The 144,179-nt window shown below is 33.6% G+C and overlaps 11 protein-coding genes and 1 long non-coding RNA gene across 16 annotated transcripts; 7 read left to right on the top strand and 5 right to left on the bottom strand.

The window, feature by feature from the left end:
* Positions 1–15,901: 15,901 nt before the first annotated feature.
* LOC133295010 (uncharacterized mitochondrial protein AtMg00810-like) lies at positions 15,902–17,143 on the top strand. Its single transcript, XM_061493788.1, has one exon. The coding sequence runs from the start codon at positions 15,902–15,904 to the stop codon at positions 17,141–17,143; it is 1,242 nt and encodes a 413-aa protein (XP_061349772.1).
* Positions 17,144–28,326: 11,183 nt separating this feature from the next.
* Positions 28,327–30,947, bottom strand: LOC133295059 (transcription factor MYB106-like). Its single transcript, XM_061493842.1, has 3 exons — positions 30,669–30,947; positions 30,402–30,531; positions 28,327–29,749 (listed from the first exon to the last, which is right to left on the bottom strand). The coding sequence occupies exons 1-3, from the start codon at positions 30,799–30,801 to the stop codon at positions 28,708–28,710; spliced, it is 1,305 nt and encodes a 434-aa protein (XP_061349826.1). The 5' UTR covers positions 30,802–30,947; the 3' UTR covers positions 28,327–28,707.
* A 13,578-nt stretch (positions 30,948–44,525) lies between these two features.
* On the bottom strand, positions 44,526–45,724 carry LOC133295043 (NAC domain-containing protein 92-like). Its single transcript, XM_061493822.1, has 3 exons — positions 45,535–45,724; positions 45,164–45,420; positions 44,526–45,041 (listed from the first exon to the last, which is right to left on the bottom strand). The coding sequence occupies exons 1-3, from the start codon at positions 45,722–45,724 to the stop codon at positions 44,526–44,528; spliced, it is 963 nt and encodes a 320-aa protein (XP_061349806.1).
* Positions 45,725–62,210: 16,486 nt separating this feature from the next.
* On the top strand, positions 62,211–62,372 carry LOC133295003 (uncharacterized). Its single transcript, XM_061493780.1, has one exon. It carries the CDS (start codon positions 62,211–62,213, stop codon positions 62,370–62,372), a length of 162 nt encoding a protein of 53 aa, XP_061349764.1.
* Positions 62,373–66,967: 4,595 nt separating this feature from the next.
* Positions 66,968–72,292, bottom strand: LOC133294923 (KH domain-containing protein At4g18375-like). 3 transcript variants are annotated; one of them, XM_061493693.1, is made up of 7 exons: positions 71,085–72,292; positions 70,348–70,776; positions 69,981–70,238; positions 69,603–69,869; positions 69,424–69,488; positions 68,625–68,692; positions 66,968–68,454 (listed from the first exon to the last, which is right to left on the bottom strand). In XM_061493693.1, the coding sequence occupies exons 1-6, from the start codon at positions 71,658–71,660 to the stop codon at positions 68,644–68,646; spliced, it is 1,644 nt and encodes a 547-aa protein (XP_061349677.1). In that variant the 5' UTR covers positions 71,661–72,292; the 3' UTR covers positions 66,968–68,454; positions 68,625–68,643. The 3 variants fall into 3 exon arrangements, with proteins under 3 accessions (XP_061349677.1, XP_061349684.1, XP_061349675.1); XM_061493700.1 differs by having other exon boundaries at positions 66,968–68,692; positions 71,085–71,542; positions 71,636–72,292; XM_061493691.1 differs by having other exon boundaries at positions 66,968–68,692.
* A 2,492-nt stretch (positions 72,293–74,784) lies between these two features.
* Positions 74,785–77,025, top strand: LOC133294994 (uncharacterized). The gene has a single exon (XM_061493777.1). It carries the CDS (start codon positions 74,785–74,787, stop codon positions 77,023–77,025), a length of 2,241 nt encoding a protein of 746 aa, XP_061349761.1.
* A 1,290-nt stretch (positions 77,026–78,315) lies between these two features.
* LOC133294981 (uncharacterized) lies at positions 78,316–78,750 on the top strand. The gene has a single exon (XM_061493760.1). The coding sequence runs from the start codon at positions 78,316–78,318 to the stop codon at positions 78,748–78,750; it is 435 nt and encodes a 144-aa protein (XP_061349744.1).
* Positions 78,751–87,855: 9,105 nt separating this feature from the next.
* LOC133295052 (uncharacterized) lies at positions 87,856–90,587 on the bottom strand. Its single transcript, XR_009749293.1, has 3 exons — positions 90,352–90,587; positions 89,322–89,410; positions 87,856–88,188 (listed from the first exon to the last, which is right to left on the bottom strand). It is a non-coding gene; the product is annotated as an uncharacterized LOC133295052 (long non-coding RNA).
* Positions 90,588–92,812: 2,225 nt separating this feature from the next.
* LOC133295017 (polypyrimidine tract-binding protein homolog 1-like) lies at positions 92,813–98,713 on the top strand. The gene is made up of 10 exons (XM_061493796.1): positions 92,813–93,051; positions 94,405–94,614; positions 94,758–94,820; positions 94,891–94,964; positions 95,075–95,170; positions 96,191–96,248; positions 96,327–96,431; positions 96,509–96,590; positions 97,589–97,701; positions 97,944–98,713. The coding sequence occupies exons 1-10, from the start codon at positions 92,866–92,868 to the stop codon at positions 98,418–98,420; spliced, it is 1,464 nt and encodes a 487-aa protein (XP_061349780.1). The 5' UTR covers positions 92,813–92,865; the 3' UTR covers positions 98,421–98,713.
* Positions 98,714–102,845: 4,132 nt separating this feature from the next.
* Positions 102,846–106,079, bottom strand: LOC133294975 (uncharacterized). Its single transcript, XM_061493754.1, has 5 exons — positions 105,882–106,079; positions 105,693–105,779; positions 104,263–104,412; positions 103,073–103,261; positions 102,846–102,947 (listed from the first exon to the last, which is right to left on the bottom strand). The coding sequence occupies exons 1-5, from the start codon at positions 106,077–106,079 to the stop codon at positions 102,846–102,848; spliced, it is 726 nt and encodes a 241-aa protein (XP_061349738.1).
* A 7,791-nt stretch (positions 106,080–113,870) lies between these two features.
* LOC133294966 (uncharacterized) lies at positions 113,871–116,462 on the top strand. The gene is made up of 5 exons (XM_061493746.1): positions 113,871–114,582; positions 114,739–115,650; positions 115,751–115,955; positions 116,047–116,213; positions 116,302–116,462. The coding sequence occupies exons 1-5, from the start codon at positions 113,871–113,873 to the stop codon at positions 116,460–116,462; spliced, it is 2,157 nt and encodes a 718-aa protein (XP_061349730.1).
* Positions 116,463–137,437: 20,975 nt separating this feature from the next.
* On the top strand, positions 137,438–138,510 carry LOC133294948 (expansin-A1-like). Of its 3 annotated transcripts, XM_061493735.1 has the most exons (4): positions 137,438–137,573; positions 137,651–137,939; positions 138,167–138,339; positions 138,427–138,510. In XM_061493735.1, exons 1-4 carry the CDS (start codon positions 137,438–137,440, stop codon positions 138,474–138,476), a joined length of 648 nt encoding a protein of 215 aa, XP_061349719.1. In that variant the 3' UTR covers positions 138,477–138,510. The 3 variants fall into 3 exon arrangements, with proteins under 3 accessions (XP_061349719.1, XP_061349706.1, XP_061349711.1); XM_061493722.1 differs by having other exon boundaries at positions 138,167–138,510; XM_061493727.1 differs by having other exon boundaries at positions 137,440–137,549; positions 138,167–138,510.
* Positions 138,511–144,179: the final 5,669 nt, after the last annotated feature.

Raw genomic sequence — 144,179 nt, 5'->3', positions numbered from 1 at the left:
AGCTTAAGAATCTTGGAAAAATTCATTGATTGATTATCTGAGTTTACATTGAGTCCTCTTCACTATATATATCAAGGTGAAAAATGAAAAACTAATATACTAAAATGATACAATGTGGGAAAGTAATAACGGATATAATAACAAACTTTCCTAACAGCAAAACTAACTTCCCTAACAACAAATCTAACAAATTAGTTAAGCTCCTTTGTCCATGTGACATGTGTACATTCCTTTTATCCATATGTGTATTCACTTTAATCTCACTAGCCACGTTAGCTGCATTATCAGTAGGGTATGTTAACAATTGTCTAAAAAAAACACGTAATAAAAAAAAAAGACTGGTGTTTATATTTCAAAATTTGAACACTATTTTCTTAGTGAATATTTCTAACTAAAAAAATATATATTTTATCAATTTATATTCATAAAATAAATAAGTTACTTTATGGGTTTTATGTTTATCATTTAACATAATATAACTTCACTTTCCTACACACACATTAAAGAGGTGGGGTCCACATGTTTTTCTTTCTCTTTCATCATTCCACTTTCTCTCTCCCTTTTGATGTGAGAGTTGGAAACAACACTTACATTATGTTATATAACACTAATAAAACCCTTACTTTATCTCATATTGTCAATGGGGAGCTTATTTTATGTGCTTCAGGAGTATATGCTTCTTGTCCAAAAAAAATGTGGGATACACATGAGAATAAATATAAAGACAAGAGTACTGTAAAAATATTATTTTTTATTATATTTGATAAAAGAAATATCAAACACTCTATGCTCTTGGAACTAGGAGTGTTCATCAACCGATCCAAACCGATTCAAACCGCGGTGACCGAACCGAAAAATCGATAAGCGAACAAATTAAAAATCGAAAAATCGAAAACAAAAAAAAAACCGCAAATTTTAATTGGATTGGATCGATTTTCGGATGGGTTGATGAAAACTGATCCAATCCAAACCGATCCAATCCAAACCGATCCAATATATTAATTTTCCTCTACCTATTTGGACTTTTCCCCAATCATAGTCCAAAAATTTCTAAACCCAAGACATGTTAACCCATCAACTACACCCAAGAAAAAACATAATCACATCTTATCAATAAAATTTTATCTGTGTAGAGCTTCATATCTTATTGTCAAAAAAAAATTATATTATCGTTTACTAATACTTTTGTATTTCAAAAAATAATAATTTACAAAGTGAATATATACAAAAGATGTTATTTGCACAATAATCATGAAACAAATTTTAAGATTTTCAAAAAATCAAAAACTGATCCAATCCAAACCGAAAAATGATGGAATTAGAGATAACAATGATGGAATATAGGGCTCCACCTTAAAAATGTAAATATTATATATATATTGTGAAAAATGTTTAAAGAATTCATATAATAATACGATAATCTTTAAAGAATCGAACATAAGATCTACCTTTTATTCTTTTTTAACCTAATCTTGGTTTTGTACTTGACCGGAATGTAACGACATTAATTGATTTGCTCATTTGTCATTATTAATCATTATTGAATTGGTGAGAGTGTGAGACGTTGGACCCGACATCGTCAGTCCCAGTACTTTACGGATAGAATAAAGAAATAAGCAGTGTACATTTTACCAAATCTATTTGCCTACATTTTGTATTCCGGTATATTGTACATTTTATTTTCAGAAGAAAGAGAAAATGTTTTTGAAATAAAAAAATATGACAAAACTTGCTAGTATTGCTATATAAAAAGTTTTGTATTAAAAAAATTGAACCATTAAAAATCTAAAATTGATTTTTAAAAAATTTAACCATTCAAAGCCTGAACAGTAAATTGGAAATTTTTTGGTTTAAATTCGACTGACTCAATTGATTAAACCAACCAATCGAATCAAATGATTATTATATGGGTTCGCTTTTTCTGCAGTTACTGCAGATAATTTATCTGCAGTAAGTCAATACGACATCGTTTTGGGACGGAAATCATGGTATTTTTATAATTTTAATTTATTTTGAGAATAAATGCACTGCATTAACTGTAGAAATATTTTATTTTATTTTATTTTGGTACATTGCCAAAAGGTATCCCCATTCAACCTTCTCCGGGCACCATGCCCTCGGGGTACGGTCCGTTTGGGCTAGCCCCTCATTGTAACAGTGGGTGCACTAAGCTTCGCAACTGGAGAAAGGACGTGACTAATTCCCGGCAACGGCGCCAAACAACCTAAGGTTTGGGTAAAAATCGCATACGATGACAGAAAATAAAAGGGGGTTTGTTTTGATTTCAGTTTGATAATTTAAAAAGGCAGAATGTAAAATTGTATTTAAAATTCGTAATTAAAAATAACCAACCTAAGGTTTGGGTTCCATGGACGTCTTTCCTCGGATAACAGGATATCAGAATTGTGATTGATTTGTCAATCGAATCAGAATCCTTATTTCGAATTGACAACTCTCTCTAAGCGATCGCTTAACATTTGATCAAAGACGATGCTTCTACTCATACAATCGCAGAGTATCAGCCCGCTTGATTTAAGGTCATAGGGTCAGTTTTTACAACAGAGAAGTTCTCTCTGAGTTTTTATTCAATTGCGTTCTTCTTCTTCTTCTTCTTCTTCTTATTTTTTGAATTATGTTTATTTTAGCCATGCGAGGCTAAGAACCTTTTAATCAACTTAATCCATGGATTCCATGGATTAGTCTTGAGGATCTGCGTTTATTTCAAATCAGTTTTGTTTCCCCTCCCAACTCAGATTGATATCGTGCGATCGTGGATATTCAATCTGAGGTTCGCGATTGCGATTATGGAAAGGGATTAATAAGCTTCGCAACCGGAGAAAGGACGAGACTAATTTCTCAATCAAAATTTTTTGACTTATCATCTGGCCCCCAAAGATTTTCCAAGAAATTGCTTGAGGCAGGGTTTGATCCCTGCACCAAGCAATCCCTTGGGAGCTCAGCTGCCAACTGAGCTACCCTTGGGGGTTCTGTAGAAATATTTTCTCCTTATTATATAGATAGATATAAATAAAGAAAGAAATTCAAACTTCCCATCACATCTTGCAATAAAGGGAAATAGCGGGCCATTCCATCGCAGGACCTTTTTTTTCTTTGCGTTTCATAATTATCTGCTCCTGAATTTTAATTTTTTTTGGGGTGAAATGTACCTGCTTTTTTTTTGGTGTTGTGAAATGTACCTCCTACAACTTCTCTATCCCATAACATAACAACAAAAACAAACAATAATAGAGAAATGAGCTGTGTATTTATTGTATTCTGTTTTTTTTTTAAATTGTTTTGTATGATATTTAATAAATAAGTATTTTCTATATTTTTTCAAAGTTAAAAATCAAAACATAAAATAAAAATAGCTCAAATATATTCTCTAAATTTTATTTTTAAAAAAATAGTTACAATTTTTAATTTTTAATTTTATAAAATAGACCTTATTAAACGTGTTTTTTAGTTATTTGTTTTGAAAATCAAAAAATTATTTTTCAAATAGGCTCGAAATTTCATTTATGCCCATGTACTAACCGATGAAATGATGGAAAGAGAAAGAAAAATGAGAATATCAAAATATATAAGTAAAAGCTTAAATATTTACTTTCAATTAGTGTTATTAAAATATGTCTGCCCGGCTGGTCGGACCGATTGAACTAGAACCAACCTATGATACACGGACACTAACACGGGACACGACATGTCGACACGTCAATTCTAAAAAATAACATATTTTGACACGTTGAGACACGTTTTGATATTAAATAACATTTTTAATATATATAATATAATTTATATTTAGTAGATATAACAGTAAAAAATAAGTCATATAACCAATCAAATATTCAAATTTCATAACATAAATATAAACAAAAATAATTTTTCGTACCTTGTTAATTTTTCATGCAAATTTCATAACAGAAAAAAATTTATTTATAAATAATTTTTTTTATTTTTAGTTAATAAAATAAAATTAAGATTAAAAAAAGTGTCCGACCGTTGACCACGTGTCCCAAGATATTGACCGCGTGTCGGACGCGTGTCCTAGCGTGTCAGAGCGTGTCCGTATCAGACATGTGTCCGACACGCACAATTCAAAGAAAATAGCGAGTCCGTGTTTCACACGAACCAACCGTATTATTAATTGGTCTGGTTCAGTTAATTAGTCAGCCATATATATAACTCAGTTAAAAATCTGTGAACCAGTCAAAAATCAGGTTTAACTAGTGCTAACCTGATGCAAATTTTCGAATTAAATCGATTTTTGAAAATTATGGCAAAATATTCCTCCATGGATTCGAACTTCGCATCAAGGGAAGGAAAGAGAAGTGAAATACTAAACACTAAGCCAAATCTTTATTATTATTATTATTTTTGAGTTAACACAACCTTAATTATATCTTTTAAGCGAGTTGGTTTCTCCCGGTATTCCTATAAGTTTCGACTCATTGAGCTGGCTATAAGACTAGTCCAGAGTGCGGGGCGGATCAGGGATGAAGATATTTAAACTGCTCCCAAAGGTGACATGTGGGATCAAACCGAGACTCTTTTCGTTTCATTTATCTAGTTCTCTTACTACCAACTAAGTTGTCACTATTTGGTATAAGAAAAATTATTTTAGTCGTCATATTATTTCTATTTATATATTTATTACATATTTTTATTTAGGAGATGTATTGGATTAGGATTTTAAAAGACTTTTTTAAGATGAAAAAACTTATAGATTTTAAAAGACTATTTAGAATTGAAGGACTTTAGAGACTTTTTTAAAAGACTTTTTTTACAATCAAGATTTTCATAAGATTAGATTTTAAAGGATTTTAATAGAATTTATAAGATTTAAAAGGACAATATGGATTTATAAGATTTAAAAAAACCATATGAATTTTTAACAAACATTCAAAATTACAAAAGTCAATAAAAAAGGGGAAGGTTATACTTACAACCTATTTTTGTTTATAATATTTTACAATCATATCTTAACTGTTGATTTTAGTCAATCAACGGTTATTATTCATTGCAAATTAAATATTAATTAATGAGTTTGATTTACAAAATAATAACCGTTGATTGACGAAAATCAACGGTTAAGGTATAGTTGTAAAAGGTTGTAAACAAAAATAGGTTGTGAGTATAATCTTCTCAATAAAAAAATAACAAAGAAATGCAATGAAATTAATAAAAAAAGAAAAGAAAAACCTAATATAATTTATAACAAACATTGAAAATTACTAAGCAACAACTTTTCACATATCTAAAGTTATACTAGTTCTCCATGCATTAGCATTTTCTCGTTCTTGCTCTTGGATTTGACCAATTGGTTGAAAATTATCTTCTTCATTTGGTATCAAAGTTATGCATATATGATTATAAGACCCAATTTTTTAATTATTAAAATAATTCTGAATATGCATATAGAACCTAAAGTTCATGATAAAATTTTGTTTGAATTTTTTTGCAATTGATCTTGAACACCTTGGGATTTTTGTTCTATGTGATGTGAGTTTTCTAACCATATATCACATGCATATTCTAAGAAAATTTCGAATATGAACTTTTGGATTTTATTACATGAAAGTTTAGAAAATTTCTCAAATTTTTTTCAATCGATATATTAAAACCTTAAATTGCTTTGGGGCTTTTGAACAACAACTTTTTAGTTATCTATTGACACAAAAATTGTTTGAAATCGTTTCTTATAGTAAAGTAATTTCGTTCATGAATGTATTATTATGAAATACAGGCTTCATATTAGGAAAGTTTCAATCTTTCTTTAAATTAATATTGTTTCATTGATATAAAACAAAAATTGGTTTGAGGGTTTTAGTTCCCCTATTATTTTTTCACTGTTTTATGTTATTTTTAATATAAAAATCACATATTTTTGTGCTAAGAAAAACCGCAACTGATAGCTTGAAAACTCACTTTTTAAACTTCCAAAATTTCTCAAAAATGGCTCAAAAATATGTTGTTTTGAGATATATTATATTAAAATCTCGTTGTTTGTTGTTTCTGGATTGTTTTGTGATGAAAATTGCTAAAAAATATGCTATTTTTGAGTTTTGACGAAGCTCCTATAACGGAACCTGATTTCGAGTGGCTCAACCCGCCAAAGGAATAAGAAAACACGGCAATAGAGAAATCTCAAGAAATCCTAGGGTTAGGGTGAGATTGTGAGAGAGACATCATATTTATATTTTTTACTAAAAAGTCTCACGAAATCCACACCCAATAGAAGATCCATTAAAATCGTTAGATTTTTGAATACTACAAGATTGCTTTTCTATTGTTTAAAATACCAACGGAATTGAATGGACTCTAAAATAATCTTTTAAAATCCTAATCGAATATCACATGATTTTTTTTTTCAATCCATTGAAATCTTAATTAAATACCAATGAATTTTTTGTCCAAAAATAATCCATTGAAATTTATTGAAATCTCAATCCAATACACCTCTTTTAAATTCAATTTAAATGATTCGATCAATAATTCACTTGGTTCATATTCCATTAATTTGATACTTCAATCGAGTTAATTATTGATTCGGGTTTAATCTGATTGCTTTCTATCATAATCGATCCTTTGTTCTTATTAATTAAAAAAATAAGAAAGTGATGTGTCTTGTCACACCAATCAACCACGACAGCAAATTATTAATAAGATTTGTTCCCTAATCCAGAAGATATTACTGGGCGTCCTTTTCTTGGGTGAGAGGATCAAATAGTTTTTTACAAAAATGTTCAGACACGACGCGTTACAGTAAACTGGTGTTTGGTTGGAGATTAATCTAGTACGGTTGAGATATATAGTCCTACATTGGTTATATGTGCAACTAATGTAGAGTTTATAAGGCCTTGGACACTCCTACTCTTTGAGCTAGCTTTTGGAACGGTGTATCTCAAGGTTCTTACAATGGCGGACCCAGAAAAATTTATTTATGTCCGCACATTTAGGTTCGGGGGTTCGGGGGCAGCGCCCCCAAAATTTGTTTTTTAAAAGAAAGTTTAAATCATCGCTTGAATCCGCTCATAATCTAGTTGCTTCCATAACAAGCTGCAGGCAATAGTTTATTGACAAATTATTTTCTCCCTAAATCTTATCAATCCTTCAAAACAAATATGAGAATATACTCCAGTACATCCATACATCATCATTCTATTTTATAGTGATAAATAAAAAAGTCAACACTACCTGTACAGAAGGCAAACAAAATCACAGTTAAAGCCTCGTTTCTAGATATTAACTTATTTGAGAATGTCAGACCTACAATCAATCCTCTCTTTTTATAAAAATGAAAAAGGAAACAAAGGATGAAGAGAGCATGGAAATGAGTACGTGACATGGAGGAAGATTAAGTTTTCTCTCTAATCAATTTGCGATGCTACGTTATTTTAATCATCTCTGTACGTTGCTACGTTGCTAACTAATATAAGAATAAATATCTTTTTTGGTTCCTAACAAAAAACTCGGTCCCACATTAGTCCATTATAAAAAAATTAGTCACCTGATCCCTATGAAATTTAAAGTGGACCCATTTTGATCTTTTTGAGTGACTAATGTAGGTCTTTTTTGAATTTGTGAGGGACCACGATTTTAACTAAATTGATCAACTTTAAATTTTTTAGGGACCTCAAAACTAATTTTTTTTATAAGGGACTAAAATGGGATCATATTTTTGGCTTGGGACTTAAAAGATATTTACTCCTAATTTATATATTGAATCAAGAGACAAATAAGGACCTACAAAAAAAAAACTAAAATGGAAAATTTTTATGACCGCAGGGTCCGCCACTGGCTGGGCCTGTTGCATTGTCCACTCTTCAAGCTCAATGGACTCTTGTATGAGGGGGTGTGTTGAGATATATAGTCTCACATTGGTTGTATCTGTAACTAATGTGGAGTTTATAAGACCTTGGGCACTCCCAACCTTTGAGCTAACTTTTGAAGTGATGTATCACAAAGTTCTTTACGGCCTAGGAAAAGTGAAGATAAAAGTTTTAATCGTCGACCCATTTCAAATTAAAATAGTTGTAAAATGATGAATGGACAGAATACTTAAAAAAAAAAAAAGTGTTTGATTCTCATGATTAAAAGTTCAAATCTTGAAAAAGTACGAAGACCTTTAACGTTCACTACATCGGTGCCAAATTAGGAAAGCAAAAAATATATATATACTTCCAAAAGATGCATGTAACGCTCCATTTTAGTGGATTTCGTCACAAAGGTGTACTAATCGTTATTTTTTCCACGTGTGGAAAAAAATCTATAATCTTTCAATTATTGGAGTGATCTATTTCTCCGATTTTATTGAGGACAATAATTGTGTTTTATGTAAAAAAAAAATTAGTTAAAATTGATTGAACAAGTTTTTTTCAAACTAATGCAATCTAATATGTCACTTATATTGACGGGACTAGTCCCGTCAATAATACTGACAAGACTCGTGTCACGTCAATGTCACGTAGGCAGTTCCGTTATCGCAAAATTTCGGAAAATCATAACTTTTGACTTAGGTATCCGAATCAGATGATTTTTTTATTTCACATAACTTTTCAAGATCTACACAATGACATCTCATTTGACATATTTTATCTCTCACAAACATAGTTTGAATTTGCAACAATAGTTCCACTATTATAAGATCATTTAAATCCGAAAGATCCTGAGTTCTTTTCGAACCAACTTCATGAACCGGATGTTCCATCTTCTGGATTTAAACGCTCTTCTGATTGTGGTACAATTGTTACAAATTGAAACTATGTTTGCGGGAGATAAAATATGTCAAATGATGTGTCATTGCGTAGATCTCGAAAAGTTATGTGAAATAAAAAAAATCATCTGATTTGAATACCCGAGCCAAAAGTTATGACCTTCCGAAGTTTTACGGTAATGGATGCTTATGTGGCACTGACGTGGAACGAGTCCCATCAGTATTATTGTCGGGACTAGTTCCGTCAGTATAAGTGACATGTTTGACTGCATTAGTTTAGAAAAATTTATCCAATCAACTTTAATTGGACAATTCTTTTGCCTAAAAATTTTAAAATAGTGTTTTTTCCGAAAAAAATCTATATAAAAATTATCTGCGTTAATTTTGTTTTAAACTCATATACAAGCAAACTATGCAAGTTGTGATTCTAAAAGTGCACTTGTCTGTTTGTCATGACTAATGTATATGTTCTCTGCCGTAAATGTAAATCAAGCTTCCTGGGGGAAGAGTTATTTAGCAACAGAATTGAGAAATTCACATGGCGTTTTGACCTCTCCTATCGGGAATATTGAAAGATGATGACGACGATGATAGTGAGGGTCACTGAATTTGGCCATGATGGCATATCCATTCATGTAACACTCATGGGGACCATCGGGGAAAGAATATCTATATATATATCCGTTAACAATAATTCATGTCAGTGTAGCTAAATTAATTTTCTTATTACATACTTTTGTTGAATTATTTTTTATGACTAGAAATTATATAATGTATATTTCACTCATTAAAGTAACTACTTTTTGTGACCGGAAGGAACATCATTTTCAATCATTCATAGCATTTTCAATAAAGCACATATTTAAGCAAAGGGAAATACTACTCTCATTTTACATGAGGTAGTTATCTCATTTTCTCTCACATCGAAAATCGCACCCCTTCTTTTTTCTTTTTCTTTTTTACTTTTTAATAGTGGACCCCACTTAAACTCTCTCTATAGCATGAGATAATACTCTCATGTAACATAAGATTAATATTCCCCTTAAGCAAATGACCGTATCATTTGTTCAAAGCACAAACATCGTAAAGAAGAAGAATCCGGAGGCATTTGTTCGAAATTTTAGTATAAGTAATGGATTAAGTCGGGGTGGTCGCGGTCTCAATTGGATCAATTTTGAAATTAAAAATCATCTGATACAATTCTTCGGTTTAATCATGTAATTATTTATTTGGTTTGAATTTTTTTCAAATCCGATCTAATTCAATTTTATTCGGTTTAGATTGGATCAGTTTTCGTATATTTGAAAAGCCTAAGATTTGTATGATGATGATAATTTGGCAAATAACATATCTTATATATGTATCGGCTTTGTAAAGTTTGTATGATGATTATTGTGCAATCTAGAAATATTGTACAACAAAAAGTTAAATTATCATATTTTACTTTCAACAAAAAATTTATAATATGGTTGCCTGAGATATGGAGTAATCCAAATTTTCATCATATAGAGGAGCTGTTGTACAACAATAACCAATGTAATAAAAATATATTACGTATCTTACCAAAAAAACATAACATAGATCAAGCATAGCCCACTTTCTCTAACATGATGGGTTAATGAGTCTTGGATTTAGAATTTTGCTATATGATTTTTGGGCTATGATTGGGGAAAACCCAGGAGATAGATGGTAAGGTTGGAGAATAATTGGATCTGTTTGGATTGGTTCGGTTTTCACCAACCCATCCAAAAACTGATCCAGTCCAATTAAATTTTGTGAATTTTTTTTAGTTTTTGATTTTTTGGTTTTCGGTTAATTCGATTTTTCGGTTCAGTCACCGCGGTTTGAATCGGTTTGGATTGGTTGATGAACACCCCTAGGATTAAGTGAGCACAAATAAGTGGAAAAACTTATGAATTTAATATTTAAGGTTTTGCATTGAAATCCTGTGACGATTTCACTTAATTGTGATGGATTGAAGCGTATTAATAGATGTTTTCTTATCATGGGTTCTCCCGGACATCCAACAAAGGCATCAAAGCTTGGTTTTGCTGGCTAGTTAGGTAGTTAGTTGGGTCGAGTATTTGGAGATGATATTTGGTATTCGGGTTTGATGTGCTGTCAAACCTATTTCGTGGAGGCAAGGACTTGATGAGTGTAGTCAAGACTTTGTTAATAACCCTATGAATACTCAAAAAACCTTTTGATTGAAGGGAGAAACTTGCAACTCCATGAATACTCGATAAAGAAACTCCAGCTTGAACATGAGTAGATGTTAGAACTCATATTTGAGTGAGAGATCAATGAAAATTCAAATATGAGTGATGAAATCTCATATTGGTTAAGAATTAACCATGTGAGTATTGGTGAAGCCAAATCGTGCAATGGCAAGCCCTAGTGTGGGTAATAGTCAAATCGAACCATGACGTTTGGGCTAGAAAGGGCTATGCCCTGATTAATAACTATAGTTTTTAATCTAGTGGTAAGCGCTCGATCCTATATTTGGTATCGGAGTTGAGATTATGACTAACAACTTTAGCTTTTGCTCTTGTGAGTGTTCGATCTAACAATAAGACCATATAAGTGAAATGATTCATGAACTTAATGCTTTAATTTTTTTGATTAAGATCTGGTGTTGAACCTAATTATTATGGTGAATTATCACATCACCACTGATAAATATCTCCTTATCATAGGCTCCCATACAAAAGGCGATCTAATACATTACGTCTGTCAATAGGTATAAAAGAGAGCTAAGAGAAAACTAGAATTTTCTTCTCCAAGAATGTTAGTCATGTTAAAGCTGCCGAGCTTACTGAAAGAATAGGCTTCCATATGACTGATGATTTAGGGAAGTACTTGGGCATCTCTCTCCAGCATAACAGAACAAATAGGAACTCTTTCCATTTTATTATTGATAAATTCTTAACCGCTTAAAATCCTGGAACCATATTTCCCTCTCCATGGTAGGAACCCTGGCCAAGGTTGTTATAGAAACTCTCCCAACCTATGCAATTCAGTCCCTCAACCTCCCTGGATGATTGAGTTATCTCACACCTTTAGAGAAGGGAACAAGGTAGCGGACTGGCTTGCTACCAACCAACTAACCCAAGAATTTTATATTCACACTTTTACTCACCACCCCCCCAGGGCTATGAGGAGTTCGTGGTCAATGATATTGTAGGGGTGGGATACCCACGTATGACCTTTAGCTATGTCCCCTTTTGTTTCTTTTCTTTCCCCTCTTATCCAAAAAAAAGATGTCTTTGTGGAAATAATCTTTTATATTCCTAAATAATGGTGTATCAACCTACACAATATATACATATGTAATCGCCTCTCCCAGGATTCCTAAATAAGGAGATCTCTTCCTCGATGTGAAGAAGAAGAAAAAAATTCATTTATATGGTTATGATTCTCCGACTTGACAAATCTTTAGATTAAGTGACTTGACATCCGATTAACCTATATATATATATATATATATATATATATATATATATATATATATATATATATATATATATATAGAGGTAAGATATTTTGACACTAGTGTCAAAATTAAAGTTTGACACTACATCTGAGAGTCGTTAGATCAAAAAAATTAACGACTCTGATTTGTAAGCATGTGACACCATTAATCTTTTTTAATCTAACAACTCTCAAATGAGGTGTCAAACTTTAAATTTGACACCGGTGTCAAAGGATTTTGTACCCTATATATATATATAGGGTAATTATTATTTTACACTGGTGTAAGTTACACTTTTAATCTTGATCGTTGATTTTATTTATATCTAACGGTTCTGATTTGTTAAATATTTGAGCCGTTAGATGCAAGAAATCAATTATCAAGATTTAGTGTAAAACTTTTTATTCTTATACCGATGTAAGCATATCTTACTCCATATATATATATATATATGGTCCATCTGGTATCCGGTCACTGGATATAAAATTTTGTCCAACTATCGTATTATAACTATGTACTTCGGGAAATACATATTTATAATATTAAAATTATACTTTTTTTCACTTTTCACGTCAGGATACAAATTTATGAAGAGATAAAAGAGTATAACTTTAATATTATAACTATATATTTTTTGAAATAAAATCTTATATCCATTGATTGGACAAAACCTTATATCCAATGTGCATATATAATGGGTAAGTAGCGTTTGTTAATTCAAAAACTTTACCCGAATTCGTTAAACTGTTCCTTATTAATTAAAAAACAATTATTTTACAGTATATTGTGAAAGACTCGTTTATGTGTACGTATGTTTTTAAAATCTCATGTAAGTTATTTGCTTAGAGCAAATATAGTACTACATGCAATACTTTTACCGTATACAATAGGGTTGGCAAAAATGAATTAACCCGTCGGGTTGGCTCGTAACCCGTAAAAAATGAGCCAGGTTGGATTGGCAAAAATGAGTTGCTAACTCAACCCCAGCCAGCTCGGAAAAAAGCGAGCCAACCAACGGGTCAAACGGGCTAGCTTGCGGGTTGAGTTTTTTTTTTATAAAAAAAAATACAAAATATAATATACAAAAATGGACAAAACCTATACATATTGACATTGTCTTTCTTCCTTCTCTAAACCTAAGTCCATAATTTTCTCATCATTTTTATATTGTTAGACTGTACTGTTTCTGTTTGGTTCAAATATCTTACCCATTTGGTAGCAAATGGTTCTGATTGTTTCTTGATGTTGGTGAATTATCACATCACCACTGATAAATATCTCCTTATCATAGGCTCCCATACAAAAGGCGATCTAATACATTACGTCTGTCAATAGGTATAATAAACTGGCTAAGTAGTGTATATTTTTTCTTGCTCTATGTTCTTAGTATATTAATTGTGATTGACCAAATGCTCCCTAGCATGGTAGTTTTAGATCTCCAATTGGGATTAATGCTTTTCATATTGTAGGAGATAATTTATCTCATACACACACATAAAAGTGTGTGAGACCCATGTGAAGAGAAGAGAGAAAAAGAAAACATGTGCCTCACCCACTTTTATGAGTGTGTAAAAAAAAAATTATCTCCTACAACATGAGAAACATTGGCTCTGTTTGATTTCTATTTTGGAAAACAATTTTTTAATTTTCAGAACAAAAAAACTAAAAAACTCGTTTGGCAACACCTGTTTTGTAAAAAATGTTTTGAAAACTATAACTGTTTTTTTGTTTTTAAAATCAAATTTAGAGAACATGTCTGAGTTGTTTTTGTTTTCTGTTTTTGTTTTTAACTTTCAAAAAGAAAAAAATATAGAAAACAACTGTTTCCATAACTGTTTTACAAAACAGTTTTAAGAACAAAAAAACCATAACACAATCAAACAGACCCATTATTACCCTCCAGTTTTGTTGAATTCAGAGAAATGTTTCATTATCCACTCCTGAAGCATGCTAAAGGCACTTCCACCTGCACGCTATAACCTTCAGTGTTACATAACATGTATTAATGTCAATATTGCGCTCCTACATTGTTATCATACATTCTCTACTGCTTCTATTCATGGTCATAAATATTTTCTCACTATTGTAGATTATTTCTCACGCTACACATGGATTAAACTTATGTCCAATAAAAGTGAGACTAGAAAGCATCTGCAAGATTTTATTCTTCTCATAGAAAACCAATTCAACACTTCCTTGAAATCCATCTGAACTGACAATGGAAAGGAATTTGTAATGACTGAATTTTATGCACTCAAAGGTATACACCATCAGACCAGTTGTGTAGAAACCCCTCAACAAAATGGGTTAGTATAGAGGAAACATCAGCATATATTGAATGTCACTAGAGCCTTAGCTTTTAACAAACTCTAAACTGATCTAACTAACTAGAGTAAGTTAATTAACAGTAAAAGGTTGCATCTACATGGCTACATCAGGATTCTCCTTAATCTTCATTAAGTGTGGAGCTGATACATTTGGAATGTATGATAACAAGCTGAAACAATGCCATGCAAAATGTGCAAGCTGTGGTCTACTGTAGACTCTAGAGTCTTTTAAAATCATAAATTGATTGGATAGAGAAAGTGGGTAAACTGATTAAAAATCATAGAGGCTACTATAGTATTACCAAAGTCCTTCTGGTCTTATACTGCCTTACATTCGGTTTATTTGATCAATAGACTGCCTACTTCGCTGCTACAACACAAATGTCCCTATGACATTCTATATCAGAAAGCTCCCATCATAACTGATATACGTACATTTTGATGTTTATCCTATGCATCCACATTACTCTCCCATAGACATAAACTTTCTCCAAGGGCTCGCAAGTGTGTCTACCTTGGTAACCCAGCTGGTAAAAAAAGGTACATTTTGTATGACCTTATCTCTAACCAAATCTTTGTTTCTCGACATACAGTTTTCTATGAATTTAATTTTCCTTTTTCACAAACTGCCTCACAGCTTGATAAACATACCTCAGAGAGTTCAATTCCCACTTTTCCACAAACACATCAACCTTCCTATTCTGATGATACCTCAGAGAATCCTGATGATGCAATCCAACCTACAACCCAACCTATAACTCACCCTACAACCCAAAATACAACCCAACCTATAACTCAACCTACAACCAACCTATAACCCAACCTGATAATAACTCACCCTTGCTTCGCAGATCAACAAGACCAAGAAATCCTCCTTTACACTTAAGTGATTATCATTGTCACCTTACCCAAACCAATTCTTCCACCCGATACCCTTTAAACCAATTCTTAACCTATGATTTATGCACTCCCAAATTCAAGAACTTCTGTTTCAATGTTTCCACAGAAGTTGAACCCAAAACCTACAAACAGGCTGTTAAACATACATGCTGGTAACAAGCAATGGAGAAAGAACTTGAGGCACTTGCTATTAATCATACTTGGCAGATCGTTGATTTACCACCAGGGAAAACACCCATCGGTTGTAAATGGGTTTATAAAACAAAATTCAATGCATATGGCACAATCGAACGTCACAAAGCCAGGTTAGTGGCTAAGGGCTACAATCAAATTGAAGGTATTGACTACTTTGAAATCTTCTCACCGGTTGCAAAACTAACATCAGTGTGTGTCCTGCTATCAATTGCTGCTGCCAAAGACTAGTTTTTAGAGCAACTAGACGTAAATAACGCCTTCTTACATGGTGACTTAACAGAAGAAGTTTATATGCAGCTGCCTCAAGGCCTTGTCCATGAGAAATCCAACCAAGTCTGTCGTTTAACAAAATCACTCTATGGACTCAAACAAGCGAGTCGACAATGGAATTCTAAGCTCACTTCTGCACTATGCTTTCTGGGTTATACTCAATCTTCAGTAGATCATTCTTTATTCACACTTCATCAAGGTAATTCTTTCACTGCACTACTTGTTTACGTGGATGATATAGTGCTTGCTGGTAACACTATGGAGGAAATCAAACGTGTGAAATCGTTCCTTGATCAAAAATTTCGCATTAAAGACCTTGGAGCTCTCAGATTTTTTTTGGGACTTGAAATCTCACGATCCAAGAAGGGCATCATTCTTAATCAACGCAAGTATGCACTCGAACTCCTTTCAGACAGTGGCATGCTTGCTGCAAAGCCTGCTTCCACTCCATTGGATCCTGCTATTAAACTTAGTTGTTCCTCTGGTTCACCTCTACCAGATGCTTCTTCATTTCGTCGGCTAATTGGTCGTCTCTTGTATTTGACTACTACTAGACCCGATTTATGCTTTTCTGTTCAACAACTAAGTCAGTATGTATCAGCTCCTACTGACATTCACCAAGCTGCTACACATCGTGTCCTCCGCTATATAAAGAGTGCTCCAGGTTTAGGTTTATTTTTCCCAGCTGAAAACAATTTAAAACTTTTCGGATACTCTGATTCAGATTGGGCATGTTGCATCGATACCCGCATATCTATCACAGGCCATTGTGTCTTTCTTGGCAATGCTTTGGTTTCATGGAAATCAAAAAAACAAACTACTGTATTGAGGTCATCTTGTGAGGCTGAGTATAGAGCCTTAGCTAGTCTAACATGTGAGCTCCAATGGTTAGTCTATTTGCTCAATGATCTGCATCTTCCTCAAACACAAGCTGCTTCGGTTTTCTGTGACAATTCTTCTGCCATTTACTTGGCACATAACCTTACCTTTCATGAATGCACAAAACACGTGGAGATAGACTGCCACGTTGTTCGTGAGAAAATTCATAGTAACCTTATTCACCTTCTCCCAGTATCTTCATCAGATCAACTGGTTGATCTATTCACAAAGGCACTATTTGCTCATCCTTTCTGCACCATTGTATCCAAGTTGGGCCTTCAGAACCTCTGCAGTCCCACTTGCAGGGGGATGTTATCATACATTCCAAATGTATCAGCTCCACACTTAATAAAGATTAAGGAGAATCCTGATGTAGCCACGTAGATGCAACCTTTTACTGTTAATTAACTTACTTTAGTTAGTTAGATCAGTTTAGAGTTTGTTAACTTACTCTAGTTAGTTAGATCAGTTTAGAGTTTGTTAGCTGAATCCACATCAGCTATCTTTTCTCTTTTCTTCTTTCTTGCATCAAGTATATAAGCTTGGTAGCTACCGTTCTGTAATTGCTTTTTCCAGAAATGAGAATATACAGTTCATAAGATACATTCCTCTTATACTATTTTCATCATTGGATTTCTAATCTTAAATTAATTTGGAGAAATAAATCTTAGGAATTTGATATCATGTTTTGGTAGTTTGAACATCACAGGTTTATGTGCCACAGCTTCACTTACATGACTGCCATAGTGCCATGTAATTTATCTTTAGCATACATGGCTTAGGGGGAAAATCTCAATGATTTATCTGACACAAGTGTTTTCACTTTAAAAATTTTCATCTGTCAGTAAAGTATGCATTTGTATGAGGCTCCATGACCATTGTTTTATTGGATGCCGATTCTAAATGGGATTCTATTTTCTCATGTTGTTGAGGATAGTTATCTTCTACTATAGACACATGATGTGGTGAGACCCACCACCTATTAAAAAAAAGAAGAAAAAAATGGTAGCTCAATTTTTGATGTGAGAACAACATGAGATAATTATCTCATATAAAATGAGATAATAATTTCTCATTCTAAATATTCAAAACTCAATCCTTAGTCTGATTTTTGCATGGCAACATTGACTTTAATTTCCATGTCTTTGCTTCTTTTAGTCCCCCCATGCATGTCTACGAAGTTTACTATTTTTGTCAAATTTGGCTTAAGGAGACGAATGTTTCCTTGTAATTTTATCCACCTTAAAGTATTAGTTCAGCATGAAGCTATTGGATACATATCTTCATGCTCACAAACTCAGTTTTGAACTCTTTTGAGGCTATGTGGCCACTATATGCCATTGGATGCCTAAATTTGCAGAAATAAATTTTGGAATTTGAACATAATAGCTCAAACCTTACTGCTGCTGCTGGATTGCAGCAATCCCTTACCTATCTGCTAAATTTTGTCTGTTACTCTGGTTGCATATTTTTATACATTTGAAGTATAAAAATATTGATTTCATATAATTTATTTAATTGATTTGTATTAAAAGATATAAAATTAATTATTACTTAAAATAGATTTTGTTTTAAAATAATATTTACATAAAATTAATAATCATAAAATTCATTATGATAATTTTAGACTGGTGAGTCAGCATCACTCATTGCGGACTGAGCCAAATCAGGCTACACCAACTTGGACTATTTGTTTTATATTTTCTGGGCTTCAATTTTGTTAACTAACATGTTGGGCTTGCCCATTTTAATATCTGTAAGACTATAACTCTTACGTTTTACCAAATGAGCAACCTCTCATTGACTCAAAACAAATTGGATTTTGACAAGGAAAATCTATATGGGCTACTCAGTCAAGGACTCATCTCCTATAAAAATTGATAGATATTGTATTATTAAGATGCATTAAAAATAAGGCTTTAATAGCTTTCTTGTTGCTGCAGATTAGAAAATTTGTAGCAACACTTATTTTCACCAGGATCTGGATCCGTATTTTAGAATTTTTTTTTTATTCTAGGATCTGGATCCGTATCCTAGTGTAAATATGTTTGCTGTAACTTTTTCCATCTATAGCAACAGCAAAAACCAATAACCCTAAAAGTAATGAACATGTACTAAAAGAAAAAAGTAATGAACATGCCTTGCTTGGTCCTTTTTCCTCCTTTCAATCTTTTAGGTGAAGAAATGGGCTGATTGGCGCACAAGAGAACGAAATTGGGCAGATACTCCCAATACATCACCAAGTAAATTGCATCAGGAAAGTGGGTAATACTTTCCCAGGGCCTTTTCATCTTGGGCTTTGATTTCGTATAAAAAAAGTAATGAGTTTCTATTTACACATCTTTTTCTTTCTTAAAATTAAATTTATTTTCACAATTAAGTTATTCTCTAATCCAAATAAAATATTTGTTTTGGACCCACATGCTATAGAAGATAAAAGCTATTACATATAATTAGCATTATCCATTAGAGTGTTTTATGAGACAATGAGAGGTTGCTCATTTGGTAAAACATAAGAGTTAAAGATATTAAAATGGGCAAGCCCAACAAGTTAGTTAACAAAATTGTAGCCCAAAAAAAAAAAACAAAAAAAAAACAAATGATCCAAGTTGGTGTAGCAGCAGTGAGTGATGCTGTCCCCTGATAAATACAGGTAGTGACCACATTCTACATTAACTTAGATCCCTCTTGGATCGAATAATATTTTTTTAGAATTTCTTTTTTTATATTACAAAGAGAATCGAACACTACACACACCTCACACCACTGGACTAACTCTAGTAGTTAAAACCTAGTAAATTTAATAGCGCAAAAATTGGCTGCAGATTTAAACTTCTTCAAGAGATAAAAATTGGTTACACAAAGTTTTGAATTTCAAGGGTGAAAGAACTGTGATTTTTTTTTTTAATTATTCTTAGAAATTTGGAAAAAAAATTCATTGAGAAATTTATTGATTTCTCTCACCTACAGACCTACTAATGTATTTTCCTCTCAATTTGAATAAACTAAGTGCTGATGAAAAAAATTAAAGGGGTTGTTTCTCACATATTTATAAAGTATTTTATAAAAATGTAAACCGTAATTAATTTCACACTTTCTGTTTTCAAATTACACACTATATACACCTTAGAGGGTATATAACTCTTTCACACTTGTGTATCAAAAAAAAAAAAAAAACTATTTCACACTTTAGTTTTGTTAGATATACTTGAAGACACTGTTCAATGCCTTATGTTATGCCTATACTTTTGGGATTTTAAGGAATTCGAGCTGACAACCCTACAATCCAAAATTTGAAGCTCACAAATTCCACGATCACATAATGTCCGTTAAAACTCATTAAATGATTTTCTGAATGTTACTTATCTTATTGAGTCTGTCAGAATGCAAGTGCTGCCCCTTTTTCTTCTTGGCAAACATTTAATTGGATTGGACACAAGAAAATTTTCATAGAATTTCAAACTGAATATTTTTTTTCCTCACAAAGAAGAAGAAAAATGCCTTTATAAGACATAAATATCCGTAGGTCATAATTATGATACGGATTTCAATATGCATAACTGAGTTCAATGTTCACCAAATAAGGAAAATGTTTAATTAAGTTTATGGGTCACCCTTGCCCTTGAAAACTTACTTCCATCTGCAACAATGCTCTTCCTGTTAGTTCATTAATTCAAATAATTTAATTAGTCTAACAATAAAATCAATGCTATGCCTTTAAAACCGAATTGTGACCTTCACACCATAAATTTCACTGAGCATTATTTACTCTGTTGTGACTCTCCATTATGGACACATTGCTCTAGACCACAAAAAATGTGATGAAACACTAACAAGCTTAAACAAATTAGTAAAGTCAGAGTTGGTACAGTCCTTAGCATTAGATTCAATTTAACAACACTAACTCTACCTGTAAGAAAAACCCATATTAACTGTACTATTTATATCTCTTGTGCCTAAACAAGCACATGCCCTGCACCACCATCTTGATTATGACTTGTATTCACGTTTTAATTTAAGTGTTATTTATCAATGCTTGCTTAGTTATATGTTTCTTCATTTATATACCTTTTTCTTATAATTGGTAACATAGATTTGGCTGTTTAGTTCCTATATGAAATTAGTCCCAACATTTCATTTCATGTCATATTGCTTTCAAGGAAAAAATAAAGGAAAAGCATTGCAACTTGTAAGAGCAACTGGGGAACAAAATTGATGCTTGGTACAGATAGGTTGTCTCTATAATATGATAGCTTATAAATGAAAAATCTTCAATATGCTTGTCAATTGTGATAAACCTTTTCTTAGATGTTGATACTTGATATTTGTGCCCCTCCTCTTTTATATTTTTTAAAGACATTCATCTCTTTTTTATTAGTTCGTCAAGAACATTATTTCACATGTGTGTGTGTTGTTTTTTTCACATGTATATGTAATTTTATTATATGTAAAAGGTGTGTTAAAAAGTATTAATACGTAAATTTAAAATTTATTTTGATAACACATAAAAAAATTAATATTATGTGGAATAATCTGTAAATAAAAAATAAATGCGAAGATAGCAATATATTTTATTAGTTAAATACGCTCCCCATTTTCTTCATTTCAAGGCCAACACACTAATTAACTAATTTAAGTGAGAATTCCACAAGACAAACAAAATATGTATGTTTTCTTCTTGCTACATGCATAAGATTAAATATTAAATACTATCCAGATTTTTATAAAAAAATAAAAGATAATATATAAACCATATTAACTATGTTATAAAATTATAAACTCTGTTTAGAGATGGTTGCAAATATAAATCACAGTGCAAGTACAGAATAAACTACTGCTAAATTTTGCATTTGAGAACTTAAACTAACTTCAGACTCCTCCTCCTGTTTCATAATACATATTGTTCTTCAATAATGCTAGAGAAAGAAAGCAAAAATCATTAGGTTTTCTAAAAATATCAGGAAATTAGTAAATCATAAGTTACCATTTATTTTATTTTTACTAGTAAATAACATTTTGTGTTATATATAAGTGTTTTTTCCTTAAATGATAACATAAATAGGCGATTTTGAAGTACATAATGTGTGGTAAAAATAGAGACATTGACATCTACCGGTTAAATTTTTAAGTAAATTAATGATTTAAAATTTTATGTGCATATAATTCAAAAAAAAAAATTATACCCTACATACAATTCACTATTTATAAAAAATTTAAAATAAAATTCCCACAACAAAATGCCCCCTATACCTTAGATAGAAGAAGAGAACCCGTAAAGCTTGTCTTGAGAAGGGGATACGATTCAGATTTTTTTTTTTTTTTTTTTTGGAGGTTACAAGGAATTGAACACAACACCCTAAACTATACACACTCTAACACACACACCCCACACCACTAGGCTAACCCTAGTGGTGCGATACGATTCAGATTTTAGATTAGTGACCAACCACCAATTCAACACACAAAACTTCAAAGTCAAATGGAGTGGTTGAATAGTTTGCCTTTTGTTGTGAAAACTACATTCAATATATTTCATCAAATGGTGCCTTTCAATAAATAAGCACGCACGGTTTGTCGTAGTCATAGTGATTCCACACCCATGTGCGTTCATATTACTCTAAAATAAATGAGCATTGACAACCCTCAAAGATAGAAAGAAATCTAAATGAGCTGTTTCTCACGTATTATGATTTATGACCAAAATTTCTCCACATATGCAGTTTTTGACCCATCCTAGTTTAAATGTTAATGAAAAGTTATTTATTCTTTTAAGCTCAATTAATTGAAATAAAAATAGGAGATTGAAATATTTATTTTAAATGATACGCATGATTGAAATATTTAAGCTCAAATTGATTTTCTTTTTCTTTTTCTTTTTAACTCCAATGACAAGTATAAGTCGGTGAGTTAGTGTAGTGCTGTTATTGTATAGCCTTTTTTTTTTTTTTTGATAACAATAGCCTTTTTTTTTAATCACAGTTAATATAGTTTTGTTTTGTTTCTTAATAGTTTGTTGCTTTGTATTAACATTTTTCTCTTTATTTGATAATAAATTTACTAATACATTTCAAAACTACCCCAACAAAAAACAATTACAAGTTTTGAAACAACCCAAAAGAAAGATAAGTAAAACTATATATATACCATATAGTGCGAGAGAAAAACAGAAGGAAATGGGTTCTATACTCCTATCTAATGAGGTGAGAACTTTAAAGTTAAATTTTATCTCTAAAGTAAATTAATAAAAAAAAAATTATATTTAATTTAATTTAAAATATATCACAATTTTAATTTGTTCAAACTTAAGTGCATATGCATATTTATTTACTTGCCTGTTTGAATATACAGCATGCCGACGTGAGAGATATGTCATATAAATTGTTAGCAAGAAAATTTAATATCAATTAATGCGAAAATCTAGCATGTTACTCTTATTGAATGTTGAAGAAAAAAAAATTATGATAAGATTTTTCTTATTCGACATTTTATTTTTATTTTTATTTTATATTTAAAAAAAAAAGCTATATTGTGGTGGCCTAACATTTGATGTCAATTAAATTGTAATAGACAGAATGACTTGTTCTCTCTTGCTAAAAGATTAAAAGGCAACCTGCTTAATTTGTAATTGTGTAACTAATTGAATAACCTGTGTAATATAACAAGTAAATATTATAACCAAGCATGGAGATTAATTAATAAATAATTATTTCAGTTTAATCAGTAATCTCGAGTTTAAATCTTAAAAATACAATTATGTTAAAATTTATTAGAAAAAACTTTATCATTGATACATGTGATTCTACCCGACTGGAATGTAAAAATTATTCTCAAGCTTGGACCACAACCATTAAGCAATTAAATGAATTTGCCACATCATCTTGATTTGTGGCTGAAAAAGTCAACCACCTCATCGTATTGATTGAATGAAGCAATGAAATCCTGGGTTGGTTGGAAAATTTGAGATGCAACGTAACGTAAGGCATTTTGTAAGTGTGGATTTGTCAGTGATGTTTCTCAATTTTGTATTTCTCTACCAGAACTGCTGCAAAATTTGTATTACTAAAAAATATTTTCCTGCAAAAGCATGCATTGTTGTCCAAACATTTGTATTGAAGCATTTATTGGTCCATTATAAATATGAAAGAAATACCTTTTTTTTTTTTTTTACAAGAAAAATATATATACGTTTTGGAAAAGCAGGACATGACTTTTTAATATGATTATTATTATTTTTTTAGTACAATAATATGATTATTTTGTTCATACGTAATCATGTTTGTCATCATTTCTAACAACAAAAAGTAAAATAAAGTTTTAGAAAAAAAATGTACAAAATTAATTTTCAGAACCCTTAATTCATTATTGGATTGAGTAAATTTTACCATTGTTAAAAAGTATGAAAATATTTCGTCAAAAAAAAAGTATGAAAATAATCAATCCCGAGGTGTTGACATTTAATGTTTAATTTTTCTATTTTTCGAAGGAAAACAAACAAAAATAGTTTTTCAACATGATTCAAAAAATATAAATTTGAAATATATAAAATGAAAACTAATGCACTTATTAAACTAATCCATAATTAGTAGCAGAGAAAAATGCTAACAGCTAGATAAGTAATTATTATTTTTTCTCTAGACATAATTAAATATTTGAAACTTTTAAGAAAGTATTGTGTTCTCAAATTTCAGATGACTAAAAATACACTAAGTATTTTAAATCTATGCAAACAACAATTTTACTGTTGCTTCAAGTTTTGCCTTTTAAAATCGTGGATTCACTTATTGCTGGAAATAAATGTAATTCTCTGCCATATATCCATCAAAGTCTCTCGTCCATGTCTTTCATTTGCATATGTTTTATATGCAATTTTCCAAAAGTATAGGTCAGCTCTCAGCAGAGCAAGGGATCAAACTAAAGATGGGGGACCATATTGGCAATTAATATATATTTTTTTTTTTGGTAAACATATTGGCAATTACTTTATTGGACAACCAAGATCGAACAATATTTCTTTTTCAGGCAAATTAATAGCATATCTTCCCTTCAGCCAATTTTTTTTTATCCTACTATAAAAACGTGCCTCCATCATCCATACCATATTTTCAGTGCAAATAATGTGCAATCTTTTCTTTTTTTGGAGTTACTCAATCCTAATTATCTCTTTGAGACGAGTTGGCTCCCTCCGTATCCCCACGAGCTTCGACTCTTTGAGCCGGCTATGAGACTAATTCGGAGTGCGGGGGAACAATGATGGCTAAAGGTTCAGCCCACTCCCCAAGAATGCATTCAGCGGGAATCAAACACATATCCAACCCCACTAACTCAGCGCCAAATTACCAACTGAGCTGCACCCATTGGGTTGTGCAATCTTTTCTTGCACTACACTTGCACAATAATACTAGTTACAATTACATGATATATTTACCCAAAAAAAAAAACAATTACATGATATGATTTTAATTAATTAAAACAAATTAGTTAATAAGATCATATAAATAAATTGATGTAGGTATATATGTCAATGACATAGCTCTTCTACAAATGACACCCCATGCATATTATACTAATTATGTCAATGTTAATGTGCTCATGACTCATGAGTGACATGCCCATATCTGAATTTTTTGTTATTTTGGGAAATTAACCTTCAACTCCTTTCAATTTATCATTTATATATAAGGATTGCCAAAGTTCGAATATAAAATTTGAATTTCCCTTTGAGTTATAAATTTGTGTGGTCTTTTTGTCAACTAACATGCATTAAACTCAAGGCAAGAGGACAAGAATGCCAACCTTGAACAGAGCAAGTCTATTCTGTACAACTTCATGGCCTGTTTATATATGATAGTATTTAGTGAGATGCAACCTCAAACTGTTCTCTTTGTAAGAACAGAACTTGGAACATTTTTTATGATAAGAAGCGTCTTGTATTCCTTTAGAGAATGAGAAAGTTAGGTTTTGGAGTGCAGCAAGATATAGTTTGTCTCGCACCAACATGATATATATATATATATATATATAAGTTGAAGATTTTATTTAGAGGCATGTCTAGGGGTTATTGTGTTTTCCTTTCTCACAGTGGCCTTTTGTGACATGAATTGAATCCATGACTTAGCACAAACTCATGATCTGTCCCAGTAACATAAACTCAAGCTCATTGATAGATTAATTTCTCCAGTAAACTTAACCATGAGATTTGTGTAATACTTATATATTTGTGGAAAAACAAAAGAAAAAGGGGCAGGTTCATCTTACACCAGTAAGACTAATAAGTCTTACACCAAATCTTAACCATTGATTTTTTGTATCTAACGGTTAAGATTTATTAAGTCTCACTCATTAATTGATTTTTAATTCCCAATAAATATCAACCGTTAGATGCACGGAAATCAACGATTAAGATTTGGTGTAAGATTTATTATTCTTACACCGGTGTAAGTTGATCCTATCCCAAAGAAAAATATTCCAAAATTTGTTGAAATTAACAGATTATAACACAAGTGAACATGGTCCTTAATTAGTAGAAGATTTTCTCTTGTGATTTAAAATTACAAAATTTATCTATTGAAAAAAAAAAAAACACCATTTTCTGACATTAACTGCAATTGCCACCACTTTCATTAATTGCTCATCCATAGCAAGACATCCTTTTGTCAATATTTTGATCAATTGAGTTCAGACTTGACAATATATAAGGGTCATTAAAGTAAGGGGAACAGGGCACATGGGAGCTTGGTAGATAATACTTCATGCACAGTTTTTTTATATTTATAACTGGTATAACTATGCTGGTAGTACGATATGTGCCTAATAAGAAAAGGCTCAAGCTTAGCACAAAATTAATACAAAACTTTGAATCATTCGATTTAGGCTTAGATGGAGTCACTTATCTAATTATGCTGGATTATGGATATAATTTATGTAAGTTGAATTATATAAAATGAAAAGGTTTATTTATTTTTATTTTTTTAAAAAGGTGAAAATTTACTGTGCTTCTTATTCGTGAATTCAATTTAATTTCTGGTAGCAAAATTATATGTCTAATCTATTAAGTATATATCTTTAGTTACGAACACAATAGCTTATTAATTATATTTGATTTTGATTGAATAATTAGAAAATTGTAAATATTTTAACCAGAGAGAATCCATAGAAAATTATAAAACCTAATATACTGCAAAGCTTTCTATAACTTCACGTAGAATGCTTATTTTACCACTTTCATTTGGTACATTTTGTGTAATTTTTTTTTTTTTGGTAAACTATTTTGTGTAATTTTATGATGTATATATTTCAGACTGAGGGCTTGATTGGAAAACCATTTTTCATGCTCTAAGATATTACCGACTCACCAAATAGTAGCTAATCTAATATTATTGGCTGAAAGAGATCTACATGTTTTTTTATATATGCACATTCCGCATAAAAAAATTGTTGTCTTTTTTTAGAAGTAAAAGCCAAAGTCAAATATTTTATGTGTTTGGTTTCCATCTTGATATAGTACATGAGAACCGAGCAAATGAATAGAAAGGAGAAAGAAAACTCAACCATATACAAAAAAAAAAAAAAAAACTAGAATTTGTGATAATAGAAAAGTATGATAAATCTAGAATTTGTATAAATTTACTCTTAGAATGATTTCATCAAACGATTCAAACCGTGATGACCGGATAAAAAAATTGATAGCCGAATTAATCAAAAACTGAAAATCAAAAATTGAAAAAAAAAATTATATATTTTAATTGGATTGGATCGGTTTTCGGTTTGGATGGTGAAAATCGATCAATCCAAACCGATCTAATATATTATGTATTTGTTATTTTGAGAAAAGTTCACCAATGCCCCTGTGGTTTGCTTCAGAATCGCCTATGTTCCTGTGATTTTTTTTTTATCACATAGCTCCTGTGGTTTGCAAAAGGGTATGTTTTTTTATCACATATGCCCCTCTGATTTTTTATTTTTTACAAAGCACAGGGGCATATGTGATCAAAAAAACCACAAGGGCATAGGTGATTCTGAAGCAAACCACAGGAACATTGGTGAACTTTTTCCTATTATTTTTGAAAGATGGTGGCTTGGAATCTTGTTTGTTGTTTTGTAGACTTGGATGTTGAATGTTATTGATAGCAAACTATCTTGTTTTAGTTTTTTTATTGTCTATTAATCTATTTTAACTTTTTATGAGTTTTAAGATTTGTTTTAGTTTGAAGACTTACATTTTTCAGTAATTTATAACTTTGTATGACTTTATTTTGATATATCTAATAATTTGTAGAGCTGAAATTTTAGACTTTTCAAAAAATTAAAAATCGATCCAATTCAAACTGAATAAAATTTGATTGGATTGGATCAGATTTTAAAATAAGATCTAACTCGAATAGATGATTAAATGATTAAAGAGAAGGAATTTGATTGGATGATTTTTTCTTCAAAACCAATCTAATCCAGGCTCAAAACACCCTACCGAATAATGGGTGCTGAAAATTAATTTTTATCGATATAAACATTGAATACAAATCTTGAAAAGCCAGAATGCGACATAAAACCAACAGCAATAAAGTCTGTAATAAATCTTTCCTTTCTTGATCCTTTGTTGCACAGTTTGAACATTGAAAATTACTTACGGGTAATTAAAAATCACTCAATTTCACATACTCACTCTAATATCTATCATCAGTTTGTCTAGAGAAACATATCCTTTACTTAACAAAACCATAATAATTCAGAAATTGAAATCAAAGTCAAATCCAAACAAATTGATATGAACATTTGATGGTGGAAGAGTACCCAATTGCTTTTCAGACGATTACAATTACATATACTTCCAAGGAAAAGTCTCTCTGCTAAACCATGAACAAAAATCACTATATGGAAAACCAATGGCTTTTTAACTTTGAGGAATATGCTATATGTGATTCACACGTACACCTCCAACACAAACTTATCAATCAGAACATAGGGGAATCAGAAGGTGAAGAATTCACTAAATTAAGAATGCTGTTCCAGTAGTTATTGTTATCTTCATAGAAATCACTTCCACTACCATCACCACTACCACTGCCACTACCATCACCACCGTTATTAGACTCTCCTCCACCCTCCGACAAACTCCTCTGGTCACCGGAGTTTGTTTTAAGCAGAAGATTAGTAAACCCTTCTTCAGCAATGGGATCTCCATGTGAACCACTAGTCCTAAGAGACTCAGAACCCCATGTTCCTTCCATGGACATTGTCAACTCATGCAAACCAGAACTAAAATTCATTGAATTTTCCATACCATGATCTTTGTATTCTAATTGCAAATGAGTTGAACTTTCATAACCTTTCCACTCTTGTTGATCACCTTCTTCTTTCACAACACCTGCATCAGAATTGGAACCTGAAGTTCCCACAAACTCAATCATAGGCACAGCATTTTCTCCTCCTCCTCCTCCTACTCCAATTGATCCACTAGTCATAATTGGTGGTGCATTATTCTCGGAGAAAGAAAGGGTAGAAGTAGGTGACTCAAGGTCATTACTTGCAATGCCACCATTTCCTTCATTAGATTTCAACCACCCTCCATTCCAAGCCTTAAGAACATCAAGGGAACGCAAGGCTACATGTGATGATGATGATGCCTCTTGTTTATTATTATTATTGTTCAGAATTGGAGCTGAAGTTGAAGCAGAAGATGAAGATGCAAAAGCAGAAGAATTTCCAAGTTGATGATGATGATGATGATGATGTTGTAGTGAATGTGAGCGTAGTTTTGATTCCCTAACAAGTCTTGCTTCAGCTTCAAGACGAGCACTTTCCCATTGAGCCATGTGGCTAAGGTTTGCAGCAGTTTTTGATTGACCTTCACTAGAGAGAAGTGCGTCATTCTTAGGCTTGTGAGTCACTGGATCAATCCCCATTTTGGTTAACCTTTTCTTAAGATGTGTGTTCCAATAGTTCTTTATCTCGTTATCCGTTCTCTTAGGCAAGTGTGTAGCTATTGCCGACCACCTGAGTACAAGACAACATTAACATGATACATGACACACCACAAAAGCCAATGCAAACCCTAGAAAATTCCATCAACTACTCAGATTTTTTCTTTTTTTTGTTTTTGTTTTTAGTTAATAGTTTTAATATTTGTTGAAAATGAAACTTTATTTATGAGAGGATTAGATATGATCACATGCATGGACAGTGCTTTTTGTGGCAGAGGATCATATCCTTCTGCAATTAAATGATTCAACTTGAATAAACTTGGATGTCAGAATGGCAGAAATCACAGTTGAAATTATTTGTTGGAGATGGGGTTAAAACAGTTTGGTGAAGAAATTGAGAGGCCATTGCATTTAATACATACTGCACAACAAGGAAATTGGAAAAGAAAAAGAAGTTATATCTTTACATTTGTTTTTTGTAATAAACTTCCAAAAAAAAAATGGAAAAAATATTTTATAGGGGAAAAGATGCTACTGTTCACATTTCAACAAATAAAAATAATAATCCTTGATGGGTTTTGAATTTTGAATACATTTGATACCTGTGTACTGAGAAGACAAATGATGTGAAAAACTATGAAATAATTGAACCCCTTTAAACATCTCCAAGCACAAAAACCTGAAGACTAAAACTAAAAAAGACTTAATAATAAGGCTAGCAAAACCTGTTCCCTAAGAGGGCATGGAGTTGAATGATGGTTTGTTCTTCTTGCAAACTGAACTTTCCTCTCTTAATATCAGGCCTAAGATAATTGGTCCATCTAAGTCTGCAGCTTTTGCCACACCTCTGAAGTCCTAAATATACACAATAACACAAGTAATTTTCAGTTTACAACAAAGTAAAACAAACTTCAAATATATCATATTTTTAAGTACTATATATCATTATTCTCACAACATATATAATATATAGAAAAAAACAAAAAAATTACCAGCTTTTGCAGGCAAAGCACGCCAGCTTCCATGGCCATGTTCTTCAATATAAGCTAAGAGCTTTTGATCTTCTTCAGGGGTCCATGGTCCTTTTTTCAAACCAACCTTGTCACAGCATGGTGATCGTCCCATTTGTAAGTGTAATTATACACTAAAGACTGTAGTAGCTTTTGCTCTTATTTATATATGCACACACACAAGAAAAGAAGAAAACTATAAGGAGAGAGAAAAGAGAGAAGGGACATGGACTTGTAAATAAAGAGATGGGAGGAAGAGAAGAAGGGTCAGCGGCATAAAAGGGACAATAAACTAATTTAACAGTGTTATATGTGTGGACTAACATTACAAGGGTACCCTTCATTTCTAAGCTGAAATCTCTATGGTATATTCCTCCTTTTTGGCTTTGTGGATATGCAATATATTGATGGAAAGCATAGGATGGCAGATATGAAAATCGAGTGATTCCTTTGTCTTTTCATATTGTTGCTAGTGTAGAATTTTAAACCTATTGATTCCACAACAATGAACTACCAAGTTATAGCCATAATTTCAATTGATACGTCACCATGTATTTATGGCATAGCTAGGACCGGTTTTTAATTATATTCATCATGTGGGTCCATCTCCATTTTCCTTTAATCTATCAGTAGGAATATATTTATTTTCTTTTTTAATCATATTATTTACATGTTATTTTATTTACTTTATTGATACATTATTTTGAATGGAAAAAAACAAAAGCATTCCAAACACCATTTTTTATCTATATTTTTCTCAATATGGTGTAAACATATTAATGTACAAATAACATCAATTTTCTTCTTTTTTAGAGTATGAAGAAGAACATAACTAAATAATTTGATGAAATGTTTTCAAGTTAGGCTTAGTTTTCAGTGTTCGGAACTAGGATTCACTGAGCCAATGTTTGTTTTTCATTTACGTTCAGGAAAAGGAGAAAAAATCTCTTACCTTCAAAAGCTCCTAGGATTTATGCTGAAAGGCGTAAATAGTGACTAAAAAATGGAGCAAACAGGTTGTTAAATGATCCTCGATGTGATGTAAACTGTAAATAGCAAGTAAAACAAAAAAAGTCTTTGCTGGATCCACGTTGGAATGTAAGCTGAACTAAGAGTTCGTTAGAATGAAAATTTTTTTCTAGCTTTTTTTCAAAAAATAGTTTTTTTTTCTCTAAAAACTACATTTGTTAAGCTAAAAATTTTAACTTTAAAAAAAAATAAAAGTCAAAAATCAAATAATTTTTTAGAATCTAAATTTGCCCCAACCCACCCTGCCCCAACTCAACCAATCTCACTTCACTCGTCATTATTGTCACCGTCGCCACCACTATAACCCCAACCAATCTCACCTCTGTCGTCATCGCCACCTCCTGTATTGTCATCATCACCACCTCCATATCTTTGTCGTTGCCACCAGCTCCACCACTTTCAATCACCCTACTACCACTTATACCACCATCATTGTCGCCACCACCCTACCATCGTCGCCGCTGCCTCCGCCACGACAAATTTGTTAGGTATGGTTCATACTTCGCATGTTGATGAGGGCCCTAGTTGTCGGTGTAACACCTTGTGTATACCCGGTTTATTAACATGTCTTCGTATTAAGCCACGCTTAATTAAAAATGCGAAATATCTTTTTCCTTTCAATTATGACGTCATTATCCTTACCAAGTTGAATTACTTAACTCATTTCAAAACATTGTCTATATGTAAATTGCAAAAGACAGCTAACTGAAAAATCTCATAAATTAAATAACTAAAAGTGGGTCTCTAGTCACGGAACTACAACACGTAGACCGAACAGATCCTGATAGTTTGTACAACTCAAATAAACTTAAACATCGTCAAATCAATGTGGCATGAACAATCCCCATGCTCACCAAATAAACAGCATATTCGTCAAGTCTCAATACAAACAACATGGTAATGATAAAAGCATAAAACCAAGCAGGTGCATCAGCATAAACAGCAAACATGGAAATCAACTAAGCTCCGGCCTCCTGCCGCTAGAGGTCTCGGCCCCTGGGTTACCTGAACCTGAAATAAGCGCCCCAACGTGGGGTGAGATCTCTAGACAGAAATCTCAGTAAGGCAAGGGGTCCTCAAGGATCTTCCACCCCAAGCTCACTTACATGTGCAATATAAGTTCAAAAACAGTTTAACAGTATAAGTTCCAAAATAGTGCAATGCAGCAGATAATCATGTCATGTATGTCAATACTAATCTACTGGCCAGAGAAATGCAGGAATACGTCTATTACCCACACTAGTGCAAGACGTCACTTGCACCCACCCACGGTGTCACCGTCTTGTATGACGCCACATACTCAGGCTAACCGTTAAAGTGGAACAACACATACATATTAAAAGCCCTTGCACGTAAATCTCCACAACATTTTCAATTATCAAAGCATGTAAACACATCATGCATATAAACCATTCCCCTATGGGACATGGTGGAACAAACAATGGCTAAGCTGAGGACACGAAAGCTTACCTTGCAAGCTAGCTATCCAAGCCAAGAGTCCACACAAGCTCAAGGTCCACACACAGCACAATCACAATCTGTTAGGACCAATAACAACATCAATATTTATACGCTACAAGCATACGATATAAGGACAACGCATTTCCTTTGCGTTCTAAGTCTTAAGGCTTCTCACAAAGCCACAAGCCCTTAATCCCTTGATTCTGACTTAACTTAATCATTACAGAAGTTCAACTTCCACAATCTAGGGTCCACAAACTCATAACTCAGTTCTGTATGAACAGTACCGTTACTGTTCCTCGAAAACCCAGAATATCTGGATATTTGTCGGGGCCATATCCGGATACAATATCCAGATATCATATCCGGATATCAATATCTGGATATCATATCCGGATATTTCACGACAGAATGCAGTTCTGCATTTCGTGAGATATCCTTCCCAAAGGTGGTTCTTTTCAAGATTACAGAGACTTAAACATGCATTTCTAGGTGTTTTTAAGCTTACCAAACCTCAAGTTATTAATTTTAGTTCATTATATGCATCAAGTTTCCATTTTTAACTAAAGAAACTCAAGAAAAAAGGTGGTGATCATACCCCAAGCTCAAAATAGAGGTGGATGATGCTCTTGGAGCTCACCAATCAGCCACACAACACTGACTTCACAAGGTTACAAAAATGGCACACCAAAGGTTGATTCTTTGCACAAAAGATGACTCATTGGCACCACAAATGCCAAGCCAAAGGTGTACACACTCACCAAACTTAGAGGCAGCAACAACAACCCCTCTCACAGCAACCTCAACCCAGCAAGAAGTACCCTTAACCCTCTCAATCACACACCCAAGTGTTTACTCATCAAAGGAGAAGGGAATCCACAAGAAAGGAGGAGTTTTGTTGGTTTTTCTCTCAAGGAAATAAGGTGACCAGCATGAAAGTGGAAAACTCAAAATGGAGGCACGTAGGAGGCTGAAAAATGCCTTAAAAATCTGTGCCATTTAATATATATAGGCAGTTTAAGGATAATCCCACTGTATTAGCGCAAAAAGCTACGCTTAGCATTTTAAGCCCAAAATTTGAAATCTGAACCTACTCATTTTTCTAAGATTTATCATATTTTTATTTTATTTTTTGCAGCACCTTTCCGGTACGCACTTTTCCATAGCCAGTATCAGTTCTGGCACCAGTTCTCATTATTTTAACTTGAAACTTGAAATCACAGTCCTAGATATTATTCTAGAAATATTCCTATACTTATTAAAATTTTCCGGGATACTTTATCGGTACACATTTATATCGAGTAGCAGAACCGGTATCTGCACTTTTCGTCAGGAAAGCGACTTTCAGCATTATTAATCACTTACTATATTTATTTAAGTCTCATAATAATTATTAGGGTCAATTATGGAATCTTTTCCTAATTTCATATAATTAATTAATTAATTTCCTTAATTAACGATGCAGATTCTTACAGTCGGGGTCAGCATAAAGGCTTGGTACTGTTGTGAGCCTCTGATTTATTGTACTTTTCTTAGTAGTTTGGGGTTTGCCATGAATAGCTACAGTTAGGGTTTTCTAATCCTATTTATATTTTCCTTGTAAACCGAGTGACTTGTAACGAGTGACGGTGATGTGAATATAGTACAGACAAGCTGGATGTAGCCTAAATTGGGTAAACCAGGGTAAATCTCTGTGTCTATTCTCTCTCTTTCTCTTTTCGTTTGTGATTTGTGTGATTGTCGATTTCCAATAATTTGCTCCTATGATTTGATTTTTAGCATGGTTATATATATTTACAAATTTTTTATTTACAAACTATACTATGTACTCCAGGGATACAAACACTTAAGTGTGTATTTCTCGGAATATATAGTATAATTTATGAGAATTTATAAACAAAAAATTTGTAAATATAACCTAACCATTTATTTTTAAGTGTCCTTTTTAGTAATTTTATAGGTGACAAGTACTTTGTAACTTTAATATCCAAACAATATATTTAGTTAAAAATATTTTTCATGTACTATGTACAAATGCAAAATAGCTTTATCCTTTGAAAAAAGTTCTTCTAAAATAAACAAGACATAAAAAATCATTTTTTAAAAAGCTCATCCAAACAGGTCATAAGTAGAGTGAGATTTAATTCAATCTTAATTTCATAAGAATGAAATCAACCTAGTTAAAGAAGTAAGTTCATTTTTTTACTCAAGCTTCACTCACTCTAACTATTATTCAAGCCCTATGAGTTAAGCTCAAATTAAACTCATTAATTTTTTATTTTCATAGCAAAAAGTTATAATAATATAAAAAAAGGATAAGATTATTTTATATCAGTATAAGAATAAAAAATTTAACACTTGATTTTAACCTTTGATTTTATATATTTAACGATTGTAATTTGTTTTAGATTAATAATTAATTAATATGTAACTCAATAAATTAGCATCATCGGATGCACGTAGATCAATGATTAAAATTGAGTATAAGACTTTTATTCTTATAATGGTGTAAGAACAAGTTGCCAGATAAAAAATAAATCAAATACATATATGAAAATAAGTTACTAAATTATATACATATATATATATGTATGTATGTATGGGTTTATATTTCTGCAGCTGTTGTACGTGCAGCAGTCAAATACTTGCCATATATATACGTGAAAGCATTAAATATGAGGAATCATAACCATACAAAAGATGAAAGCATTAAATGTGAAAAATCCTAACCATACACCTGTTATTGTTGTACGTAAAGCAACTGTAAAAATAATTTCACCATATATATAAAGTCAACTCCATGTTACAAAAAGTCAACTCACAAATTAATAATTCGAGCATATGAATCTCAAGCTTAATTAATTAATAAATAAGAATATTTTTAATTATATAAAGAACCAACTTAACCTAAAAGTTTAAGTTGATGGGAAGAGAGCCCATTGAGTTTGAAAGGTGAATGATGCACCAAATCCAGTCTAACTGTGCTAAGAAATTTCACACAAAAAATGAGGAGCGACGACGATCGAACTCGAGACAACGAGAATCAGATATCATATAAAGAACCAATTCAACTCAAAAACTTAAGCTGTCGAGTGAGGCTATATTAATGATTTTATATATGTCTAATAAAATTTTAACTTTTTAATTTATAAATTTTAGGTGTTGAACTATTAACTACTGTTCCCTTCTAGTCCTTTGCACCTTAGTTTTTCATCACAAATGTTAATTTTTGTACTTTTATGCAGGATTGACCAAAAAGTTGACTAAAACATAGTCTTGTCAGTGGTAACTTGGATGGTTGAACAGTAGAGTCTTCATAGCAATGAAGAATTTCTGCTAGCCTAATGGTGTGGGTGTGTGTAATAGGGTGTGTGTGAGTGTGTGGTTGTGTGTTTTATTCCCTGTAACCTAAAAAAAAAAAAAAAAAAGTTTCTGCTAGAAATTAGAGATACACCTATTTAAGGTCGGCTATATAGGCAGCCTAGAGAACAGGGAGTACTTTCTTCCGTTACTGATTTGTGTGAAGTGAAGCCCTCATGATGCTAAAAGGTCATTTCATACCCGTTTATATAATCTCTTGCATTAATTTATGTTTATTTTCCAATGGCACATATAAAAGGTCCCAATCCAAAAGTATACATCTAATTAAATGAGCAAAATTTCATGTAGAATTAGGATGAAAAGATTCAAGACTATAGATAGGTGTAGGAGTTATGAAAAGTCTTACTTATGCATTATGAAGCTACAATTGACACTAATGAAATAAATAATTTAGAATCATCAATCCCAATTCATGTACTATATTTAAAAAAAAAATCATTGAAGCAATCAGCCATATTATTAAGGGAAAAAGCAGATAAACTCCACTAGAGTTAATTATGGCTTTTAACTCTTTTTTAAGTCATAAGTTACCAAGATTAGAAACTTGAGCTGCCAAAAAAGGTCGGCACTTTATAGTGGTGGCTGTGACCGAGGTGATTCCATGAAGAACTTGTGTAATAATTGAATTGTGAGGCGCAATTTTGGTAATTTGGGGGAAGGAGGAACAATTTATGAGTGTGGGGCTATAGGGTTGCGGAAGGGATCTTGAATGATTTGGTGCATAAAAAGACAAAAGAAGGGTCCCATGATGGAAAAAAAAGGGGGGCTAAAATAGAAAACTTAAATGTGAGTGCTTCTACGTGTTGTGCAGTGTAAAGGTCTTATGGATCCAAGACTCATATTGGCTGCAACAAGGACAATGGGGACACCCTCCTTAAATTTTCTTTGATCGTTGCCAGCTCTAGCATCGTAATGGTCCAACATAGTCTTAATGAACCTATTAAATGAGTGACCATTACACTTGTCAAAGTGATACAAGTCTAACGTGGTTGATATCTGACGAGATGAAATAAAAATCAACAAATATAACATGCAATTAATCTTGTTTACTTTTACCCACAATATGAGCGGTTTAAGTGGTAAATAGGCTTTACCAGTTATAGAATAACATAAAATAAAATAAATTTATTGGTTATTATAACTGGGAATTGTTCCTATTTTACATTTAGATTATGACTCTAGCTGAAGGGATGCAGAGGAAGCCAATGAGAGTTTAGTATGTTGGCCTTAGGTTTATTTTTGTTTTTTTTTTTTTTCCCTCTTTTTAGTAATTTGAGCTTGGGTTTATAAATAATTATTGAGGCTTAGTATTCTATGTCTATTTATATTTTCCTTATAAATAGAGTGCTTTATAACGAGTGCATTGAGAAAAATATAATTAAATATTATTGAACGCAGCTCACATTAGTCGAAGAAAATATAGTTAAAACGTAGCTCACTTTGGTTGAACCATGCTAAATCTCTTGTCTTCATTCTTTCTTCCCTTATCTCTTTTTTGTTTGCAAATTCTGTGTGTGAGTATTCAGTGCCAACAATTACCATACGCTTTTTTATTTTTATTTTATTTGTACTACCAATGGGTTTGGTCTCAGGGTGTATTGGTGCAGTGTATGCCAGAAATGCCATGTTTTGGTTCTGTTCCAACAAGAAGAATGGTCAGATGAAAATCACAATTTTTATTAATCATAAAATGAATATCTGAAAGGAAACGGGAAGAAATGATATCAATATTACAAGAAATTAAATATGGGTAATCATGTGAAAAAAAAAATCTCTTCAATAAATTATTGTGGGTACATCAATTAAAGTTTTATATTTTTTGTTGTAACCAAACTTTGCTAAGACCAAAGAACCTATTTCATGAATATAAGACCTAAGTGGAAGTAGCTTTAAATCTTAAAGTCAGTACTTTAGCAAGATAGATGAACAAACTACTGATCAACAAAACTCATCGTACAGAGTGGAAAGAACAAGCTATCAATTCAATCATTTATGAATGTGATGGCAATGCAAAAGGAAAAACTAAGCTTCATTACATTGTAGGGGCCAATTAGGCAGAAAAAAATAGCTTAGGTGGGTCATGAATTCTTGAATTGCGAATTAATATCTCTTATTTCTTTTCAATGTTTGTTAGCTTGTATGCATGCGTGTTAGTATTTGTCATATGTCATATCTCATATCGTGGAACCATGTCATTAACAAAGATGTCTTCTTCACAAGCGAAATTTCTTCCAACAAACAATATCATAATGAAGGCACCATCTGGTGACGTCGACTTTTTTAAGGGTTTTTAAGCTCAACCATGAGTAGGTTTGAGCTTCTACTAATTTCACGATCATGAGCATGGTTATCAACTTGATGTGTTTCTAAATTCAGAACATATATGTCGAACAGCTAATGCATGATTCAACATATGGAAAATGATCTAAGATTCTTGAAAATTTTATTATTAGGTTCAACTATAAAGCTTGTAGGTTTCCCTTAAATATGTCCATCCTAATGAGGGAGCCACTTTTTCAATGTCATCCACAAAATTGTTTCTTGGTGATACCTACATATATTTTCTTTAAATTGCTTAGCTTAGTCTCAATAAGGAAAGGAATCAATCAAAATCATTTAAGTACAAATATATTTTGTTAATTTTTTTTTTGTTATTAGAAGGTGTCCCTATGTATAAAAACCATATAGCTTAATTGTTTTCCTGCCAAAGTGAGACAAGATTTTAATCACATGAAAGTTTTAGTAAATTTCCAAGCACTCCGGAGAAGCTTCTTGCTTAGGTCAAATCCAGCATTGGAAGTCATCTTTGAAAAATACAAGATATAGACATCAAATTCATTCCATAGGAAATAGTCTAGGATAACAGTACACCACGTAGTAATTAATAAGCATAACTAACAGAGTTCGTAAGCTAGTTTTACTTGATCACATAGGTCGAAAGCAACGTAGACCATTCAACTTCAACACAAGTTAAATTTTGAAAACAAAAGTGTCTAGAAAAGAAAGGTATCAGAATAAGCATGGCCTTCTTTCACCAAATGATTACTCATTTATGGTTAAATCAACAAAATCAGACTCTATAGAATTTAATTCCAATTATTTGTATATGTAATTATATCCATGTACAATTTTACAAATATACTTTTGTGTTCGTGTCATCCAATTTCATCTTACATTACAGTCCAAATTCAACCATCAATTAATTCCCCATATATAACACTTGTTATCTCTCCACACACCAAAGATTAATCTTGTATCACAATTGCCTTGTATATAATTTTATTGCCAGATTTCACCAATAAAGAAATAACTTCACTATCACCCTCATTTGAAAATAATAATAATAAATAAATAAATAAGAAATTATGAACCCAAACACAGACACAAAAATTTTGCATAATAAAATTGTGTAAAATTTTAACCGAAGAAGATCCATCCAATAGGATAAATCTTGATCATTTTATATTTATTCATTATGCTTTCCTTGTAAGTTCAGAATTAAACACTCAAATGCATAAATTATATATATATATATATATATATATATATATAGAGGTAGGATCCTTTGACACCGGTGTCAAATTTGAAGTTTGACACCTCATCTGAGAGCCGTTAGATCAAAAAAGATCAATGGTGTCACATGCTTATAAATCAGAGTCGTTGATCTTTTTTGATCTAACAGCTCTTACATGAGGTGTCAAACTTCAAATTTGACACCGGTGTCAAAGGATCCTGCCTCATATATATATATATATATATATATATATATATATATATATAGGGGCAGGATCATCTTACACCGGTGTAAGAATAATAAGTCTTACACCAAATCTTAACCATTGATTTTTTACATCTAACGGTTAAGATTTATTAGGTCTCACTCATTAATTAATTTTTAATTTCCAATAAATCTCAACCATTGGATGCACGGAAATCAATGGTTAAGATTTGGTGTAAGATTTATTATTCTTACACCGGTGTAAGTTGATCTTATCCCATATATATATATATATATATATATATATATATATATATATATATTGCCGAAGTTAGTAAAAATTCATTCAACTTTCATTTATTTATTTTTTATATCTAGGGTGCAACGGGGTTTTTTATTTAATTATTTTTAATTATTTATTGATAACAGAGGCCTTGGGCTCGTAATTTTGAGATTTTAGATTTTCTTTAAAAGGGATTACTTTTCTCATGTAGTATGAGAAAAGTTCTTTTATGTTAAGAGACAAATAAGATGGACCCCACCAATTTTTAAAAAAAAAACGAAAAAAATGCACATTTTTTGAAGTGAGAGTGATATGAGAGATCAATCTCATGCTACGTAAGAGTATAATTTCCTTTCTTTAAAATGGGTTTTTGTGTGAAAAGGCCCAATCCTATTTTGGACTTTCTGCTTTGGTTTTTTGTTCATCTAATAAAGTTGTTTGGAATATGTAAGAACAACCTATATGGTCCATACAGAGTCTTACAAGCCAGCTCTATTAAAACTTCAGACTGGCCCAAGAAAGAAAACTGCAGAGATCCAAACACCGAAAAGAATTCAATGGAAAATGTTCTTGGTTTAACACATAATTATCAGAATATTTAAGACACAAGTATCCGAATCTTCCTATTTTTGTAAGAATCAGTTGAACTAAGAATCATTTAAATCCAAAACCTTAAGGTGATAGGTGATAATTTTTTTAATATTTTATATTTTATTCTCTAACACACCCTTTCACGCACGCAAGAGCCCTTTGAGCTTGAAGCATGGATAAGACACAAGTCCATTTTTGGTCTGTCTTATGCTGCACAAATCTATTTTTTTTGTCTGCGTTGTGTTTTTCTTAATTCTACCTAAAGTAGGGGTGGTGAGAATCGAACTCGCAACCTCGTGGTCACTAAAGCTCTGATATCATATAAAGAACCATTTTAACCCCTGTCAAGCAGGTCCAGGGGGAAGCCTGTGGCGAAGGACCACCACCAATGGGCTAAGCTGCATCAACCGTAACAAGTGGATCCGACATCATATCTCAACCCAAAACCTTAAGGTGATAGGTGATGGCATTTTTAATATTTTTTTTATTCTCCAGCACTATCGCAATATCACAATTACTAGCTTTGTATTGTGTTATTTTGTGATGTTGTTACCGAATGAATTAGAAATATTAAGCTATTAAGCTTTGAGAGTTATATGCATATTCCAATTGAGTTCAAACCAGATTAATTGGATAATTGATAATTGGATAAGGAAATAATATATATACAAATAAAAATGATAATATATTATAAAAAAAACCAATTATAATACACAGGAATCTATTAAAAATGAATAATAAATAAAGAATTTTTAGCGTCAAATTAATTTAATAATAATTACAATAAAATATAAACCGTTAAATTTCTCCAATTCTGAAACTTGGAAGACAAACCACAAAAGTTTATCTTTTTTACAATAGTGATATTGAGGTTCGAACCTATAACCTCATATAGATTACCTAAATTCCTCAAGATCAATCCTAGTTGGTTAAAACTTATCTAAGTCAGGAGATGTTAAAAGTTTGTATTTCTTTCTTTCATTATATATTTATAAATTTTGATAGGACCTCTTTTATTTAATGTTTGTAAAATAAGATATGAACACAAAAAATTATTCTTATAAATTTATCTGATTTAGTGAGTTTATTTTCAACTTATTTAAGCTTAATTATTTAGTGCGATAGAGAGTATCTATGAATTATTCTATCAAGGAAAACTTTAGAGAAGAGGACCAAACTCAACACCCCATTAATGACCAAAGATACCGTCTCATATTTCCCAGCATCTTCTGTTCTGTTGTGCACTTCTTCATAACAAAGAAAATGGACAAGGCAAAGCATTTTTTCATCATATCTATTATGTTGGGATTTTGAGAATTTCCATTGTGCAGTTGTCTTGAAACAAAAAAAAAAAAAAAAAAATGTCACATCAGCATTCTAATGGAACTAACCGGTAAAGAATATCCCTCCATTATGTGATTCATGTCTTTGACCCCAACAAAAAAAAGGGGGGGTCAAAGACATATATAGATGCCGTTTTCTTTGTCTTCCCTGGCTCCATCATATTCTTTATGTCATAGATCAATTATATACACTCATGTCACCATGCGTGGTTGAGTTCATTCCAAAGACTTGGCTCCAAAAATTCAAAACAAAACAGAACAATGAGTACCTAGTAAGTGTGTGGGTAAGAGAGTAAGAAAAAGACCATTATTAATTAGTATGGGAAAAAATAACAAACGTGTCACACATTGATTTAAGACATTTTCCAAAAGAAAGTGAAGGGAAATAACACAGTCCAATTGGGTGTATCTACAAAAACACAAGAAATAAAAATGTAAAAAAAGAAAAAGAAAGAGAGAGAAGCCAATTTCATACTATATTAGGAAAGATAAGCTTGAAGGCACCTTATCCTTAAGAATAATTTGTCCTAGCTAGTTAGTGCTTGTGCATGTATCTGAATCCTTTTACACACACAAACAATCTAATCAAAAATTGACAAAGTTAGAATCTCCTCCAAAAAAAACATGACAGATTTAGTTTCTACTTGGGTGAAGGGCCCAGAACTGAGAATGCAAACACCACTTAGACAAATATGGAGGTTTAGGAGAAGGATATGCTTATATTCTCTGACATATCAGTGTCCCCAACTTACTCAACGGTTTCACACTTCACTTCATTTCAAGCTACTTCTAAGTTCTAAACAAAATCGAAATCGAACACTCAAGCCATATCTACAGTCACATTATTTAATACCTAAAAATTGAAGGGAGAAATCTAAGAGTTCTTGATTTAGTGGCGACTCAGCTAAATCACAGGATTTGACCTGCGCATAGAATAGTGGATTCGAATTCTCAGAGTCTCAACTACTAGGAAAGGAGGAGAGGCTCAAACCCGAAACTGGATTAGTTGAATCTATTAAGATTTCGAACACCGCTTGATATCTACAAAAAAAATTGAAGTGAGAAGCATTATTGGCATTAGGTAATAAGTTCAATTTGAGAGCCCATATAGAATTCTCCTATAGCAAAATTTCCCAAATCACCAAGCACCATTCGTTATAATCACGAGAAGCAGCTGAACAAGTTTATAATTGAATGAATCAAATAAAATAATTTACTCTGTTCAATGTACAGAAACATATTGAATTAATTAAGCATAACGTGTAGGCGTTTTTGCTGCTTATTTGCAGCTCTTACTTCTGAGTTTTGGTTTGGCAAAAAAATTCAGTGCTTCCTGTGGCTTTTTTTTTTTTTTGGTTTCCCAAGGTATTTTTCGGTTGACATTCAAAAGACTAATCTTTTCGAGACAGGAGATCGCATTAAGCGGGTAAACCTCTCCCTACAAATTCTTTTCCATACACACGGCCAGAGATCGAACCTCGGTTAATATGCTTAAGGAACCCAGCTATCTACGAACTGTGTTGGGCTTTGTTAGTTGCTTCCTAATACTTATGCAAATCAGCATTAACTAATATAACAAATAAATTTATATTTTAATTCAGTAGGTGAAACATGTCCTATTACTAATTGAGTTTCACTGATTAAGTTCAAAGCTCAATTAATTGAACTTGAAATGTAACATAATGTTGGTCCTAACCTCAAAGAAAATAATTATCCTTAAAAAATGAAGGTTGAGAGAACATAAAATTTAACTTATACTATAAAGTACTAAGTTTATAAAACTGTCAAGAAATACAACTTTGGAAAACTATAACAAAAAGGACAATTTAATTTCTAGTTAATACATACATTTCCTATACTTCCTAGGATAACAGTGAGTGGAATAAAATTTATTTACATGTATAATATTAATGCCTAAATTTTCTTTATCTTAAACTGCATAATAATCCTTCAACCTTTTTTAGAAACCCCATATGAAACCAGTGTCCACATTTTCTACAGAAGCTGATGGATTTTCCTGATTCACAAAAGAATCACTGAAACATTTGATCGATGTACATCAAAGAGGAGGTGTCAGCATCAAAGTCTCTTTCCTGAGCTTTCTGCTTTGAACTTGGTTCATGGTTTTCAATCAACATCCTCAACATGGACTGTTCTTGATTCATAAAATAATCTTGGCACAGTGAATTCCCAACTTGGTGTGCAATTTGTGTGGATTGGTGGGACAAAGTAGGGGCAGCTTGGGTAAAAGTCCATGAGGCAGGGGAAATATCAGAGGGGTTTGAAGAATATGAAGATGCCAACATAGAAGTTTCAAAGCTATCAACTATGTCATCTTGTGTCATTGGATCCTCAGTTTGATTTGGATCTGAGAAGCAGGTCATGTGTGATGATTCCCCAGCAGCAGTTTTTGCTTCACTATAGAATGGAGAAGAATCCATCAATGGAGGAAGTTCTTTTTCAAAGGAGCTGAGCCTCACCAACTCAGGAATATGCATTTCCTTTCCACAAGAACTCTTCTGAAAAACTCTGCAGATAGCCCATTCATTCTGAAAGGAAACCAAGATAAACAAACCATGTTAAAAAGTATTCAAATTCAACTAGTGTCATGGTAAAAAACAGAAGGAAAAAAAAAAAAAAAAAACTTTACCATAGCCGTTTTGTGTAGAACATGCATGGAATGTTTCTCCTCTAATCTGTATTCATGCATGATCCAGTTTGTTTTTTCACCTCTTGGAGCTCTTCCTTTGTAGAAAACCAAAGTTTTCTTCATTCCAATAAGTACTTTTGCCCTGTATATCTCTTTGTCTTTGCCTGTGGCCTTCCAATAGCCAGCACCAGTGGCCCTATTTGTCCTTAAACCAGTTGGGTATTTTCTGTCCCTAACACAGAAAAAGTACCACTCCTTTTCACCCATTTTGGCCCTCCCTTCATTGAAAAACCAGAAGAAAAAAAAAAAAAAAAAAAACATTATTTTAAGGTACCATAAACAAGAATGATGTATAACTAAAAAGACTCAAAAGTCCATGTTAAGAGACTCACAAGGCAAGTCCCATGGTTCACACTTGTTCAAATCAACCTCCCCAATGGCTCTAGCACAGAAGCAATTATCAAGAACCTTTTGGGAGAGGTAGTGAGTTATGAGTTCTTCATCTGTTGGATGAAACCTGAATCCTGGTGGCAATTCAAATTCCTGGTATTCATCTCTTGAATTGTTCTCCATTGTTTCCATCACACACTAATATCCTGTCTTTTCATTTATACAAACAAGTTAACACCATGAATTTCAATTTGTAATTCTAACAATAAAGTACAATCATTTTTCAAATATGTGACATGGGAATCAATCAACATAATGAAAAATTAGCATTGTTTGATGATTTATCTGAAATCAAGACAAAAACAAAAGAGCAAACCTGTCAAAAGATTGGATAAGGATGAGCAATGAAAGAAACGAAAGCTTTTTTTGTTTACAAAATTACTGAAAATGTATGTAACCGAAGAGAATATAAGGGAAGAAAAGGAATGAACTGAAGGGATAAGATTTTGAGGTATTTGAAGATGTTGTTAAGGAAAGACTGTGTTGTTAGAAACATAACTCCTTAAATACTGTTTTTTATTTTATTTTATTTTTGGATTCATAGAACCGTGGCTTGCAGAACAACCTTGCTTTTAGCATTGTCTTTTTACACTTATGTGAGATAAGTTTCCTCTTCAACTTGACCAGGAACACCTCACCAAGTGACCCTGCACGTAACTGTTGATGTCACCGTGTGTTCTTATTATGTCGTAGCTGTAATAAATATGCTTTAGACTAGGTAAATTAATAATTGATGTTGCTCATTTTTAGTTTAGCTCAATCATATCATTAAAACTTGTTTCGCATTACTCAGTTTCCAATTTCTATTATAAGATTAATCTGAAATGGGTTTGAGTCACTTAAAGGACTAAATTGTACACATAATTTAAATTTCATTTCTAAGTTCCAAATTGTTATTTTACTCAATAATAGATAAAAATAGTAATAACAATAACAATTCTTTGAAAAGTTGGGGTTCTTTGTTTAAACTATAATTTTTTTTTAAGGGGCTTCTTGATCACACAGGTGAAAACATGTCCACATTCTTTTGTTTTCAAAACCGATAATTAAAGAGAGCTATGCTTTTACTCTATTATATAATTGTGTGATGTGGATGTTTATCCCAAAAAAACACATTCTTTTTGTGAAAAAAGTAATAAGAACAAAATTCGAGTAATATATGTGATCAAATCCATCTTATCCCGAAGATGTGATCCACTCAAAAGAACATAAATTACGTGAAACCAAAAACAAAACAAAAGCTGTAGTTACTTTTGAGAAGAAGCTGGCCAACAGATAAATATGAGAAATCAAAAAGTCTGGTGCAGTTTACCTAAAGGGAAATTACAACTAAGACCATCTTTGGCAACAGAATTTGTATATCTTAGGTCTTAAGATATGGTCTATTATTCATGTCCTATGTCCACCGTATCATAGGAAGGAGATATATGCGATATATGCCCATCACTAACACCAACTTTTTCTTTTTAAGTAAATTTTTTTCATTACAAACTTTTTATTTACAAACTACACTAGATATGACCGGTCATACTTCAATCAAGAGTGTATGACCGATCATACTTAGTGTAATTTGTAAAAAAAGTTTGTAAACGAATTCTTCCCTTTATTATATTTCATATGTAATTGTTAATACAGTTGCTTTATTAAGAATGGGAAATGGATATCATAGTTTAAAAAAATTGAATTTCTTCTATACACAATCACATTTGGTGGTTTTTTTTTTTAATATACGTTCAAAGTCTTAATGAACCCAATTAAACCAGTTTCTGATTTGTGGCTCTTCACCCTCTTCAAGAATTGCAACCAACGGGAATCAAATTTATTATTCTTTGAACAAATCAAATCAAGGGGTTGTTGCGTGTAACACCTCGTAGTACTCCGGTTGTTAACATCATGATATGATAGCGTACACAGCGGAAGAATTTATTAAATAATTGAAGAGACGTCTTGTAAAAATACGTATAAACTTTTTCCAAAACATTTTTTGAAAACATTTCTAAAAACGTTCACATGAGATATCACGAAAGCGTAAATCTAACACATATAATTACTAATTAATCTCATTAGCCAGTATTAGTGGCCATTGACTAACCGGATATGACAACAACTGTAATTCCTGCCAGAGTCTCACGGACAGCATAGCGGTTGTTTAACGGATAACTGTGAGATAAGAATCTCACACACAATCACACCTGATAAACACAGTTAAATAACAGACAGCTTGCAAGTCCCACACGGACTGCAATCCCCTCAATGGGTCAGTACATACATAATGGCTCTGTGCCCAAATTAACAAATCCATACATCATATCTTTGAGTACTCATACATGCATCTACCATAACTCATAATACATACATCCATAATCCAAAGGCTCAGATAATAATAACTTGGGCATTATTACATACGTCAACAGAGTCTCAACATAGTTTATCTAGGCATGTCAAAACACTACACATGCCATATAATCAAATAACAACATAAAGTAAACAGCAGCCTCAATCCACTAATCTGTAACTGGGCCCTTGCCCGTAGACTGCACACTACTACCATGGGTACCTGAAATGATGTCTCCAAAAAGGGGTGAAATAACAACATCTCAGTAAGCTCAAGGTTCTTAGAGGATCCTCTAATCCCCTGAGCCCACTTCATGCATGACAAGTCAAATATAAAGCATATATAACAAACATACAGTATAAACATAGCATCATATGTCATCCTCTGGTTAACTATTCAAGGGTTCTCCCCAAGAATAGCTAACTGACATGTCTCACATGCCTAGTGTGACTTCCAGGGTCAAGCCATAGACAGTCAACACAAACTGTAGTATGAAATAACTCCCAGGTCAAGTCATAGGCAGCCTACATACATATTCACTGGCCATGAACCTCATACCATACATCATCGTGCATCATCATAACATCAAGAATCATATAATATCTATATGAATGTGAATGAATGCACATATACCATATATCACATACTTTTATATAATTCAGCCATAATGCCCACCATCATGGCGGGGCCACAAGAGGGAGGAGCAACCAAAACCAGGAGCTTACCTAAAAGAGCTTAGCACAAGCCTACACTCCAATATAATACGTATGCTCCAATAAAATCCTCGAGTGCAAGGTTCTCTAGGCACACCTAGAGTAGGAACCATTCACATCATTAATTACATATTAATTAATCAAGTCATATCCAAGACTTAATCATTTAATGATTTCACTTTTCATAATCATATGCCAATAATATGCCCATTACAAGTCTAAACCATTTATTACTTAATTACGTGTTTTTAGTTCATTAGGAAGTGTTCACTTGTTACACAAAATCAACCATATAGTTTAAGCACTTACATAGTCTTAGAATCACACTCAAGGATCACTAAGGTAACTTAGATTATTTTCGACACTTCCATGTCATCACATTCCTTCATGGCCGAATTATATCCTAGGTAAACCCTAGGTTAGATTTTAACTTTACAAGTTGATTTAAGCTTTGGACATCCAATGAACCCTAAATCATGCTTCCACATAATTTTGCACCTAAAACCCTAATGATTCCCTACATGGCCGAACCTATAGAATGTGAATCCTCATGATTTTCTTTCCTTATATTACATGGTCATGTGTCCATAAACTAGTCTTAAACTTAAGTTGTCAACTAACTCCATAATTAGGTTTAATTGGAAAATCCTAATTATCCTTGATTAGAAACCCTAGGTTACTTTAATTTTAGGGTTTTATATTATTATGTCACTTATGCATTCGCACATATCCACATTAGGTCTTAGTTCATTAAGTTCACTAATTACCTAATTAGTGCTTCTAAACCCTAATTAGGTCTATTTTTAGGGTTTTATAATTAATTAATACATTATGCATGGTCCACTTCACTAAAACCCTATATTAGTGTCCTAATTAGGTCTTGAACTAATTTTAAAATACTAACCCTAAGTTGTTGTCACTTGGCCGAATTGCAAGGGTGTAAGAATTAGGGTTTTTAACTTGTTTACTTTACCATTTCTTCACTTAATTAAGTCCTACACTTAATTAGTCCACTAATTCACCATTTAATTAAATTTTAAACATACACTCCTAATTATACTATTTAGGAAAGATTTGATATAATAGAGTCATTGGAGTTTAAATCCATTCCTTAATCAAAATTAGTGTTTTTAAGCTTAAAGGTTGCATTTTTAACATTTCCCTTGGTGCTACTAATGATTATCCACACTTAACAACCTTAAGAACCAATTTTTATCAATTTAAAACATCAACCCCCTTAAGAACTCATGATGGCCGAATTGTTTAGGTGGTGGTGGTGGGATTTTTGTCACCATTTTTCCAAGGTTTCATGCTTACATCTTCAAGTGAGCACCAATGCTTCAAACTCTCATCTTTCTCAAGCAAGCACGCTTTCTTTCCACAAAGAACATACCTTTAAGAAAACTCAAAGTTAGAACTCAAGAAACACAACACAAAGGTGGAATTTTTCAAGAAGAAAACTCAAGAAACTTACACTAGAACGTAGTGAAATAATCATCAAAATGGTGTTCTTCAAGTATAACTCAAAGCACCATCACCATGGCTTGAAGAAGCCATGAACACGCTGTTGTATGGAAAAGAAGACCCACGAAAATTTGGCTTTTCAAAATAAAAATACGATATTCTTGAAGAGGATGATGAGGGAAACAACTTTGGTGAATAGTGTTTGGTGATTTGAGGGAGTTTTGGGTGGAAAGCTAGAGAGAAGGAGGAGAAAATTTGAATCTCCAAAGGGTAGAGAGAGAGAGTGGGCGGCTGATGGGAGTGTTTGGGAATTGGGAGGGTTGCCCTAGTCTTCTAGGATTTTGACCAAGTCACTTAAGTGACTTTCTGTACTTTAGTAACACCCGGTGTAATTTTTATCTGAACCGTTATCAGTTTTTCCACCTGGAACCTCCAAGACTCAAACTTTAAGTAAGTAATATTTATTTTGCCTAATTATCCTATTTCTAACTTAAAAATTTGATTAGTAGATCACAGATCCACTTACAGCTCTTTAATTGCACTATATACTTCACCGGTGTTCTTAACTGTACCCGAATTTTATAATCTTCTTAGCTTTAACATTATTGGTCTACTTATGACTTGTTAAGCATATATTGGTCTTTTTTTCTAATTTCTCATCTTTTTCCTATTCTGAGACTCTACCGGCTGCTTCTACAGCAGTACAAAATACCCGGCAGAAATGATTTTATAAAATTCCCTAATATGGGTATCAAACATCATCAAATCATATACTAAACTCATCTATGATACTTATATCATCAAAATAACTCTCTAACTCAAATTTGCTCAATTTGAGCTATTCTACTGACTGTCACTGCGTCAGCAGTCAAAATAACAGATGAAAATCCATCTATGTCAAATACCATCAATATGGATATCAAACTTCTTAGAATTTCATCTTCATTCCATTTATGACCCTAAGGTCTTCATAATAATTCTCAATTTATGAATTTATACATTAGGGTTATTATATTGCGATCTCGGCAAGTATACCGATCGTACAAATAATAAAGTAATGAGTAGAGTTATCGCTCCCACGAGAATTAAATGCACCGATCACTATTCTCACTATTCCCTTTAATTTGGACAAATCAAAAGGTGTAGAGAAGTAATTTTTTCAATTATGAAAATTTAAATAAAACTAAAGGACAATTGCATTCAAGACTAAACTGCAGATTAAATGCAAGAGAATAGAAAACTGAATTTTAGAAATCAAAGACAAAGTTATAGCTAGAGTTTTACTTCATCTTCGATTCTCCTTAAACGAATTAATTCAATTTATTAATAGCTTGCCTCAATTAATTCGAAAATCCATCATCTAAAATTTAATTGATTAAATCCTAATTTTTAGAACTTTAACCGTTTACTCCAATTAGAATCCTAATGTCTTAGAAATCCCGTTCAGATTAAACCATAAGCACGAAGAATTATAAAATTCAATTTTCCTACAAGCCTATGTCTAGATCATGCAAGAATTGGTGTTTATCTCTATCAAGACTAAGATCTCAATGTGTCTATTGTGAACTCTAACCTTCTCTATTTCTATATGAGTGATCAGTTCATAAAAGAATTTTAACAATAAATTCGAGATAAAACACAAATAACTAGAGACAATTTATTAATAAAACAAATTAACCCAACATAAGAATTCACGTCGGATCCATATCCCTAACTACAAAAGAAAACTAGCCTAGCATAATATAAGAAAAATAAACAAAAAATGAAAGAGAAACAATAATTCATAAGAAAAACTTAGTGATTAATCTCCACGACGAAGCTATGACTCTTCCTTCGCATTCTCAGCACGAAATCCTTTTTTCTTTTTCCCCAAATTGTGCAAAAGTTGAACTCATCCCTGTTCTTTTTGTTCTATCTCTTAAATATAGGTCCATGGGCTTTTAAATCGTTCTTTTTCGACCCTGCTTGCTAGTTTTCTCGCTACGTCGAGCAAACTAGCAAGATAAATTACCCAACTCGCTAATTTACTCACTGCATCAAGCAAATCACCGAGATAATTTTTCTAGCTCGATGATTTGCTCGCTGCGTCGAGCAAATCATCGAGCAAACTTATAAACTCAACTATATTTGTTTTATGTCTTCTCACTGAATGATTTGAAATAGTGAATGAATGAGGGAGATGCAGCGTGAAATCATTCCTTGAGTTTTTGCTTGGCTTGATTCTTGACTCCTCCTGGCTTCTTTTATCCATCAATGCTTTGATATAGCAATTTTAACCTGAAACCGATATGATTTGAAGTCAGAATTATGTCCAAACAATAAAACCCTCAATTCTTTTGCATTTGATATATATATATATATATATATATATATATATATATATATATATATATATATATATATATACTATATCTTTGACTGTATTTATTATTATTTAGCATATTTTTTGTCCTAATAACATAGTGTGCTTGACACCTAACATGGGTCTAATTGAATAGTTACTAGACCAACAGTTCTTGGGTAGTGACTTTATTTCTAGTATATATATCCATAATTCATTTATTAAGAATTTTTTTTTAAATTATGAAGATTTAAGTTACGCAAACTTTTTGGTGGATTATCATATATAAGGATTGTTAGAGAATAATATAAACCATTAAAAGGTCTTCACTCAACACCTTAAAGGTTTTGGGTTGAAGTGGTTCTTTACAAGTATAATGCTAATTTTTATTTTTATTTTTTTGGTTGCCCACGTTCTTCTACTTACAAAATATTTAGATTCGTAAATATAATTAGCCCTCGAAATACATATGTTCACAACTAGGGGTCTAATTAGGCCAGGGCTGGCCAGGCTTTGGCCTTCATGGCCTAGGCCTACACAAAAAAAAAGGTTTAGCCTATCTGGCCTACGAGCCTATCAAAGGCTTAGTTTAAAGGTCAAACCTGCCCTGTTATTTAAAAATAAAAAGCCTACATGGCCTATGAGGCCTTTTAGGCCTACCATATTGCAAATTAAATAAAATATATATATCTCATTCATTAAACAATATTTCCAGCATGGGTCCAAATTATAAAAATTCTACAATAGATTTTTTAACAAAAATACAGATTATAAAATTGTTATACAATTGTGTTGATCTAGGGACGGGGACATCAAACACCAAGTGCTTGTGAAGCTCCAATTAGCTGTTCTACCACATTTCATTATTATATTTCATTATTATGCTTTGGTTACATTTCAAGTTCAATTAGCTAGTTAGGTACGACTTAGGCATATATATATGGGATAGGATCCATTTACAAACTTTTTTTGCAAATCACACTAAGTACAACCGGTCGTACACTACATGATTAAAGTATGACCGGTCGTACTTAGTGTAGTTTGTAAGAGTTTGTAAACAAAAAAATTTATAAATATAACCTGCCCCTATATATATATATGTTGACAACGTGTTACGAGACTATATATATATATATATATATTCTCCAACGTGACTATATTAGATTAACCAATCAACATATACGACATATTTCATGTCATTTTTTTATTTTTTAGAATATAAATAACATTATATGATAAATATTTTTTTATTTTAAAACTTAAACAGGCCAGGTTTTTTATTTTTAGTCTACGGCCTTGTTTTTAAAAAGGCTTACCTACAAGCCTTAACCTGTTCTAATTACCTTAAAGGCTGAGCCGAGCCAGGCTGTAGGCCCCTGTAGGCCAGCCTGACCCATTTACACCTCTATTCACAATCGACCAAGCTACGCAACTTAATAACATAACACACACCATCATACTTTAGTGCTCACACTAATTGAATATTCTCCAAAATTCATTCCAATCATAAGCTAGGCCTCAATCCTCAATTGCACGCCCCATCTGCAATCCAAGATAAATATTACAAGTCAACTATTAGATATAAATATATTTTACTCTCATATGCTATCACAATATTTGATATTGTTATTAACTTGAGCGTCACCTATAATAGTCACTTGACATATAACCAAAGTTAATGTCCAATCAATTATATGTGGTTAAGTAGTTAAATTAATTTGTTAATTATTTAAATATGGATTTATTTCTACCCGTTGATGTAAGGTTTGCGACATTCATATAATAGTCATTTCTCGTACGACAAAGTTAATTAAGTAATCGTCAATCACAATAATATCTCGATGATACAAAAGTTAAGTAATTGTCACTTGACATAATGAGTATTGCTCGATATTATAAAAGATTAGTATAAAAAAGGTTTAAAATATCTTAATCAGCCCAATAATATCATATGAACACTTAACTAAGCGCTTTTCCGTTTCCGGGTAGTGCTTATTGATTCCACAAAAATACGCATGCCAACATTGGCTATTATTAGAAATTTCAGTAGGACTTAGAAACCTCGTAGAACGAACGAACGAACGGCAGAGATTGAATCACAGATGATCCAAGTCATCACCGACGTTAAGAACTTCGAATAGAAAAAGACAATGCCGACATTGGAGCGAAACCTAACATTGCCACGTGGTATGTTCTGACTGGCTAAATCAAAAGTAATGTTTATACTAACCTCATCTTTTTTTGATTCAGAGTAACCCTGCTTCCTCTGTTTCGACATAAGCCCACGGTTGGGGACCGGACACGTGTCACTTTGTGGTTTGCAAATATAAATATATTATGTATTGTATGGATATTTTTAAATTTAAATAAACTTTAAAATAAATAATAATTATAAGAAAAATGTGAAAAATTAAGTAAAATCCAAAAAATATTATTCTTGATTATGAGTGTAAATAGGCTAGGCTAGGCTTTGGGTTAAATAGGCTATGCCTGTGTAAAAAATATTGGGTATGGCATCACCTATTAGCCTGTGTAGGCTCCAAATTATAAGTCTTACATGATTTATATTTAAAAAATAAAAGTCTTGACCTAGGTCTGTTAGACTGTTTAAACCTATTAAACATTCAACAATTAAAAGAATAACTAAAATAATATTATTTTATTATTCAAAATTATTAAAATAATAATTTTATTTATTATATTTTAAATAAAAATATGATATAAGCCGGCCTGTAGACTTATAGCCCGACATATACAAAAAAAAGCCTATGACCTGTCTTCTAAATAGGTTTTTTTAAAAGCCTAGGTCTGTTCTATTTTATTATTTATAATAGGTCAAAACTAATCTAATATAAGCTAGGTCGTAGACCCCAGTAAACTGGCCTAACCCCTTTCCACTCATGTTCTTGACAACTTGCTAAACTAGCAAATAACTCGTCTTGTAGCAGTATCCGAACCTGCACAAAAATAGAGCTTCGCCAACACATTACTTGCAAGCCATGAAAATATTGTCAGTATTCCAGCCGCACCGAGTAAATAATAAGGTAAAGAATTAATTCAATTTAAAAATTTAAATTATTAGATGAAAGTTTTTTTAATGATTTATATTATTTTCTAACATGCTTCCTCACATGAGAGCTCACTAAATGAGAAGGGTAAATAATGTACAGATTCATCTAACTATGCTAAGAAATTTCACTAAAGAAAATGAAGATACTTAGAATAGAACTCGAGATGCAAGGTTCTGATATAATGTAAAGAATTAATTTAATCAAAAAACTTAAACTATTATGTGAGGACCTTGTTAATGATTTATACTATCTTCTAAAAAAATATTTTTATACTATTCTTACGTTTATAATTATTTTCACGCCTATCTTTTATTTTATTTTTCATTTTAGCCTAGGAGTATGTAATCCAGTAGTACCGAAAATGAGCTCTAGAGCCACGCCCCAAAGTTGTGGCTCACATCTTCCAAATAACGTCATCTACTTATCTACACACATGATTTTCACATTCAAGTATGCATATTTATCTATGCAAATTCTACCTCACTCAAACATCGACTTCAACAACAAAGTCCTTGAAAATCGCACCAACCATTGTCTACAAGGACCACGATGACCTCTACTTCTCAAATATAACCATTGGCAAAGGAGAGGAACGATCCCAAACAACCTGTTGCCCAAGCAAACCTCCATTTGTTACACCACAGGAAGGTCATAAGGACCCTAATAGTAATTCTAGCTAACCATCTATGGTTGCGACTTTACAAAAATTTGGCGGATTCAGAAAATTGTATTTATATCTGCACATTTAGTAGCGAGGGTTCGAGGGCAGCACTCTCGAATTTTTTTTAAAAAAGTTCTCGCCGTACACAGGATTCATAAAAGAATCTATGATAAATTGTATTTGCAAAAGGTTAGATATAATAATTAAAAATGTGACTTTTGAATACATGACCACAACACCAACCATTAAAACAAGAGAAAGTAACAACTTAGTAAATCTAAACTAATATAAGCACAGTGGCACAAATATAAGCACAATGATATTAATTTCAAGAATGTAGTATAACATATCTATTATTCAAACATACAGGTTATAAGTAATTGAGAGACCGAACACATTTGGTTGCTTATAAGTTGGCAACTCCAAAAGTAAAATAGATCAATTTTTTAAAAGAAAAAAATAGTTATTTTTGCAAGTTAGTATCTGCACTTGCACACATGGGCAATAGTGCAGGTCCGCCATTGACTACATGGTACTCTCTTTTCCATATAAGGATAGGATCATGTGGCCATCTTTGGGCCACACCAATCTGACTGACCTATTACTCTGGGTGGGTCGGAGCATATATATTTAAAGAGAAAAATATTTAAAGATATAAAAAAATAATTTCAATTTAAAATTTTAAAAATATATTATTTTTTTCATAAACTCATGGGGTCTGCCGTATGCCCACTCAACCACTCCCAGGTACTTGCCTTCAAATTACAACCCTAGAGTTATCTCCTTGTTAGAACAAAGGATATATTAAACTCGGATAGACTGAGACTAATCTCCAGTTGATCGAGGTTTAGAGTGTAAAGATTTCGCATCTAGCTCCAAAAAGTCTTATCAAGGATAGAACATGAGAACTGTTGGAAATCTGTTTTCAAAAAAAAAAAAATTAATTTTCAGAACTAAAAAATATGTTCGGTAAGACCTATTTGTAAAAGTAATTTTTAAAATTATAACTGGTTTTTAGTTTTTAAATCATATTTAGAGAACATATTTAAGATATTTTTGTTTTGTGTTTTGATTTTTAACTTTTAAAACAAAACAAAAAATACATGTTTCATTAACTATTATATAAAACAAATTTATTTATTTTTTTGAAAAGAACACAATTAAACAAGCCCCTAATCCTTGGGACATACTCTGTTAATCAAATTTTCACCCCTTGGAATTAAAGATAAGCTTTTGTTAATTAAGAGATAATTGACTAAAATATTTAATCACTCTCAGACAACGTGCATTCTAATTTAATATATAAAGTTGAATTTTAAATTAGTCATTTAATAATTAAATGCCATCAATTCCGTTCCCTTAAAATTATAATTTAATATATATATATATATATATATATACAAATAAATGACCAATCTAATAACCCATGTATTAATAGAAGACCAGAACAAATATTTTATTTGATCTTTTATCTGTGTCCCTTACTTTTTAATAAAATATTTTGTTAAACAAACTAGAAAATAATGAGAAATAACTAAAGAAAAAGATGTATTTTTTATTACTTAGTTAACAACATCATATTAAGAACAGAAATAGAGATAGACAAATGATAAAAGATTCGAGTCCAAAACTTGGGTTTTGGGAACTGTTTAGGGTTCTATTGCATGGTGCCCACCAAAGTTAGGCTACCTAATCGATCATATTAGGAATTTGTTCAAAGTTGTGCATTCCTGCACCTTCTGCTCATAGGAGACTAAAAAATTGCTCACTTTCGGCTAAATATACTTCACAAAGACAAGTATGTAGACAAAACCTCCTATACAACAAATAGGGTATTAATTGCAAGCTAAAGAGAGTCAGAGATATGAAATGAATATAAAAAATTTGGTCAAGGGATTGTATAAACTGCGACTGTTTGGTACGAAGATTTTTATAAAAATTCTGAAAATGTGGGGTGGGTCAAAAAAAATTTCAAGTTTGGTACGAGGAAACTGAAAATATTTTTGGGAAACTTTTTTTCCCATCATTTCAGTTTTAAATACAAAATCTCAAACCAAAATATCATATGATAGATGGGATTTTTATTTTCCCAAAGCATCGGTAAATTAGCCCAACATTTTTGAAAAAAATTTATACCTGCCAAACACTGTTTCGCAACTTTTTCGGGAAAAAAAAATTTCTATCATATTCTCGGAAATCTTTTTTACCCGGTAAAACAAATATCTCTTCTACCAAATGTCTCCTAAGAGAAAAATATTTGTGCAGTTGCTGCAAAAAAAATTATCTGCCACACATTATGTACTTCGGGGAGTAGGTAGTGTAACTTTTGAAATGAATTCTATTTTTGTTTAGATTTCAAAAGATATACGAAGTATTTCCCGAAGTACATAGTGTGTGGCAGAAAAATTTTCTGTAGTAATTGCAAAAAAATTAAATCCAAACTATAATATCATATTTAAAATCTAAAATAATAGGATATTTGTAATTCAAATGTGTACTAGACAAATATTTGGAATAGCGATAAATTTATGCTAACAAGTTTTTTAGTTTAAAAGAAAATATAAAATAGATGTGGATAAAAAAAATTAGAGAGAACAATTTACATATCTAGATCTTATTATACTCATTATTAATTATTAAACCTTAGATCTATTATTTGTTGATAAAAGAGAAAGGGAAATTCGACATTGTTTTGTCCTTACTTTCCTTTTCGAAAACATACAAAATTACTCATAACATAAGAAGCCCTTTATTGTTATAAAAAAAAGAAAAAAAGAAGCCCTTTATCGATATTAAAACTTTAAAGGGAAAAGTTCACCAATGTCCCTGTGGTTTGCTTCAGAATCATTTATGCCCCTGTGGCTTTTTTCCTATCACATATGCTCCTGTGCTTTGTAAAAAATAAGAAACCATAGGGGTATATGTGATAAAAAAACATACTCTTTTACAAAGCACAGGGGCATATGTGATAAAAAAAATCACAGGGACATAAATGATTCTGAAGTAAATCACAGGGGCATTGGTGAACTTTTACCAACTTTAAAATGGTAAAGAACTAATTACCAAAAAAAAATGGTAAAGAACTGTGTAACCGATATGGAGGGGGGTTCATGAAATGATGCGTGGCCCAAGGCAAGGCCTTGATGAACCTACAAGGTAGTGAAGGTGTACACATGTTAAGATGGGAACCACCTTGGTCCTTTGAACTATTTTTCGGCTATCGTATTTTGAATTTCTAACTAAAAAATAGACAAGGAGCTAACAAAAAGTTCTTTAAGCAGAGAGCCATTTTTTAAGACCACATTAATTATTGATACTAGAGTTGCTGCAGCTGATTAATTTAGTGTTAGGTTATAATTGCATGTTAGTGCGACCCAGCAAGAGTACTTAATAATATTGAATCAATGATACATGAACGAAAGTTGTTCTTAATTGAAGTAGAGACGTCATTTCATGGAGTAAGTGCTGGCTGAAAGATTCAAAGGATATGTTCAAGCAAAGTCATTATACTCCAAAACAAAGTTTGAGATAACTTTTTGATCCCATCTCGTATGTTTGCTCAAAAATAGTAGGGAAAAGTCAAAGCGTGTCTTTGTTCGTATCTCTCTCTCTCTCTCTCTCTCTCTCTCTCTCTCTCTCTCTCTCCGGCCCCCCTACCCCTATATAAGAAAAGCAAAAATAAAGTAAGAGAAATAATATCCTACTAATAATTTAAAGGAGTTGGAAGTATCATTTTGAAAGACTAAGTTATATTTACAAATTCTTATAAATTACATTATGTATTATGAATAGTATATGCTCAAGTGGTATGTACCATTCATAATATATAGTATAATTTATAAAAGTTTATAAATAAAAAATTTATAAATATAATCTTTCTCCAAGTTCAATATATCATATGCAGTACTAATGGTATAATTCACATAAATCCATTCCAGCATCATGTACATTTAGAGTATGTAAATATAAAATGAGAATAATATTTTTATCTTCTCTTTATTATGGGACCTCTCACTTTTGAATATTTTTCCCAAACAAAAGTAAGCTGTGGTTTGTGCAAACTAGAAGGAGTATTACTTCAGGATTTTAATTTTAATTTTAATTAACCTATACTCCTTTAAACAATTTCACAATATTTTAATTTTATAATCTCCGATTTCCTAATTAATTTTTATTTCCTAAAAAATTTAAATTTATCCAATAAATTTTAAGATAATTGAAGAGAAGTCTAATCTGTGCGTGCCCATCTAGTCTTCCTTTCAACACGTACCATTTGCACCAATTATAAATGAATGTTCAATTCACATCTCTAACTTGAGAAATGTGTAGATACTGAAGCCTAAAATTTTGTATACACATGCATGTATACTTTCTCTGACCACTTTTTGAAAATTATTCATAGAATTGTGATATATTCAAATTGAAGGCAATTTGAGAAAATGCTTTGTTGTATTGTCAGGTGTCAAATATGATGATTTTATTATGTTGTCAAGTGGGTAACTTAGTAGTTCTCCTCTATCAAGCAGGTACTGTCAGCACAAAGACAATATTTTCATCACTTTTTGTTTTGTGTTAACATAAAAGTTAACGTACTAACTCTTTTATTGTAGATTGGTAGATTGTTATTTTTTTTATATCAATCGATGCCAAGTTCTAACATCTTTCAACTAATTCGATTTTAAGTTTGAGTAACTTTATCTTCCCTGGAAGTTGTGACTCTTATGAATCGAACTTATTAATTATCATTTGATTAGATTGTCATTTTAAGGGTATGAAATACCATTTTTTCTTGCTGTCATGCATTTGTATGTTGTTCTTAAAAGTTCATCTTCACCGGGGCTTACATGATTATCCAAAAATAAATAAATAAATAAACAAAAACACTGATATTTACCCTATTATTCATGTGGATGCACGGAGTATAAAGCATACACATCTAAGTTGGGATAAGTCTCACCAACAAAGCCCAGTTGGTAGATAGCTGGGTTCCTTAAGCATGCTAACAGGGGTTCGATCCCTGGCCGTGCGTATGAAAAAGGCTTTGTTGGGAGAGGTTTATCCACTTAATGTGATCTCTCGCCTCGAAAGGATTAGTCTTCAGCTGTCGGCTGGAGGATACCTTGGGAAACTAAAAAAAAAAAGTTGGGATAAGTCTCACAAGACACCTCGTGATCCATTGTTCATACTAAGAGACAAAAAAAATGTTTTTTTTTTTTAGGATAAATCATATGTATCTTTTATGGGAAGTAATCCTGTTTGGAGAAGTTCCATAATTAAAATTTTAAACTTCTCTCAAAGATGTTACCGAGGAGAACCGAATATATGCTCTCACCTCACCTGTTCAGTTCACATGCATCAACTAAGCTATCATCATTTATTAAAAAAAAAAAAAGTGTTGTTTTCTATTTATTTTTTTTTGGTAGGCAAAAATGTTGTTTTCAAATCTATATTGAGAGGGCATATTCAGAAGAAAAAAGTTCACTGTAAATTCATTATATTTAATGTGACAAAAAAGTTAATTTGCCTTTTTTATTTTTAAAGATATTTTTATTTGGCCTCGACAAATTGCACAAAACTATAAACTTTTTGTTTTTACATGTGTTTCTACTTTCCGTTGCACTTGCTTCTTCTTCTTTTTTTTGTGAGAAATTATTACTTTCAGAAGCATTTAATTTTGGACCCATCCCAAATAGAATTGTTCTTCTTAAACGATACACGTGGTTTGTTAAAAAACAAAATTGTTACATGTTTTCCCTCACACTGCAGCATCTTTATTCAATCTACTCTATAATATTGTCACCTATTTTATATACCCAATTATGATTTGTTGAATATTTTATTTGCCAATGGATCAATGATGAATCTGTTATCTATGCTTTTATTAACTACCATCATATCACAAAAGCGTTGACTTGACAGAAAGGCTAATTAACATATAAGATTCCAAGATTGGAGCTAATCTAAACGCCCAGCAACCATCAAAACTTGAAAAGGAGGAAGAGAAGAAGAGATTATCAGTGACTAAAAAAGAAAATGAAGCAGAACATGATGGCTCTTCTGATTGGATCAATTGGTGCAGCACTCACTTTATTTTCTTACTCACAGACCTTCATATCACCAAGTCAATGCATCGCACTTGGCCTCCTTGTCCTCATGTTGGCCTTGCTTGTAGGAGAAGGTCTTTTATCTTTTTAAGCCCTATTTGTTTTCCTTTTCTCTTTCAGTCTCTCTTCCTCTATATCCCTGAACTCAACATTATATATGTATGTGGAATAAGGTTTTTTCTGGGAATTTTTAAAACTTTTTTTTTCTCTCCATATTTTGATTATAAATTAAATCTTAGCCTATGAAGGGTTGAAGGAAAATATATGTAATTTCTGAGCTTCCATACATTTCTCTGTCTATTGGTCACAAATATGTATACTGAGAAGCGGCAGGTTATATTTACAAACTTTTTTGTTTACAAACTCTAACAAATTACACTAAGTACGATCGGTCATACTCTAATCATGCAGTGTGCGACCGGTCGTACTTAGTGTGATTTGCAAAAAAAATTTGTAAACGGATCATATCCCTATTGAGAATTATAAAGCTTTATACTCCAAATTATGAGCGCTGCAGCTGCTCAAACAATTCAAAAAACTATTAGAATTTAGAAAAGATAATATCTTTTCTAATTCTACTTTAAAGTAAGGCTATGACAAGTTTATAGTCCTTTGCAGGTTACACAGCTATTTTTTTTTTTTTTTCTCTTTTTTTAGATTTCTTTATCAGTTTATCGATTAATTAATTAATCTAGTCGAGTCATGTAGAACTACAAACGCGATAAAGATCTCTCTACTATGTTACCAAAAAAAAAAATCTCTCTATCAAATTTTTAACACAGTTACAGGGTTCCAACTTTAGCTACACACTCTAATCCCATGATTAAATTAGGAAGTATTTGCAAGAGAAAATTGAAAACAAAAATTGTTAGTTTTACGGTTTTTTTTTTACACCCCTATCTTACCATAAAAATCAAGAGAAGGAAAACTTAGTTTATAACAATGGGGTCCAAATAAAAATTATGTTTCAGTTATACATTTCAAATTTTGCTCAACCAGATATATATATATATATATATATATATATATATATATATATATATATATATATTTATTGAGAGAGTTGCTCATAGTAAAAATTCAACTGTACTTCTTACCAAAAAAAAAAAATTCAACTGTACTCAACTTAAACTGGATTAAATCCGTTTTTATAAAAAAAAAAAAAAAAAATAATAATAATAACTTTGAGCCTTTCTCTAGGACATAGCATTGATTGTTGATAGTGTAGAGCCATGTCCAAACAGTTAACATTGAATTTATGTCTCACCATAACTGCATGAAGTTGCTGGACGCAAAGCATACTTTATTTCTAAAAATGTAACCCCGTTTTCCACAACAACTTTGAGGGAATTCTATCTCTACTCAATATATAACAACCATTAAAATTCTGTATGGTATAAGTGTATAACCGATGCTAAACATTATTAAGTGAGTAATTGCTAACTGGCTTAATTTTCTTGCCTAATGTTGTTTGTTCTCAAATCAGAAGTGAATACCAAACCACCTTGTGGTTGTGGCACAAAACCTATTGTGGTTACAATTTGCAATTGCAGTGCATCCTGTACGTTTTCAATTCAGAACTTGATCATGTCATTCAAGATGAAGGGCCTAATGATATTGCAGCTTAGCAAAAGAAACAAATAATTATGATGGATTATAACCTTTAGAAAACGTCAAGAGAATGATTCTATTTCCATGAGTTTACACATAGGTTCAATTTCTTATTTGAAGGGAAAAGAGAAGTTTTACTATTGAATGAAAGCTCATACATTTAATTAGCCATATTAACTAGAACAAAGCATTGAGATGGGGACTAAAAAAGAAGTTTCTTTTCCTCGCTGTATATATGTATATACATATGCAATAGTCATAACATGAAGCCAAAAGAAATTATACAAGTAGTCTAACTTTTCTCAGCATAGAAAAGGGTTGTCACCTAGGCTGTGTAAAGAAAACACTGCAAAGAAAAAAATTGGCAAGACAATGATATATAATGGAAATACTAGTAAAAAATATTGCACTAAGCTGATTTTTTAATTTTATTTTTTAATTTTAAGCAACAGAAAGTTAGTAACCACTTCATGAACCGATGATAGAATGCACAAGCTGAATGTTGATACCTGCAAAATCTAGCAAGTCAAATCAAAGAAATCAACCTTAAATATGTATTCCTAGCTGCACTAGTTTATATATGTTTCACTAAGTTATGTTATATTGTTATCAGCTAGCATTTATGCATCAACTAGTCTCACCATTGATCATGTCCAACATTGTGTATGGCTATATCATCAAAAAATCTAGCATGAAAGAAAGAGGCCTTTATGTAGCCAGAGACGACTTGCCGGAAAAGTAGTTAACAGTTGAGTGCTGAGGCTGCATATATACATATATATATATATATGTATAAGCATTGGAACGTGACAACATGATGAGTATGTCTTCGTAGTGCCAAAAGAAGCTTGCCGGCAAGTCATCCTTGGCTGCAATACATGACCTCATTCCCACATGCAAGACATTAGATGAAATTTGAATTACCATAAGCAGAAATAGGCTCAATAATCTGCATACAATGTAATTAGTGTGTAACCAATCAAATAGAATCCATCACTGCCATATAATTAGAGAACTAGAAGATGGCAGGAACTTTTTTTCCCAAATGAGGAAGACAACATTCCCTATTAGAATGAGGAGAAAAGACCCCTCTATTTGACAAAAAAACAAGCATGGATTCTAATAGGGGTGTCTGTGATAACTGGTAGAGAAGAAGAAGCCGATTGGACTTGAAGGGCCTTTCTTGGCAGGAAATAGACGAATGGGGTTTGAAGCACAGAAAGCCTTTGGTTAGCTTATATAAAAAAAAATTGCTTATGTTACTTGACTTGGCAATGGCAAACACAAAAGCATTTAATAGTCCTAGCATTCCTGCAGAGAGGTCAGTTCAATAACTGTCCCAATTGTTGTCCTTTATCTAAAGGAAAATGAGAAAAAGATGAGTAATGTGGAGGATTCTTAAGGTAGGATGTGACTTTGCATGGTGAAGAAACCAAGAAATATGAGAACTTCATTAGATGCATTCCTACCCCATCACACTAGCTCTTATTAGCTTCTCGGACCACCTCTCTGAGGGTCATTTAAGAGAAGAACTAGACTTAGTTCAATGAACAGCATCTCACTTGGACTTACATTATTTGTTGAATTGAAAAAAGTGCTTTGTTAATTGAGTTAGGTGGATCTTATTTACTACATTTGGTCATAAAGGTATACGGCTTAAATGTTCTGGCAAATGTATGAAACTTACCTCCAAAAAAGCTAAGAACCCCTCTTCTCCTTCCAAACTCAAAGATATTTTTGTTTGTATATGAATGTATTTGGATACCAAGCACTTCCACCCATTTATATTAGTTAGATATCGCTTTAGGGACAATTATGCTAAGTACGTTCCCATCTTGTCTTATTCCTCATCCTTATCAATTTATATGTGATGCTAATAGCTGGTTTCTCCTTTCTGTGCCTTCTTAAAAAAATGAAAGCAAATATATAAACTTGGTTTATTTTTTTATTTTATTTTTAAATGTACTGAAGAATGAAACCTTAACATAAAGTATAATGACCAAACTTTTTTTTTAATTTCTCTACCTATTCATTAATGGGTTTTATAAGAGTTATGTTGTAGGAAAAGTGATTGTGTTATGTTATAGAGATTCGTTTTGCGTGCCGAATTTTTTTTTTTTTTTTGCTGCGGGCCCCACAAAATGTTGTGTGCGTAGAAAACTTTTTGTGATCATGTTAAATGATAAGTGATAAACCCTTCATTAATTATCCAACTTAATCCGATTCGAGTATAAAGAGACCCATATAGAAGATGGCTTTAGCAAGACCGTCTCTATTTTCATAGCTCAATCTCAATACCTCTTTTTAAAGAGAACAAACCCCTTGAACCCCTCAAATTTCAAATAAAAAAAAAATTAGTTTCCATCAACTTACATTCTATTGAATTAATATTCACACCTTCCAACTTATCATGAAGTCCACGTTTTGTAGAATATTTATGAGTTTCATCTAAACTTCATTTACGATTAAAAAAAAATATGCAGCAACATCTTATTACCAGAATACATCTTCAAACAAGTATTAATAAATATATCCAATTTATCAGATAATCTCACTGTCTTAATCATAGTTGGCCAAATTATGATACCTTAGGAATTTATTATTTATCTAATGTATCTGACCAGTTGGTAACCCAGTCTTCAAATCTACTTTCTTTTTATTTTAGGGAAGATTCAGTTGAATATCCATCTTCAACAAATGATATCATCTAGTAGCATAGAAGCATGTAACGAGGATCATCTACATTTACACATACATTCAACTTACGCCAACCTAAAACCGTTTATGTATATTCCTTTCCATTTTTAACATTGTTTTAATAAAACTTTCGGTCCATAGTTTAGGATGCCAAACAACATTTTTGCCGTTGAAGGGAAGCAATCTCATTGTTAGCCTTGCCATTCAAAGATATTAATAGTTTGAATTATCAATTACCTATGTCAGTATTTGGCAAAAGAACGAGTTCTTTCTACATTCGAGTTGAGTGGATACCCTAAATCAGAATTTTATTCATCCCGAGAAAAACAAGTTAATTCCAAATGGGGCCTTTAGATGAACTCAAATATCATTTCAGAAATGCTGAATGTAGCAAAATATCTACAAAATGATTTCTTTAGTACAATATTTTGCTGATCGATGAAATATAACAAGCTACCAAAAATTAATAATAAAACAATATTGAGGAAAAAAAAAATCATAAAGCAGATTTAGTTATGATGTTTTCGCACCAGTAAGAACGGAATCATCACCAGTTCCCAACAAAAATTATTATACCTAATAGGGCCTGCCAAATGAGTTCCACAGAAGAAATCAAGTTGCATGCGGTTAAGATTATAAATCAGCAAAAAACAATCTTAAAATAATACCACATTAGCCACTGAATTCCAATTTATCCACAGTATCTCCAGGAATCATCAAAGTGGCATGTTTACATTGGCACCTAACCCCCAAAAGAAATTTAGCCAATACAGTCCTTGGACCAAGGTTTTCAGACAAGTAGTTGAGAACAGTATAATAGGAGTAACATTAGGCAAACCTTTGGAACAGGGCCATTGGATCACTGATAGTATATCAAAAGACTCAAAATCAATGACCTGTCCAGGTGATCCAATGGCCTAACAACATATGTGTTCTCTTTTGTAAGCCAACTTTTAGTAAGTAGAACTACTAGAATATAGTTGCTACCCAAGCAATCAAAATAAATATATATAAAAAAAATTAAGTTAAAATTAAAACTAAAAATGATTCAATGCAGCTGAATGCTAGTTAAGCTCAAACGAAAGCCATGCAATGCATCAATAATTGAAATATCAAAGCATGCATCATATTGGCAAAATGAGAAGAGAGACTAGCAACAAGAGATATACTATTTCTGAATCACCATAGATCATGCATGTCTTCCAATGGATTGCCTTCATCAAACTAGTTTTTGACTATGAGGTTCAGTATTACAATTAACAGCATAACCAAAAACATTTTCATACCTTTAACTGAAAGGTGTAGTCGTGGTAAGTTACTCAAAACAATATCCATAAGTATGAATTTTCAGAGTGAAATAATGCAACACGTTTTTACCTGCTTATGATGGATGATATATTATGTGTAAATAGTGGCACCTGCAATACAGATGACACCAAAACTCCACCAAATTTTGATATATAAGGTCAACTTAGCAGGAATCAAGAACATGAAATTCAAATAACCACAAAATCTCATACTGCGTTTGACAATGAACTATGAGAAAATAAAACCCAAAAACAGTAATACATGTATACAACTGCTGGATGATGGTAGCTACATGGTGTTTTTTAGTTCTAAGGACAAATGAACCAGAATAAATAAAAGCAGAAACAAAGGCAAGCCAGCTTTATAGGTTCTTGGGAGCACAAGTGATCAAGCTTGGGAATTAAGGAAAAGTGGACATGGCCAATTTCAATAGTCTCCACATAAGTTTGGTCCCCTAAGTAGAAGCGTCAAGGTGGGCCATAAGTTTGTCAAACCCTGGTTCATCTTGTCTTCTGGTTTAGGCAGTAGGCAGGCTGCGAGGGCTTCACAGATCTCAGCTGTTTGGATGGTAAGGGAAAGGGAACAAAGGGAAAATAAGAGTATCAGAATTCTAAACGGGACACTGGTCAGGTTAAGACATCAATCTCTTGTATACTAATGTGACTAGCCTACAGTATAGGAAGTTCGTTGATGGAAGATAAAAGAGTTAATGAAAATTGTAATCTACCTGTAGAGATCCATCAAGTTTAGTAAGCATGGTTTCTCCTCCTAGAAATACTGTTCTGACTAGACAACCTGGAAACAGGTATTAAATATCAGAATTGATGAATTTAGGAACACTCAGAATAAAATATCAGTAAGAGTGGCCTATTCACAATAGCAACAGGGAAGAAGGAAATTAGGAATGTAAAGTCACTTGATTCTGAAAAATAGCTTTTCAGAAAACATTTTCAGGTAAGAATATTTTTCAAGAGAACATTTTAAGTTGAAAATATTTTTTTATAGAATATTGAGATACACCCTCTCAATCTTCTAGAGTTGAATTTCTTTTGTTAAAAAGGGAGGCATTTTACCGTCATTGGGTTGCAAATGGAAATAATAGACTAGATATTAGTTTCTGTAGACTGTCACACTAAACATTTGAAAGAATTTTACAGAAAATGTTTCTCTGTACCAAACAAAAGAAAACGATGTGAGAAAACAAAAACCAGAAAATACGGAAAAAAATTCCAGAAACAGTGAAATTCTATAACAGAAATGTAACCATAAACAGCACAACTCAAACCTACAGTAGCGAAAAGTTATAATAAGCTTTCATAACACAGGTTTCAACAGGGTTGGTAGTAGCACCCAACCAACCCACTCAGTCCTTAAAAATTATCACAGCAGAAATCTAAGATTCATCTACAGAGAAGTTATCTTATGTTAGGTTCATCTACAAAACAGATATCTTATATTCATCTAAGATGAGAAATCACACAGGAAAAAAAAAATCAAGGAAAAAGTCGGACATAAGGAAAGATTACCCAGCAGTACTAGTTCGTCCCAAAGAATAACTTCCATAAGCCCCATAAGCGCTGCTACCACCAAGCTACAATATATGGATCAATATTACACACAGAGAACAAGAAATAATGGTTTAACTTGAAGAACTCAACCACATGCAAATATTCTCCCAAACTCAAGTATAATTATAGAGATGTACCTGTGAACCTCCATAGCTTTCGTAAGCATCACCGGCTGAAAAATCACTTGAGCCTCCATGCGCACTTGAATATGAATGCCCGCGTCCATGTCTTTTACCATCTCTACTCTCATAGTTTAGACCATCTGATCCATCAGCTGAAACAGGAAGATAAGGCAGAACTGGAAGGAATGCAGAGACAGCACCCTCCCTATCAAAAAGATTTGCTCTCAACCGTGTAAGCACATGCACAAGAGCATCCTTGGCAACATCAAGTTCTCCTGAAATCTAATCAAGAGGGGTGTAGGGGGAAGCCAACATTATAGGACAGAATGTTAGGATTTTTTATCACACAAAGAAGACAACGTTAGCCTAACCAAAGTATTGAAGTACCCATACCTGCACCATTTCATCATCTTCAGATGCAATTTTGGGAAGATTTTCCTTTGACAGAATGCGAATGTTAGCTTTGGTAAGCCTCCTCATCTCAGTTATGATAGATCCTCCTTTACCAATAAGGCAACCAATTCGGGAGGTTGACACCATCAGACAGGTAGTGAATGAGATGATTCCTGAATCTCTTTCAACTTTCTCACTGCATCGGGGTTGCAAACGCACAGCTGCTTCTATTGTTGGAGAGAAAGTGTCTTCAAAGACCTGTATTAGAACAGTTTGGAAAATATCACAAACCCAGCAAAAATCATACCACAAAAGTACACTTAAAGAACATAAAGAAAAATGGTCCACTGGGTGATTAATATTTCACCTCTTTTGTTGAAATGGTTATTAAGCATTCATCTCCTTCTGTTGCTGAACTATCAACTTTGATTGTTGCACCAGAATCCTGCCTAATTTGATTTATTATAGCACCACCTTTTCCTATTACGCCTCCAATGTTTCCTGTTGGACAAACCAATCGAACTGAAAACTCCTTTGAAGATGCTTCATCCCTTGGATGTGAGTAGAAGGACCGTGGCCAGTCACCACCGTCACCTTTATATCCCCCATAAGCACCGACAAGAGGAGCTATCCCCATAATTGGAGCTCCTGGAGTTGGACCCATGAGTGAACCACCGGCAGGGTATACACTGGGAACAGCAGAAGTAAGCAGATGCTGAGACCGTGAAGGGTTATCATGAAGTCTAGATGCAATTTGATACAGAGCCTTCTTCACCACTGCAGCATCTCCAGAAATCTGGAGTTTCAAAATCAATAGAAAACACATTATTATTTATAAGCAAAGATATATGGTAATGGCTTCCACTCTCCACTCAAATCCAACAGTATCCGAAAAAAACATCTAATTGAGGTACAAAATTTGTCAAGCACAGCGACTGCATCTACAATATTTGGACAAAATCAAGTCATCCAGATAGCAATTAAACTACTAGCAATGATAAACAGATACATTAATAAAGGGAAAAAAACACAACTGAAAAGGATTATAAATTTAATTTAAAATTAAAAAAAAATGCAATTCTAAGAAAATCTCATCCAGTTTACCTGCACAAGTTCATCAGAGCTCAAGGCACATGAGAGTAAATGTTCATCCTTAAGTATACGAATCTGCGCCCCGGTGTCACTACGTATGCTCTGAACTATCTGGCCACCTTTTCCAATAACACAACCAATCTGATCAGATGGTACTAGCAGCCTAGCATTCACTTGGTGAACCCCATCATCATCCTCATCAACATGTAAGTCTTCAGCAACCACTCTGTCATGCACCTTAAACAAAGCATCCTCAGCAGGTGATACATAATTGCCACCATCCTCAACAGCATTAGTCTTATCACTTGAGCTGTAGATAGTAATAACACGCTCTTCACTTCCAGGCACAGTCTCACCAATCCTAATCTTGGCCTTAGTTTCTATCCTCAGTTGCTTAACAATCTCACCTCCCCTACCAATAACACTGCCAATCTTTCTAGCAGGGCACAAAAAACGATACACAGTATCTTCTGAATCAATCACAAACTGCTCTCTATCATCACCTGAATTCCTCCTTTTATTACTTCCATTATCATAGTCAGATTTAAAGTGGGGGCGCTTACCATAAGTACTCCTTTGGCCAGCCATCACAGCAAATTCTTGATAGCAGCTTCTAAATCAGAATTAAAAGCTTTTGCAAGAAGCTAAATACTCTGCAAAGGTTCACAAGTTACAACACAGAGGTCATAAAAATATGAATAAGTGATTAAAAAAGAAAAAACTTCAAAACTTAGATAGCATTCAACAATATAAAAACAACTAACAAACCAAACAACCATGTTCAAAGAATTAATGTGGGGGTAAATTTTAAATAAAAAGGACTAGCTACTTCTGCAGGACATGCTAACACAATCTCACAAATGAACCAGACTAGATATTTTCACATCCCCCAAAAAAAATTCAAAATGGCATTTAAAAAAAAAAAACTTGGATTTATCCCATGAGAAATACTTGGTACAATCAAATTAAGCAAAAAGGTCTACGTTTTGGGTTCAGTCTTTACAATTAATTTGAATTAAAACTAGCCTCCCACTAACCCTATGATTAGGAATCAATTCCCAAATTAAGGGTTAATTAAAAATTCAAAATTTTGAGCATGGAAACTTGAATTATAAAAAAATACGAAAAATTTATAGAATCAGATGAAATCTATTTAACGAAAAAGAAAAAATAAATAAAAAGTTCAGATCTGTGCATGGCGACGGTGGTGAGAGGGAAGAGGAGATGCTCACAAGGGTTGAACGCTTGAACGCAGAAACAAAGCTGTCGTTTGTGGAGAAAAAGGAATCTCTCCAAAGAAGCAAGTTTCGGGTTGGGCTTGGTCTGATTTAAAACCGACCCGACCCGACCCACTCTTATTATTTTACTTTTTTTTCATATCCTTCGCTGCTAATGTTTCCTATTATTCGTTTACAAAAAGTATTTTCAATTTTGTGATATTATTTCTTCATTCCTTCTTTTTAATAATAGAATAACAAAAATATATATTTTGATACATTTTTTCTTTATTTATTTTTTCCAAATTATAAAAGTGTAAAGGTAGCCGAGAATTAATGATTATGATATTAGTGAAAATAAAATGATTTATACCTATATTTAGTTGTACATGATTAAATTATTTAATGCAAAAAATGGTTTATACTTATATTTAGTTGTTCATTATTAAATTATTTAATGACACTAACATTTCATATAATTTTTATACAAAAAAATCAGGCAACATCAGTTAAAAAAAAATCAATATTGTAAAAATTATACAAATGTACAGACGTACAGTGGTGTGTTTCAGTATGTGTAAATAACATTATTCTTTATTTTTTTATATGTTTTACTAATAATGATTAGGAAAAAAATTTATCTGATACATATATAAAAGTGTGTGGGACTTATATTTTTTGAAAATGGATCTTCTCATGTGAAAAAAAAATGATATGATCATGTGAGAAGATCATAACCATACAAAGATAAATCAACGGTTATGATTTCGTAACTACATATCTTATCATTTTTTTCTCTCTCTTTCTTTATTACTATTGATCCATCTTTATATGGTTATGATTCCCCAGATGACATGGACATGTGAATTTTCACATTAGAGGATCCAGATCCATATTTTTTTATCTTCTTTTTACATGGACTCACATGACTCCCATATACTTTTATGTATATATAATAAATAAAATTATCTCTTATAATATGAAAAATATTAATAACTAATAATAGGAGAATATGACAATTTCCTTGTGATGATCCAAATGTGATTTCAGTAGAACATCATCATTGGGAGTATGGTTGATCTCAAGTATTTTCCCTCAACATGACCCTAAGAACAGGGTCCCTTTTGAAGGATGGGCAAAAGTTATCATATCACCTTATCTTCTGTTGAAGTTGAACAAATGCCATGATTGACAAATCAGTTACTGAGTTACATTTGAGTTATGATCCAATAAGTGTGTATATAGAATAGTCTCAACTCTCAATGCCCCTTCATAAGTTATTAATAGATCAGCGTATATTAATGCAAATCAAGACTAGACATCAATGGATCCAATCCAAATCCCTTTGGTCTAGTTACGAGGGATCAAGAAAAAAAAATTCAAAGCCAAATTTAAGAAATACAGTCTCAATCAAATTTATGACTTATTGAGTATGGCTTATATTTTCAAAGAAGTATCGATTTAAACTCCAAAATTTGCGACCAAAACCCAACTTAAAGGCAACACCAAATTTGCATGTGATTTGTGGGCTAAACTGGGACAACACCAAATTGTGTGATGTCTCCGCGAGCATTTCGACAGCCCGGGCCTTGGCCACCATCGCAATCTGCGTCGATCAATGCCCCGAGTCGATTGGCAGACCGGCTCTCACCGTTCCACATCCGACCGGGACACATCGACGACCCCCATCCGCTTCCCTCCCAACAATTGATTGAAGGGGTCCTACCCTTGTACTATGCAGAAATGTGCGCTTCATCGCACTACTTTTTGAGCTTCCTTTCGATCACAGGGTAGGACCCCTTCAGCCAAGTAGTCGATACAAGACGCAACTTACAACTGAACATGGTTGTCACCACCAGAAGAGCAGAACAAGCTAAGGCCACGACGCCAGAAGGGCACGTACAAACAGTACACCCAAACTCCCCGCCATCCATGTATTCAGCCCCAGCCGAGCGAGCTGCAGGCGAGGCCCCTCCCCAAGTGCTACAATATGTTGGTCCATAGTTGCCAGCAGCTGGCGTTAGATTAGCACAGCTGAATCATCGCGTAGCCATACGTGAGATGTAGGGAGAAAATTTGGTCATAAACCAACCCCTACCGCCGAGAGTTCATTTTGGTATGCCATTTCCCACTGTTGTTCCACAAGTAGTCCAACTCGCCCATCATCCACTACCGGCCCGACGTCAGCCGGTAGCAATGTACAATGACCATCGAGTCCCCTTGGTCGACCCTTATCCTCCTGAACCATACACACATATTGTGGCTGCTCCTTTCCAACAACCTTACCACGCCGGTTTCCCATTCCATGGTTACGCCATGCAACCCCATAACTTAGCCATTCCACAACCCCAGACATCTTGTCTGAATCCTGACCAGCAACCATATGGCGCCCACCAAGCCTTTCACCAAGCCCCTGCCCTCTCTTACTCTGTCGAAGCCCCAAACTACCTCACCCGCAACCGGACCAGCATGCTCATAACCCCAATATGAGAATAATGCTCGCTTACACCTCAGGGCGTAACAAACCTTTGACTGATAGCTTGAGGTTGACCCCCATACCACTCGGATTCAAAGGCCCCTCTAACATCGCCACGTATGTAGGCGACACCGATCCCTTCGAGTGGATCCAAAAGTTTAAAGCGGCAATGACCCTTCATGGCGAGACGGACCTTCTCATGTGCAGGACCTTCCCAACACTTCTGGGAGGGAGAGCGCTGACATGGTACACAACCCTACCAACCGGTAGCATTGCGTCCTGGGATGATTTGGCAAGCAAGTTTCAGTCCCATTTCGCAACCAGTCGCCCTGTGCCTAAGTCCGTCCATTCCCTTGAAAAAATTCGACAACAATCTGGCGAGTCCCTCAGATCCTTCCTAGACCGTTTCGATAAAGAGGCTCTAGAAGTGCAAGGCTTGGACCCAAAAGTACAAGTGCATATACTCCTGTCAAGCTTGCGACAGGGAGCGTTCGCATACGAGCTCGCCCGCCATGAAATTATAGACTTAGAAGAGGTGAGGAAAAAATCCCAAGAGTTCATGAGAATTGAAGAGTACAAAGGGAGTCGAGTCGATGACTCCCACAACCAAGATAAGACGGTCAGTAAAGGTAAGAACCATGCTGATGAAAGTAGGAAGGGCCACAAATCATCTAAGTATGTCAGTCGCCCTACAGGGCGCGACATATCAGGACGCCAATCACATAGTGTCCTGCAGACTGAATACAAAAAGGAACCTAAGAGTAACCAACGACCCCAGCAGCCGACTAGAGAAGCCACAACGTACTGCAAGTTTCATTGCAGCAACGGCCACAGCATGGAGGAATGCGAGCACCTTAAAGACGAGATTGACGAACTCATCAAAGGCGGTGCTCAAAAACGGGGAGGAGATGGTGCTCGCCCTGCTGGAACTGGAAGGCGACACCGTGAGCGTAGCAAGTCGCCAGAAAGGAGAAGAACCAACCAATCCAGTGCACGACCCCGCCTTGAGCGTGACAGTAGAGAGGACTCGCCAAGAAGGCTCAGAGGACAAACAAGTCCAAGTCATAGAGGGAGGCGAGAGGAAGAGGAAGAAGACTCAGCTGTCATCAAGCACGGAGTGATAAATATGATCTCTGGCGGATTAAGCGGAGGGGGAGAAATGGCGAACGCCAGGAAGAAACACTTGAAACAGTGCTTGACGATCGCAGGCAAAGTCATTAGCAAAGCAAAGGACGACTGTGTTCCAACCAGGCGTAAAATCATTTGGGACATCAGCGATTTAGGCGACGTCCTCCCAGGGCATGACGACCCGCTCGTCATTCAAGAAATAATCGCCAACTTTGGCGTTAATCGCGTGTTTGTCGATCACGGCAGTTCTGCTGATATTTTGTTTTTGCTATGTTTTAGGGTGTTAGGGTTTACAGTTAATGATTTAACTCCTGCCGCAGGTGAACTTCCAGTTTTCAATGCTACCACCACTAAGCCGCTGGGTGTGATCAACTTGCGTCTCTCCCTTGGAACGCCACCCACTTCACGGTCTGCGGACATCCGGTTCCTAGTGCTTGACACTCCATCAGCCTATAACACCATCCTCGGCAGGAGGATGTTCGTCACCTTTGAGGCGCGCGTCTCACACCCCCACGTGGTGATGAAGTTCATAGCCAGAGATAATAAGGTCGCAACGGTGCGAGGAGATCAGATAGTAGCCCGGAGCTGCTACAACATATCCTTGAGATCAATGGCCAAAGTCACCTTCAAAGACGAGCTGGCACCCCAACAGAGGACAACCCCGCCAGCTGAAGGAGGTCCTGGCGAGATGGGGAAGGAGCATAACCAATGTTTCTTAGTGGAGTTTAACGCTCGGGACGATCCTAGGGTGGACCACGGCAGACCCACGCCCGATGGAGCATTGGAACACGTTTTGTTAGGCGACGCGGATCATCAGACAACAACAATCGGGGCGACCATTGACCCCGAAATGAAAGGCAAGTTGATCAAGCTGCTGAGAGACAACAAAGATCTGTTTGCTTGGAAAGCGTCAGACATGCCGGGTATTGACCTAGAAGTATGCTGCCACCGTTTGTCTGTGGATCCCAAAGCAAAGCCAGTTTCCCAGAAGAAAAAGAAGTTTGGTTCAGATCGCCAGAAGGTCATTGATGAGGAAGTTAAAAGGCTCCATGATGCCGGGTTCATCAGGGAAATCAAGTACACTACTTGGTTATCCAATCCAGTATTGGTGAAAAAACCAAATGGCGCATAGAGAATGTGTGTCAACTACACAAACCTAAACAAGGTCTGTCCCAAGGACGCCTATCCTTTTCCCAGCATCGACCAGCTGGTCGATAACGCATCAGGTTTCAAAATGTTATCTTTCATGGATGCGTATTCGGGTTACAATCAAATCCCGTTGGTGGAGGAGGACCATGACAAAACGACGTTCATCACCCGGAACGCCAACTACTGTTATACAATGATGTCTTTCGGTTTGAAGAATGCAAGAGTCACATACCAAAGGATGATGAATGAAGTGTTCAGAGACCTGATTGACGACTGCATCGAAGTCTATATTGATGACATGATCGCCAAATCTAAAACGCCAGAGCAGCACTTGTCAGACCTTCAAGGCGTGTTCGAAAGATTGAGAAAGTTTAACATACACCTTAATCCCAGCAAGTGTGCTTTCGGCGTCCCCGTAGGCAAATTCCTAGGCTTCATGCTTACTGAGCGAGGTATCCAGGTCAATCCTGAAAAATGCAAGACGGTCATTGAAATGCGAATCCCGCAAACAATCAAAGAGGTTCAACAGCTGACTGGAAGGTTAATAGCTCTCACCCGTTTTTTGGCTAACTCGACACATAAGTCTCTTCCCCTTTTTAGCCTACTCAGAAAGGGAATCGCCTTTTGGTGGTCAGAAGAATGTGAGAAAGCCTTCCAGGAGTTTAAAAGGGCTCTCTCTTGCCCACCGGTACTCGCCAAACCAGACGATGGAGAAATGCTATATTTATACCTCGTCGTGGGCGCCAAGGCAATCAGTGCAGCACTAATAAAGGAATTAAAAGAAGGGCAAAAGCCAGTATACTTTATTAGCAAAGTTCTACAAAGAGCGGAGCTTCGATACCAACAAGTGGAAAAGGTAGCCTTGACGCTTATCTTTGCCGCGCGGCGATTAAGACCCTACTTCCAGTGCCATCCAATCACCGTCAGGACCAATCAACCGATTCGTCAAGTTTTGCATAAGCCAGATCTGGCTGGAAGAATGATGTCCTGGGCTATTGAGCTGTCGGAGTACCAAATCACCTACGAGCCAAGAACCGCCATTAAGGCTCAAGCCCTTACTGACTTCATTGCCGAAATGACGCAAAGTCCCCCACCCAACTTCCAGGCAGCAGGAATGCCTTTATCTGGGGTATGGAAACTATATGTTGACGGCTCATCAAACACCAAAGGTTGAGGTGCAGGAATGATAGTCGAAAATCCAAAAGGCGTGGCTGTCGAACATTCCTTGTCTTTCGAATTCAACACCACAAATAACCAGGCGGAATACGAGGCCATGATTGCTGGCTTAATCCAAGCGAAAGAAATGGGAGCCAGACGCCTCAAAGTCTTCAGTGATTCCCAGTTGGTAACATTTCAGATCTCCAGCGAGTACCAAACCAAAGGACCCTTGATGTGCAGATACTTGGAGAAGGTCAAAGAGTTGATGGAAAGCTTTGAAGGCGTTGAGGTGGAGCATATCAGGCGTGCCGAAAATGCCCGAGCTGACATCCTCGCCAAGATGGCGAGCACCAAAAGCCCAGGTAATAACCGTTCAGTAATCCAGCATAACATGCCAAACCCATGCATAGTCATGAGAATTTCTGAATCAGCCCCTGAAGTCGCCAAAGAAACCTGGACAACACCCATTGTCGACTACTTGGCTGAAGGGGTCCTACCCTGTGATCGAAAGGAAGCTCAAAAAGTAGTACGACGAAGTGCACATTTCTGAATGTACAAGGGCGGTTGTACAAGCGAGAACATTCAACCCCACTCATGAAATGTTTGAATCCAGATGACGTTCAATACGTGTTAGAAGAAATCCATAAAGGAATCAACGGCCACCACATGGGCGGCCATTCGCTGGTAAAGAAAGCACTAAGAGCTGGGTTTTATTGGCCTACTATGGAGCGTGACGCCCACGAGCACGTCAAGAAGTGTGAAAAGTGTCAGAGGTTCGCTGATATACACAAAGCACCGCCTGAAGAGTTGAAGTCAATCACCTAGCCATGGCCTTTCCACAAATGGGAAATCGACATCTTGGGCCCTTTCCCCATGGCGGCTGGCAGGGTCCAATGGTTACTTGTCGCCATAGATTACTTTACCAAATGGGTAGAGGCAGAACCCTTAAACACAATAACGTCTTAGAAAACAAGGAGGTTCTTTTGGAGAAGCATTGTCTACCGCTTCGGCATCCCCGGAGAAGTCATTACTGATAATAGCACTCAATTCACCGACGCTAAATTCTGTGAGTTAATGAGCAGTTTGCAGATCCGACATCACTTTGCCGCAATTGAACACCCCCAATCCAACAGCTTAGTGGAGTCGGCCAACAAAATGCTGGGAAAAGGAATTAATCAACTCTTGAAAATACTTGATCATGACATCATTAGGGCACTTCATTGATCATCAAAGTCTCTTTTTTTTCTAAGTTCAAGGACCCCATATGTATACCATGATCACTTTCTTGAAAATACTTGATTATAGCTTGTTTAAGTCAATAAAAGAGGGAACTTCGATTAATCAAGTTGAAAATGGTTAATCCATGCATGTTTAATACTTTGGAATATCTGTTTTGAGGAAATACCGGACTTGGGAGCTTGGGGAAGCTTTGGGGTCTCGAATTATGCAGAAAAATCTGCATTTTTGCGTTTCCGTACAGGTGGTAATCGATTACCATGAAGGGTAATGGATTACCCCATGTATGGTAATCGATTACCTAGTGCAAATGTGATAGAAACGACCTAGTTTAGTAAAATTGCGATATCTCGAGCTACAGAGCTCCAAATTGAGTGAGGTTTGGACCTATGTGAAGATAACACATAGGGATACAACTCTGTAAAATTTAGTAGCCATTGGATAAGTAGTTTGATCGCAGTGTCAATTTTAAGTCGCGTTTTGGTTGCTGGAAATTCCGTTTGTAGCAGTCACCTTGCGTAAAACATAACCGGAGTTATACAACTCCGATTGAGACATAAAGTATATCGTTGGAAACCTCAAGATGTATAGTTTAACATTGTAAATATTAGAATATGAATATTGATATAATTGTTGGTCTAAAATAGATTGTGATTTTGCTGTGTTTGGACTTTGAGTTTGTGCGGACTCTTGGCTTGGATAGCTAGCTTGCAAGATAAGCTTTCGTGTCCTCGGTTTAGCCATTGTTGGTTCCACCATGTCCCTTGGGGGTATGTTTATATGCATGATGTTGTTTTCATGATATATTGATTTGTGAAATGCTGTTGAGTTGTTATATGCAAGTGCCTTTATGATATGCATGTGATGTTCCACCTATACGGTAAGCCTGAGTATGTGATACATACAATAGGGTGAGGCTGTGGATGAGGTGCAAGCGATGTTCCTTGTACTAACTGTAGGTAATAGACGTATTCCTGCATTTCTCTGGCCAGTAGAATAGTGATAAACACACATGGCATGAATATCTGTTGCACTGCATAGTTTTGGAACTTATATTGGAATAACTGCTTTTGAACTTATATTGCACATGTAAGTGAGCTTGGGGTGGAAGATCCTTGAGGACCCCTTGTCTTACTGAGATTTCTTATTTAAAGATCTCACCCCACTTTTGGGGCGCTTATTTCAGGATCAGGTAACTTGGGGGCTGATGCCTCTAGCGGCAGGAGGCCAGAGCTTAGTTGATGATTATTGCTGTTTATATGCTGACATGTTTGGATGCTGGATATATCTGCTGATGTTATGCTTTTAGCTTTATTTTATTATGATGTTGTTGCTGAGACTATGTTGGGCTTGTTGTCTTATTTGTGTGAGCATGGGGTTTGTCCATGTCACTTGATGTTAGTGCATTTAGTTGGAGTTGTATAAACTGTTAGTTTGTCCGGTCTACGTGTTATAGTTCCGTGACTAGAGACATATTTATGTTGTTTAATTAATGAGGTATTTCAGTTAGCTGTCTTTTGCAATTTACATACAGGCAATGTTTTATTAATTGATTAAGTAAGCAAGTTGGTAATGATTAATGACATCATAATTGAAAAGAAAAAGATATTCCGTATTTTTAATTAAGCCCAGCTTAATACGATGATATGATAACATACCGGATATATACAGGGTGTTACAGCGGGCATATCTGGATATAACAGAACCCCATATCCGGATATCAATAGGATATTTCTCGACAGAATGCAGTTTTTGCATTTCGCGAGATATCACTCCAAAGGTTGGGTTTTTAACCCATTCCAACGTTAAAGTATGCATTTTTAACCTCTTTTAAGTTCATATAACAGTTGGTTACTTGTTTAACTCGTTAAACATGCCAAGACACATCTTTTAACCATTAAAACTCATGATCAAAGGTTGAACAACTTACCCAAGGCTCAAAACAGAGAAGGGAGTGCTCTTGGAGCTCACCAAACAGCTCCAAATACTCAGACTAAGATGGTGCATGAAAATGCACTACAAGGTGGGTCCTTTCTTCACAAAGATGACCACTTGGAGCTCCCACAACCAAGGAAAAGCTCCAACCACTCAAGCAAGGAACTCAGCCCCAAAACTCTTCCCCAAACAGTACCCTCAACTCAGTAAAACTGAACCTCACCCTCACAAGACACCCACTCAAGTGTTTACAAGGTGAAAGAAGAGGAAAAACAAGTAAAAGGTGACAACTTGGTCATAAAATGGTGAAGAGGAGCAAATGAGCACAAACTGACCAGCCACCAAAACTCACGTAGGATAGTGTTATGGCCTAGGCTTTAGTGCCTTAAATAAGTATACATAGTGGTTTAAGTCATAAACACACAGTATTATCATAATTAGCTACGCTTAGCATTATAATCTCAAACTCAGGATTCTAAACCTGCTCAATTTATAAGATTTATTATATTTTTATATTATTTTTCGCAGCACATTTTCGGTACGCACTTTTCCATAGCCAGTATCAGTTCTGGCACAAGTTCTCATTATTTTGACTTGAAACTTGTTTTACATGCCCTATATATTATCCTAGTGACATATACACACTTTTTATAATTTTCTGGGATACTTCATCGGTACGCATTTATACCGAGTAGCAGAACCGGTATCTGCACTTTTCGTCCGAAATGCGACTTTCAGCATTATTATTCACTTATTATAATTATCTAAGTCTCATAATAATTATTAGGGTCAATTATGGAATTATTTCCTAATTTCTCATAATTAATTAATTAACTTCCTTAATTAACGGTGCAGGTTCTTACATCTTCGGTTGCGGTCAACAATGTGCGAATTGTTGGACAAAACGTGTTGCCAACTCAATTCAACTGTTAATTGAATTCTCTGGCCATGCAGTAAACCACTCTAAGGCATGCTTCCTCAAAAAGATTGGAAAGGTTCTACACAATAAGGAATTTGTTTCACCACAAAGAGACATTGCTGCTCGAAAAATAGTTATGAATTCTCGGGGATCTGAGCTACCGTCATATGCCTTCATATCACTTGGTTGTTTGAACCAACCCGAAATTTGCTCCTCCCTTAATCTCCAAGACAAAGGTGTTCCAGATGCTCCTTGTATAGTCGGTACTGCCTGATTTTGCGACTGAACTGGTAGATATCATGCCAACATTGCATGTTGATTCATCTGACATAGCACTCCCGGATCTCGGTATATAGCTTGTAATCAATTCCGACAAGGTGGAAACAGGTGATCTCCCTGAAATCTCTGTGGAAAAGGCGGGCACAGGTGATTTTTCACCTATTGTGCATTACAGTGCTCCTCTCTCTCATACTGATTACCCTCCTGGTAACAGCCTCTGCCTTCCCTGTGAATCTCCCTGTTCCAGGCATGATGATAACCAGGCGCTTGGTATTAATACTCCTCATGGCGGGCATTACGAAACCCGCCATCTCCGGCCCATCATAACGACACCCTCTAACATTACGGTTATCTTCTTCGCCAACATAATGATAGCGACTAAACTCTTGCAGGTTTTCCTGGCAAGCATCTGGATGCCCGTAAAGGTCATATCTATCTCTTTCTTGTTGAGCTTGATGATGCTCATATTCTCTTCTTTCTTGATAACACCCATTCCTATCTGACTCCCGAGTGTATTCTGTAGGTACTCTATCTTGATTTCTCTAGATAACTTCTTGGTCCTTACTTCTGTTATCTGGCCTTCTTGGTGAACTCCTCGACTGTCCTGAGTGATGATGATGTTTTTCCTGATATAAACCCTCTGCCCTCCTAGGATGAGACATAGGAATGTAACTAGGAGCAGGAGATTGTGAACCTCTTATTGGATTTTCCTACAAGTGTCTGTTCTCATTCTGTGGTCTTTCTTCTGAACGAAGTCTCCTCCTTCTCTTTTCGTTGTGATGCCTATTTTTGATGTCTTCTGCTAGCTGGATTAATGCCTCTCCTATAGTGTTTAACGAATGGCTCCTAGCATTAGATCGAAAAAAGTTTTCCTTATCCTCTGCTGGGAGTAAACTATTTTCTCTCCTTCGCTCCTAGTCATTATTACTAGCCATTAACAAAGGTTGGGAATAAACTTTACAGTTCCCACAGACGGCGCCAAATGTTCTGTATGATCATTAAATGTTAGGTTGGTTTTATGGTGATTCTCTGTGATTTTGACTTAATCCCTTTCTCTTCAAAGGCCCCCTTTATATATATGCTATATTAACGGTTATTATTAGTGAATATGGAGTTACTAACTCGGCAGTTACCAGGATCGTGGTGTATCATTGTATATATGGGCTCAAAACCTACCGAGTTACCTTATCCAGGTATGGGCTTCTCAGTTATGCATAACTAGGCCTATCCGAGTTATAAACCTGGAACGGTTATGATACTGACAAATGCTTAATGCCAACAATGTTGACACCATTATAAAAGGATTTTGATTTTTGACAATGTTGGCTTTCAGATTATACGTAGTTTTACAAATCAGTGAATGTATTTATGAGTCTATTGATTACATAATCTTTCTTAGAGATTCGTTAAGTATTAAAAATCTAAATTTTTCTCCATTACGATAAAAATTCAAAAAAATTCTTGAATGCGATAACAATCTAAATTTTTAATCCTATTTCAATAAATCAAATTAGTGACTGTATTTATGACACAATTAATTACGTAATCTTTCTTACATACTCGTTAAGTATAAAAAAAATCTAAAATTTATGTACCCAATTAAAAAATCTAAATTTTTTCTTAAAAGAAATAAAAATTTAAATTTTTTCCCGTTTCAATAAATCAAATTTGTGGCTGCATTTCTGAATCTATTAATTACATAATCTTTTTTTGATGGATTTGTGAGTATAAAATATTTGAAAATTTACTCATTAAGCTTTTTTCCCATTTCAATAAATCAAACATAAATCAAGATTTTTTTTTAATCTCTTCACACATTACTCCCGTATAATAATAATAATAATAATAATAATAATAATAATGTTTTTAGAAAATTACTAACCAACCATAATCAATAAAAAATTTTCAAGCAAAATAAATTTTACCTTTACTTGTTCAACAACGATACAGTAATAATATTATCTATGTCTGAAGAATATATATATATTTTGTGTCTGTGTCCTAAAATAAAATAAAGATGTGAATTTTTTTTAAAAAAATTAATTTTTAAAGAAAAATTAAAAAAATCAAATTCATCGAATATAATTTTGAATTATTTTTATTTCTCATTTAAAAAAAAAGATTATGTTGTAGGGTTCATTTAATATCATTTAATACATTGAAGAATTAGACACCCAATCTATTATATAATTATCCACACTCCTCGTCACTAGGATAATCCTAATGACTTTCGATGTATATTTTTGACACCAGTTATGATGCATACATTTGCTTCTGAATTTATTCTTTTACTCAGTTATGATACTGACAATTGCATAATGCCAACAATGCTGACAACCTGGCACCATTATAAAAGTTGGCTTTTAGATTATACATAGTTTTACAAACTAGTGGATGTATTTACCAGTCTATTGATTATATAATCTTTCTTACAGATTCGTTGGGTATAAAAAATCAAAATAAAATTCTCAATTAAGATAAAAATTCAAATTTTTTCGCGAAAGCGATAAAAATTTAAATTTTTATCCTATTTCAATAAATCAAATTAGTGACTGTATTTATGAATAAATTAATCACGTAATCTTTCTTACAGACTGTTGTTGAGTATAGAAAATCTAAAATTTATGTTCCGATTAAAAAAATCTAAATTTTTTCTCAAAAGAGATAAAAATTTAAATTTTGTCCCATTTCAATAAATCAAATTAATGGCTGCATTTATGAATCTATTAATTAGATAATCTTTTTTTTTTTTATGGATTTGTTGAGTATAAAATATCTGAAAATTATCTACTCATTAAGCTTTTTCCCTTTTCAATAAATCAAACCGAAATCAAGAAAAAAATATCTTCACACATTACTCCCGTAAAATAATAACAATAATAAAAATAAAAATAATTACAATGTTTTTAGAAAATTAATAACCAACCATAATCAATAAAAAACTTTTTATGCAAAATAAATTTTACCTTTACTTGTTCAACAACTTTACACTAATAATATTATCCATGTCTGATGAAGAATATATATATATATATATATATATATATATATATATATTTTGTGCGTGTGTGTCTGTGTCCTAAAATGAAATACAGAAGTGAAAAAAAATTAATTTTTTTTTATTAAAAATTAAAAAAACAATTTCATCGAATATAATTTGAATTATTTTTATTTCTCACTTAAAGAATAAAAATTATATTGTAGGGTTCATCTAATCTCATGTAATAGGAAATAAAATCTCTTATATTGTAGATTAAGGTAGTTAAAATCAAATTTTTACCTAAAAACAAAAAAGATATAAAAAATCGTAAAATGTAAATTATAATAACATAAAGTCATAAAAAGGTAAAAGCATTTGTAATGTTAAAAAAACATTTTGATGAAAAATCGTAAAAACGCAATTTTAAAATGAGATTTGAACCACCATGCTACAGACACACATATAGTGGGGCTCGTCATTAAAAAAAAGAAAGAAAGAATGTCACAATTTTCAATGTACATTTTTTTTAATACGTTGAGGAATTAAACACACAATCTGTTATATAATATCTACACTTCTCACCACTAGGATAATCTTAATGGCTTTCGATGTACATTTTTGACACCAGTTATGATGCATACATTTGCTTATGAATTTATTCTTTTTCTTAGTTATGATAATGACATTTGCTTAATGCCAACAATGCGGAAACCATTATAAAAGTTGGCTTTTAGATTATACGTAGATTTACAAACTAGTGGATGTATTTATCACTCTATGATTATATAATCTTTCTTACAGATTCGTTGGATATAAAAAATAAAAAAATCTCAATTAAGATAAAAATTCAAATTTTTTTTCGAATGCGACAAAAATTTAAATTTCTATCCTATTTCAATAAATAAAATTAGTGACTGCATTTATGACTAAATTAATTATGCAATCTTTCTTACAGACTCTTGCGTATAGAAAAATAAAAAATTTATGTACCCATTAAAACAATCTAATTTTTTTCTCAAAAGAGATAAAAATTTAAATTTTTTCCCATTTCAATAAATCAAATTAGTGGCTGCGTTTATGAATCTATTAATTACATAATATTTTTTTTATGGATTCGTTGAGTATAAAATATTTGAAAATTTACTCATTAAGCTTTTTTCCCATTTCAATAAATCAAACAGAAATCAAGAAAAAAAAAATCTCTTCACATATTACTCCCGTAAAATAATAATAATAATAATAATAACAATAATTATAATGTTTTTAGGAAATTAATAACCAACCATAATCAGTAAAAAAAATTTAAGCAAAATAAATTCAATAACTTTACGCTAATAATATTATCTATGTCTGAAGAATATATATATATATATATATATATATATATATATATATATATATATATATATATTGTGTGTATGTGTCCTAAAATGAAATATAGAAGTGAAAAAAAATTAATTTTTTTATTAAAAAAAAACAATCTCGTCGAATATAATTTGAATTATTTTTATTTCTCACTTAAAAAATAATAATTATATTGTAGGGTTCATCTCATGTAATAGAAGATAAAATCTCTTATATTGTAGACCAAGGTAATTAAAATTGAATTTTTACCTAAAAACGAAAAGGTATAAAAAATCGTAAAACATAAAATTATAATAACAAAAAATCGTAAAAAGGTTAAAACATTTGTAATGTTAATAAAAATATTTTGATGAAAAATCATAAAAACACAATTTTAAAATGAGATTTGAACCACCATGCTGCACACACACATGTAGTGGGGCTGTTTATTAAAACAAGAAAGAAAGAGTGTCATGATTTTTAATGTATATATATTTTTTTGAATACATTGAGAAATTAAACACACAATTTATTATGTAATTATCCACAGACACCAGGGGAATAATCTCATAATCCTAGTGACTTTCTATATACATTTTTGAAACCAATTTTGATGCATACAATTTCTTATGAGTTTATTATTTTTTTTTTTTGGTACATTGCCAGCACCATGCTCTCGGGGTACGGTCCGTTTGGGCTAGTCCCTCATTGTAACATCCCCGTCTCGAGCCGGTTCAATTAACATACATATGATACAAACAGAAACAGCGGAAGACTTAACTTACGAAAATACGAACTAACTTTTTCTTTTTCTTTAATCCTTTTTCACATGACATATCACATTGCATACTTCTTCTAATTTAATTCTTATTTTACGGAGACGAAAATCGGACAGAGTAACCTCTGTAAATCGGACAACTGGGGATTTTCCAATCCTACACTCAAGAGTTCCTGATAGACAGTTTAAACAATATATATTTCCAGAAGTACCAGTCATGCAAATATACTCAGATACCCATCTATGGGCGCATGCTGAACTTGGCTCCGTGCCACAAATCTAATAGCATGCAATCCAATACATAACATAACTGAATACTACATAGTCATATCATCATGCCTGAATACATAAATATACAAGTATCGAATATGAACACTATGCAACAATACATCTTCTCCAAAAATACGTCTAAAACAAATAGTAGCATCCGACCACCCAGAACTCCACATCCTCATACTAGTACCTCTAGCCACGGTTAGTGTCCTTGTCCCATGAGGCTCTTCAATTAACTGTGTTCCTGAAATCATATCCCCAAACGGGGTTAGAGACGAATCTCTAGTAAACTCCAGGTTTATGGAAAACCCTCCATACCCTGGGCTCACTTCCTGCATGACAGTCAGATACATAATATACAAAACACCATATAAACAATTATCATAACTGAACAAAGCATATATACATATCTTATCAAAGACAAACGCAGTCATTCCCAAGGGATGACCCCAAGCGAAAATCAACACGCGTAACAAATATCTTTTACAAAAATCATCACAATACTCACATCAGAACAAAACGTGTTATATCAGAGACGTACGCAATCGTTCCCAAGGGATGACCCCAAGCGGAAATCAACGTACGTAACAAATATCATTTACAAAATCATCATACATATCCCATAAAACATGTCATATAATCAAATATCATAACCAAACAAAACATATACACATATCTTATCAGAAACGTACGCAGTTATTCCCAAGGGAGGACCCCAAGCGGAAATCAACGCACGTGTTCCCAAGGGAGGACCCCAAGCGGAACCAGAACATATCAGAGGCGTACGCAATCATTCCCAAGGGATGACCCCAAGCGGAAATCAACGCACGTGTTCCCGAGGGAGGACCCCAAAGCGGAACCAGAACATATCAGAGGCATACGCAGTCATTCCCAAGGGAGGACCCAAGCGGAAATCAACGCACGTGTTCCCGAGGGAGGACCCCAAAGCGGAACCAGAACATATCAGAGGCGTACGCAGTCATTCCCAAGGGAGGACCCCAAGCGGAATTCAACGCACGTGTTCCCGAGGGAGGACCCCAAAGCGGAACCAGAACATATTAGAGGCGTACGCAGTCATTCCCAAGGGAGGACCCCAAGCGGAAATCAACGCACGTGTTCCTGAGGGAGGACCCCAAAGCGGAACCAGAACATATCAAAGGCGTACACCATCAGTCCCGAGGGAGGACCCCAAAGCGAACATATCATATTAACACATATCAAAGTAAATACATCAAAAAAAAACATATCATATTATCATATAGCTCTATATGAATGCATCTATATCATATATCTCATACATATCATACAACCTGACCACAGTCCGTACACTATGGCGGAACACAAAGTAGGAGCGAACCCCATAAACATAGAGCTTACCTCTTTGAGCTTTACAATCTGCTTACTTGAAGAACAAGCTACTTATCATACTCCACGAGAATCCAAACGTTCACAGTCCCTAGGTACACCTAGAGAAGGAATTCAACATAAAACTCAATAAAATGATATAATGCCATGTAAATATACAAGACACGCACTTTATTGTTTATTTTCTTTTTACTTAATCATATTAAGTCATGAGTGGGTGGTTCTTTGTTCAACAAATCCCCACAAAATTCCATATATTCACTTAGTCTTAGGATAGTCCCAAAAGGCCTTTAGAACACTCATTACTCCTCTTAGCACCTAAAAGCCTATTTTTCCCAATTTAAGGCCGAATGCCCATTACAAAGGAGCTATAAGATTTCTCTTTGTCTAGTGCCTAAACCCAAGCTTAGCCACCTATATAAATTATTTTACGCATATAAGTATCCTCACTTTGCGAAACAATATCTCCGAACATATACCTCCTTTGAAAATGGCTAAAACTCATTTTAAGGTCATACAAAGGAGTTACCTTATTTTCTTTTTTATTTCACCAAAGCGAAGGTCCATACACCTTAGAATATCATTCCACGCATAAAAGTATGCTCGCTTTGTAAAACAGTAACTCATAGCACATACTTCCTTTGAAAATGGCTAAGAGGCACATAAAGGAAATCATGCCAACTTCATGATTTCAATGCTTTACTCCATCAAATTCAAGCTTATCACACACCTCTAATCCAAGATTCGTTAATTGATATATACGACACTGTTCATCTCTACAATACTATTCATGTATGCGTCACTATTCACGTATACGACACTATTCAAAAATACGATATTTTTAATTTTCCAAAATACATTTTCACCGTTAAAATTCTCATCTAAACACTTTTCTCAACATGAGCTAAACCTGAATCAAGCTCTAACATGCTCAATCAAACCAAATTTTCAAAATGAAAACCTAGATTCAATCTTCCTCAAAACTAAAAGAAAACCAAGATTTCTCAACATAAACTTAACTAGAACGAAGGGCAAGGCTTACTTCAAGCTCCCATGGCTTCAAGCTCCATCAAAATCCCCATTATCCATGAAATCCGAAATCTTGGAGGAGGAGGATCTCTCTCTACAATGAAACCCACTCAGAAATACTGGTACCAATGGATTCTTCTCGAAATTTCTTATAAGTTTGGCTTTGGAACGGAGTGATTTGGAGTTTTCTAGCTCAAGTTATGAGCCTTGGAAGATTGGATTTCAAAATCTCATTCTCTTCCTCCCTCACTGTCGTCCGCGAGAAGAAAATAAGAAGGAATAGTAACTTTTTTTGAAATTTCACTTATATAGGTCAACTTAAATCCAACTGGGTAAAGGTTTATCTATCTACGCACCTCCATTCATAACCAAACTTTACCCAATGGACTAGAATATTTTTCTAGTCATATTTCTATTTTTACTTTCACTTTTTGGATAACTTTATTTACCCGTATTTTTACCTCTTAACTGTCATTTTAACTCATTTTTCACCAAATGTGACTTTATTTCTTTTACTTCTAATTATTCTTCAATACTAAATCCACAATTACTAATGAGGGTTATTATACTCATTGTAACAGTGGGTGCACTAAGTTTCGCAACCGGAGAAAGGATGAGACTAATCCCCCAACCAAAGATTTTTGGCTTATTCTCTGACCCCCAAATTTTTTTCCAAAAAACTACTTGAGGCAGAATTTAATCCCTGCACCAAGCAATCCTTGGGAGCTGAGCTGCCCTTCGGAGTTTATCAGTTTATTCTTTTGCTGAGTTATGATACTGACAATTGCTCAATGCCAACAATGTTAACACCATTATAAAAGAATTTTGATTTTTGACAATGATGGCTTGTACGTAATTTTACAAACTAGTGAATGTATTTATCAGTCTATTGATTACATAATCTTAGTCTATTGATTACATAATCTTTTTTACAGATTCGTTGAGTATAAAAAATCTAAATTTTTTCTCAATTAAGATAAAAATTTAATTTTTTTCATATTTGAATAAATCAAATTAATAACTGTATTTATGACTCAATTAATTACGTAATCTTTCTTACATACTCGTTCAGTATAAAAAAATTTAAAATTTATGTACCCAATAAAAAAAATCTAATATTTTTTTCCATTTCAACAAATCAAATTAGTGGCTGCATTTATGAATCTATTAATTACATAATCTTTTTTATGGATTTGTTGAGTATAAAATATCTGAAAATTTACTCCTTAAGCTTTTTTCCCATTTCAATAAATCATTCACAAATCAATAATTTATTTTTTAATCTCTTCACACATTACTCTCGTAAAATAATAATAATGATAATGTTTTTAGAAAATTACTAACCAACCATAATCAATAAATCAACAAAAGACTTTTCAAGCAAAATAAATTTTACCTGTACTTGTTCAACGACGTTAGCACTTGTGTCTGTGTCCGAAGAATATATATATATATATATATATATATATATATATATATATATATATATGAGGTAGGATCTCGGGTGTCAAATTTTAAATTTGACACCTCATCCGAGAGCCGTTAGATCAAAAAAGATCAACGATGTCACATGCTTACAAATCAGAGCCGTTGATCTTTTTTGATCTAATGGCTCTCAGATGAGGTGTCAAACTTCAAATTTGACACCGGTGTCAAAGGATCCTGCCTATATATATATATATATATATATATATATATATATATATATATATATATATATAGGTAGGATCCTTTGACACTGATGTCAAATTTGAAATTTGACGCCTCATCTGAAAGCCGTTAAATCAAAAAAATCAATAGTGTCACATGCTTACAAATTAGAGTCGTTGACCTTTTTTGATCTAACGGCTTTCAGATGAGGTGTCAAATTTTAAATTTGACATCGGTGTCAAATGATATTGACACTGATGTCAAATTTAAAGTTTGACACCTTATCTGAAGGCCGTTAGATAAAAAAAATCAATGGTATCACATACTTATTCTTTGATACTAGTGTCAAAGGATCGTACCTTTTATATATATATATATATATATATATATATATATATATATTAATTTTGTGTCTGTGTCCTAAAATGAAATTAAGAAGTGAAAAAATATTTGTTATTAAAAATTAAAAAGAAATAGATTTCGTCGAATATAATTTGAATTATTTTTATTTCTCACTTAAAAAATAAAGATTAAAATATTTTTAAGAATATTATCACATAGATCTTTAATTCCATATATACAATAATCATATATGAAAACTTTCATTATCTATTAAAGCCATATATAAATTCAGATGAATTCCATATATACAATAATTCCACATAATGTCAACGTCAGCTACCTCAAATCTATCTATCCCGTGTTGCTGATTGTATAAATATTTCGGAATCTCTCTCAAACGTTTATTTGCTCTGAAAATCGCAGCACTTTTTCTTCGCACCCAAACACTCGTCTCTTAGCATTGGATTTTCGAAAAAGCTCATTTAGCTGCATCGGAACTCAATCGAATCCGTGCAAACAAATAAACGTAAAAAAAATGTCTTCTAGCTCAAGTAACCAGCAGTTCCGTTACACTCAAACGCCGTCGAAGGTGCTCCACCTCCGCAACCTTCCATGGGAATGCACTGATGACGAGCTTATTGAACTGTGTAGCCCATTCGGTAAGATCCTCAACACCAAATGCAATGTTGGCGCCAATCGGAACCAGGCCTTTGTTGAATTCGTATGCTTCTACTCTCTCTTTTCTCTCTCCCTCTCGTATTATTATTATTATTATTGAATTGTGAATTTTCTCTTCTTTTTATTTATTTATTAGAAATATGTTAGGGTTTTATGTTTTAACTTTATCTATATGCGTGTACTGATACTGTCATACTGTACGGCATAACATTATAACATGCACACAATGATATAAAAGCATAAAAAAGTTATTTATTTATTTTTTATTTTTAACGTTAGTCATTGTAGGTGGACACAATAGAAGATAGTGTTTATGAAACTCTTTTGATATTTCACTTGAATTGACACATAAAAATTCAAAAAAAGAAAAAAAAGAAAATTAAGGATGCAAGGTAGGAAGTATCCAATGGCGTGCAATGGTATGGATCAAAACTCTAGGAGAGTCACTCTGAGTGCTCTCTCCGAGGGAGCTGAGATAGGGGGGATGTGTATGGGCTACATGGCTCTAAAATCTGAGAGAGTAACGGCTCATGAAAATGTGTGATATCAGATGCCTCATTTTGACAGGAAAATAGGGGTTTATATAGGTGGGAAATATTCCCAAATGATGAGAGAGAGAGAGGTGAGCCTAAAATCATTAGCCAATTTCTCACATTTGCAGTGAGGAGCTGCCTCACCATCGTGCGTATATGATGGTGAGTTGTGTAGGGGTAAAAGGGATCCCCTATGGTAAGGTCCATGTCCTCACTATAGGGTGTCAATGGAATGATCCCCTGATGGGCCTTTGTAGGCCGGTCCATCCCTTCTACCCCTGCACAACTCACTATCGTACACGCACGATGGTGAGGTCCATGTACTCACTATAGGGTGTCAAGGGAATGACCCCCTGATGGGCCTTTGTAGGCCGGTCCATTATATTGGACTGTCAGGACTGCCCAGAACAGGTATGATATCTGTATCTGACATTTTGAAATATTCTTGCTTCCTAGGTGTTTATGATGAATAGTTATGGAGAAATTTTTTAGATAGAATGCAAAGCAATTTTTAGATTTTGTGAATATAAATGAAGTTAAATGGATGGATGGAAATTTTAGATATCTGTTTGCTCCTAATGTGGAAAAATATGTAGACCATACACTATTTGTTTCTGTGACTGGTCATCTAACTGGCTTTCCTTTATGTTCCTTTAGTTTTTTTCCTTGATTGGAACTTTATGTGGATGACAATTGACAAGAGGACATGCTGATAAATAATAATAATAATTAATGACCCAAAATGTAAACTATATTCTGGGGCTGCATCATATGCTTTCTTATATTTGATTATACCTGGACCTGGTCCTATTGTGATTTCCCAATTCAAGGATCTTAGGTTTTAAGTATAAATGCTGTACCAGGTGGATCTTAACCATGCAATTTCAATGGTTTCATATTATGCTTCATCTTCAGAGCCTGCTCAGATTCGTGGCAAAACTGTTTACATTCAATATTCTAATAGACATGAAATTGTCAACAACAAAATCCCTGGAGATGTCCCGGGAAATGTCTTGCTGGTAACCATCGAAGGCGTGGAAGCTGGAGATGTGAGCATAGATGTTATCCACTTGGTAAGTTCAACTGTGTTGACTAGTTGATTTGGTTGTGTGTGAGGTTGCATGCTCCTTGTCTGGGTAAAATATGTGTATTGTACTATTTTTTTAATGCATATTTGTTAATATGGGTTACATACATGTCTTTATTCTTTATTCAGGTGTTTTCTGCATTTGGATTTGTACACAAAATTGCTACATTTGAAAAAACTGCAGGTTTCCAGGTTAGTAATTAGTGAATTGCACTTCTTTCAATGTATCATTGTCGTAATTAGCTGTGTTATTTCTTGGCAGGCTCTGATTCAGTTCACTGATGCTGAGACTGCTTCTTCGGCTAGGAGTTCACTGGACGGAAGAAGCATACCCAGGCAAGCAGTGCTTTAACGTTTCCTCCTTTCTTCTTCACCCTCATCATTTACTGCGGTGATTGTTTGATAAATCATAAAATTGTTGATTTCCTTATGCTTTTTATGTCCAGATACTTGCTGCCAGAGCATGTTGGTTCTTGTTACTTGCGTATTTCATACTCAGCACATAGAGATCTAAATATCAAATACCAATCTAATCGCAGCAGGTAGTGATGGGGATGCAAGAAAAATTGTGAAAGCCGTTGCATGTAATTTATCGTGGTGTTCTCTGAACTGCTAATTGTTGTTTGTGCTTTTTTGTCATCTAGGGTTAGTGAAGCTTGCTAGTCAGAATGCAGTTGTGTTGTGATGACCACTTATTTATCTTTTTCCAGATATTAGATGGCTTTGTTGTCATTAATTATGAAATTATTATTCTCTTGTTATGGAAACCGATTGCACAAAGCTAATTTTTCTGCATGTGGATAATATATTTTAGATCTTGTTGGAGAGTTTATGCTAACTATATTTTTTTTTTCTCAATGTAATTTGATCTCCTTGATCCTTATTTTTAGAGACAATTTGGATTTCAAAAATGCACAACTGCCATGTAAAACTTTATTCTTTATATATTATATTATAGTTGTAACCTTGTAGGCGCAGCTTCTAGTTTTATCAATTGAATTCATCAGTTTAAAAACAGAACGGTTTTTTGTTTTTTGTTGTTTTTTCTTTTCATCTGTGGTTGATTACACGAAGATCCCACTGGCCATTATCAGGTGATACATTCTTTCGAATAGTATCTTCTTTTGTATTAAAATATCAGGCAATACTGATTTTCCCCTTTTATAGAGATTCCAAGTTTAAATCCTTGGCTATATTCTAGTTGGCAGGAAAAAGAAATAAGAAATCAAACATCTATAATTACCTGATCTTTGAATCCATATGTTTTGGTTTCTAGAATATCCTTACTGCTTGGAGGACATTTATGATGAAATAATTTGATGTGTTAATGTTGAAATTGTAAGTAATTGTTGGTGAACCATAATTGTATGAACAAGCATGTTTTTTAAAGTAAGCATCTTCTGTTTCTTCTATCCTTGCATTTTCAGAATTGGAATTAACAGGTTGTCTAATCTCTCTTAGGACATTGTTTGGAAATGCACAGTAAAACTTCCATGTGTAAATGTTATCTTTGATTTAATCCTATGACAATGCTTGGTTATATTTATTTTTTGACTTCTCAGGGACTACACAAATCCCATGCTTCCTGTTAGTCATACTGCTATTGATGGGGCATTTCAGGTATTTTGTTAATTTTTTTCTTCATATAATGTATGTTTTGCATATTTTTAGTATGTGCTGACAATTTATGACATTCAGCCTGCAATAGGTCCTGATGGGATAAAGAAAGAACCTGAGAATAATGTGCTCTTGGCTTCAATTGAAAATATGCAATATGCTGTCACTGTAGATGTTCTTTATACGGTGAGAATTTGTATTTCTATTGAGATTGCAAATTTATAGGTGATTTATACTCAAAGGTGCTGGCGTACCTGTTACAGGTGTTCTCTGCTTTTGGTACAGTGCAGAAAATTGCTATATTTGAAAAGAACGGTCAAACTCAGGCACTAATTCAATACCCTGGTATTAATCCTATTCGACTGTGGTTGAGTTTGTAGTCTTTATTTTTACTTTGTATTTTAAAAGTATATATACATATTTTCTTCCTTATATAGGTAATTTTGATTATCACTGGTGGTTCCTTAAGTTCTTCATGTTCATGTAATGTGATGATGATTTTCCATCATGTTCATCGTTCTTTCTAATGGATTGAAATTAGTTATGATACATTTCTATGATTACAGAGTTTTCACCTGTGAGGGAAAATCTGCTCTTGGTTGTTTTAGAGGAACATCTTTGGGAGAGACTCTTGGACAGCTTTGCTGTATTTTTTTTGTTTTTTTCCTGGCTTCTTTGGATTGCTATATTCTTATATATAATAAATCCTAGATAATAAATCATTCTCTCAAATAATATTTTCTTCTCTTACCAGCTTTTCTTTTACTCCAGACCGTCGTGTATAGTCTTGTAGATTATCGTCCTTTCACTTGGCATATTCAACACAAACCAAACATGAAACCCAAACTATCCAATCTTGATAGGCTCTACACAAATATGATTAAATATATCAAATATTTGTTATTTATAAAAATATAATTATCGTAGATTTAATTGAAAGTGATATAATTTATGAATTGAAAGTTATAAATTTAAAAATATTTTAAATTATAATTCGAATCAAGCTTGAGCTTGAATTGGTAAAAAGTTGTTCAAGCTGAGTTCAGACTCAGCTTGGCTTGATTTCACCCCTAGATTAACAATAGTTCTAGTAGCTCACTAAATCCTACAAATTACCATTTTAGGCTTTTTGTTTTACGTAGTTAATTATCTTATGGTTTAACTCACTCTTGCATCTCCAGAACTATTTAACTGTAATGCATCATGACTTAGATCTTGTTTATATCTATAATATAGTAAAATTCTCAATTTGTTTATCTATGGCAATCGAGCATCCTTTGCTTGACAAATCATTTCCTTTTGTGGCTGTCTATTCAGCACGTGTAACTTTTTTTGTTTTTCAGATGTCACAACAGCAGCAGTTGCGAAAGAAGCTTTAGAGGGCCATTGCATATATGATGGTGGCTATTGTAAGCTTCATCTAACATACTCTCGTCATACCGATCTCAGTGTAAAGGTATAAATTTTTTTTTGAGTTAATATTCATGAGGGGAGAATATGAGAAGAGAGAAGGGGGGGGGGGGGGGGGGGGGATTAAAGATATTCTTACAATAAGTACATTTTCTTGATCAGGAATGATTCTGAAGTGTATGCTTCTCGACACTTGATTGACATTTTATAGTATTTTTTTTAACCTTTTGAGTGATTATCTCTGAATCTGATTTGAGTATTTTATAAATATGATTGTGTTGGTTTTAGGCTTTCAGCGACAGAAGTAGAGACTATACAGTGCCGCATCATAGTGTGCTTGCAGCACAAGTTCCTGCAACAGCTTGGCTGAATCCTCAGGGTGCTCCTATGTATCCAAGTGCCTCTGCATTACAAGCTCAAGTACCCGGAGGACAAGTGCCATCATGGGATCCAACCCAGCACGCAGTTAGACCAAGTTATAATTCTGCACCTAATACTTTTCCTGCTCAAACTCATGCAGTTCCTCCAATTCCTTCATATGCTCCAGCAGCAATACCCGCCGCTGCCACAGCCTCACCTCTTGCTCAAAACAATTCTATAGTTCATAATGCAAGTTCCATGGGTATCACTCAGCCTGGTGTTCCAATGAATGTAAATTTACAACTCAGTGGGGCTTCACCTCCTGTTCCTGGTTCCTCTCCTCTTATGCAAGCCAGCCCAATTGCTGGTGCTTCACCTCCTGGTCTTCAACCTTACTATGGTTAGTAAGTTATCTTTGAGCTGAATAAAAATCCCTTGTACTCTGATAGATTTGTATTCCCCCATTTGAAGTTTTGTAGTGGGATCTTAAAGAATTGTGTCACTTTCAATTTCAATTTCAATTTCAATTTTAATGGCTTTCCTTCTATTACCTACTCTTTCCGAGTATTATCCTTACTATGGTTAGTAAGTGATCTTTGAGCTGAATAAAAATCCCTTGTACTCTGATAGATTTGTATTCCCCCATTTTAAGTTTTGTAGTGGGATCTTAAAGAATTGTGTCAATTTCAATTTCAAATTCAATTTTAATGCCTTTCCTTCTATTACCCACTCTTTCCGAGTATTATCCTTACTCCTTTCATGGCTTTTTTGTGTATTTTTATTTCCTTATTTATACCAACCTTCGTGTGGTACAAATGGCATGCAGCAGTAAATTATTTCCATTTTATTTTGTTTGATTTGGGTGCTTGCTTTCTTCTTTTTTCTTTTTGGTGGCCTTTAATTTGTGTGTAGTTGGTGCTCAGCTAATGTGGATTTGTAGTTTTGAAATTCGAAACCCCATATTTCTGTGATTTTATAATAATTCTTCTAATTTTGATCCGCCTCAAAACATATTTCTGTCAACTACCGTACTAGTTTAAAAAAATGATTAAAATATTTCTCAAGTATTGAAGTCTGGAAAACAGTTTTTATTAGTGTCAGCATCTTGCAATCTCATGGATAATATTCAAACTAAATGATATTAATTTGGAACAAAGAGAAGTGCTGGTGCAATGACAAAAGACGAGTCAGCCAGAGAATTTAACTTTGATTTCCTGTAAAGAGACGAGTGCAGATTTGTTAGGTATAATATTTATAGGAAATAGTTTTCTCATTTTTTTTTTCATACACTCATAATATATGAGTAGGTCTCTTCTTGACTTTTTTGTGTTCTCATCTTTTTGTGGACCCCACTCATGTATTGTGAGTATAATATGAGAATTTTTTTTTATGTAAAATGAGAAAATTAATTTTCAATATTTATACTATCAAAATTTTTACTATCATTTCACTATATTCTAATCACCATTGGATTTAAAAATGGTTTTTCTTTTATCTCTCTTCGTTTAACTTATTTTCTAATCTAATGATGATTAAAGTAATAGTGAAATAATAGTAAAAAAATTGATAGTATGAATATCCTACCTCTTTGTTTAATACATTTAGTACGGGACTAGATTTTACCTTGTGCATTGTTTGAAAATTATAATGATTTTTTTTTTTTATACACAATTTTAAATTATTAGGACTAAATTGATTTTGTGGGGAAATTTTGTAGGCAAGTAGGTCTAAGACTCGGTGTAGGTAGGAAAATTATACATTAAAATGCAGAGATTAAATTGCAACTGCGATCGTAATTTGCCAAGAGTATTGCTTGTTCGAACTAATCCCTGTCTAAACTAAGTAAAATTAATCATTCAAGATAGCTAGTTACGCCTAATGCACTTTTTGTAAGGGTCGATACAAAGGGACAAGTTCATTTTAAAAGGTATTTTCGTATGAAGTATCAGCAATATCTCAATGTCATAGGGGCATATCTTACATGCTAGTTTGAAAATGATGGCAATGGGGAACAATTTGTACTTGCTCATTTTTAATCCATCCACGTTTATTGAAATCCTCGTCTCAAGTAATAAAATGGTAAAGTAGGATTATTGTTCCCAAGAGAATTGATGTATCAAGCACTAACTTATCTTACATGATCAAAGTTGGATCGATTGTATGGGTTTTTGAAAATATGATTTGAATTATAAAACTGAAATTAAAACAACCTACCAACTATCAAAATCAAGAATCAAGAATGCAAACGGATTGAAATCAAATATGCAAAACGAAGCTAGAGTGTCAATTTCCCCAACATCTTCCTAATAAACCTACCCTTTTTTATAACTAATATTCAACTCATGTTATTGACAATTTTTTCAAGATTGATTAAACCCCAATTCATTGGTGATTCAATCATTTTCCCTATTCAAAACCCTAATCCCTTAGTGATCTCCCTTAGGGCAAGCATTAAGAATAAGAATTTAAAGGTCATAAGTTTCACAAGTCTATCCCTAGATCAAGCAAAACTCAACAATTAATCAATCGGAATCAAACACCAACATCTCTATTATCATGCAAGAGTCTAGTTCCAGTGTTCATTCAAGATTGGCCAAATCATAAACAAACTAGTAATTAAAAATAGATTAATTGCATAACATGAAACTAAATATCAAATACAAGAAAGGAATAAAAAACATTAGGAACCCATTAGTTCCATCTAACCCTAACCACAATAAAGAAACTAGCCTAACATGTTCATAGAAACCAAAATAGAATATGAAAAGAAACTAAAAGTTATAGAGAAAACTTAGTGATCAAAGTCCAAGGTGAAATCTTGAATATTTCTTCCTCCTTCTCCTCTCAAAAATTGCTCATCTACCACTCCAAGCCATCCCAAGCTGTGCAAAAATGATTAACAAACCCTAACTTGTGCCTTGTGACACCCCGTTCTAGAACCGGTTTGTTAACATCGCATTATGATATTAAGCGCAGTTACAATCACGTTGGTTCAATTAGAATTTTGGATAAATTTTTCTTTTTGAACAAAGCCGAATTTAAAATGCCCAACTGTGTGATCATAACCATATTACGTTGCGGAACAAAATAAATTAAGCTTAACATCATATTATCATTTGGTTCGAGTTTACTACAAAACTCTCTTCACCTTTTATTAAATTGGAATTCCTTTAGTTACTATATAGTTCTCATCTCACACTAGGTTATAGATCTCTTTGTTAGCTACGCGTGGGTTCAAACCACGCTCAATTTGAAGCTCTGTAGCTCAAGTTATGCTGATTTTACTAAATCATGTGTATGCTGAAAACGGGCTGCGCACTTAAGCGTGTTGAGAGCGCTTAAGCGCCCTCCACGACCCAGTTTTTCGTACGGCATGGCGCTTCAGCGCCCAAAGGCAGAGGAAAATGGGATTTTTAGGCCACCAATGGCGCTTAAGCGCGCTCAAGGCCTCTCTTCTAATACGATGTGGTTCGAGGACGAACCAGGCGGAAGCTGGTGGGCATGTAACATCCCGGGCGCTGACGAGGGCGGGGAGTGATCGCCGGTGCGAAAGGGTATGGTGCGAAAGGGCACAAACAAGGAGCGGCTCCTAGCAGGCTTCTAGGGACGGGGGTACATGAATGAATCGAATCAACACCCAAAAAAGAGGGATTCCAGAGACTGTGCTGGTATGGGGCGGTACAGTTTGTGATAACTTATAAGAATTAATTGGTACTATCTGTACTAACAAGATGCATCTATTTTTCGGTAGCCCGGATCGGAAGAACTTCACAGTTAAGCGTGCTTGACTTGGAGCAATTCTGGGATGGGTGACCTCCTGGGAAGTTTTCCTGAGAAGTGTGCGAAAGTGTGCGAGTGAGGAAAAAGCACACTGAAAAGTCTCGTGTTAGTATGTGGGGATAGTCGTTGATTCTTGAAGCGGTCGGACGTTACATGCCTTTTAAACAAGAAATTCCATGGCCTTTCTTTACAACATGCTCGCTTAAGCGAGCATAAAATAACAAAACAGTGCTTCCGCTAGGTTGCTTGCTGAAGCGAGCATCCTAGCGAGAAAATACAATTGCTCATTGAAGCAAGCAAGCTAGCAAGGAGAAGACTACAATTAATATGTATTTAGGGTTTGCTAGTGAGCTGTAACATGAGAAATATTCATTTTTCTTGAGTCTTGGCTTGAGTTTTTGTCTTCGTTTGGCTTCTTCAATCTATCGTTGATCTGATTTAGCATTTTAAACCCGAAACTAATATATTTTTAACTCAGAATCATGTCCAATCATGAAAACTTCCAAGTCTGTTTCATTTGATAATATACACTAAGTATTTAACTATTTTCAACATTATTTATCATACTTTTGGCATGTGCGTTTGACACTTAACATACAACTACAGCATGAGGCTCATATAATTTAGATGATTCGTTAATGAGTGCAAAACTCGATTAAAATTAACTTTTCCCTTTTAGTAGAGATGGAATATACCTGAACCTGGATCGTTTGATATATGTTCAGATGGAGTATGTATACTTTGACCCTTACCGGTTGATGATGTTAGAACAGTTATACTAGACCATGAGTAAAAATTAAAATTACGTCTTTCCCTTTGATAACAAGTTTGATAACACCAAATTAAAATCATTTCCCGCTGCCTAGTGATACCACTTACCAGCATGACTAAAAATAAAAATTGAATCTTAAAAAAAGAAGTTTGTGTAACAGCAGGTTCTGAAATCTTTTTATCTAACAGTACAGAACCTTCAAATAGACTTTTAATCATTTGTACCATTATAACTCTTGCTCTTAATAAGAAAATGATGAACAATGCAGCTGCACCAAATTACACCCAATTATTGGACTTTTTCCTCTTGAACGAGTTATAATCTGCCAATAATCTGACAGCAAATCCATTATTGATATCCTCCACATAATTTCTGAGAACCTGTTAATCAATTAATCAAAATCTCTTCACAGATTAGTCTAATCAAAATTGAAGTGCAGGCACATGCACTAAACAAAGTACCACATAAGGTGTAGTGTGACTGAAGAAATTCTAACCGAGTATACCAAGTTTTGCATGACAAGTTCAGGAACACATTCGAGTAATGGAGGAAAAACAAGGCTTAAACTAACATCTATCTGATTCTTCATCCAGCTATGCCTTCCCTGCCTTTCCAGGTATAAAGCTCCGCTAGCATTAATGTTGAAATCTAACGGTATGTAATCAGAATGCAGACCTTGAAGCTCCCACCTTGTCTACAAAAGATAAGTGCTTTTAGCTGTGTTTGACCCGAGAGAATCATGATTAATGTAGGATAAGCGAACTAACAGTATTTATGGAGGAGAAAACTGCAAGTGGTCACAGATTGCTATGTACCAATGGCGGAAGCACCTTAGTGCAAGTGTCTGCAAGTGCAGACACAAAGTTGGAAAAATTTATTTTTTCACATTAGATGATTGTTTCAAGTCAAGTAAAAAAGAAAAAAGAAAAGAAAAAAGAAGATTAAAGGAAAAAGATAAAAATATGTCGAACCCAACAAACTCCTATAATTAAAAGCTTACAGCTTAAATCCTAGTCCATTGCGTTGTCTCTCTCTCTCTCTCCTTCTTTTTTTATAAACCTTATTAGCTCTAAATCTTAATAAACATCAACATTCCTGAAATTCAATCTTCATCAAGTGGAGGAGAATCTTACGAGATTTTTGACGTTCTTTTGTGAAACAAAAGTGGCCAATTTGGATCAAATATACATCGACAAAAATTGGTTTTTGATCAATTAACTCTTATAATTATACTATATTTGACAAATGTCTTTTTGTGGTGTTTATTTTTTTAAAAATTATCATTGTCTATTATTTTCTTAAAACTTTGGTTCATTCACCAAAACTTTACTTTTAAAGTGGAAGCAAAAATTGAATCATAATTATGATTTTTAAAATAAAGAATAAAAATATTGTGCAGACACAAAAAAAATATCTTGGGTCCGCCACTGCAGTATGTACAAACAATATAATGTAGGAGGAAGGAAAAAGAAGTGGTGTGTGTGCACAATGAAATCAACATCAAGAGAGGCTAGGGTTTAATAGTGTGTATCTCTATGGGATTTAACTCTTTAGTTACAGGAAGGGTTTACTTTTAGTGGGTAAAGCCTAATGTCTCCCAAAGCCTATGAAATTCATTATGTGGGTCGAGAATAAGCTGTTTGAGCATGACCAAATTAAAAATATATGTTCCTTAAAATTTAATAAAGTACTTACAATGTGAACCTCTATAAGTTTGATGATATGCCCAGGAATCTCAGATGGGTAATCTTTCCCTTCAGATATGCGTCTAGCTGTAATGTATATAATTGGTTGGCATGTTAAGAACAAGGCTTTTATGGGAGTCATCTTAACTCTCCACTCTTCCTGTACACATAATTAACAGAAACATTTTTAGATAAATGATAATCTAATTAAAATTTGAGTTTACGTCTCTCACATGGCTCCTATCACAAGTTAACTTAAATCTAATGTTTAAGTCATAATTTAATTAATTGAAATAATGAAGGAGTGTAATGATTGAACTCTCCTAACAATTTGATCTTCAAGAAGGTTTAGGTGTCACGTTACATAACAACTCTCTTTTGAAGAGGTAGCTAGGTGGAGGTTAGAAAAAATATGTATTTAATATATGGTTTAGACATATACTATTTTTTTTTTGATAAACCATATGTATCCTCCCCGGGAGGCAATCCTGTTCGGGGCGGTTCCAGGATTAAGGGTGTGAATGACAATCTTTCCATAATCAATTTTTTTTTTCAATTTTTATTCACGGGAACAAAAATGAATAGAAACAGTGTTTCACAGAACCAGTTTATTTTATTTTTTTGTTCCCAAGAATGAACCAGTTCAATTTCTGTGATGGGGAATAGAAAAAACAATAAAAAAATTCTGCTTTTTTGTTCGCAGACACAAAATGAGAAACACTTATCTCTTTCAATCACTCTTTATCACTGCCATCACTACCACTACTACCATTATTTTGTCACGACCACCGCCATGGTCATCACCACCACCACCTCCATGCCACCACCACTACTACCATCACCGTCACCAATCACCGCCACCACCACCATCGACGCAATCACTGTCGTCACCACCACCACCACCACCACCATCGACGCAATCACTGTCGTCACCACCACCACCACCACCACCACCACCACTGCCACCATTACCACCACCATCACCGCAGCCACTGCCGTCACCACCACCGCCGCCACAATACCACAACCACCACCACCACACTATATGAAAATAAAAGTGATGATCTGAAAAATTGTTATACTTAATAAGAATGCTTTTTTATTCTATTATTTGTTATATTATCAAACACAATTCTCATTTTCGAAATAAAAATAGAACATGTTATCAAACACATTTTTTTTCTCAGAAACTGTTCCAAAGCACAGAAATAGGAAATAATTATTTCCTTACGAAAATAGTACTAGAGAACAGAATGATTGTCATGCACACTCTGAGACTTTAAAACCCTCACAACATTCCTGTTTTGGAGCTATACTATGTAACTAGATATGGGATATTCCTTTAATCTACCTATATGAATTAATAAATTATCATTTGAACAAAAAATATGAAATGAAATTCAAAGATATTAAGCACCATCAATCTGCAAAAGGAAGTACCTTGTTGAGCTGCTGGGTTGCTGATTTTTCTGGAAATATAGCTCGGACTACTCTTCCAATGTCCTCCATATATTGATCAAATGGAGCCTGCAAAACTAATTAAAATTAACTTTAAGCACATAACACAAGCACATAGGATATGGCAAGAAAAAAGTGAGATATTTTTAAGATATATATTCATATATATACCCAAGGCAACTCATGAAGGGGAACATCAGCACTGCTTCTATAACTGAAGGAGGAAGTTTCATTCTTGCGCCCGAAATTCCATGAGCTAGATGGTGCCTTTGCACAACAATGATGATGCAACTTGTGCTTCTTTAGTATGCTTCCTCGTGTAGCACTTGTGCCAAACCAAAGCTGGCATGGAATTAGTATGCTTGCCATAATCCCTACTTCATGTAGCTGATACAATTGGCTTTCGTTTCACAGAAAAAACAAAAGTAAAGAAAAAGCGAGATAAACTAGATACCGATACCTTACTGATTGTTGGTTATATACTTTAAAAGAGGGATATATATATTACAAATTTACAAATTATACTTGTTTTAACTGTAAGATTCAAAGTGTCTTATCGGTAGGACATAGTGTAGTTTATAAATAAAAAATTTGTAAATATAATCTTTTCATGTTTTAATGGTAAAAAAAATTTGGTTTGTTATACAATTTATTGATTTTAAGCATTTAATGTGAGAAACTACCATCAATTACTTATTTCAGAAATCATTTAGAATGTCAATAACCCCCCAAAAAAAGGTATTATAGAAACTCCATTAAAAAAATGTTTGACATAATAATCAACCTGCATGTGAATGGTGATCGTATCTATATAGTTTATTCAATCCTCATTATGTACGAATAACCACTCAAATTTAATCGTATTTGAAATAATGCTTCAATCTTTATAACGTCCTTTTTATATATATATATATATGGTGAAGTATGGTGAAGCTTAATATAAAATGTCAAATATATATACATATACCAAACAAGCTATAACTTTAAGTTTTTTTTTTTTTTTTGACATTTATTCCAAATTTGATTGTGCATGTCAATATGTCCTTTTACTTGTGGACAAATAAGAGGGTGAATGGTCATACTCATACATATACGAGCCACAGTGTAACATGATTGATTGAAATCGTTTAAGATAAAGAATGAACCTAGCAAACTTATAACGAGGAAATAACAAATCAAACGACACATTCCAGTTGGTTGGCCTTAATTAGCATCCACATTAGTCTCCTGAATTAAATTAAGGATACTTCTCATCACTGCCCACAAGGTTTCTCCACTGCTTTCAATTTGCATGTTATGTGTTAACCTAAGGAAGGCCAAAATGACCATCCACGAGTTTCTGGTTGTGGCAGGGTAACAACCTTAGTTTCAGCTGTTAATTAATGGGGTTCATTTAATTTTATGTTACATGAGAGATATTCTCTCATGTTGTAGAGATACATATGGTGGGGTCCGCCATTTAAAGAAAAAAGAAAAAAAAAAAGTGTCACGATTTTCGATGGGTGTGTAAGAGATAAAATTACTCTTATGCTATATAATAGTAGTTTTTCCCTAATTAATGCCCGGTTTCCCGTGGTTTGTGACACTTGTGGTTAGAGGTGGCAAAGTGGGCGGCCCGCCCCGCCCCCACCTCGCCATCAACCCGCCAAAAAATGAGCTAGCCCGCCCCGCCCCACCCCACCCCACTTTTCAGATGGGTTGAAAAACTCAGTCCGCCCCGCCCAGTTTGACGGGTTGAGCGGGTTGGCCCGCCGAGCCGAGCTCGTTTTGGCAGCTCTACTTGTGGCGGAGCTCATAGCGCTATAATTGTGATGCAACTATTACTGTAGATTGTAGACCAAGTTCAAGTGAATTCCAATGGGAACAATCAATGGAGCGAAAACAATCCTTACAGCAACACTTGCAATCCTGACTAGAAAACCATCTTCCATTCTCGTACAAGCCCACACAGTGTATTTGCCTGTAGTGTAGGTCAGTAGTGCTTTCGGTTAGTTATGATTGTGGTAATATCTAAATAAAAACAAAAGAAAGTAACGGAACACCAAAAATAATGTATTCCTGTAGTGTACGTATCGAATTGCCACGGAACACGAACGCAAGTGCGCAACCGCATGCTTTTATGAGGTTGACGTCCACAACCCCATATTTTAAGGGTCACGTTGGAATATGATGATTCATTATTATTCTCTTACAAGAATCGTTTTCAATGCTAGAAGCAATATAATCGATCTCAGATCCCTTTTTTTTAAAGTTTTGAGAAGGAGAAGTTGCCACGCTCCAAGTCCAAGTAGGGTATACCACAAAAGTAAGACCTTTCACCGTCTCCACTCATTTATTGTCAGAGAAATATAATAAAAAATTATTGATCGACTTCCACTTAGTAGCTTAAATTGTTAGGTTTAAATAATTTCTTTACATGATATGAAAGTTTCCAGGATCACGGGATCACGAATATGATCGTCATCTCTCCATGTCTATTAATAAATAAAATATTATAGACTTTTTTAATATAAGTACGAGCATGATGCATTGATCACTCTTCAAGCCAATAGACTCTTGTGTGAGGGGACAATTATAAAAATATAATATAAAATCATTGATGAACTTTTATTTAATTAATAGCATAAGTTTTTAGATTAATTTTTTTTAAATCTCATATACAATTACACCCAAATTAATTTGGGATAAATGTGTTGTTGATGTTGACGTTGATATACAATTACAGTTATCATAGTGTGTTTGTTGTTATAATTTCAATTTTTATCTTAATTAATTATCTCATTTATCTTCCCTAGCGATCGAATAGATTAAAACATACATATTGATTAATAGGAAAATTTGAAAAGTCTTCACTAATTGCTATCATGAGAAGGAAAGAAGTGACTGAAGTTGATTTTTGAGTTGAAATTTTGATGGAAGAGGGTTTTAATGATGGAGGAAAATGCTGTGACGAACAAAGAAAAAAGCGAAATTGAATACCGTTTTATAGTGAGAATAGTATAGTTTATCATGTCATATATAAGAGTTTTTCACCTTAAAGGTTCGATTATTTGATTTATTGAGACCTGAAAAAAATATAAACTAATTAATATACACCACAATCCAATTAGCCCAATAAATTCTCCAAGCCCACATGAGTCACAACCTAGCCCACGTGAATCACAGCCCTTAGTAATAGTTGCTGGAGATAGATATACTTGGCCAACTAACCATAACAGAGTGGTAAGAAGAGTTAAACAGAACGGTTAGGAAAGTTTGTTATGATTTCTTGTAGCTCTCTTGTAGAGTTACATGTATATATAGTCAACTCTTGTAATTTTACAATCAGATTAATGAGAATAAGATTTTTCTCTGAGTTTCAATATGGTATCAGAGCTACAATGGCTCTGATATCTGCTTCAAAAAATTTGTACACTACATCGTTCTTTTCTCTATGGCGAATCAAGATCAACTTCTTGCATTTCTCACTAATCCATCTCATTCACTTTTTCTCCACTCAAACAAGAATCCATCACAAGTCATTGTGGTGCGAACACAGCAAGTATACTGGTCGTACAAGTAATAAAGTGATTAAGTAAAAGTATCGTTCCCACGAAGATTAAATTCAAGCAATATTTTCACCCTTTTTATTTAAGTTAGACAATTCCAAAAGGTGTTTTCAAAGGTAACCAATATTTAATTAAAAATTCAATTAAAGATGCAGTAAAAGAAATTAATTAAAAAGATAAACTTAAAATTATGAATAAAAAAGCAGTTAGGTTTACTTCACCTCCGATCCCCCCTTAATTGGTTTAATTACAATTCAATAATATTCTATCTCAATTATTTCAAACAATTCATCATTTAGAAATTAATTGGATAAATCCTAATGTCTTAGTTCTTTAACCCTTTAACCCAATCAGAATCCTAATGTCTTAGAAATCCCTTTTCGATTAAGCCTTAAGCGCGATGAATTACAAAAGTTTGCAATTCTTACAAGCCTATGTCTAGATCATGCAAGAATTGGTGTTCTACTGATATGCCTCCAGAATATATATGATTTTAGCCAAAAAGAGAAAGAATCTTGATCAATCCTGGATAAAAAGGGCTATAATTACTATTAATTTGATAAATCTCAATCAGAGATCATGCAACTGATTTTCGTATGGTTTTGTACGAAAACAGGACAAAAAGAAGCCCAATTGGAAGCTACAGGCTGAAGCCCCACGCTATTAGCGCGGAATCCGCACTAGTAGCGCCACAATGAACTTTCCATCCAGAGACACCCACGCTACTAGCGTGGAATTCACGCTAGTAGCGCTAGCCAATCTTGCCACCCACGCTAGTAGTGCAGGATTCACGCTAGTAGCGCCAAGCTACTGATTCAAGAACAAAACTCCCACGTTATTAGCGCGGAACTGGTGCTAGTAGCGCAGGAGGTGCGTGGTGATTTTTAAACCTTGATTAAGACTGAATCAGAGAAGATTGGACTGAGATATATGATGAAGATTCGATCAAGATTTCTAAGCAAGGCATAAACTCTATAAATAGAGACTCGGACCTCAAACACAAACAATCTTTGGCTAGAGAGAATTGTGAGGTCAGAGAATTGAGAGGATTCTTGGAGACTCGTGCTGGAGATCAGTATTCCACCGGAGTTGAAGACCGAAGATCATTGAGCTTCCTTCTTCTTCTTTTCTTTTTAGTTTATAATCAATTTTTATTCTTTTAATTTGTTAAAGCCAGCTATGTCTGGCTAGTTTGTTTTTGTAGTTGGGATCACGGACCGAATGAGAATCCTTTATATTTTCTATATTGTTTTTATAATTTAATTAGTTTAGTTTGTTTTATTCTGCCTATGTTAATTTTTTCATATCCTGATTAGAACTGATCACTCTAATTATAGGGCTTTGAGGGTTAGGGCTCACAATATACATATTGGGTTTTAATCTGGGCAAGGGTAGAATAACAATTTATGCATGACCTAGACATAGGATTATATAGATTGCAGACTTTTAAATTCATTTGCTTAATGCTTAATTCAAGAGGGATTACTAGGACACTAGAATTCTAATTGGGTTAAAGGGTTGAAATCACTAAGACATTAGTGTTCAACTATTTTATAGGGAAATAATGAATTGTCTGAGCAAACAAATTAGTTAATTATAAAATACAATGTAGGAATATAAGGGAGGATCAGAGGTGAAATGCATCCTGGCTACAGTCTTTTTACAATTCTTCATAACTCATATTTTTCGTGACGTTCTTCATCTTTTCTTGCATGCGTTTTAATATTATTGTTTTTAAAAATTCTGTTTTTAAATTCCAATAATCAATCACTTTCACAAACTAAACAAATTTTCTTTTCCAACTTAAGGAGAATAGTTAAATTTATACTTGGTGCATTAATCCTCGAGGGAATGATCTTTACTTATCACTTTTATTACTTGAAACGAACGATATACTTGCCGATTTCGCAACATCTACCCATGTCTAGATCAAGATCCCAATATGTCTATTGTGAACCCTAACCCTCTTTATCCCTATATAATTGTCCAGATGATACAATAATTAAAACATGCAAATCAAGGTAAACACAAATAATTTGAGACAGTTTATTAATGAAAAGAATTAAACCAAAACAAGGATTCACGTTGGATCCATATCCCTAACTATTAAGAAAACTAGCCAGACATAGCTGGCTTAAACAAAATAAAGAAAGAAAAAGAAATCATAAAGAAGAAGAAGAAGAAGAATCAATGTTGCTCAGTCTCCTTCAAGCTCTTCTCTCTCTGAAATCTCCAACTCTGGACTCTGGTGTTCTCCTCCTTCCTCTGAAAGTGTTTCCTCTGTCGAATTGCGTCTTTTTGATTCCAAGAGATGCCTTTTTATAGGGATGAAACCATATCTTTTAATTTTCTATCATATCTTCAATGGAATCTTCACTAGAAACCAGTGTTATCAAAATCGGACCGACCCAGCCGGGTCGGCCCGGAAACCGGTGACCCGGTCCCTAAACCGGTCCGGGTTGGACGTTGGATCGGACTTGTCATGGAACCGGTACGAACCGGTGTGAACCGGCCGGGTTTTAGGAGAACCGGTGACCCGGACGGGTTTTATAAAAACCGGACGGGTCATGCGTATTCATTAAAAAAAAAAAAAACTAATACGACGTCGTCACATGACCCACCTGACTCGCTTTATTTCTAATCAGCTAGTCTCAAACCCTCAAACCCTCAAGTCTCAAGTCTCATCTCATCTCAGCTAGTTTCAAGCACTGTTCGTCAGCGAGGCATTGAGCAAACTACATTGAGCAAGTTCGTCAACTCAAGTTTCAAGCATTGTTCTTCATTCTGAGTTTTTTCTTTTTGTTTAGATCTTCTGGTAAGGTTCCCCTAACTTTGCGTTTTTTCTTTTCTTTTATGCATGTTTTTTTTGTGTGTGTCTGTGCTGTAACCATGGTTGTAATTGTGTCGGTGTTGTAAGGAAGTTCGTTAACCTGTTTGTTTTTTTGTTTAGATCTTCACTTTCACTTTAGATCTTCAACCTGTGTCGGCCATTTGGGTAATAAAAATTGGACAAAAAATAATGAAAAGGATAGGATATGTAAACAGAAAAATATTTATTTGGACCGTTAGGAAAATCTGAGTCTAATCTCTAATGTACTTCAATGATTTTAAGACCATTCTGTTCTGCCAACAGAGTTTCATTGTCAAATTAGCTAGATTCATAAAAGGGAAGAGTTTTTATAGATTAGTTTTAAGACCAATAGGATATTTTTATAGATTAATTTTTTTCCCTCACATCTATAAAAGGGAAGAGTTTCATTGTCAAATTAGCTAGATTTATAGAGCAAATAATATTTACTTCTAACACAAGTAGGATAGTAGTAGAACTCAAACAATGATAGAATGTGAGACAGATTCTCTTGTCACTTAACAATGACTGAAGAGTAACAACAATGGTACCTTCCATATTGCATCGCTGCAACTTCTCCAATTCAGTATAGTTTCTTATGTTTCTATTCTATAATATAAGAAACTTTAACTAAACTGACATGAAAAGGCACAAGATAACCTTTAAGGAAAATATTGCAAGAGTTTAAGATAATTTATTTTAAAATCAGATATGTTTTAAATATAAAACTCAGAGAGAGTCATGGCCATAATTTGAGAAAATGAACTCTTCCATGGTTGCATAAAAGTAAGTTATCTCAAGATATTAACCACATGATTTCTACATCAATTCATTAGACATTCTTTCTCATCAAACAAGTTTAATAAGAAAATTGAACAACCTCAAAGGAAAGAAGATAAATACCCCCCACTGAGTTTATGGTTCAAACTAGGAAAAAGAACTTAAAGGGAAGTAGAATTAAGAGCAACTAAAATTACTAAAGAAAAGAGATGCTATTAACATAAAATTAAACAATGACTAGGATACAAATTCTCTTTTCCGTTAGCTTAGTATCTGTTGAGTAGAAACATCACTGCAACTTCTCTAATTCAGTATAGTTTTTTTTTTATAACAATTAACATGATGTTTTTTCTTTTGATAATTAGAAGAAGCCTACCCATCCACTTCATATTTATAAAGCAACTCTGTTTGACATTTTGCATGTTATTGTGTTTACATATCCTATCCTTTTCGTTATTTTTTCAATCAAAGACAGGTCCTCAAGTTTTGATGCTTAAATAAATGAATGTTGATTCCTTGCTACCTGCCAATTAACTATTGTTTTTGCTGCCAATTAACTGAAGCTGTAAATTACATTATCTTGACATTAATCTAATTAATCTAATTTGAGTGTTGTAGCCTATAAGACCCATTATAGGGGCCACTATCTCTTAAACCAATGATTATTAATTAAGAGGTTAAGGCGTTGATATGGCCATGCTCAAACATATTTTGCATTGGTTTTGTGCTTCATGGTTCTTATTGGTTTATATATGATCTTATTGGTTCTGTGCTTGATCATTTAAATTGGGATTAATAAAATTGTAGTGTATGATAGATGATACCTAACGGTTATTTGACAACTACATGCAGCACCATTAGATCGTGAACATATATATATATATATATATATATATATATATATATATATATATATATATTAGGATTAGATGATAAAATATGTGTATATAATTTGTGGCAGGTAAGCTGGATATATAGCTAGATATGTCATCTACTGAACCTGAAGCACCAGTCTCACAAGAAATTTCATCTCAACAATCCTTTCAAAGAAATCAACACAAGGGAAAAACTGATCCAAGTTGGGCACACTGTAAACAACATGTTGAAGAGAATGGAAAAACTGCTCTAATATGTCTTTATTGTGATAAGATAATCAGGGGAGGCGGCATCAATCGACTTAAGATTCACTTGGCAGGAGAAAAAGGGCAAGTTGAACAATGCAAGAAGGTTCCAGCAGATATTCGTTTTCAAATGAAGCAAAATATTGATGAGGGCAGGAACAAAAAAAGAAAAGTTCAAAAGGAATATGAAGATAGTAATCCATTAGATGAAGATCAAGTGAGAGTAGTTGATGAAGTGCCACAAAATCCATCAAGAAAAGCACCTTCTACATCTCAAAAGGGGAAGGGTATTAATCCTTTAGGTTCTTATTTTATGCCCAGAACAACTCCTGGAGCTCAACCTGGCATAAAAAGTGTGTTGCAAAGTAAAGAAGTAATGGAGAAGTGTGACCTTGCAATTTCCAAATGGATGATTGATGCTGGTGTGCCATTTAATACTGTTAATTCATCATATTACCAGCCAATGATTGATGCTATTTGTAGCATGGGTCCAGGGTATAACGGTCCAAATTTTTATAGAGTTCGTGGTCATTTGTTAAATAAGTGGGTTGGAGAAGTCAATAAACTTGTTGAGAGTTATCGCACTGTTTGGAAGCAAACATGATGCACTATTATAGCAGATGGGTGGACTGATCATTGTAGGAGAACTCTAATCAATTTTCTAGTTTACTGCCCAAAAGGAACTATTTTTCTCAAGTCGGTTAATGCTTCTAATGCTTCTAAAATTGCAGACTTATTGTATAAGCTTTTTAGAGATGTAGTGTTGCATGTTGGCCCTGAAAATGTTGTTCAGATTGTGACTGATAATGCTGCAAATTATGTTGCTGCTGGAAGGTTATTGGAGGCTGAGTTTCCTAAGATTTTTTGGTCTCCTTGTGCTGCTCATTGTATAAATTTGATGTTACATGACATTGGAAAGCTAGAGGAAGTAAGTGTTGTTGTGTCTCATGCTGCCAAAATTACCAAATACATATATAACCATTGTCATCCATTGCATTTGATGAGAAAATATACAGGTGGAAGGGAAATTCTTCGTCCAGCTCCTACTCGTTTTGCCACTAATTTCATTGCATTACAAAGCATATTGGCTCAAAAAGATGCATTAAGGGCTATGGTAACTTCTAGAGATTGGACAAGCTCAACTTATTCTAAGGAGGCCAAGGCAAAAAAATTTGTGGAACAAGTTTTAGATTCTAATTTTTGGAAACAATGTGCTGAGATTGTGAAGCTTACTGAGCCACTTATTCGTGTGTTACGTATTGTTGACAGTGAAAACAAACCTGCCATGGGTTTTCTTTATCAAGCTATATTTAAAGCTAGAGAGGAGATGATAAAGAGATTTCAAAGAAACAAGAAGAAGGTGGAGCCTTACTTGCAAATCTTAGATCGTCGTTGGGATTCACAGCTTCGCAAAAATCTTCATGCTGCTGGTTATTGGTTGAACCCAGGTTGTCGTTACAATGATGAAGAATTTGAAAAACATAAGTTCACAACATCAGGCCTTTTGGATGTCATTGAGAAATATGCTTATGGGGATCCTGATTTAAATTCTAAGTTGACAAGTGAGATGAGAATATTCAAAAATGCTGAGTTAGATTTTGGAAGGCCATCTGCTAAACGCGAACGAAATACCGTGATGCCAGGTAAAACTTATCATTGATATCTTTTTTTTTATGAGCATTAATTCTTATTATTGCTGAATAATATTAATACTAATTTATTTTATCACATGCAATATTCTAGATCAATGGTGGGAATCTTATGGATGTGGTGCACCAAATTTGCAAAAATTGGCTATTCGTGTTTTAAGTCAAACATGTAGTGCTTCAGGTTGTGAACGCAATTGGAGTGCATTTGAACATATTCATTCGAATAAGAGAAATAGATTAGAGCACCAAAAGCTTAATGATCTTGTCTATGTCCGTTACAACTTGAGGCTGGCACAAAGGTATTATTGAGTATTTACTTTTTTTTATATAATTATTTCTCCAAGTATTTCTAATGTTGAAAATTGAACAATTTTTTTTTGGTATGCATAGGAATCGATTGAAGAATCAAAACTATGATCCAATAAATTTTGAAACATTTGAGGACCATTCTAATTGGGTACTAGAGGATTCACCACCATACTTAACAGCTGAAGAAATGGAAACCTTACGGAATGAGCTTGCAAATATGTCCATTCAACCAACTCTAGATGATAATGGTGTGTTTACTTATTGTTCTATGATTATTTGATTGTTTGATTACTTCATGTTAATAACTAACTTACATGAAAAAATAATTTGTTTTAGATCAATTAAATTTGGATGATGATGATGAAGAAGATGAGGCACAAGACAACATCATGGAAAATGCAAATCAAACTGAAGGCAATGTTGGTCAAGCTTTGGATTTATTTGATGAAGGAGGAGAGGATGAATTAATTGACACAACTTTGCCTCTGTGGGCATAATTATATGTTTTTGTGCTAGTAATTCGATTTGTTTGTTTTCTCTTGATATCGACAAGAGTTATTGTTCTAAACTTGTGCTAGATATTAAGTGTTTAAGAACTAGACAAGTATTATATATTTGTTTTATCTTTTGTTGGACAATAGTATATGATTAATTGCATTTTAAATTAGAATATTTGGAATTGGTATTTTTTTTACAGGTATTTGAGTATAAATTACAGGTTTGCATATATTTACCGGGTCATGCGGTTGAACCAGTGACCCACTGGTTGACCCAGTGACCCAGTACCTCGACCGGGTCGATGACCGGGTCGAGTTTAATAACATTGCTAGAAACTCTAATCATATCTTTAATTCAATCCTTCAAATCTTCCCCTTTTTATTTAATGGAAAACTTTCCTTAAAAATATTCAACGAAGATTTGATAAGATCTTTAATGATTCAGAAATCCAAAGAAATCTACTTGATCTCTTCAATTTATCTCTTTATTGAGCTGAAATTTACTGCAAAATATAAGAAATCTTATGAGAATATTATTGAAAATAAAATGACAATTTAATTATAATTCTCATAACTTTTAATTACTTTTATATCAATTTCATGCTCATATTGACCTTTAATACATAGTAAATTGGAGACTCATCAAATAATTCCCCAATTTAGACATTGATGTCCTCAACAATAAACTAGAATAAACATTATGAAGCAAGAACGTGACCTTGTGAGAAGAGATATATAAAATCCAAGCATAACATTGCATCAAAACAAACAATTTATAGCAGAAGCTCATGAGAGTACTATGCTAAGCATGAATGATTTTCAGTGTTGAAAATTTCAAACAAGACTTTTCAGTTTCAAAAGGAAAATTAGAGTCTAACTTGAATACCCCTCACTAAGATAAACAATACACTCATCACTCAAGTGTTTGGGGGTATAATCACTCAATCCATCAGTGTAATAATACTACCATACGCTTGATCTTATTCTCAAGTTTCTAAAGTTGAGAAACATAGATGACATGCAAAAATTGATCCAAATGTCTTTTTGTGGTTGTAATGTGGCCTGGTTTAGGGGTAGGAATATTTGAAAGATAGCTAATTTTATTATATGAGATTGAAACACATTTAATTTAATTCAAGGCTCAGTTAATTCTCAAACATTGATTTCACTATGTCTCTTCCTTTCAATTCATGATTTTTATTCCTTTTTCACCACCTTTTTCTTTCATCTTGCTAATAATTTATAGCAGAAATTTTCTTTCACAATTTCTTTCTTTTCCTTTGCACATCATCTTCTGAGACAGATTTTTTTTTTCTTTTAAGGTACTCTTTTCCTTTTTATAACTTAACTTTCAATGGAGAACTTCACCTTAAATTTTCTTTGATCAGTATTTCAATCTCGTTTAAGGGTGAGTCAATAGGAATATTAGCTAAGTAATTTATGCGAATTTGAACAAAAATCAGTCTAAGGCTCAAAGGGGCTAGCAATGGAGAAAAAAAAATTCTTTTCAGGTGGGCTATTTGGCCAAGTGGTTAACAAGAACAAAACAATGCCTTTATCATTTCAATTCATGCATGCATCACAGAAAAATAGATCAAGTTCTAGAGTACTACTACAGTGAGATCTCTAAAAAAAAATTAATTGTTTAGGCTCAAATCTCACAGGCTATGATGTCAAGCTAGATTCTAATTCCTAATTTTCACATCAAAGCTTTATCTAAAAATTATCAAAAAGAAAATCACACAAACGAGCAGTCATATTCTCTAGATAATATTTAATGCAATGTCATGACATAAAAAATTTATTTTGAATTCTCACAATTTAACTTGTGCCTCCTAGAGTTTATTCACATTTACTAACCAATTCAGCTCATGCTATCTTGAGAAAAAAAAAAACATTCAGAGACACTAGTACCAGTAGAATAGAAATTAAACTAAAAAAAACTAAAAATAATAATAATAATAATAATAATAATAATAATAATACAAAAATTCAAACGTTTGAGATATCTCCCCTGAATTTGAAAATTCCTGCTGAGCATATGTATTCCTGTGTGTATTCCTCAGTCCAAGCAGAATATGCACCCAATTTCCAGATTTAAAACATTGCTGTCTCCAGCAATAATACCAAACCAAAAATCTCTGCGACCTAAAAACACACATCTAGATCAAAATAAGATATTAATAACAGGAGAATATCAACGGGAATTTTCAAAATAAGAATATATATCTGCATACAGTACTAAAATAAAATAAAATAAAATAATTATTTTTTAAATAAAATAAAATCTAGAAAATGAAAAGAGACGGTGACGTCAGAAAAAATGTGGTGCTGAGTCAGAAGTCTCTCATCAGTAATGGTATCATCTAATAATGGTATCATCTACTGCTACCTTTGGCCTCTTTTGTGATTGTACCCTTTTTCTTTGGAATAATTTTTTTCCTTGTCCTTTCTCATTAATTTAAAATTCAGAATTATTACACACAAAGCAACTTATGGTGGTTGGATCTTGGGTATTGGTCTACAAGGTTGAAGAACGGTGGTGGGTGGTTTAAATAAAATAAATAAATTAAGAATTAGAAGATGGGTTTTGTCGAAGGTGGGTTCTTATGGAAAGAGATGGGGCGTAGGTTTTGGAGACTCACGGTGCAGGCTGAGGTTTGTGGTGGTTGTGTGGGTTAGAATAATAATAATAATAATAATAATAAAAGTAAATACCCTTTTTATCCTCAGCAAGTTTTACGATGACTGTTTTAGTCCCTAGCAAATAAAAAGGCCATCGTGGTCCCTAAGAAATACAAAATGAACCCATTTTAGTCCTTTTGAGGACTAATATGGGCCTTTTTATTTGCTAGGGACTAAATCGGGCATCGTAAAATTTGCTGAGGACCAAAAGGGTATTTACTCTAATAATAATAAGAAAAAGAAAAAGCGGTTGTTTATGAGTGGGTGGAGCAGTGATAAGGTCTGAAAAAAAATTGGTTTGGGGTCACCGCGGTTGAGTAAAGTTTGGTTTTTGTGTGGAGTTAAAAGAGGAGAACAAGGTGGTGGGGGCTGGTTATGGCTTAGCCGGAGGAGGTGGTTCATCTGGCGGTGAGAGCTTCGGTTGTGGCTCCTCGAAGGAGATGGTGGAGTGCCTCGTCGGTGGCCTTGGTGGTTGACAGCGGTGTGGATGGTGATGGGTTGGGTGGTGGCTGTGTGGGTCTGGGTTGGTCGGTTGGTGGTTATGGTGAATGGAGCGGTTGTGGTTATGGGTTTGTGGAAAAAAAAATTAAGAAAAGGAAGAAGCAGGGACAATGGTTCTTGGATGGTGGCTTTGGAGACATGTGGTGGTTGGTGTTTTGGAGAAGGTTGGTGGTTGGCGCCTAAGGCAGAGAGGTTCATGGTGGCTTCGGTGGAGGTTGGCTGAAGTTGTGGTTGTGCAGTTTTGGGCGATGATTCAAGGATGGGGATGTGGTGGTTGGGAAAGAGAGGGGCGGTGGAGGAATAATAACAAAAAATTCACTAAAAGGACCTGCAGTAGCAACATGGAATTGGCATATGATACGCTAATTTGGCGTACGTGCCGCGGACGAGATGTTCTCTACAGCTTCAAGTGGCGTATGATATTCCAAATTGGTGTATGAGCTCTAGAGATGGAAAAATAGGTTCTGACCCGCGGGTTGGCCCGTGACACGACATGTCAATACATGTGTCGTGTCAACCCGCAGGGCACAACGGGTCGTGTACGGGTTTAAAAAAATTGACACGTTTTTATTCGTGTCGGGTCTCGAGTTAACCCGCGGATTTGCGTGTCAACCCACATATTCATTAAGGGGCGTTTTGTAATTTCATATGGGTATTATGAAACCCATCTTTAGTGTTAGGTCTTCCTCTCTTCTCATGGAGAGCCCTTCAGCCGCACCACCTCTACCTTTGGATTTCATCTACCGGCATTCAGATCTGTTGGCGTGTGCTCCAGTCGCCGGCGTTTCAACCTTGTTCTCCAGAGTCCTGTTCGCGTGCATCATCTTTGCCGCCGTTTCAGTTCTGGTCATGAGGTCATCCACCACCTAGTTCAGCCTGGGTCACGTGCTTCATCTTCGCTGGTAGTAAGCTTTCTCTTTTTTCAGCCTTACCAGGGGAAGACTCGAGTCCTTTAATTGCTGCAGTAACGCAGTTTCAGTTCTAGTGGAGACGCACGATGGAAGGATGTAATTGGTACTTTGTAGATGATGATAATGGAAGGAATGAACTTTCTATATTGGATGATGCACTTTCAAGTGTCAAAGAAACGTGTTTCTTTACTTTTTGAATTTGATGGTGGCCCAGTTTCTACAAACAATTTTTTTTAATAAATTTCAATGGTCTGAGTGGTCAAATTGTGTTTGACATGGATAAGAATTAGTTCTTCTGGTACTGGATCTGTTATTGTTCTAATCACTCCTTTAAAAAATTCTTTCAGTTGTTTTTAATATTTTTTTTCTTTAAAAAAATTCTCAACATTTTTGTTTTAACATTTCTAATCACTTTGGTTTTTAGTTGTTTTTAATTTTTTTTTTTAAAATTCAAAATTTATGCGTCGTGTCGTGTCGACCCGTGACACGCAGTGGGTCGTGTCCGAGTTCGTATTTTTTGACCCGTCAAAAAAACGTGTCGTGTACGGGACGAGCGGTTTCGTGTTCACGTGTCATCCGTGTTGGGTCGTGTCGACCCGTTTTGCCACCCTTAATGAGCTCCCAACGAGATATTCTCTAACTCACAAAAATCACTTCCAAGTGGTGTATGATACGCCAAATTGGCGTATGGGGCGCAGATTCCTCTATTTTTCTTACAAATTTTTCGTTCACTTGAAATTTTTAAAATCACATTAAAATATATCATCTCTTAATCAAAATAAAATAAAATAAAATAAAAGATATGAAATAAATTGGGTTGCCTCCTAATTAGCGCTTGTTTAACGTCACGAGCCTAACGTACGCTTCATAATTGTAGTGGTTGGAAGCATGCTATCATTGATGAACCAGACTTCTTGATCCAATATTGTGTCCTTCCATAATACTCATGCGTAGATGGATAAGAAGAAGTGGCCTCAGGAGCTCTAAATTTAGTCTTCACATGCTTCCTTTGCTCTTGGGTTTTTCCATCTTAACTATTGGCTTGTGTTCCTCATACTCCTGATGGATTTTCTTCTTGTTTCCTTCCTCAACCTCATTTTCAACAATGTAGTAAACCTGAAACAGTTTTCCTGGTCAATTCAACTAGCTCTTTTTTCCATGTATTTGAAACTCCAGTTGAATCGATGGCTTTAACTACCTTAATTGGTTGATCATCATTCGGTAGCTCTGAGGAGTGCAAAATGTCTGTAAACTGATCTTGAATAGTGGGATGATTTGCTTCTTCAAGGATCGTCTCTGAAACTGCTTTTTCTATTACATTAATCTGAAAGCAGTCTTCTTTATCTTCGGGATGTTTCATGGCCTCAAAAACATTCATCTTGAACTCACCACCATTAACTCTAAAGATCATCTGTCTTTCCTCCACATCAATCAGTGTCCTAGTAGTTGCTAAGAATAGTCTCCCCAAGATGAGAGGCATGTTGTCATCTTCCTCCATATTAAGCACAACAAAATCAGCTGGAAATATATAATCATTCACCTTTACAAGGACATCTTCTAGAACTCCTTCTGGCCTTTTGATTGATCTATCAACAAGTTGAAGAGACATCAAGGTAGATTTTATCTCTGTTATCCCCAAAGATTGTGCAAAAGAAGAGGCATCAAGTTGACACTGGCTCCCAGATCACATAGAGCTCTCCCTACTTTAACATTCTCGATCGTACAAGGGATACTGAATCTCCCTGGGTCTTTGACTTTAGATGGCAACCCTTTTTTGATCACAACACTACTCTCTTCAGTTAAAGCCACCGTTTCCACCCCTCTGAGCTTATGTTTGTTGGATAAGAGACCCTTCATGAATTTTGCATACAAAGGCATGTTCTCCAAAGCTTCGAAGAATGGAATGTTAATTTGCAGCTTTTTAAACATCTCCATAAACTTCGAGTATTGCTGCTTCTCTTTATCTTGCTTTTGCTGAAGAGGGTATGAAGCTTTTGCGTAAGGATCTGGTTGACTGAATCCTGATGGAAGTTTCTTTCTAGTTTTCTTATTACAATTAATCGCTCCTCCAAAGTAGGTTACATCATCATAATTAGGAGTCTCTTCTTTCTTAGTATCCTCCTCTTTTAGCACTTCTTTGTCTACCTTGGCTGGCTTATCTTGAGGTTTAATCACCTTCCCACTTCGAGTGGTGATTGCATTACATTACTCTCTTGGATTAATTACAATGTCACTAGGCATTGTCCCCGGAGTTCTTTCCTTCAATTTCTTGGCCAGCTGTCCAATTTGAGTTTCAAGATTTCGGATTGAAGCCTCCTGATTCTTGATCGATGCCTCTTGCGTCTTGAAGTTCGATTTTGTCTCTTAAATGAAAGCATTGGTGGTTAAAGCCATGGTCCCCACCAATTTCTCCAAAGCTGAAATTGAGCTAGATGGAACAGGTTGTTGTGGTTGTGGATTGTAAGAGAGACCTGAGTTATTCCTCCAACCCGTGTTGTTGCTGCCTTGGTAGTTGTTCCTTTGCGGGTTTCCCATATAGTTGACTTCTGAAGGTTGAACTAACGGGTAGATCACAATCAAATGTCTTTCAGCACATATGTCACATACTACCGGTTCCTCAGCATTGATGGCAGAGATTTGATTCTTAGCAACTATCTTTGTGAGAGACTCCATCTGCTTCTGCAAACTCTGTTGACCAGTCATCAAGATGTCAAGTCTATCCACTTGCAGAATGTCTCTTTTAGAGCTGGGTACATCCTCATTCTCTTCAGCAACTAATTCTTCCATGAGTTGTAAAGATGCAGCTGGAGCTTTGTTAACTAATGATCCATTAGTAGCTGTATTCAGGAATTTTCTATCAGCAGGCATATGTCATGGAAGAAGAGCCTCACTTCATCTCCTGCTTGAAGAGCATACTGTGGGCAAGCTGTCAATAAGCCTTTGAATCTCCTCCAAGCTGCGCCAAAAGATTCACCACCATGTTGAGAGAAATAATCAACCTCTCGCTTCTTCTGCATGAATTTAGAATGAGTAAAGAACTTCTTTTTAAATTTAACCACCAAGTCGTCCCATGAAGTGATGCTCCCTTCCGGTTCATTCCTTAGCCATTCTTTTGCTCTTTCTTTCAATGTAAAAGGAAAAAGAATCAGACGAATAACATCAGTGCTAACTCCATTATGCTTATGAAGCCGATATAGTTCCAAAAATCCCGACACATGAAGATTGGGATCATAGTCGTCTTCCCCTGAAAATTGGTTGCTCTGGAACAGCTGCAGGAAAGTCGGATGAACTTCAAAGTTGTTGGCCTGGATTGCTGGAATGATGATTACAGAAGAGACAGGTGCAAATGATGGGTTGAGGAATTGCTCTATAGTATCTTCATGTGGTATTTCTTCAGCCATAGATGGTGTTCCTTCCCGGAAGAGTGATCTGTTCACTCTTTCTTTTTCTTTTCGCTCCTTAGTGAGCCTTCTATTGTCTCTTGCTTTTTTTTCAATTTTTGGTTCGTAGAGCAAGTCGTTTGGATCAACTGTATCTCGCATAAACCAGAATTGTTTTTTTAAAAATAAATAAATAAATAAATCAGCAAGGGTAAAAAAAAAAGAATAAAGGTCTAATCTTAAACTCCACAGATACTACTATTGTTGATTTTTATTCCCCGGCAATGGTGCCAAAAACTTGTTGCGAACACGGCAAGTATACTGGTCGTACAAGTAATAAAGTGATTAAGTAAAAGTATCGTTCCCACGAGGACTAAATTCAAGCAATATTTTCACCGTTTTTATCTAAGTTAGACAATTCCAAAAGGTGTTTTCAAAGGTAACCAATATTTAATTAAAAATTCAATTCAAGATGCAGTCAAAAAAATTAATTAAAAAGATGAACTTGAAATTATGAATAAAAATGTAGTTAGATTTACTTCACCTCCAATCCCCCATTAATTTGTTTAATTACAATTCAATAAAATTCCATCTCAATTATTTCAAACAATTCATCATCTAGAAATTAATTAGTTCTTTAACCCTTTAATCCAATCAGAATCCTAACATCTTAGAAATTCCTTTTAGATTAAGCCTTAAGCGCGATGAATTACAAAAGTTTGCAATTCCTCCAAGTCTATGTCTAGATCATGCAAGAATTGGTGTTCTACCCCTGTCTAGATAGAGATCCCAATATATCTATTGTGAATCCTAACCCTCTGTATCCTTATATAATTGGCCAGATCATACAAGAATTTAAACATGCAAATCAAGATAAACACAAATAATTTGAGAAAGTTTATTAATGAAAAGAATTAAACCAAAACAAGGATTCACGTTGGATCCATATCCCTAACTACTAAGAAAACTAGCTAGACATAGTTGACTTAAACAAAATAAAGAAAGAAAAAGAAATCATAAAGAAGAAGAAAAAGAAGAAGAAGAATCAATGTTGCTCAGTCTCCTTCAAGCTCTTCTTTCTCTGAAATCTCCAACTCTGGAGTCTGGTGTTCTCCTCCTTCCTCTGAATGTGTTTCCTCTGTCGAATTGTGTCTTTTTGATTCCAAGAGATGCCTTTTTATAGGGATGAAACCATATCTTTTAATTTTCAATCATATCTTTAATGGAATCTTTACTAGAATCTCTAATCATATCTTTAATCCAATCCTTCAAATCTTCCCCTTTTTATTTAATGGAAACTTTCCTTAAAAATATTCAACGAACATTTGATAAGATTCTGAATGATTCAGAAATCCAAAGCAATCTACTTGATCTCTCCAATTTATCTTTTTATTGAGCTGAAATTTACTGCAAAATATAAGAAATCTTATGAGAATATTATTGAAAATAAAATAACAATTTAATTATAATTTTCATGACTTTTAATTACTTTTATATCAATTTCATGTTCATATTGACCCTTAATAGATAGTAAATTGGAGACTCATCACCTTGTTAATCCAATTCTGAATGGTCGCAACTATCACTTATGGGCGCGATCTTTCTCCATGGCATTACGTTCCAAAATAAGTTGGGATTTATTAATGAGAACGTGAAAAATTTAGAAGAAGATGATCCAGAATATCAGGCGTGGGATCACTACAACACAATGGTTTTAGGTTGGATTCATAGATCCATATCACAAATAATTGCACAGTCAATTTTATGGATTGAAAAGGCATCTGATGCGTGGAAGGACCTACGCGATTGATTGCTTATCACCTTGATCATCACTTTAGTGTTGACTTACATTTTAAGAACTCGGCATCATATCATGAGGCAAGGAAGAACATATATTAATGTCATAATACATCGAAATATCATGTTCAAAAGCATCAAGCCAGTTTTATAAATTATGAATGAAGCCTAAACAGTTTGTTTTACAAAGAGTCATCAACTTAAGTTTATTTGTAAGATAATAACCATTGTCTAGTTTCAATGAATATGACCAATAGTCAAGTCACTTACAATAACCTAGTCATGTGATATCAAGTTTCAATTAAGAACAAGACCCATAGGCTTCTTATGCAAAAAAATATTTCAATGTTTCAATTTTGAATGTTACATTTCTGATTCCTTAAAGTCAAATAATGTAGCATCAAGTTTGGAATGAGATTATTTAACCAAAAGGATGGTCCAACCTACTTGGATTGTATCATCAAGTTTGGAATGACACAAGTTTTCCAAGTATAACTTTTGAATCAGGTTCAAGTTATCTTCATTAAGTTTGGAATAGGACAACTTGCCATTTTCAAATTAGTCAGCAATCATAAAGATCGATGAAACATATAAACAGTGCTTATCATTTTGACCAGCAAAAGGAAGATTTGATAATTCAAAACATACAATTAAAGGTAAGTAAATGGTAATTAAGACTTGTCTATATAGTCTTTAACCTCATTTCCTCCACTGTTTTGAATAATCGATATTTAGGCATACCTTTTGTGAGAGCATCGGCCAAGTTATCCTTCGACCTCACATCGATCAAGGTGATAACTCATTGTTTTCTCTAATAATTCAACAAAGCATGTCTCAATCTCATATGTCTTCTCTCTCAATTAAAGAGAGCATTTTAACAACTTGGACAACTGCTTGATTATCACAAAAAAGGTTTAAAGAAGTAATCTTTAGCCGAGTCGAAGGAATATCCATAATCAGATCCTTTATCCATTTTACCTCTTTGTAGGCTAAGGCTAAAGAAAAAATTTCTGATTCCATAGACGACAATGCAATATAAGTCTGTCTTTTGGATTTCCAAGCAATAATAGCTCAACCCAAAGTGAATACATATCCACTGGTAGACTTACTATTTTTGATTGTTGAATACCATGTGGTATCAGAATATCCATCCACAATTGAAGGATAACCAGAGTAGTGTAGAACATTATCTTTAGTACCTTTGAAGTATCTCATAGCCTATCGAGGGCATCCCAATGCTCTTTACTAAAATTACTAGTGAAATGAATCAGCATGCCAACTGTAAAGGTTATGTCAGGTCTAGTGCAAATTGCAGCATACATGAGACTACCAATTAGTTTTAAATACTTTAACTGATCCATGTTGGTCACTTCTTGAGGACTCAGTCTTTAATTATAATCACATGGTGTCTCACTCAGTTTTCACTCACTTTATCCCCAGGCAGAAAGTAACGGCTTAATATAATGAGTCTGGATAAGAAAGATTTCTTTCCTTTCAAAGCTTACTTTCATACCAAGAATAGTATTAGCAATACCAAGATCTTTCATGTTAAATTCTTTAGCTAAATTAGCTTTCATGTCACTCACTGCAGAACGATTAAAGCCAAGAATTAACATGTCATCCATTAGTTGTCTTTACATCTATTTGATGCACTATATAGTGTTTAATAGATGTCACAGAAAGAAGAATTCTTATAGTTGATAGATGGCACACAGGTGAGTAGACATTAAAATAGTTTACTCTACTTTTTTATTTATAGCCTTTAGCTATTAAAGGTACTTTGTATCTAGCTATCGATTAATCACTATTCAGTTTCTTCTTCAGTATCCACTTACAGTCTATAGCATTAGCCCCTTTCGGCAAATTGACTAGATGTTAAGTATGATTCTGTAGGAGTGAGCTCATTTCATCATCTATGACTTCTGCCCATAATAGAGATTCCTTAGATCTCATTACTTCCTGATAGGAGAATGGATCATCTTGTATATGGTAAGTGACAAAGTTCTCGCCAAAGTATTTAGGAACTTTCTCTCTCATAGATACTCTAACTGGAACTGATTCAACAACTAGTTGTGTGGAGTTAGTGTTAGAATGGCTTGCTTCAGATTCTATAGGAGATTCTAAAATCATATCTATAGATCCAGAAACACTCAAGCCATGATTTTTGAGAAACTTATTCTCAAAGAACTCTTCATCTCTGGATTTTATCACTGTGTTAGTAGATAGATCCAAAAATCTATTTGTTGCACTATCTTCTGCACAAGTAATGGTTTTAGGTCCCACCTTAGGTCTCTTAGGATCTTGTATTCTTACATAAGCAATACATCCCTAAGTCTAAGAGTATCAATATCTACAAGAACATTTATACTATATCTCATAAGAGTCATAAATAACTTAGAGTGTGACAACCTATTCAAGATGTGATTAGCAGTTAGAACTGCTTCTCCCCAATAGGAGGAAGGCATACCAGCTGTAAGTAACATAAAATTTAACCTTTCAACATTTCAATTAATGTCATATTCTTGCACTCGGCAACACCATTTGATTGGGCTGAGTAACAAGCAGTGGTTTCAAGTATATTCCCTTCGAAGTGCAAAGTTTGTTGAACCCTATCATTGTGTATTTTCCTCCTCTATCTCTCTTAAAACTCTTAATTTTCAAGTTGAATTGATTTTCTAATCTTGACTTAAAATTCTTGAACCTTTCAAAAGCTTCATCTTTTGATTTCAATAAATTGACATGATAATATCTAGAAAAATCGTCTATGGATATTATTAAGTTCTTCTAACCACCTCTAGTAACATAATTTCTAAAGTCACAAAGGTCATAATGTATCAGCTCAAGAAGTTATGTGCTTTTAGAAACCGACTTAAAAGATTTTATAGTGATCTTAGTTTGTGCACATACTTCATATTTGTCAAATCGAATAGATGCATCCAATGGAATATTATGAGTTTTAGCTAGATGTTGCATTTTTTGTAGTTCACTTGTATAAATCTATAATGTAACAACTTTGGATCATTCAAAGTTGAACTCATATGGCTTATGCTCTCAGTTTCTAAACTCAACCTATATATACCATTAACCATGATTGCACAACCAAAATAACATAAGTTGATAGATAAAGTTACTCTGTGATTCATAGTTGAAAAAGGCATATCAGTTTTATTAATTAAATTCATATAAATCAAATTCTTTTTTAAGTAAAGGTACTACTCTAACTTGTTTTAGAGTTAGTAATTTATCTGGATAAAGCACCAAATTTGCAGTTACAACATGAGTCATATCTGCCTCACCACCACTGCAATTTTTTTTCATGGTGTCTTTCACTTATATGACCTCAATGAGTAAATTCCTATCATTTGTAGCATGACATGTAGCACCTCTCTCTAACCACTACTCAGAAGAGACACTGGCCTTTCTATTCTTCATCATTCAAATGAAAGCTTTAGCATCAGGTTCATTAGTTAATATATTAGCCTCATTTTTTGGTGTGTTATTCTTTAACTTGTTTGGTAGCTTACACTTTGTTGCCCAGTGATCCCACTTTCTATAGTTATGGCACTTATCGTTTTTTTTAAGATAGTCTTTTTGACCTCTAATTATGAAGAGGATTCACCTTTTGGTGACTTCGACTTCTTCTGAGGTTTATTGGAATATGAAACTAAGTATGAAACTAAATTTTGTTATTCTATTTGTTCCAAACTCTTCTTAGAATAATTTTGATTCCTCAATATAAATAAACCTCTTTAATTCATCCATTTCACTTTGTTCTTTCAGTCTATGCATTTCAGTCTTAAAAGAACTCCATTTCAGCAGGTAGTTTACTCAACACAAGATCGACAAAAAGATAATCAGACATATCAGATTTATCATCTTTTAGCTTGTTCCTTATATTCTCAAGTTTAATTAATTAAATTCGTATTGAATTTGAATTCAAAGAACTTCTCTACTATGAGAGTTTTTGCGAGCCCCTTTTATTTTTGGAACTAAGCATTCAAGTGATTTCATATCTTTTTCATCGTCTTATATTCACTACAAGTAATAGCTAGATGAAGATTTAGAGAATTTAGCAAGTAATCCCTACAAAAATCTCCATATTTGTTCTATTGATATTCATCCACATTTTTCAATGGTAGATGCAAAATCATTTAATACATTATGGAATATTTCACGTTCTTTTATGCCAAATTAAACATGTAATTTTCAACCATGAAATTCAATAACATCAAATGATTGCAGCTTTATAATACCATAGGAACTACGTTTGTCATTTTCAATCAGAGCTAAAAGTTAGAAAGAGTGCACCATGTAGTCCACGAACTTCAACTACTCTAATTTTGTCAAACCACTTTGTAGAGTTGGCATTTGCCAAAATAGGCTCCAAAAACAAACTTAGAGCGCCGAAAAACCTTAAGATGGACTATTCTTGTTGCCGGAAACTCACCGGAATATTTCCCGGTTATTAAAATTCGCAGGAAAGTGTATTGGAAACTTCTTATCTCCATATCTCCTTCGTTCGATCTTCATTTAAGGTGAGTGACCACTCAAAAAGATTGTCTCGATGAGTAGAACAAAGCCCAGTAGGTTTCACTTCCTGAAAATGGCTAAAATTCCTGGGATCTGGACCAAAAAGTTGCGGTTGCAGCTTCTGCAAATTTAGATCCTGGAAAATCCTTCCGTTGAATCGCGAAAGTGATTTAAAATATGAGTCCATCTCGATGAGATATTCGAATAGACACCTTACTTGCTCAAATCCGACAAACAAAGATAATACTTCAAGATTGTTAGAGGTAATGAGTTTGAGAGAGAAAAGTTTAGAGGTGCTAGAAATATTACATGAAGAGACATCAAGTTTTGAATGCTCAACAGTATTACCTCTAGCTTAGAAAACCCTCGAGATAATGCAAGTTATTGGGCTCTAGCCCATATGGACCTAAATAACCATGTTTTCACCTATTGGACTTGTATGTGGATATACTATTAAATTATATTATTAATATATTCAACAAAATACAGTAATACACACATATCCAAGGCCTCACGGTAAGTTAGTGGATCGTTATTATATAATCTCGTGTGGTGTGGAGACAAAAAGACGTGGTCTAACTATTGACACATATCCATGGGAGGTTTATATTGACATACTTTCTTTTCTTATAAACTTACAAACTACACCAAGTCTAACTAGTCATACACTCTTGATTGAAGTCTGACTAGTCAGACTTAGTGTAGTGTGTACATTTGTAAGAAAAAAAGTTTATCAATATAACCCCTCCTATATATATATGGGCTTTACATTTCTCATTTAACATGAGGTTAGAAAATTTCCTACACACACATAATTCAAATGGGTCCCACCATAAACAAAAAATAAAAAAAATATTACATGCAAAACGATCTCTCACTAACATAAGAAAACAATTCTCCTGTTAAAGGAGAAATAGTTTTCCGTATATATATATATATATATATATATATATAAGGAAATAATTATCTAATGTTGCATGAGATAATTAGAGATAAAATAGTGGAGTCCATTCTTTTTTTGAAAAAAGTAGTGGACCCCACAATCTTATCTCTGTTGCATGAGATAATTATCTCATGCAACATGAGATTAACAGATCCCATATATATATATATATATATGGGTTTAGCGGATGTACAATGACTATAACTAATGATTTGTGCAGTCATATAAAACTACATCGTTTTGTAGTGTGAAAACATTGAATATGGGGAATCATAACCATATAAAAATGGAAATAAATATAAATCATTAAATATGGAGAATCATAACCATACAAAGGTGAAAATGAATATAATATTTCCATTTTCTACAATTAATTTTAAGCGCGAACTTCCTTTATCCCAATCAAAACAACGTAGTTTTTAGGTGATTGCACCAATACTTATATACAGTCACATTACAAATCATTTTGCACACACACACACACATATATATATGTACTCCAAAGCATGGACACGCAAGTTTTTTAAAATTTTGCGTGTCGGACACGTGTCCGACACGGACACGCTCCGACACGCGGTCAACATTTGGGGACACGCGGTCAACTCTCCGACACGCAGTCAACTTTTTCCGACACGCGGTCAACGCTTGGACACGTTTATTTTTTAAATCTTAATTTTATTTTGTTAACTAAATATAAAAAAAATTATAAATTAATTTTTTTCTGTTATGAAATTTGACATGAAAAATTAACAAAGTAAGAAAAATGATTTATATTTATATTTATGTCATGAAATTTAAATATTTGATTGATTATATGACTTATTATGGACTCTTATATGTATTAAATATAAATTATTATATATATTAAAAATTTTATTTAATATCAAAACGTGTCCCAACATGTCGAAATATGACATTTTTTAGAATTAACTTGTTAGCGTGTCGTGTCCTGTGTCCGTGCATCATAGTGTGTATATATATATATATATATATATATATATATATATATGCAGAAATTTTTTTTTCTTACATAGCTCGTTTATAACCTCATTTTATTTTGTATGTAAAAGATAATATATTTCTTATTACATGAAAAACTTTAAACTCATAATATAAAGGGTTCGCTTTTTCTGCAGTTACTGAAGATAAGTTATCTGCAGTAAGCCCAATACGACGTCGTTTTGGACAGAAATCATGGTGTTTTTGTAATTTTAATTTATTTCAAGGTTATAATAGTCTTTATATTTATATTTTTTTAGGATTTTAATACCAAAACGACGTCGTTTTGAGAATAAATACAGATAACTTATCTGCATTAACTGCAGAAATATTTTTCCCTAATATAAATATAACAATACATGCAAACTTTTGTATGTGTATGGTTATTTTTGTACAAATAATATTTTTAACTGCGAATCATATAATAAATGGGAAAATATCCTTTCTCATTCCCAATTATGACCTGCACCCAACTTATCCTAACTCCATAATAATTTTTTATGTGATAGGTAAAATTAAGTGATATGAGTCAAATCATATAGTTATTAGAGTAAGGTACATTTTAGGTTTGCCAACTGCGTAGTCATTTTTTTATTATTATGTAATTTGGAGGTTTTTTCACTTAACTTTTGTAGATTACCTTGTTGTTGAGATATATAATCTCACATTGATTGTGTGGGTAACTAATGTGGCCTTTATAAGGCATTGGAAACTCTCACCCTTTGAGCTAACTTTTGGGATGATGTATGCTAAGGTTCTTTACATGGTATCAGAGCTTAAGTGACTATAAGGTCACAAGTTCGATTATCACGGCCCCCACTTTCAAGTGGAATTAAAATAAAAAGCACGAAAAGGTAAACCAAAAATTGGGCCTGTGCAGTTCCACGCTTCTAGCCCAAAGGGCTCTTACGTGAGGGGGCGTGTTGAGATATATAGTCCCACATTGATTGTGTAGGCAACTAATGTGGCCTTTATAAGGCCTTGGACACTCTCACCTTTTGAGCTAACTTTTGGAATGGTGTATCCCAATGTTCTTTACACTTGTCTTTGCAGTATAATCTTAAAATTAATTCCTTGTTGAAATAGAAAATATATGTGAACCACTATCATTGAAAATAGGGTGCGACTATTTCCCTTTGAGAAGATGATTTAGATCTGGCCTGGGGGCGTTTGGTTCAGGAATTTTTTTTGGAATAGTAGGGAAATGAAATAAATAGAAAAATGATTGGAAAGATAGATAAAGTGAGATAGGTAAAAAAATGTAAAAAAAAGTTGTTTGGTAGGGAAAAACTTTACTGGGAAAATTAGGTAGCTTTATGAAATCAACAATGCATTAAAAGCCAAATAATCGGTTTTCCGAAAAAATCCCACCTTCAAATTGGGTTTCTAAACAGTGCGAATATCTATGTTTCTCATAAATCCAGACAAATTGGATAGATGGATTTTTGGTGAAAAACGTTGAAACAAACGTGTTTCTAAAAGCCATACTTGAAAAAGATAAATATCTGCTGAAAAGCTCCAAACCAAACAGCACAGGAATTCCAATTGCATTATGGGATTTCACAACTTTCACTCCGTAGGAGTGATGAGTAAGTACCTTTCCAACAGATCATGTGTTCCCGAGATGCAACGTACGAACGTCGAAAAAGATCTTGTACAGTGATGTCTGGGCGGTAGAGCTTACCATGTGAGAAGGTACCCAGAATTGTCTGAGCTGACCCCACTAAGCCAATTTGAGGGACTTTCATAGCAAAACTCTGCCGACGAAATGAGAATCGCTTCAAGTTGGGCAAGCTCAAAATTTCAGTTGAATACGTGGGGACTACATCCTAATCATTCTATCTTTTTAGGAGAAATAATATTTTTTTTTTTAAATCTCTATTCCGAACAAAGAAGCTAAAACATTAAGGTTTTTATTAAGCGGTTGGTTTAAGTGGTATTATTTGATTCCGTTTAAATAAGGTATTGTGTTTAAGTCCACGTGAATACAAAAAAAATTCTTTAAAAGAGCTAATTTCACTATGATATAGATATTTCTGATTCGAACAGAATTATTATTTGTAGAGAATACATGTGGGTTATAAAAAATAAAATAGTAAGATTTTTTTTAATTTGTTCCTGGATTATTAAGAAAATAATTTGATTTTATCAAAATATAATTTTTAACCATTTCTATTTTCGAATTGAAAGGCAGAGAAAAAAATATTTCCAATAATATCATTATGCATATCCTTAACATCTTAATTATACGCAGATTTTAAAATGGACATATGAAATTAATTAACAATTACTCTGGGTAACCAAGCATTTCACAGCATCTCTATATACCATAATTACTAATGCATAACACTATTAATTTTCATGTTTATATGTGATACCTTGAGCATATATAATAGTAACTAATAAGTAGGTATCGTGTCAGATACAAATAAATACCACATGTTTGAATTTTATGGCTAAGCACCGTTGCATGCATGCCAGCCAAACATACATGTCTTTGCAGGAACGAATCTGTTATGATAGTTGCGCCATTTTAGAGACATACATGGTGCCGTACTTTTTTTTTAGAGTAAATATTTTTTTTGATCCTTAATAAAAAATACGGTCCCCCACTTTAATTTTTTACAAAAAAAATTAGTCTCGAGATTTGTAACAAATTCAATTCAAAGTGGACCCATTTAGTTAAAATCATGGTCCCTCACAAATTCAAAAAAGACTCATATTAGTCTCTCAAGAAAACTAAAATGAATCCACTTTAAATTTGTTAAGAACCAATTGACTAATTTTTTTTTATAAGAGTCTAATGTAGGAACTGTAATTTTTGTCAGGGAATAAAAAATGTATTTACCCTTTTTTTATTTCTCTGGAATTGATTATGATGGGATAGATATCCATACACGATTTCACCAATCTATTGTGCGTGCTTTGTACGAAAAGCTCCAGCCTCCAACAAAGGGAAATATTTTCTATCCTTCGGTTGGATCAAATTAATACTCGGTATATTTTTTGTTAAATATAATAAAAAATAACTGTTATAGATATTAAAATTATTAATATATTTTTACCCAATGATTTATGTTTTTAAATTAAATTGGTTCTTATATAGTATTAGAATCTAGATGTTATGAGTTCGATCATCACCACTTTTTATTTTCTCATGTTAAATATCTTATTATAGGTAAACTGACCCTGATGCATAATCCATCATTCAAATTCAATGGATTCTAATGTGAAGATACATGTTAGAGATATATAAAATTATAATGTAATATTATACAATAATTTAAATTTTTGAGTTAAATTGATTCTTTATAATTATATTTTTATATTATTCTTATTTTTATATTTATTTTCACTCATATATCATATTTTTTTCATTTCCAACAAAAGAGTATGTACTTCGAAAGTATCGAAAATGAGCTCCCAGCAATGACCATAACCCAGCTTCACATAAGTGATCTCGCTACTTTAGTTAAAAGTAAAAATAAAAATATTGAAGTTATATGATGGAGGTGGCTGAAATTGAGGAATAATACAACGTCAGAATCCTTAGATTTCTTCGGTAAAATGGAGAAAGGCATTTTTTTAAGGGAAAAAGAAGTATAATGTTGTAGGAAAATGTTTAGGTAATGTTATAGAGATAGAGATGGTGAGACCCACCCTTGTTTTCAAAAACCAAAAAAATAAACAAGTGTGGGTCTCACCATCTCTATCTCTATAACATTATCTAAACATTTTCCTACAACATTATACTTCTATTTCCTTTTTTTAATAAGTAAAAAAATTGGGAAATCATTATCTCCTTCTACATGAGATAAGAATTTTTTCCTACACAAATTCGTTTTCCGTGTCAATTAATTTTTCTTTTCTTTTTTAATTTAAAATGTGGGACCCACATTTAACTTATCTCTACTTTTTTTCTCTCCTACTATCCTACAACATAAGAAAATATGCACCCAAAAAAATTAGGTGGGGTTTGATGATAATATTTTATTAGGATCAAGGTAGATCTCTCAATTTTTGTGAAAATTTTAAAAAGGAATTACAGATTATACTACTAATGAGGTTTTCACATCAGGCAATGAATTTTTTTTATTGTGATATTTCAATAGGTTCATCATTTCGCGATTAATCCACTTTGAGATGTTTTTTAACATGGTCGTGAAAAAATTCAAACTATTTATGAATAAATAAATAGTAATGGTTTTATTTATTTATTTATTTTGTTGGAAATTGTTCCAAGGATATCCCCTAGTTGAAAGTCAAGGATTAATCTCCTAGAGGTGGAGAGATAACGTGATCGTGGCTACAATATCTCCCAATAAAACTTTTTTTATACACAGGGTCAGGGATCGAAGCCCTATCAGCATGCTTAAACATAATCTCTTTAACTCATGTTTTTTATATCATGTGAAAAACTTCAAACTATTTATGCATAAATAAATAGTGATGGTTTTATTCTTTTTTATCTCAATATTTTATCTCTTTCATCTTCTGTCACCATGAATAATTATGATCTTCTCGTTAAACATAATCATATTAAATAACAGATAAAATTATATAGGAGAAAATTATATTTATAAATTTTTTATTTACAAACTTTTATAAAATATATCATGTACTCCAGAAGTACATTCCCAAGTGAGTGTACTCTCGAAAGTATATAATATATTTTGTAAGAGTTTGTAAATAAAAAGTTTATAAATATATTTATCCCAATGATATGTTCCTAATTTTTACCATGTAATATATCTTATTACTACTATCAATGTATTCTAGTAAATAAATATCTCAAGCCCTCAAAGTGAATTCCATTTGACCCATTTAATTTGGGTAACAACTAACAAGTGCTTTGATATCCATTGAAAAGTACAGTTTTCATACAACATATTCCCAAGGTGGCTTACTCCCTTACAGTTTTCTGCATTTGCATGGTCCCAACAGCTAAAAAATGTCAGCTTATGTTTCAGGTTTGATGTTGACTTACCTCTATTTATTCCATCTCCAATTCCACCTCCATTTCCCAAAGCAACTCCTTTCAAGGTTCAGCTTCATGTAATTAATTTTCTTCCTTTTTGTGTTTTCCTTCCTTTCTTTATGTTTTCTATCAATTTATAACAGTACTAGTTGCTTCTTCAGAGTTGTGCATCTAGCTAATAAGAATAACTGCACTATCTACACATTGCTGAATTGTGTCTGAATACTCCTCTGCTGCATTTATGCAGGAAAATGGCTCATTTTGGCTTTCTTATTCTGGGGTTTATCTCCATGATCTCATATGTTAATGGTTATGGAAGCAATGGGGGTTGGACTAATAATGCACATGCCACCTTCTATGGTGGTAGTGATGCTTCTGGGACAATGGGTATGTATGACAACACAAATGTGTTTGCCAAAGTTTGTGCTTTAGGTTCTATACTTATTACATATCTCAAATTGTAGGTGGGGCTTGTGGGTATGGAAACTTGTATAGTCAAGGTTATGGGACTGATACAGCAGCACTTAGCACTGCCTTATTCAACAATGGCTTGAGCTGTGGTGCATGTTATGAAATTAAATGTGCAAATGACCCACAATGGTGCCTCCCTGGCTCCATTGTTGTCACTGCCACTAATTTCTGTCCACCTGGTGGTTGGTGTGATCCTCCCAATCACCATTTTGATCTTTCTCAACCTGTTTTTCAGCAAATTGCTCAATATAAAGCTGGTATTGTTCCTGTAGTTTACAGAAGGTAATTTACCAGTCTCATCTTTCTTTATTGGTCTAATTTTCTCACACAATTTAGACCTTTAAAAAAAATAGTTATGATAGGACCATAGTGTTAATGTTATCAAATGACTAGTATGTGAGTATATAAGGAGTGTGTGCAAGTGAAATTTATGCAAACATCATACTCTTTTTTACTATATTTTTGGCCTTGAAGCTAAAATTTTATTCTTGGTGGGTTTATGTTTGAAGGGTAAGGTGCAGAAGAAGAGGTGGAATCAGATTCACTATCAATGGTCATTCTTACTTCAATTTAGTCCTTGTGACTAATGTTGGAGGAGCAGGTGATGTGCATTCTGTAGGCATCAAAGGTTCAAGAACTAGATGGCAAGCTATGTCAAGGAATTGGGGCCAAAATTGGCAGAGTAACTCCTACCTAAATGGACAAAGCCTTTCCTTTTTAGTCACCACCAGTAATGGTCACAGTGTGGTCTCATATAATGTTGCCCCAGCTAGTTGGTCCTTTGGACAGACCTACACTGGAAGGCAGTTCCACTACTAACAAACCCTTTAATGGAACATCCTTTTCATAATGTTTGGTACCAATATGATAAGATTGCAGTTAAAAAAAAGAACTAAGCCATAGTTGAATTATGTAGATGGGTCAGTATTTGGCCACAATCAAGGTGGTTTAGTCCCTTTAATGTATTTTAATTTACATTGCAAGTTTTTTTTTTATGGTACTTCTATTTAGCTGCAGACAGAGAGGGGAGGGTTATTTGAATGTAACTTTAGCAGTGAGATTTTATGTGCCGTATTGCAATTTGAGCAAGTCATTTGAAGATCCCTTGGCAAATGGGATTCTTGCTTTACTGAGAAAGATCAACTTCAAAAAATATTTGTTAAGTATATTTTTCTTGTACTTTAATTATTATTGAATAAGAAATGTCAATGCTTCGTTTGTGTAATAAAAATTAAATGCACAACTTTACGTACTTAAACTTCATTGCACAAAGTGAGCTTACCAAAAAAAAAAAGTTCATTGCACAAAGTGATTACTGAAAGTGATGAAAATCTTACAGGAAGGCTTTACTCATCGTGGAGTTTTTTTTTTTTATAAATAATATTTAAAAAATCTTTTGTTTAGAAAAATACAAAGAAGAAACAAATACTGAAATGAAATTGGTTTGAACGCGTGGACACACGTGTACAAAGTCATTCCAAGTGATTCCACGTGCTGCTGTCAGAATCTTTTGTTTGGAAATTATATTTTCTAATGTGTTTGTGGGCTACATATTGTATAAATAATATATTATATTATTCCTCACAAAAAAAAATATGTTATTTAATATATATTAGGTAAATTAAAGTGATCAAATAAAGATGCACAAATAGATTTCTAAGTAAGTGTTGGACAAATGGGTAGATACAGTGTTGGAACAACTAGGTATAATACGAGCTGACTGTTCCAACAATAAATAAAAATACTATAAAGGGTTGTGGCCCCCAATATGTCAAATAACAACCCTAGTTTCTTTTTCTCATTAAGAGAGAGACATCACACTAAAGATTAAGGATTATGGCTATTTGACAGAAGAAGATCGCATGCCCCATGAAGAGAAGTTTATACTAAAGAATAAGGATTAAGGCTATTCGACAAAGGAAGATCGCATACCCCAAAAGAGAAGATCAAAGTTATTCCGCTGCTATGGAGACAAGTATTCCTCCACCTTTATGTTAATATTCCTTTATGATTTGGTATGATGAATTTTGATTTGTTGGTTATAGTTATCATCATAAGGTTAAAAGGAATTACTATTCCAACAATTGGTATCAGAGCTATCATCATATTGAATCATGAGGGAATTAAGTTTTGCGATTTTTATATATGATGAATCATGAAAAGTTTTGCTTTACTGTTTTTTGCCATAAAGTTTATTGTTTTTTGAATGTGGGTTCCATCTCATGTATTTTGTATTAGTTATATAATGTTATTTTTGTTACCTGACAATAATTTTTAGTTTTGGAATAGTTTTGGAACAAAAGTTACAATCTTTTGAAAATTTAGGATTCGCAGTTTAATAAGGATTTATTATTTAAACTTTTGAATCTGCTTAAAGAAATCGAATGTTTAAGGTCTTTGGTTTTCGTGTTTTTCCTTAGATTTGATATTCTTTGTCAAAAGTCAAATTAAATTTTTTTTCTTTGGTATTGTGGATCATTTTCAAACTTTCATTTGAAAAGGCTTATCTATGTGTCGATTGTGCATTAATTTTTAAGCCTTATAATGAAAAATTATTTATCATTATTGATATAATGATACAGTATGTATATATATATATATACATTGAGGATTGATAAATAATACTTTTTATTGTTGTTATTTTATTTTTAAATGGGTTTATTATCCCTACGAGGTTTCTATTTGAAATTAAATATGATAGATTTGTTAGTTGCCAAAGTGGCTAAATTTATAAAGGTTAATTTGATTTCAAATAGGTTGATAATATAAATACATATTGTTTATGCGAATAATTATCGTTCCAGAGGAAGGTAGTTGTTTGGCCAAATAATATATGTTGTATGATCATGTGTGTGTTTGTTACTTATGCAGAGAATAATCGACCCAGAGGAAGGTTATTATTTGGCCAAGTAATGGACATACTTGTAGTAATAAATATGTGACAATTATTAAGGCTTCACCATGTGAGTCATAGTCAGCCCAAATGAAGGCTATGGTTTGACAAGACTTATTATCAATGTTTGATTACTGTATTAAGAGTACCACTTACAATTTGATATTTTTGTCCAAAGACTAAATGTTAATGTTGTGCTAGGTATCTTGTATATAAACTCATTTGACTTCGGATTATTTGTCAATATCATGTATGTAATACGATTATGATGGTGTTTAAATATAGCCTTTTTACAACTAATGAGGTGTATTGGATTAGGATTTTGAAAGACTTGTTTTGAGATAAATTTTTTTATAGATTTTAAAAGACTATTTAGAATTAGACGGATTTTAAAGACTTTTTTAAAAGATATTTTTTACAATCAAGATTTCATAAGATTTGATTTTAAAGGATTTTAATAGAATTTATAAGATTTGAAAGGACAATATGGATTTATAAAATTTTAAAAATCCATATGAATTTTTAACAAACATTCAAAATTACAAGAGTCAATAAAAAAATAACAAAGAAATGCAGTGATATTAATAAAAAAAACTAAAACCTAATATAATTTTCTCAATCAATAAAACATAATTTAATTTTTACAAACATTCAAAATTCCTTAGCAACAACTCTTCACATATTTAAAATTATACTAGTCCTCCATGCATTAGCATTTTCTCGTTCATGCTCTTGGGTTTGACCAAGGAGTTAAAAATTATCTTCTTCATTTGGTATTGGAGCTATGCATATATTATTATAAGATCCAATTTTTTATTTATTTATTAAAATAATTCTAAATTTACATAAAATTCATGATAAAATTTTGTTTGGAATTTTTTGCAATTGATCTTGAAAATCTTGGGGTTTTTGTTCTACATGATGAGAGTTTTCTAACCATATATCATATGCGTGTTTTCATTCTGAATTTCTGGATTTTATTATATGAAAGTTTAGAAAATTTCTCAAATTATTTTTAATCGATACATTAAAACCTGAATTTCTGAGTATTCATTAAATTATTTTGGGGCTTTTGAAAAATAAGTTTTTAGTTATCTATTGATATAAAAATTATTTGAAATCGTTTCCTATAACGAAGGAATTTTGTTCATGAATGTATTGTTACGAAATATAGGGTTTATATTATGAAAGTTTCAATCTTTCTTTAAATTGATCTTGTTTAATGGCTGCAAAACGAAAAATTGGTTTGAGGGTTTTATTTTATTTTTAATACAAAAATCATACCTTTTTGTACCAAGAAAAATTGCGACCCAAAGCTTGAAAAATTAGCTCTCAAAAATATGCTATTTTGAGTGTTGGTTTGTTTTTTCTGGGTAGTTTTGTGATAAAAATTGCTCAAAAATATGCTGTTTTTGAGCTTTGACGAAGCTCACATGGCAAAACCTGATTTTGAGCGGATCAACCCACCAAAGAAGAAGAAAACACTGTAGTAGAGAAATCTCAAGAAATCCCAGGGTTAGGGTGAGATTGTAAGAGATGCATCCTATTTATATTTCTCACTAAAAGTCTCATGAAATCCACACCAATAGAAAATTCATTAAAATCGTGAGATTTTTTAATACCCTAAGCTTGTTTTTCCTTTGTTTAAAATTCTGATTGAATACCAACATATTTGGATAGACTCTAAAATAATCTTTTAAAATCCTAATCGAGTACCACGTGACTTTTTGTCAGTCCTTTAAAATCTTAATCGAATACCAATGGATTTTTTTGTCTAAAAACAATCCATTAAAATCCTTTGAAATCTCAATCCAATACACCCCCTAAATACAAATCTGTTGCACTCAAACACATCTAAAATTGGGCATGAGCGGTCACGCCCATAAGCAGGCGTGACCCAGAAACCTGGGAGGAGAGACTGATAAGGTTCAGGGTGTGCATGACAACCTTCCCAGAATCAATTCTTTTTTAATTTCTGATCCCGGGAAATGAAATGGATAGGAAACTCGTTTGGTAAAATCAGTTTATTTTTTGTTCCCGGGATGAATTGATTTAATTTTTGTGCAGATGAACAGAAAAAAGAATCAGAAAATTTCTGCTTTTTTGTTCCCGGGCACAAAATGAGAAATACTTATTTCTCTCAATCACTCTCCACCTTTACCATCATCACTACCACCACCATCATCCCGACACGACTGCCTGCCGCCACCATCGTCGCCGCCGTCATCGTACCACTAGTGTCGTCGTTACCACCACGATATCACTGCCACCATTAGCACCACCTCCACCCATCACTACCACCATGCCACCGTCACCACCACCACAACTACCACCGCTGCCACCACCACCACCACTATCACCGTCACCATCACCATCACCACCACCGCTATCAACCACCACCACCATCATCATAGCAATCACCGCCACCATCGCCATCACACGCTACTGCCACCACCCTCATCGCCACCACTACCACCACCACGACGCCATCACTACCATCACCACCATTGTCACCAACCACTACTACCATTGGCGCAACCACTACCGTCATCACTACCGCCGTCACCGCCACCATCATCATCACAGCCATTACCGTCACCACCACCACCATCGCCACCATAACACCACCTCCGCCACTACCACCACCACCACCGCCACCACTACCACCACCGCCACTGCCACCACCACCATAATGATGCTTTCACAACCACAACCATCTTTCCACTGCTACCATTGTTGCCGCCACCAACCACCATACCCACCATCATTGTCGCAGCAACTGTCGTCACTTCCACCACCACCATCCCCATCACTACCGCCGCCGTCCCCATTACCACCGCCATCGTCGCAGCCACTGCCATCACAACCACCACCACTATCTTCACCACGTCACTGCCACTACCACTACTGTACTGTCGCCGCCACCACCACCACAACCACACCATATGGAAAGGAAAGTGATGATCCGAACTTTTTTTATATTTAATAGGAATTATTTTTTATTATATTTTTTGTTGTATTATCAAACACAATTCTCATTCTCGGAATAAAAATAGAACATGTTATCAAACACATTTTTTTCTCAAAAACTGTTCCAAGGCACAAAAATAAAAAAGAATTGTTTCTTTTCAGAAATAATGCTAGGGAATAGAATGGTTGTCATGCACACCCTTAAAGGATAGAGATGATTGTAACTTATAGGAAGAGGAAAAAGAAAATTTCCTTTTATTTAATCCTTAATCGGAAATTATAAAAAAAGAAATTAACCAAGTATAAAGCACTCTCTTTCTCTCTCAGTTTTGTTTTTGTTTTTGGGTAAACAACTTTCTCTCTCATTTTTATTCACTATAAGGGCTGCAACTTCGACCCAATTAGTGTAATTCATTCAAACAGTTTTAAGATTTGGGTCATACAGATAGGTTCTACTGGACCATTTATTCGGTATAAATAGTGACGGGCCTGTTCAAAAAATTATATATATATATATCGTGAATATAATGGTTAGAAATTTAGAATTATTGGATCATATTTATTAATTAATTATTAATTTTTAATAAGTTATAATCTTTAAATTGACAAAAATCAATGGTTAAAATTTGATGGCAAACTTTTTAGTTTGACACCGGTGT

Source organism: Gastrolobium bilobum, unplaced genomic scaffold (assembly GCF_033153095.1).
Source record: "Gastrolobium bilobum isolate Gb01-03AN ecotype WA unplaced genomic scaffold, APGP_CSIRO_Gbil_v1 utg6438, whole genome shotgun sequence".
NCBI classification, from domain to species: domain Eukaryota; kingdom Viridiplantae; phylum Streptophyta; class Magnoliopsida; order Fabales; family Fabaceae; genus Gastrolobium; species Gastrolobium bilobum.
The sequence above is the reverse complement of the archived record's forward strand: the minus strand, read 5'-3'. Positions and strand labels throughout refer to the sequence as shown.

Bases quoted from the DNA above. Each gene is read 5' to 3' on its own strand.
- LOC133294966 (XM_061493746.1), top strand. From the start codon at position 113,871: ATGTCATCTACTGAACCTGAAGCACCAGTCTCACAAGAAATTTCATCT. The intron at 115,651-115,750 runs GTAAAACTTATC...GCAATATTCTAG, and splicing joins ACGAAATACCGTGATGCCAG to ATCAATGGTGGGAATCTTAT. The intron at 116,214-116,301 runs GTGTGTTTACTT...AATTTGTTTTAG, and splicing joins ACCAACTCTAGATGATAATG to ATCAATTAAATTTGGATGAT.
- LOC133295043 (XM_061493822.1), bottom strand. From the start codon at position 45,724: ATGGAAACAATGGAGAACAATTCAAGAGATGAATACCAGGAATTTGAA. The intron at 45,421-45,534 runs GTGAGTCTCTTA...TTTTCAATGAAG, and splicing joins TGAACCATGGGACTTGCCTT to GGAGGGCCAAAATGGGTGAA. The intron at 45,042-45,163 runs GTTCTACACAAA...GTTTCCTTTCAG, and splicing joins AGGAGAAACATTCCATGCAT to AATGAATGGGCTATCTGCAG.
- LOC133295003 (XM_061493780.1), top strand. From the start codon at position 62,211: ATGAAGCAGAACATGATGGCTCTTCTGATTGGATCAATTGGTGCAGCA.
- LOC133294923 (XM_061493691.1), bottom strand. From the start codon at position 71,660: ATGGCTGGCCAAAGGAGTACTTATGGTAAGCGCCCCCACTTTAAATCT. The intron at 70,239-70,347 runs GTGAAATATTAA...GTTCTAATACAG, and splicing joins TAACCATTTCAACAAAAGAG to GTCTTTGAAGACACTTTCTC. The intron at 68,693-69,423 runs GTAATCTTTCCT...ACCTGTTTCCAG, and splicing joins GGACGAACTAGTACTGCTGG to GTTGTCTAGTCAGAACAGTA.
- LOC133295010 (XM_061493788.1), top strand. From the start codon at position 15,902: ATGCAGCTGCCTCAAGGCCTTGTCCATGAGAAATCCAACCAAGTCTGT.
- LOC133295059 (XM_061493842.1), bottom strand. From the start codon at position 30,801: ATGGGACGATCACCATGCTGTGACAAGGTTGGTTTGAAAAAAGGACCA. The intron at 30,532-30,668 runs GTAATTTTTTTG...GTGTATATTTAG, and splicing joins TGCTTTGCCTGCAAAAGCTG to GACTTCAGAGGTGTGGCAAA. The intron at 29,750-30,401 runs GTTTTGCTAGCC...TCTTGTACTCAG, and splicing joins CATGCCCTCTTAGGGAACAG to GTGGTCGGCAATAGCTACAC.
- LOC133294994 (XM_061493777.1), top strand. From the start codon at position 74,785: ATGCTCGCTTACACCTCAGGGCGTAACAAACCTTTGACTGATAGCTTG.
- LOC133294981 (XM_061493760.1), top strand. From the start codon at position 78,316: ATGATTGCTGGCTTAATCCAAGCGAAAGAAATGGGAGCCAGACGCCTC.
- LOC133294975 (XM_061493754.1), bottom strand. From the start codon at position 106,079: ATGGCAAGCATACTAATTCCATGCCAGCTTTGGTTTGGCACAAGTGCT. The intron at 103,262-104,262 runs GTAAGTACTTTA...TATCTTTTGTAG, and splicing joins AACTTATAGAGGTTCACATT to ACAAGGTGGGAGCTTCAAGG. The intron at 102,948-103,072 runs GTATACTCGGTT...ATTGATTAACAG, and splicing joins AACTTGTCATGCAAAACTTG to GTTCTCAGAAATTATGTGGA.
- LOC133294948 (XM_061493722.1), top strand. From the start codon at position 137,438: ATGGCTCATTTTGGCTTTCTTATTCTGGGGTTTATCTCCATGATCTCA. The intron at 137,574-137,650 runs GTATGTATGACA...CTCAAATTGTAG, and splicing joins TGATGCTTCTGGGACAATGG to GTGGGGCTTGTGGGTATGGA. The intron at 137,940-138,166 runs GTAATTTACCAG...TTATGTTTGAAG, and splicing joins GTTCCTGTAGTTTACAGAAG to GGTAAGGTGCAGAAGAAGAG.
- LOC133295017 (XM_061493796.1), top strand. From the start codon at position 92,866: ATGTCTTCTAGCTCAAGTAACCAGCAGTTCCGTTACACTCAAACGCCG. The intron at 94,615-94,757 runs GTAAGTTCAACT...TTCTTTATTCAG, and splicing joins GCATAGATGTTATCCACTTG to GTGTTTTCTGCATTTGGATT. The intron at 97,702-97,943 runs GTATAAATTTTT...TGTTGGTTTTAG, and splicing joins ATACCGATCTCAGTGTAAAG to GCTTTCAGCGACAGAAGTAG.